The 143430-nt window shown below is 41.6% G+C and overlaps 4 protein-coding genes and 1 long non-coding RNA gene across 10 annotated transcripts; 3 read left to right on the forward strand and 2 right to left on the reverse strand.

Moving 5' to 3' along the window:
- Nucleotides 1–7482: 7482 nt before the first annotated feature.
- Nucleotides 7483–20192, forward strand: ALPK1 (alpha kinase 1). Its single transcript, XM_057428356.1, is given in 16 exon segments — nucleotides 7483–7828; nucleotides 8406–8598; nucleotides 8600–8646; nucleotides 10379–10438; nucleotides 12096–12182; nucleotides 12610–12686; nucleotides 14355–14450; nucleotides 14555–14659; nucleotides 15054–16026; nucleotides 16029–16079; nucleotides 16082–16165; nucleotides 16943–17096; nucleotides 18150–18312; nucleotides 19129–19315; nucleotides 19773–19827; nucleotides 19829–20192. Coding segments are annotated over 16 exon segments (2817 nt in total). The 3' UTR covers nucleotides 19968–20192.
- A 9853-nt stretch (nucleotides 20193–30045) lies between these two features.
- Nucleotides 30046–30782, reverse strand: NEUROG2 (neurogenin 2). Its single transcript, XM_057428305.1, has one exon. It carries the CDS (start codon nucleotides 30719–30721, stop codon nucleotides 30056–30058), a length of 666 nt encoding a protein of 221 aa, XP_057284288.1. The 5' UTR covers nucleotides 30722–30782; the 3' UTR covers nucleotides 30046–30055.
- A 1716-nt stretch (nucleotides 30783–32498) lies between these two features.
- LOC130609393 (uncharacterized) lies at nucleotides 32499–33897 on the forward strand. Its single transcript, XR_008974774.1, has 2 exons — nucleotides 32499–33122; nucleotides 33606–33897. It is a non-coding gene; the product is annotated as an uncharacterized LOC130609393 (long non-coding RNA).
- A 1672-nt stretch (nucleotides 33898–35569) lies between these two features.
- On the reverse strand, nucleotides 35570–58083 carry ZGRF1 (zinc finger GRF-type containing 1). Its single transcript, XM_057428306.1, has 28 exons — nucleotides 57820–58083; nucleotides 57614–57694; nucleotides 57434–57490; nucleotides 56802–56987; nucleotides 54248–56438; nucleotides 53890–53966; nucleotides 53126–53221; nucleotides 52521–52694; nucleotides 51714–51816; nucleotides 51528–51634; nucleotides 50589–50739; nucleotides 48884–49542; nucleotides 47171–47309; nucleotides 46704–46888; nucleotides 46072–46259; nucleotides 45252–45391; nucleotides 44456–44602; nucleotides 43702–43816; nucleotides 42663–42919; nucleotides 41298–41457; nucleotides 40577–40654; nucleotides 39589–39736; nucleotides 38749–38876; nucleotides 38324–38447; nucleotides 37731–37907; nucleotides 37475–37609; nucleotides 36918–37179; nucleotides 35570–35868 (listed from the first exon to the last, which is right to left on the reverse strand). The coding sequence occupies exons 1-28, from the start codon at nucleotides 57838–57840 to the stop codon at nucleotides 35756–35758; spliced, it is 6399 nt and encodes a 2132-aa protein (XP_057284289.1). The 5' UTR covers nucleotides 57841–58083; the 3' UTR covers nucleotides 35570–35755.
- Nucleotides 58084–59511: 1428 nt separating this feature from the next.
- LARP7 (La ribonucleoprotein 7, transcriptional regulator) lies at nucleotides 59512–87720 on the forward strand. 6 transcript variants are annotated; one of them, XM_057428353.1, is made up of 15 exons: nucleotides 59512–59645; nucleotides 61799–61889; nucleotides 62418–62542; nucleotides 65819–66034; nucleotides 67461–67561; nucleotides 67658–67741; nucleotides 70518–70682; nucleotides 71333–71441; nucleotides 72837–73211; nucleotides 74003–74132; nucleotides 76672–76829; nucleotides 77655–77773; nucleotides 80200–80359; nucleotides 82663–82754; nucleotides 87445–87720. In XM_057428353.1, the coding sequence occupies exons 4-15, from the start codon at nucleotides 65827–65829 to the stop codon at nucleotides 87523–87525; spliced, it is 1782 nt and encodes a 593-aa protein (XP_057284336.1). In that variant the 5' UTR covers nucleotides 59512–59645; nucleotides 61799–61889; nucleotides 62418–62542; nucleotides 65819–65826; the 3' UTR covers nucleotides 87526–87720. The 6 variants fall into 6 exon arrangements, 5 of the variants coding, with proteins under 5 accessions (XP_057284336.1, XP_057284334.1, XP_057284337.1 ...); XM_057428351.1 differs by lacking the exon at nucleotides 62418–62542; XM_057428354.1 differs by lacking the exon at nucleotides 62418–62542 and having other exon boundaries at nucleotides 72840–73211.
- The last annotated feature ends 55710 nt before the right edge of the window (nucleotides 87721–143430 follow it).

Genomic DNA, 143430 nt, shown 5'->3' on the forward strand with positions numbered 1-143430 from the left:
CTACTGCATGCTAGTTTCAAACTGTTCACTGACACCCCCTGAAACCCATGGGTTACCGTTGTCTCCAGTGTTTCATCCTGAGGTTGAAAATACTTTGTAAATGTTTGTTGTGGTTTAAACCCAGCCAGCCAGCTCGTTCACTCACTCCCCCCCCTTTTTGCCCTCCCCCTGCTCCCAGAGGGATGGGAAGGAGAATCAAAAGAATGCAACTCCCACGGGCTGAGATAAGAACAGTTTAGTAACTAAGGTATAACATAAATCACTACTGCTACCACCAATAATAATAATGATAAAGGAAATAATAAGGGAAGAGAATACAACACCACATCACCAGCCGACCATTAACTCGCCCCCCCCCCCCCCCCCAAACCTGACCAAGCACCGACCAATACCTAGTCCAACCCCGCAGTCCTAGCCCTTCTGGGTAACTCTCAGTTACACCCTGGGCATGACGTGCTGTGGTATGGAATACTTCTTCGGCCAGTCGGCCAGTTTGGGTCTGGTGTCCTGTCTCTGCTTCCTCCTGGCCTCCCCTCCTCCCTGGCAGAGCATGAGACTCACAAAGTCCTTGGTCAGAGTAAACATGACTTAGCAACAACTAAAAACATCGGTGCTGTCAGCACCGTTCCCAGGCTGAAAGTCAAAACACAGCACTGCACCAGCTACTAAAAAGGAGAAAAATGACTGCTACTGCTAAACCCATGACAATGTTGTGCTACCTTTCCCCATGTGCTTTGAAGTGTTATTTCATCTTCATCGGTAATTTATATTCCAGTGCCATTGTACCATGGGAAAAAGGGAAAACCTTTTTTGTTTTTCATTTCATTGTAGATAGACTGACATTTTGACCTGTATTATTAGTATTAGTCAGGAAAAAGGATTTTTTTCTTTTCCCTTCATCCGTTAGTCCCCCCTCCCCTTTTTTTATTTTAATAAAATTTCAAGGCAGAGCAAAGGCTGCTTCAGTTCTCTGAATAAAGAGCTAGGGGAGGGAGGAGGGAAATGAGGCTGAAGTGATTATAGTGTGATGAGGAAAGATGAAAGTGTGAGCAACTTTTTTCTTCTTTGGCATGAGCCCCAGAAGGACAACTTAATTCCCTGGAGGAAAAAAAAAGTGTCTTTGTGGATTTATTGTTCAGAAAAAAACCTTTAAAAATTCCCACCTCTGTTTATTTTAATTTGCCATGCTTTGAATAAGCTCTTAAACCGTAATTCATTGCATTTAAAATGTGCTTTGAGATCCATGAATGAAAGGCACTTCATTACCATAACATACTGGTGGTGTTCCACGGAGGCAGAGCTGGCTACCCACCTTCACCATGAGCATGTTTTTCTCTGGGAGTAGGCTGAAAAACTCCATAAGACCAGCACAGTGGGTAAGTGGATTAGGCTTTGCCTTCAAGGGTTTGCCTTAGTGTTGCACTTTAAAAAGTGGGATTGGACACATCACCTACACCTACAGCCTTTTCCAGGGCTCTTCTTCCCTTTTGCTGTGGGATGCACTTTGCTTCTGCACGCTGGAGCAGTAGGAAAACATGGCAAAACCAGCGGGGGAAGTAGGGTAGTGGCAAGCCAGGCTTTCTTCGGCACTGTCTCAGTGCAGCCTGGGTTCACTGGGTTCAGTGCTGCCAGAGCAGGGCTCAGGGTACATTTTGGCAACGTGGGCACACTTCCCTGAGGGTTTTGCCCCTCCCTCTCCATTATATGAAATGACTGAACCTCCTAGGGATTTTAAGGTAACAGATTTACTATAATCCTTGAGGCAAACCAGCACTTCTGGTTTTACAAAATGTTTGCATCTTATAGGTGTTTTTTTTGGGGGGGGAGGGGGGGGGTGGTGTTGTTATGTGTTGAGTTTTTTTCCCTTTCTTTTTCCTGCCAGAGATTCACCAACCAATACAAAGCCCACACACACACTTCAGCAAACTCAGCATACTGTTTTTCATGTTTTCCTAGCAGGTTTTAAGAGACTCCCCCTGTCAGCAAACCAAGCCTATCCTGCAGCCTCCAGCTCCACCTGAACACCCTTTGCTGGGAATCTGCGCTTGAAGGGTGACACCAACATCTGTATACAAAGACAAAAACAGGAGAGTACTGGGATTTTTCAGCAAATCAAAACAAAATCAGAATTGTAACAGCATCCTTGCTGACAAAGTAGAAATAAGGAGGGATTACTTTTTCTCTCTAAATACCATGTGCACTGTGGGGTTCTGACTGGGGCTGCAGATTCAAAAGGGAGGCTGCTAGCAGTTACCCTTTCTGCAGATCTTCTCTATCCCAAGGATTAGAAGGAGCCTTAACACTCAGTGACCAGCCAATAGAGGGCAACATGCCCATGTACACATGCTTTGATCCCACAAACCCTGTGGTGGGTTTCACTGGGGGACAGCTCTTCACACAAGTAGTTCTCTTGTGGGGTGTTTCATGCTACATTAATATTTTAACTTTTTTTTTTTTGTGAGATCAGAGCTTTGCAAACCCATTGTAACGATGTGAGATTTTACTTCTTTTTTTATCATAAGTATCAATAGTTCCTGCATCCAGGCATTCAGCCATGGAGCAGTATCTGCTGGGATAGGTACTGATGAATTGCCATTAGGGAAACCATTCTGAGGGACATGCCCTAACTACCCTTAGGGGTGTATGTGGCACTTAAGATCTGTGAGCTTTTGAAAAGAAAGTGGGGGCTGAGAATTTAGTTTTCTCCTCCTTCTAACTGTTGGTGTGGTAACAGTAGAATTGAAGCCAAGATCCCCTAGCCATGGGATCTTGGTTGTTCAGGCTGGCCTTTTGCTACCTGCCTCATAAAAGCTCTTTGTGGGTGATCCCAGTGAAACCAGAAAGTGATATAAGGGAGAGCTATGGTTGTGGGTTGAATTCGTCCTGAGAGGAATCCATGGCATCTCAGGCTGCCTTACACTGCATAATCCCTGATGCTTTGTAAATGAGATGTGTCAGAAATCAGGTGCAGGATTACTGCCCTGATCGTGCCAGTGTGCAATCCTGCAAAGCACTCAGTCTTCCCCTGTCTATGTGGGAAAACTGCTGCAGAATTCCTGTGAAGCACCAAATAAAAGCAGGAAGTCGGATCCTGGGTACCTGCCAGTTCACTTTGCTCATGGGTAGGCTTGCCTCTTCTCAGATGCAGGTACTTGTGGAGTATTCCCTCTCTGGAAAAGACTGTGAATGTTATATTACTGAGATTCCTATGTTGTGTTTTCCTTCCAAATTAAACTATGGATTGATGGTTTGAGGACACAGATTTAGGAAAGAGACGCTTGGATTTTTAGCTGCTCATAATGGTCTTGATGACACCTTCCTGCAGGGGCTCTGTCACTGGCACTCAGCTATTATTAAGTATTAAATTTCCCCTTCAACATTGTATTTTAATGTACCACGGGGAATTACCACAGTAGTTTTAAAATAGTCTGGAGCTAGAACACAGCAGGACAAATCGGGGCCACAAATGATTGTTGCTGCAATTTGAGGCAAGGACAGCAGGAGAACCCTGCGCTGCCTGCTGCTCTTCTCCCTCCTGAGGCCACTCCAGTTCATCACACAGATGGTTCTCCCACTCGTCCCCATGAGTACGTGCACTCCCTTCATTATCCAGCATTGAAAGTTACATGCCAAGAGCAGCTTGATCAGGGATGGTGCCATTTCGTCTTCATTCTGATGGGCTGTGGGAAGCTCTGTCCATCCTGCAAGGGACAGAGCTGGTGGGACAGGACTGTCGAGGCACTGCTCTGCTGGAGCCCTGCTTCCTGCAAACAGCAATGGCTCTCAACTGGGGAGCTGAGAGCAGTGTGTGGAACATCCCATAGCAGTTAAATGCAACTAGTGGCAAGATAAATTGCAAAAAAAAATCGGGGCTCTTGAGAAAAGTGGGTATTATTCTCGCTCTGGTACTTTCTCAGTTGGCAAGGCAAGATGTGGTCGGTTGTAAAAAAATTCTGTGGTGTTTTGAACTGCTAATAATGGACCTAATGCTGCTCCCATTGAATAAATACCCAAGTCTCCGTTGCCTTCAGGACGAATAATGAGCTAATTAACAGCTTCAGCAGCTCAAGCTGTTAAATGGTTAATGTTAAATGTTAAAATGTTAAATGTTAAGGCTCTGCAGAGAGCAAAGTGTTCAGGAGCTTCTTGTTCCTCACCCTTCAGCTATTTTACTTTACTGTCCCTTGTGTTTCAAGCGTGAGTGTCTGCACCTCCTGGACATGCTTTCTTCTGCCCATCACAGAGGTGGTGGGAGGCTTAATTCCTTGTTATTTGTCAAGTGGGCTCTGATTGCCAGCTGAAAGGGAGAGATTGATAGAGCAGTCCCGTGCGGTGACAGCAGCTTGGTCTCTTGGAAAGACAGGCTTTGCTAACAGTGCGTGGGGTAGAAAGGGGTAAAAGCCTTCAGCCAGATCCATTGGTGTTGTGACTCTGTGTTTAATCTGACGGGACGAATGCAGGGGGAAAGAAAATGGGGCAATTTGTTAGGGTTCAGTGAAGTGCTAACTAGGAGCTGCTCTTGGGAGAGAACTAAAGCACCTGGATGTGCATGCCACTGCCGTTCCTGTTTTGTGCACAGAATTAGGAATTCTTTGAGGACTGCTCATGGTTTTGTTTGTTGTGGTTTTTAAGGTTTTAAACCTCCACTGCAGTTTCAAATGAAACAAAGACCGGGGCAGTCAGAGACAAATGGATATAAGCAAAGACTGAAATCCAGAGTGTCTGCAAAACTGTGGGCACACTCTGAAAATGAAATGATTCCTGCCCCTGCTTTCTAACCTCACCCTTACAGAAGTGTTTTTCCAAAGGGAACCCTCCAAAGCACACGGGCTGAGAGGGGTGTGTGGTGAGTCCCTCTGGGATCTTTGCTTTATAAAGAGGGCAGAGAGAGCGGATTAAATCAATATTTCATTTATTTGGGCTTGTAATTCCTCTTACATCAGCTGCCACATAAAGATTTTCCCCTATTTTCTTCCCCTCCTCCTTGTCCTCATTTACTATGCACCAATAATTTCCCTTTGACGCTTTCCTGCCAGTCCTAGTGCCAGATGGCCCTGGTTCTGAGCTTCTCCCCTCTCTTGGGAGCAGCCCCTATTGTCAGTGAAAAGGAGGCATCGTGGCTTTGAACCCAAAGCTGGGACCCAAACTTCAGCCCTGGTGTGAGGAGGAGCTAACCCACTAATGCAGGAAAACATTCAAACAGCACACCCTCCCACTCATCGCCATTAAGGAAAGAAATAAACCCCCCTTCACTGAAGGCTGTTTTGCATTTTCCCCAATGGTCCATGTATAGAAATCTGGTGCGAATTTAATTCTCTCACCACCTGATTCCACTTCCCAGCCGCGAGGTTCCCTTTGTGTCATAAACTCAATTAGACATATGCATTTCACATCATGGGCACAGATGTGAAAACAAAGTGCGCACGACTTTGCTCTTTCTCTCTCTGTAGATAACGCCACCACCCTTTGGCTTTAAAGTGATAAAGAAAGTGAGTAAATCTATTTAGGGCACTAGCCTGCCACGCAGAATGAAGTGCCTGGCTGTGGTGAGTGTCTGGGGTATGCTATGACATTTTGGAAGTCCCCTTGGTTTCCCCACCCAGGGCTGGATGATGGGGAGTCGCTCCCCCTCTTCCATTTCAGAGTCTTTGCCCATGGGTGCATGAGTGGTAGGTGCTAAGGAATTTTCCAGCCGCAGGAGTTGATAGGAAATGAAAGGAGTGGGTATTAATTTCTTGGTGTGCTGCTCAGGATAGGGGGAATGGTCAGTGCAAAGCTGGACACCAGACTGTATTTCTGTGTGCCACACAGCATGCAGCCCTGCCTTGTAAAAAAAAAAAAAAAACAAAAAAAAAAAACCAAGTTTCTCTCCCTAGTTTGACTTTTCTACATTTTGTGTCCATTTGGGTTTGGAGAGGGACACAAGAGGTTTCAGCATTGAGCAGAGAGTTAAATTATGCAGCTGCAAGACTGCCAGGCCCTTCAGAATAGGATGCTTCGTTTAGATTTTCCACAATGCTATTGAAGTGCTTATTTTCCTCCTGAAGAGACACAAACAGATGCAAACTTCTGTAAACACTTTAGAAATGAATTCAGTGAGTTTGGCCTCTCAGCAGTGCTCAATAGCTGACAGAAAAATGTCTAATTAGTGCAAGTGGAAATAATAGGGCCACTTGGATTCCTTCCATCTTCCTCCAAGTCTACTTTTCCTAGGAACTCAAAAGCTCTTTTGTTTGGTAGGTCACCCTCTCTCAGGCTTTTGTGCTTCAATCTATTAAAGGAAAAAGGGGAGGAAAAAAAAATAGATTAGGCGATGATCTGTGCTTAAATATATAGCCTGTTGATGAGCATTTCAAATGGCTGGTTTGCAGTGTCAGTTTACAGGTGCTTGGAGAGGGGGACTCTTCCATTGTTGTCCGGCACAAGCGGAGTTGTGTGTGCCAGCCTCCAGGAATCTTTTTCAAGTGCCATGCTCTTTGAAAATCCAACTCAGGCTCAGTGGGAGGCGGGGGAAGGAAATTCGTACAAATCCACCTCGCTGAAGTGCAAACAAGCAAATGCTTGCAACAGATCTGTGCTTTCTTGCCGTGTACTGCAGGCTATTCAGGTGGTTTGAGGTGGGCTTTCTCCTGCACACCTCAGATGGTAGTTGTGCTGCTCAAAATCAAGAATGAGTCTTGCTGCCAGATTGTGGGACTTTGAGCTAAAAGCAAAGAGGAGAGAAATGAGGCTGGGGAGGAGTCCAAGAAGCCTGAGCGGTGCCTAAAGCAGTTCTTGGATGTTGCTGGCTCTGCCGTGTGTTTACTCTAGGAAGGCAAGGGAAGGAGGCTGATGCTGAAACAAAAATGGGACATAGCTGCCAATCTTTATGTTTCAGTGGGGATTTGGACAAAGTTTTCTTGCATTCTGTCACCTTCTAGTGGTGCTGTGGGCCTGATTCTACCTCCCCTGTGTTGCCTTTACTCTGTCATGAGTTGAGTAGCTCACTGAGATGAATGATATGAGAAACACATCCTTTTTCTGAGGAGGCTTTGTATGGTTGAAGGTGTTTTCTGCTTGTGGTTTCCTCTGGTGGTTGACCATACTGCAAAGCAGTAATCAGCCACTGCCAGCTCTGAGACGTTTGAGCCAGGCCAGGCTCTCCATAGGCAGTGTGAGGCTGCTGAATAGCTGGTGGCCACGAAGACCAAACAGGTCAGGGCACCTGCGGGGCTCTATAGCTGAAAAGATGGGTCTTTCTTTGCATGTCTGTATTTTGGGCAGATGTTCCAGTGAAACAATGACTGGATGCCATTCTGCCCATCTTGTGTGACAAACCTGTAATCATAGAATGATAGTATCATAAAATGGTTTGGGTTGGAAGGGACCTTAAAGCTCATCCAGTTCCAAACCCCTGCCATGGGCAAGGACACCTCCCACTAGACCGTGTTGCTCCAAGCACCATCCAAACTGGCCTTGAACGCTGCCAGGAATGGGGCAGCCATGGCTTCTCAGGGCAAAAAGGGCATCACCTGGATATCAGCATGTGAAGCACCTCCTTTCTTCATGGGGCAGGAGAACCAACCACTGCCCACCATGAGAAGGGCTCGTTTTTTGGTAGACGTCCCCATGTTCATGTGGACTTCTGCAACCATGATGAGGCTGTGTGCCTCCTCATTGCTGTCTTTGCTGGCTTCCTGTTCTCTTAATAACACGTTATCTCAGGAGCTGTGGCTGATTCCTCATGTCAGTGTGATTGATCAACAGCTGTATGAATCCAAGCCAGTTCATATAGACTCGATAGTCATTAAAGATGACCTGCAAGGGAAAAACATCAGGCTCCTGGCCTGTTTGCTTGTTTGTGGTGTACAAAGGAGTGCATGGCTTGAGCTTCATCTAGGATACTGGCCATAGGGACTATTTTCCAGTCTTTCCAGAGTCATGTCCCCCTTTTAAACTAATTGCTATTACTTCTAGTGATCTGTTGGGCATCATTTAAATTAATTAACAGAGCACCAAATGATGTGATTCCAAACACTAAACAACAATTAGAAACAGAAAAAATAATCAGGAATGATACCACAGCTCAAATAAAATAAACAGCTGCAACCTTCCTGTCTTGAAAAAGGAAATATGATCAAGAATTTCAAACTTAAACAAGGGAAGTTCAGGCTAGATAAAGGAAGTTCTCCCCTGTGAGGGTGGTGAGGCCCTGGCACAGGTTGCCCAGAGAAGCTGTGGCTGCCCCATCCCTGGCAGTGTTTAAGGCCAGGTTGGATGGGATTTGGAGAGACCTGCTCTAGCGGAAGGTGTCTCTGCCTGTGGCAGGGGCTTGGAACTGGATGAGCTTTAAGGCCCCTTCCAACCCAAACCAGTCTGGGATTCTGTTTCTTTTGTCTGTAGACAGTTCACTGAGCCTCTGTAAGGTGAGTTTCTCCAAGGCTGCCCCTGCCACTGGTGTTCTTTTCAGGTTTATTTGAAGGCCTCCGTCATGGTCAAGGACTGCATGACAGCCGCTGCTATTGTGTTCCTGATTGACTGGTTCCTGTACTGGATTGATGCCTCCAGCCAGCTTCTTCAAACTGCCAAGGGTCTGCACAGGCTGCAGCCCACCACACCTGAGTCCTCAGGTGCTCATCTGCCAGGCTCGCCTCTCCGTCAACACAGGTTACCGCTCCCTTCTTTCAGCTCAAGCTCAATTAGGAACTATTTGACTTTGAAGACACTTTGTCCTGTGCTAGAGGTGACATGCTTACAGGCCCAGTGCCATATTTTTTAACGCACAGCGTACTCCCAGCCTCCTTGAGCTCTCCCAGCTCCTCTCACTAGCACAAAGGGGCTAGTATAAAGGGTTTCAGAGCCAAAAGCAGGAGAGAAAATTGTGAAAGGGTGTGGAAAATACTAATTGGAGCTTTTGTTCCTTAACAAATCTTCCCTGCTGGTTTTAAACAGGGATATCTGAATTGCTATACTTCTGACCAAGGGCCTTTAAAAAGTAAATTAGAATCCTGGCATTTTCTCTGCACTGTCCCAGCTGCTTTTTTTTGCTTCAGTGGGGCCACTTGACTATGCAAACAATGCTGCTTACAACCCCTCAAGGATAAACTGATTTAAGAAAAAAATAAATTCCATCATTCCTATAATGTTGGCAACACCTGAAGGGTTTTTAATGCATCCTCCCACTGTCACACTGGGGAGAAGAAAACAAAGCCAGGCAATCCTGCTCTGAAAATCTCAGTGCAGGAGTATTTTATTTGCAGAAAACAGAACTGTAAGTTCTCTGCATAGTCATTTTTATTTGTGCCTGTGGACTTCTTATGCTCCTGTTGCCATGGGGTCCAGATACTGGCACACACCAGTTGATGAGCTAGTTCAGCCAACATTTACACTGGCTGGAGCAGCATTACTGACTTCAGCCAGACCCAACAAAACCCGAGGTTCTACATGATTCAGGCTGATCAAATTAGACCTGTAAGACATATTAAGGCTATATATTCGGTGCTTAAGATGGTTCTTCAAAGCTAGGTAGAGGGTCACATGGAGGCAGCATAGCTTGAGGCTATGCTTTGTGTGATGGGATGTCAGGTCAGCTGCCTTTGAAGTGCATCTGAGCTTCCTGTCCTGGCAAACTCCATGTATCACAGAATTATAGAATGGTTTGGGTTGGAAGGAACCTTAAATCTCATCCAGTTCCACCCCCTGGAAGTTGGGTGTCCCTGGGGACACCTTCCGCTAGACTAGGTTGCTCCAAGTACTGTCCAACCTGGCCTTGAACACTGCCAGAGATGGGGCAGCCACAGCTTCTCTAGGTAACCTGTGCCAGGGACTCACCACCCTCACAGGGAAGAATTTTTTCCTGATTTTCCCTGAACTCTGTTAGTTTAAAGCCCATTCCCTTTGTCCTCTCCCTACATGCCCTTGTCAAAAGCCCCTCTCCAGATTTCTTGTTGGCCTCTTTAGGTATTGGAAGACTGCTGTGAGTTCTCCTCTGAGCCTTGTTTTCTCCAGGCTCTGCAGTCACATATTTATAATGTAGTGCATGTACATTCAAGATTGTTGATGGCAAGAAATCTGTTTGCAGATGAAATTGGGATCTACCAGGTTAATTATCACAGAGCTTCTCCATGAGCTTTTCTGAAGCAAGTGTCTGGCTAGAAGCAGTTGCCTCAACTGCCTTTTCTGCTTTATATGTATATGTGAAATTGGCCATGTCAGCTATTCCTGAGCATGGGGTAGCACCTGCAGTGCATAATTAATGAAAAAAAATTTAGTCTGAGTGTGGAAATTGTACTGAAGAAGAGTACAATTTGCAGAGGCTTTCACTGATGAATATTTTTGTTCACTTCATGCCACACGATACATTTTAATATTAATTTTCTATCTTTCTATCTTCTATCAGGTAAACTTTTAAAAGCTGAATATATCCTAAGCAGCCTTATTAATGACAATGGAGCAACAGGTACATATATAATTCTTTTCCAATTTTATAGTTGCTGTTTTGATGGGATTTTGATACTAATTTCAACAGTCACACGAGCTTCAAATACAGCCAGTCTGGCCCTAGTAACAACTCTTTACATCACATCCCTCTTTTCTTCACCCTTCTTTGCTAAAATGTGGAAACTGCAACTTCGTTTTGAAATTTCCATAATTTATCCTTGAATATCTTCACTTAGGTGGAAAAATATTCTGGATTTACTGCTTTCCTACTAATTTCTCTGCACAGAGAAATTTAAAATGTGAACCAATTTCAAGGAATTACCTGATCTAGAAAACAAAGACAACTCCCTCAGCTCAAAAAAATCCAGATTGTTGGAGTAATGCATATCCTCCAAATTCACACTGATCCTATGAATTAAATGAATACTTAATTCTAGACCTGTAGCAGACTGTGGTGCAATTATTTAGTATCTTTGGAGGTTAAGAAAAAAAGAGAGTGAGTCCTGGTTCTTACAGCACTTCAACTGGTGAGTAGACATGCAAAACTGTAAAGATGGGACTATTTCTTAACGTGTGATAATGCTAAAATTACTCGCTCCCCCTTTATATCAGATTACTGCACTGCTGGTCGTGTGTTTTGTCTCAGATCTGGAGGGATGTGTAGTATTTCTAAAGGGAAGAATTTATTCTGACCGATATAGAAACATATCCATAATTATGATTTAGTTCTCGTTTTGAGACAATACATTTTAGGGTTTGATATCTGTTCTCCATTTTCTTTTCCTGCAGGGGTTATTTAATAAGTAAATTCAGGTTCCACTACAGCTATTAAACTTGGAAAATTTAAGAAGCCTGTTCTGGGCTTTGTTGGTTTGTTTTTCATGTGGTACTGAGATTCTCATATAAGAAGGGCCTTCATGCAAGAGTGTTTTAAGCAAAATGCCAGCTATCATTGTTACAATAGAACTGGCTATGCAAAATACTTTTGCAGTATTTCTTAGGACTGTGCTTTTTTAAAAGACTATTTCCATAGTATTCAATTGTAACACTTTTTGTTTAACACTGAAGATGTGTTGTTGAGGCTCAGCACAACTTTGTGCTTGGAGTTGCAGTGCAATGTTCACAATACTTAGGAAAGCTTAGTGATTTTAGTTCATATTCTGTTCCAAAATCCAATATAGATTTGATAACAAAAGACTTTGTGTAACTAATCACACTTTGTTAACATGAAAACATTTGCTTTAATATTAATGAGGTACTGATATCTAAAAAAACCAACATGTTTTGCCAATGATTAAAAGTATTTTGCTGAGCTGTATATATTGGTGACCACAAAGACATCCCATATTAATCCTTTTGAGTGTTTTTAGTGAAACTGCTGTTTTTTTTATAGAAGGATTTTTTGTTACTTTACAGAAGAGAGGTACCTTTCACTTTTTAGGTTGTTTTTATTCTGTACATAGCTGTCACTCAAGCTACATACCCATAGAGCTCTCAACTTATATTCCTGAATGTACTGTTACTTTTTGATCTATCTGAATTTAAGTCCTGGCTCAAACCAGCTCAATTCATTGGGCAAAATCCTGGCAATTTGCTGGGATTTGGGTTAGCCTCAGAGGCTTGAAATTACTGTAACATTTTTAATTCTCTACTGAGTTTTCCCACTCTTTCTGCAGGTACCTGGTGATATGCTAAGGAAAGTGATAGGATTCACATGCAGTCAGTCTGCTTACAAATCGGAGGCCAGATTTTGCAAAAGCTTGGTAAGGCTTTTTTCTACAAACATCTACTTAAGGTTTTCCTCTTTCTTTTTTTTTTTTTTTTAATTTGCAGTCCCAAAGTCACTCTTCCTTCCCAAAGGCATGCAATAGTTTATCACAAGTACATCACACCAATTTCATCTCTCAAGACAAGAAAATTCCTAGTTTTTGGCTTATCTGGCTTGGTAGTTGACCTTTCATCTGCCATGACTGTTCAGCTGAAGTCTTTTATGAGCATAAAATGTGTGTTCATGCACAACCAAAAGCTAAAGGCTACCAATAAATGTTCAGTGTCACCAAATTAAAAAATGTTGTGGTATGCTTTTACACTGTTTTGAGGGCTCCTGGCTCCAGGAGATGTAAAAAATAAATATTGAAAGGCATCTGTAGTGGTAATCTCCTTAGTGACTATTTTTCTGATTGATTTCAGGGATGTGGTACGAGGCAGCGGCGTTGATTTGGGCTTCAATTGTGGGATATTTCAAACTTCCTCAACCAGATAAAAAGGTAGTATTTCCTTTTCACTCTGGATATCCTTGCCAATCTAATAATCATTCCGGATTAGTTTTTGTTCACTTCAGAAAAGTCCTTTAGCAATAATGTTTCAATTAGGCACCTCAGACAAAGTTAATATGCAGGGCAAATACTCTGTCTGAAGTCTGTATTACACATTGTTTCCGCATGCATACACAGATTTGCAGACACCTTTTTTCCTGCAGGGGACTAAAAGTAATAGTCTTCGTTAAGCAGAATTATCTGAAGTGAACCATCACTGAGGGTGTCACAGGTGCCTCTGGCAAGGGCAGACTAAGCCCAGAATGCAGCCATAGATTTTATTCATTTACTTATTTATTAGGACTAAGGTTAATATTTTTTTCCCTGGTAGCCAAGCATGTCTGCTTGCTGAGCTCTACTACACTGTCTCTTGTGGGTGATGGCTGTTCCCCAACACTGCAGTATCTGAACACCTTGCAACAGCTACCATACCTGTCTTGAGCACCTTTTTGAGGCTTGGCCATGCTAATCTTCCCACTGTACATGAACTAACAGTCATACCTTGCATCCGTAGCTAAGCAGGAATGTGAACCTATGCCTAACAAGTCCTAGGGTGATGCTTGAAGAAGTTTTGTAATTGTACCCCAGCATAAGATATTCCACAAAACCAGACCTCATTACTTCTCCTCTGCCATACCTTAAAGCTTAACCTCAACCTCAGAACTTTTTTAAAGGAACAAAGATGTGTAGGGAATTTTGCAGAAAGCAAACACTTAATGATTAAGGCATTCTTAACTATTTAGCTAGGCAGACCCTGAGCTACCATGTACAGATCAAATCTTCCAGAGACAGAGAGAGAATCAGCAAGTTCATAAATCTATATGTTACATGTTCATACCTCATTTTTTAATGGGTCCTGTAGAACCAATTACAAATTACCAACAACCCCCCCCTAATTATATCAACACCAAGAACTTTGCCTTTCCTCCAACTCTGTTTATTTGTGTTTTCTTAAACAGTACAGTAAGCTAGGGAAGTGTGGTAAAAAAGACGCTTTGTTTCTTAGGCTTTGTGTGATGAACATTTATTACTTCTACCATCTCTCCAGACATCTTCACCCTGGGTTTTTTAGAAAGACTAAGGTCAGCTGACAAGTTCTTAAGCATAATTTTTGATTTCTGTAGTCTTTTCTGAAAAACAGTGGTAAAACAGTCCTTTTTTTTTCCAGACATGATTAGCCAAGGGCTTAATGCAGCTTTTGGTGACATCACAAGATTAAGCACCTTAGGAAAATGCAATACTAAGGAAAACACAATGCTATTTGAAGTGAAACCTACAGCTAGTGGTAATAGGGGTACCTGCCACTCATGGATCTGAAAGATCTGCTGACTGTGACCAGATAGAGAACAAAGACAACATAAAAAGTTCACCAAGCTCATTAAAAAAATTTCCAGAGTTTCCAGTATCCACCAGGCTACACTTTCTGCAAGCTGAAATGAAGAAAACTCTATCAAGATGACATCTCTGAATTTCTTAGCAGTGCTTCTCTTTTGATCTTGTTTGTTAGGGTTGTTGTTTTTTTTTCCTGGGGTGTTCTACCCAGAACCTACTTTGTTGTGCGCAGTAAAATTCAAAATACAGGGGGAGAAACACTATGATAACTTTCCATTTCTTTTTCAGGGAGTTGCTACTTCCTTGGGTATTATTGCAGACAACTTTGCTTCTATGAATGAGAAGGATTATGTATGTTTTAAAACCAAAGCCGACATGGACCTGGTAAGACTTGGTTTGGTATTTGTGTTTTCTTTTCTTTGAAAGGAAAGCCTTTAAGATGAGGGTTTCCCCCTTGGGTTGTTTGGGTTTTTTTTCTATTTCACTAGAGCCTTCTCCAGAAGTTCAGTCATCATTTACTATCAGCTGCCGAGGCCTGCAAACTAGCAGCAGCCTACAGCCAATACACCCCTCTGTTTGTCCTCTCCGCTGTGGTAAGTACTAGTCTTCATTCTGAAAGTGTTCTTTGTGTCAGAAAAGAGTCCAGGCTGTTCAATTTGGCTCAAATTTGGCTTTCAAACATTGCATCATACAGGGTATTCCGTCCTTGTTGTGGGTATGATGCTGTGTTGTGGGTATGATTCATTTGCTCTGGACTCCAATTGGAAGCTAAGCAGATGGGTGGAAATGCTGATTCTCCTATAACTAGAACTGTATTACAGAGGAAAAAGAGCAAGATTATTTCCTCCAGGAAACACAGCAGCAGACAGGCAGAGCTGATGTTTGCTTCGAATCATGTAAGAGAAAGAAGTATTTTTTCCTCCCTTTATTTATATGTAGCAGAGGTCCAGGTTTTTAATTCCTTCATTCCTCTTTCATTGCCCCCAGAACATCCGTGGAGTGTGTTTGCTGTCCTATAGTCACTCCAAGGACTGTCCCCCAGAAAAGAGAAAGTTCTACTTGTCTCCCAAGGAAGGGCAGCAGCAGGAAAAGGGCTCAGCAGAGGAGCAGTGCTGCAGAACAGAATCGGATGAGCATAGTCAAGCTGCATGCTTGAACTTGATGCCTCCCGGAGCCTGGCATTCTTCCCCTCCAGAGGCTCTACATAGCCATGGAGGATCTGCTCAGCTTTCCCTGGAGGTCGATACGACTCTAGCTGGGAGACTGGTAGAGAAGGTGTCTCTTTATGGAAAAGAGCTGCGGGAGGGAAGACACCATGGAAAGAGTTTTTCAGAAGAGACAGGCAGGGAGGTGAACAATGTGGTTCCTTCCCTTTCCACCCCTAACTCTGCTCCTACCAAGGGGCAGGAGGAGGAAGAGAAGTCTTTCACGTGGGTGGAGCTGGGCTGCAAGACCAAGGACAGCAGCACCCCCCTGCCCCAGCCCAGGAAACATTTTGTGTGGGTCCACCCAGGAGGAGAAGCCGCAGATAGCACAGAGGATCCCTCATTTGAGGCACATCCCCCCATAAATGAGGGTGCATCTGTACTACCAACAAGCATTGAGATGAGAAAGGCCAGTGGCTCCTCTGTGTGTGATTTGCTGAGGAAATCTGCGCTAGTGGGAAATGGACCTCTCAAAGTGCCTGAAGTTGACACCCAAGCAGAAACAATAGATGATACTGAATTTGATTTCATCAGTATTGGAGATTCAGTGAACAATTATCCTACGACATTTGTTCCAAAGCATCAGTCAACTCCCTGTGTGCTGACAGCTTTGCCCTCGAGCGGAAAGATATCCATAACTGACCACTTTTACTATGCCACTACTGAAAAAGATGAAGGAAAGTCTCAGAACAGGGTGAACAGCAAAAGGCAGTCCAGTTCATTCCTGAGTTCACAGTACAAACCAGTACAGATGCCAAGAGTTCCCCTAGAGGTCCACTTCTGAACCCAAGAGGAAGTGGTTTTGTCTTCATGCACGGGTAGAACATAATTGGCTTGTCCAGAGATTGATGCCTACAGGCATTTTTAAGTCTAAACAGCTTCGTAAAGCATACCGTAAGTTTCTGCACAGTGATGGGCATTTACTGGCAGCAATAGGTACTCCCATAGAGAACAGTCTCAACTTCGGCTTTTCAACACAATGTTTTAGTCATCATTATTAAGACTTTTTTTGTTGTTTTTGTTTTACATGGTTTTGTATAATAATTTTAACAATGGCAAAAGCAAAACACTCCTCTGAACCATTTTCCTCCTATTCCTTCTTACCCATTTGCACATCAGTCACAGCTTCATGGAAATGGGCTCCATCTCCATCCCCACACAGTCCCTCCTGCTTCAATCTCTTCATGCAAGACCCTCCTTGAACTCACTGTACCAGTTAATCAAGCCCTTTCCACCCCATTACTTGAGTCTCTGGTTTTGTTGACCATTTAAATTCCACATTTTATTCCTGTGTATTGAAGACAGTGATTGTTAAATTAACCATAAATAACAGCCATATCTTAATATGCAGGTCCTTGCTCAATATACTAAGAAATACAGAAACTAGGAGCAATGCTAGGCTGCCTCATTGAGCTAATTGAGTAAAACCCACTCAGGGCTTGTCTCATTTTGCATGTCTCAAGCCTGTTCAGCAGGTTTTTTTGCTCTTACTGTAAAATATCCAACTCTGCACCTAGATACCTCTTAGCATATATGTTATAGCCCTGTACTTTGCTTCCAGAGAAGCCTGGATCTCTTATCTCCTGAGTGCTGGTTATTTCACCCCTCAGCACAAGCTTAGAGCAGTTCTGTGAAATTGTCCATTCTACTTGTGGTTTTTTCCTTTTGTAGCTGCTCTTCTTTTAAAATGCTCAAAGAAATCAGGCCTCTGGACAGGCCAAGAAATGCCTGTATTCACTGGGGACTACCTGAAGGTGGCAAAGGAAGGCAAACAGAGAAGTGCATTTTGGATACACTTTCTGCACCAGGAAGAAAGCCTGGGAAGGTACTGAAAAAAAAACAATTTCTGAAACAAAATATTTATCAATGCTACTTCTGTGTAAACATGCAGGAAAACTATCTGGTAAGACAAGTCTTATACCTGTGATTCAGCTAGTCCCCTGCCTTGTTAGACATTAGCTTTTATCACATATTTTAAGAAGACAGTACAAGTTTTTAGTTGGACAACTACAGAAATCATAGCCACAGTGGGAGAAGATTGTTTCTTCAGTCTGTTTCAACATAGTTTACATTTGGTTAGATTTTGACTAATCTTCTGTAGCGAGAACATTTTATGGCTTTCCCAAATCTCCTGGTCCTTTTGGCAATCTTTCTCATCACTCCATGTATCTCCCTACTTTTTAAATTCTGGAAAGACAAAGCTACTTTACTGTCATCTTCTAACAGCCATGTTAGTGTTAATTTGCTTGTGACAAAGGCCTGACTTTAGCTTTGCCTGTACTGGGATAATCTTATAGGAGCTTATATCTTGCTTCCTTTTTATTTGACTTCTAGCTTTGCATTAGATAATTAGCAGTATATAGCTTTGTATCTTTATGTATATTTTTTTATATATATATCTCACAATACCTAAGGGCAGAAAGCTGTTTCAGTTGCTTTTCTTTAACAGCAGGTTTATGCAGTGGATGCGTCTGCTCTAAAAGCAGGATTAGAGTCACCTAACTCATAAAGGCCTCTGAATGAGGAGAACTCTGCTAATTGTAGATTTTTGATTGATTTTATAAGTAGCTTATGAATTATTATGGGTTAAGAACAGTATTTAAAATACCTCTGAGTCAGGCCTCCCTTCAGAGTCAAGCAGAGTTGACTTTAGACCGTTGGGTTGGATTGACCAGCACAGCATTTTATGCCTGCAAAAACTATAAAATAAAAACCCCACAGCTTAAATCACTGACATTTTAAATGTGTTACCGACTTTGGCTTTGCTTCTGAAGAGCCAAGCTCTGCTTTGGAGTGGTTTTTCATTACCATAAGCAGAGTTTCCCAAGTGCAGTCTGCTGCAAATCTGGCTACAACAACCAGTCCTCTTGTTGTTTAGGTGTGTTGGGAAAGAATATAAGGAAGAAAAGGGGCTTTTTCATCATTTCAGTGATGTGGAACGGCAAATGACAGCCCAGTACTATGTGACGGAATTCAACAAAAGACTGTATGAGCAAAAAGTCCCTACCCAAATATTGTACATCCCATCTGCAGTACTCTTGGTAAGAGCTATCTTCTAAGCAATACAAAGGAATCAATGGGAAGAGTATCTTCAGTCAATTTTGATTTTAAAATAGTCGCAGTTAGGCAACCTCTAGATAACATGCTATTTTAGCCAGTAGCTGCATTTGCTTATTTCAGGGCAGAAGACACCTGTCTGCAGAGCTACAAGTTCATGGGTGCACTGACAGAAAAGATGCCTTGTACAAGCCAGAAACCCACTTGTAAATGAAGCTCAGGAGTTACCGAGCCTTTTATATCATCTAACAATATATGAACATCTATTTTTCTGGGTTAATTAGGAAATCTGAACAGCAAAGTGACCCATCTTGAGCACCACAAAAAGTGTCAAAACCTCACTAGAACCCAACATGCAAGGTTCTTGCAGACAAGTTGATTTGCTGAATTTCAGGAACACAGGACTGGAAAGTTTCTCTTTGTGATTCATCACGTCCAGTGCCCTGATAACACAGGCAACAACACTACACAATCCCTTTTTATACTCATTAAGTCTTACCTTAAAAGTAGCCATAGGACCTTGTGTTTTGTGTTTTAGCCTTTATCACTTCCACTAAGAAATCATTCCAGAGCTGCTGTCTTGATGTCTCGAAACTTTCTGCTATTTTCTAATCTAAAATTAGTCAATTTATATTTATTGTCTTCCTCACTTCTTTGAGGCCTACATTTAAGAAAGAAGCAGCTATAGCATCCCCTCATCACCTCTGTTCTCTTGAAGACAAGACTTCAGTTAGAGGAGCTTTAGCATCCTTGTTTTCACACCTCTGCTCACATGACAGTCATTATCCCTCTCTTTTCAGATACTGGAAGATAGAACTATAAAAGGATGTGTGAGTGTGGAGCCCTATATCCTTGGGGAGTTTGTGAAGCTGTCCAACAACACAAAGGTAGTAAAGAATGAGTACAAAGCCACAGAGTATGGTCTGGCCTATGGCCATTTCACCTATGAGTTCTCCAATGGAACAGACGTTGTTGTGGATCTGCAAGGTTTGTGTTACAGTGAACTTCATTTCTTGTGAAGACTTAATTTCTCATTTTGCGAAATGTGCTATATAAAGGTGTATGTGTATATATATATATATATGCTATATGTACTGTTGCTAAATTATGTAAAGTGAGGGAGGTATTTGCAAGTATGTTTTTGCCTTGTTCTTGTTCTCCACTGCATTGCAGCAAGAGCAGGTAAGCTGCATGAAGTCTCCTTGAGCTCTTTGCTTGAGAGCCAAGGGTAAAACCTTTCAGGCTCAATCTTTAGTACGTAGGTATCTTTGGGACATTCATTTTATTAAATATTCATAGGGATCTGCTTTTGCTGACATGTTGCAAACTGGGAATCACTGAAGTGGCGTTAACAGAGTGTGGGCCGTGCCAAAGCAGACAGACCTGAGTACAGTAATACACAGGCTGTGGTGTTCAATACCAAAATGTAACCTTTCTTCCTCAGGCTGGATTACAGGTGACGGGAAAGGCCTCATCTACCTCACAGATCCCCAGATTCATTCTCAATAGCAAAGATGTTTCACACTCCAACTTTGGGAAGAAAGGGATATATTACTTCTTCAATAATCAACACATGGAGTGCAATGAGATCTGTCGCTGCCTTTCTTTAACAAGACCCTCAGTAGAGCTGCCAATGTAGAGTCACACAAGACAGTCACACAAAGAATGACCACTAAGCTGGGCAGTATTTTATCCTACATGGCTTTGGGAGCATATTGTCTTTGAAAATGGAGTCACTGAGACATTACCTGCATGAGTTTGGCAATTTCTGGTCTTTGCATCCAGGCTGGCAACACCATGTTACCATCCTGTGGACTGTCTGAACTTCATGTTGTTGTAGCCTGTAAGAATTAACAAAAGAACATAGAAAGAGGAAGAAAACAGCTTTCCAAATTCAGCTAGAGGTGTACTACCAGACTATAAGCTTCTGATCCACTCAGACCTAGTAAGGGCAACAGGTGCCATCTGCTCTTTGGAAATAGAATATGAAACAGAGAGAGACAGAAGCAGCGAGCTGTCTTTCAACCTTCTGTAAAGGTTGTATAAATGCTCTGGGGAGCAAATGGTGATGTATTGGTTTGCTTAAAAAAATAGTTTCTTTCAGAGGTGTGTATGCCTGCGTACATATGTGAACGCAGAACACCTAAGCATTTGGAAGTATGGTTTTAGCTGGAACAGCCAAGAAAGCTCTGCTACCCCTGATTTTTAACACCAGGACTGAACAGCCTGTGGCATGCATTCTGGCCACATGCTTCAGCAGTGCCTGCCTAAGTTAGAGGCAGCTGCAGCCTTTTAATTTTTATGAAACAGTCTTTTGTGGTTTGTTTTTTAATTGTTTTGTTGTTTGGTGTGTTTTAGATTTTTTTTAACTAAAGCTTGCAATTGGTTCATCTGACTTTCTTGAACACCTATAGCAATTCACATACTGATAAGGCCTCACCCATCTCCAAGAGACCCAACTGCTAGAGTCACTCTGTCATAGTGAATTTCAGAAGAATGTAGAAGGAAGCAATGCCCTTCCAACTTGGTGAACTTCAGCTGAACAGCTGAAAACTTTTATGGCTTTTTTCCCCACACAGGCTGGTTAGCTGAAAAGAGTCAAACCTGCTGGCATGGTCAGATCATGTATACATCTGCTGTAGAGAAAACAGCCATAAAAAGAGGGGGGATAGGAGCTCCTTACACAAAATGCTGCTCCCTTTCAATGCTGAATTCAGCCAACTGGAGTGTCTGGTTAAAAAAAAGCAAAACAAACCAATTCCCAATATTAACCAAATTCAGGCTGTGATGAAAGAAGCATTTTCAAATCAATTAGGCTGCCTTTTTTTGTAAGTCCTAAAAAGTTCAACTACTCACTTTACATCTACTGCTGACAGATTTTTAATGCGTTACCACGCCAGGATGAGTGGCCTTCAACCTTTATTTCCAAGGCGTGATTAACCTGCGTGGGCTTCCAGGGGGACACTTCTTTCAGCCTCTGTCAAAGACATATTGCAGATTTTGATTAAAAGCAGGGAGAATATCTTTGCATCTACAGGTTGCAGCTGATTTTCTGTTCCACAAGAGAAGGAAAGTATCCTGGGTTCAGCAGTTGCAGTCATTTTTCTCCTTCTTAGTAGCTGGTGCAACGCTGTGTTTTTGACTTTCAGCCTGGGAACAGCGCTGGTAACACTAATGTTTTTAGTTGCTGCTTAGTAATATTTACTCTGACCAAGGACTTTGTGAGTCTCATGCTCTGCCAGGGAAGAGGGGAAGCCGGGAGGAAGTAGAGACAGGACACCTGACCCAAACTAGCCAAAGAGGTATTCCATACCACAGCACATCATGCCTATTATATAAACTGGGGGCAGTTACCCAGAAGGGCTAGTTCACTGTTTGGTCGGGCTGGGTATCGGTTGGCAGGTGGTGAGCAGTTGTATTCTCTTCCCTTGTTATTTCCCTTATCATTATTATTATTGGTGGTAGCAGTAGTGGTTTGTCTTATACCTTAGTTACTGGACTGTTCTTATCTCAACGCGTGGGATTTACATTCTTTCGATTCTCCTCCCCATCCCTCCAGGAGAGGAGGGAGGAAGGGGTGGGGAGTGAGCAAACAGCTGCATGGTTTCTGAGTGACAGGCTGGGCTGAAGCAACGACAGAAAGTGATCTTATATTCTTCCAGCACACCTTTCCTGGTGTTACTAGCTTAACTGGCAGGTAGAAAAGCTACTTCTGGGAAAGTTCAAGCAGCAGTTTTATGTATTCCCCTTAACAGTGACACATAAAACGGGAGCAACAGGACCGGAGCAACACATGGAACTGGAGCTAACATTTGTTGCTGCTTCTCCAGCTGAAGGAAACTGGGATGAGACCTTGATTTTACTCTTCCAAGACCATACCAGCACCTCCAGAATATGTGTGTGAGAAATGGTAGTTGGCTTTCCCCCTCCATCATCTGTGAAAGGCTGCCTTCATTTTAAATTCTCCTCCTCCAAAGCCCTGATGTCCCACTGCCCCCAAGCATAAAGGCTGTGATCGTTTCTTTGGGGAGACTTTTTTGATGAGAAAGGAAACAGGGCATCAAACTTCAAAAAAAGATGGATCCCCAGCAGAGAGTTGGCTTTAACAAAACCATTCTCTTTTGTTTCTGCAGCCAGCAAAGATTTTTTTAGGCTTTTGTTCCATCTTTTTACAATGCTATTGTTTTCTAGGTGATGTTTGTGCTGAGTTGTTTGGAAAGATGCCCTATCACTGCACTGCTTGATTAGAACTAGGTGTAAAGAGGGAGCAGCAAGAGAAGAAAAAAAATTAAATCTCTTTATTATGGTGCATAAACCTTCAGTGTTGGGGAGCTGGGCAGCTGCGCAAGAAGAAAAATGCATTCAAAAATATAATGCTAGTGTGAATAATCCTTTCTCTAATGCTGCTTGCAGACTGCTTCAGCTTTGTCAGGTGAACTTGAACTGAGCCATGAGATTTGCTGCCGTTCCCACTGCACACTGTCTATCACCCCGGGCCATTCACCATCTTGACTGTTGTTAAAAGTGAGCAAACAATCCATCATTGAGCCAGAGAGTCACTGCCTCATAGAAAAGTAAAATCGGCATGTGACAGTACACTTGGCCCCAGTGTTTCACAGATTAAAGTGATACATGAAGACTCACGTGTTACTGGGAAGATTAAGCCCGTTATCTTGTTCCACAGCCAATAAAGAACAGCCTTGTCTGCAGCAGTAGGGAAATGCTGGCTTTAACCAAGTGACAAACGCTGCACATACATAGCTCCATGCTCTGGCAAAAGAGAGCAATGAGCTCTAAAGAGGAAACAAAGCTTGTTAGCAAGATCTGGGGAATTAATAAGCAGCAGAGATGCTGTGTTAAAGCCTCTCTGCAGAGGCTTTCCCTTCTCTATAGAGACAATTAAAAGCAAAACAAAAGCTCTCAGACAATCTCTGCAGAACAAAGTGTCCCAATATGCTGCCAGCAGCCAGCCCTGCAATGGCTGTTGGGGTAGCACATGCTGCTTCAAGACCCTGGAAAGTAATGCCTGTTCCAGCTAGGCCTCTTGGTTAAGGAAAGGAAAAAATACAGATTTAGTTATGTTCCTAAATTAATCCATCTGTGGGAAGTGTTAGTGTTTTCACTTCTTCCTAATATTTACATTCAGCAGCTGATTTCTTCTGTTGGTTTCTAGCATATATTTTACCATCTCAGACAAAGCGATGGCTACTCACAGTTAAAAGTTAGGATTAAGTATCAGCTGGTCCAGTTCCATGTTAAAACCAGACATCACCATACTTAACCCCATAGCTTGTACTGGTCTTACTCTTTACAGTTTGGGCACAAATTCAGAGGCATCAGTCCTTCACAAACGCAGGATCTCTGTCTTCATCCAGGGCTTGGATACTGGAAATCATGGATTAATGTGCTCTGTAATGTGCTCTGGAGATGTGCTCTGTAATGTGCTCTGGAGAATTTAGGCATAAATGGCCTGAAACACACACAACTTGTGTTATTGCTTCATATTTGTGGTATAAATAGGTGATTATTGGAGAGAATAAGTGGTTGACTCTGATGATGGATCATTTGATATTTTGGCTGGAAGTTTCATCTTGGAGCTACAATTTCTGTTCTGCTGTTTCCTCTGGTTTCAGAAGAAAGTAATTTGAACCAAACAAGACTTAAGGAATACTTACTTTTTTTTTTTTTTTTTTTTTGGGGGTGGGGGGGGGGGGGGGGGGGGGGGGGGATGTAAAGCCTGAAGAAACATGTCCTTTTCTTGGCTAAAGCAGCCAACACAAGGACTTGAGTATTAGTGTAAGTGCTGGCACTAAAATATCTCGCTCTTGGCAAGGTGATGACACTTCCCTGTACTTCAGGGCAGACATTTGATTAAAGAGGTTTTTCCCACCTACCTTTCTGCAGGCATCCAGGTGAAAGGCAGAGATCTTGTTTGCTGTGTGCCATGTACTTGTGCATAAAATTTAGCACATTTGATATCAAGAGGGAAAAACTTGATGCAACCAAAGCCTGTTAACCACAGGCTGAACAATTTTCTTACTGTTTTGGCAACACCTAACGTTACACAGCATAGGAGTTTTCCCAGCACATCCTTTCCCCGCCCCAGCCAGCAGAGCCATGGGAGTCTCTCAGGGGAAAGAAACCAAGCACACACAACTGTATCTCTAGGCACTTACAGGTGGTATGATGTGCTATTATAAACTTGAAATAACCAGAATGGGGATATATGCAGTGAGATATTGACCAATAGCTGCCCCTGGGAGTTGGAAGGGAGGGAACTCGCTGCACCAGCACCCAGGTGCCTTCCCCAGCCCTGCTGCAGGGAAGCCAACAGCCTGCAGCAGCAGTGTGCTGCTCTCACCCCTCTCCTGGGGATGACACACACCATTCCTCCTTTTTTCCACTTGGATGAAATAATCTCCCACATCCTTCTGCAGAGCAGGAGCAAATGGGGCTGCTGCTGCTGCCCCAGCTCCATGAGCCCATCTGTAGTTCCTGCAGCCTCCCCAGCCTGCCCACGGTGACCCCCCAGACAGAACTTAATCCCATTCTTTAGTCAGAAAAATTCTCTGCCAGGCTATTTTTAAGATGGAGTGGATCTTTTCATTGTCTTCGCTCAAAGCAGTTTCTCCCTTGACCGAAGCCCAAACCAGCATGTCGGCTACTGGGGCTGCTGTCCCCTTCGAGTAGGCCATCACATTAATAGAGGTTGATTTGCAAACAGTGTTGTGTCCCCCCCCTTTCTAGTGCCCCCCTTTGCCTGACTCCCGCTTTTCTGCTCAATGGCACAGATGCTGCTTTGTGCTGCTCAGGACCAAGCAGCTATTATCAGCAAATCCAGCGAGGGAAATTAATGAAGGCGACTACTAATAAAAGACAGCTCAGAACGGCTATCCCAACTTGCTCTGAGCAGCAGTAATTAACTTTTTTTAAAACTCATGAAGGTAAATATGCCATCGGCTTTGGTCCAGTCTCTCTTCTTTTTAATCAAAGGGGGGGGAAGGAAAGTGAGGAAAAGGGGATGGATGCATATCGCAGTCACCCTAGCACCATCCCTATGCCCTCCCTGCATGCTGCCAGCTTTATTTTAAAGACAATATTACTTTTCTTTAATCAGAAGCCTGAATTTAGTACAGGAAGTCAAGGGGAATGAGGAGGTGGCCAGAAGTTTGCTGGACCTGCACAGTTGAAGGAAACAGCTTAGCTTGTCAGAGCAAAAGAGTCTGTCTTAGACCTTAAGATGCAAGATCTGGCCCTGTAGTAAAACAACCTGCACCAGGTTTAAAAGAATAAATTCCATCAGGACTTCTCTTCATGCAAGTGGACTGCAGTGCTGTGATTAACTATATAAAAGATGGGCGCCTGAGATTTTTTTGCCTGTCTGGTACAGAAATCAAATTTACAGGACAGTGTGTACTATTCATGACCCCAAGTGATAAATTGCAACCCCCCCCCCCCATCCCTGCAGAACCCCTCTTCACCCTACATGCAACTTGAAGATTCCCAAGATCACAAATTAACCATCTGATATTCACTTGGACACCTGCCTTATACCAAACCCTGGCCTGCAAGAGCAAACCCTGTACTGTTTATCTGATTACTTGAGGCTTCTTGACATTGCCAGTGAATGCTTCAAATGTCTTCCCCAGGCAGACAGCAGTGCAAGGCTTTTGGTCCTTTCCCTAGGATCGTTCTTCCTTGGAACACTGCAAGGTGGTTGTGGATGTGAAAACAAACCAGAGTATGGGCAACAGGCTCCTCAAGGCCAGAGGATCTCAGTGATGATGGGAACTGGGGTGGTGATGGCCTTTCCCCTAGCCACTGCTCTGAAGTACATCTAAAACACCATAAAAATGAAAAACTGGGATTTTTTGAGAGATCAGCTTGTATTTAATGGCATTAAATCCATTCAAGGAGAAAAGGCTGCAAAATTCCCATCTGAGAAGTATGAGTGTGAAATTTGAGGACCACCAGATGAAATGACTGAAAGGTGGATTTCCAAACGAGAAAACAGTGAAATGCAGAAAACCAATGGGAAAAGTGAAGCCTGAGGCTGTGGGGAGGTGTGTGCAGCAGACCCTTCGCCTGCTTGAAATGATGAAAGGAAAAACTTGCCTTCTCTGCAATGGAAATGAGGGAATCAAGAGGGAGGTGAAGGACAGAGAGGGGACAGAGGCAGAAGCTGAAGCTCTCCAGCCAAGTGCCCATCCCAAGAGAGATGTCAGCAACCCTAGGATTGTGTGGGATCATCTGCAGAGAAACATGTTTTATACACAAAAAATACATTTTGCAAGTATTGTGGGGTGGCCTTTCATTGTATTTCCAGACGCTCCATGCATAGTTTATTATGGAGATAAGAAAATATGTAACTTTAATATCCCAGATGATCAGTCTTTTCAATTAAAACAGTGTTATGCAATAACTAATGGATGCAGTGTCAAAAAGACAGCTAGTGTGTACTTAATTTAGTGTCATACATGTTTCAATAGCAAACTCATCAGAGAGCACCACAGGATGGCCTGTAGCAGGTGAACCCTCATCCAGTTGTTTCCCAACATTTTCACCATCAGGAAACCAAGGAACTGCTGTGACAATAAAATAGTCAAACCTGGGGAGCAGTGGACCCTGAACCTCAATCTGAGGCACCTGAATAGGGCTTTAGGAAATTGGGTTTTTCTTTGAGGTAGATCCCTCATGCTGGGGTCTTCAGATTTACCTAGGAAGCAACCTAAATTGCATTTATCATCCTGCCACATCTTCTACCTTCACTTCTAGTCTGGATTCACACCCAGTGGCTCAGCAGTGAGGCATCTAAGCTCTCTGCCACAGCTTAAAATCCACCAGCCAGATGAGGGGCTGAGTCAGGAATGCTGTTCCAAAATACAGTGTGCAAAAGGATCATAAACATGCATTATTTGGGCAAGGTGCTGCTTGGAAACTGCTCCTAGGTTTTCCACTTCCTCCTAAGAGGCGATTTGCTATCCTGCATCCAGGTTCACTGCAATTTCATAGAATCCTAGAATCACATGTTGGTTTGGGTTGGAAGGGACCTTAAAGCTCATCCAGTTCCAGCCCCCTGCCATGGGCAGGGATACCTTCCACAGACCAGGTTGCTCCAAGCCCCATCCAGCCTCCTGATCTTCACCTCCAAAAATCAGTCTTCTGAGAGAAAAGAGGAAAACTGAAGGAAAACAAGGGGAAGAGGGAAATTAACTCTTTCAAGTTCAGGAGGAAGAAAGAGGGAAATAAGCTCTTTTGGCTACATTTGGAAGAGAAATCAGGATGTGGATTAATGGGGAAGGTAACAAGTCCTGTCTCTGTATCTCCCTTTGCCAGTACTGCACTGCTGCCCCGTCCCAATCTTCTTCAAGGGCATCTCCAGCCAAGCCCATCCTAGGGACCAGGGTTTGGTCTGTGTGATGGCACCCAACTCGAACTCCAGAAAACTCCTCTCCCACTCCCAATCCATTCTTCAACGCTACGTGTGCATTTTCCCATAGTGGCTCCCACTGCCATGGTCCGGCCGGACAGTGGATGTAACAGAGTCTGTACCTGGAATGGAAAGAAATACCTCCAGGATGACAAACTTGGGAAGCAGCAGCATTCCTCCCAAAGAGTGCTGGAGGGAGCATGTGAGTACTGAGCCACCTGAGATGTACCTGAAGCACATCCCACCCATCCCAACCTTTTGAAGAGCTGAAGGCACCTACTCCAGGATCTCTTAAAAGCAAGAGAGAAACTGGGAAGGACAATGAGACTCAGCCAGAAAAGACAGAGAGGCTGAGTGAGCTTCTGGCTTTCTTTTGGGGGGGGCATTACTGGAGTTTAATCATTGGAAGGGGGTTGTGAAAAGTGATCGAGGGTGAAGCCTCCTCTCATGACAGGCTGCCCTGCCCACTGCTAATGGATTGAAAGGCTCCCTCTTGTTTTGTTCCTCCTAGCCCATGGCAGATTTGGGGTGACACAGCTTCATCGTGCTGCCCACATCAAAGCAGTGATTATGCAAATGCTCCCACTTAATTTTTTTTCTTCTTCTTTTTTGGAAGGAATTATTTATCACACAATAACCCCCCTGCTGGGGGGGGGGGGGGGGGGGGGAACAATAGCTCAGGCTCCGTCGTGCTGCTCGCCCCAAGGCTGCGGGGAACCCCCACATGTTTTATTGGCCTAACCTAATTTCACTAATTCTCTTTTCACACATTTTGGGGTTGTTTTTTTATCCCTTCTTGCCCTTTTGAGGCTGTCACTCCCAGCACTGGGTTTCACGCTCCCAGGATCAGGGGAAGGCACGAGGCTGCATCTTTTATTTAATTAATACATTCAGGCGCCTCCGCTGGGATTTAATGATTTCCAGGTGTTCGGACCCAGAAGTCAGAGTGCTCCCAGACACATGGGGGGGGATGATTGAGGGGCATCAGTGGCCTCCAGCATCCATCCCTCATCCTCCTCCATGGTGACATCCTTGGGCAGGTGCGTTGGACCATCCATCCATCCATCCATGCAACACATTCACTGCGCAGAATCTTCTGTATCAAGAGGCAAAATTAAACCATAAGTAAACTTCTACTGAATTTATATATTTATCTACTGTGCTTAGTGCGGTTTTCTTCACATTATGAGCTACACAAGGAACCCTAGAACCAAAATGCCATGATGAGAGGTGGAGGCTGAGTCCTGCATGTGTTTTAGCATCTAGAACCCATTTGAGGATTTGCTCGGCTGCAAAAAAATAGGGAACTTTTCCTTGGTTTGGCTCCATGTCTCCCTAAGGAGCTTTAGCCCTAAAGAATGGCCTCTTGGCCCCACACTGGGGCTGAACTGACTCCTACAAGAGCTTCCTATTCTGCAGAAAAAAGGGGTTTCTTCTATGAAGGCAGAAATTTTGGGGCTTTTACACCCAGAACCAGACCAGGAATCAGCCCCCCCAGCCTGTAATTACCAGTATGGAACCCCAAAACAAGCAGCAAGCCCAAAATATATGAAAATTAGAGCCTTTTATTTATATTTTACCACAAAAAAAAACAATCCCTTTGCTCTTCAGCTGTAAATACATAGTGGAATAAACTCTGTAAATTATAGAAAAAAAATACATCTTTTCCATGAAATCTTCCTTTATAATAAATAAACGGTGAACACACGTGCAGCTGATCACTGTAATGTCCTGTGTCTGTTGACGTTTTCAGTCTGTTGATTTATTTTTCATCTCCTGAAAGAAGGGGGGAGTTCCTTGTCCCCTTAAAGGTCAAAATAAATAATGCATGGGGAGGTTCTCCATCCCTATTCCTATTCCCCCCACCCGGGGTGGGGGTGTGTGGGTGGGTGTCTCTATTTAATTTTTGATAGAGAGTTCTGCCTAAATTTCCACGCTTGCATTCAGCCCTCACAAAGCCTACAAATTATACAATGACTTCTAACCCGGACCTCTAACAAAAAACACTTTAGGGGTGGTGGGGTGTTTTAAGCCTCTTTCTCTCTTCCCCCACCCCCACCCCCCCCCCCCCCCCCCCCCCCCCCGACAAATCCTACGGGACAGATGGTGGAAGGGGAAGAGCGGAATGAAGGGGGGGTGTGGGGTGTGTGGAAAGCCGCGGTCACAGACTTGGGAGCTGGACAAAGTGCACATCGGAGGGAGAAAACACAAAGTTTGGTTTTGGCAGCTGACGGGTCCAGAACCGTGGGAAGCGGCGCAGATGCCGCCATCCCGATGGTGTGAACGAGAACACCGGGCTAAAGGCAGCGGCGGGACAGCGGCACCGTGGCGGGGGCGAAGTGTCTCGGTGGTGGCGGCCAGTGCTCGGCATCCGACGCGGATCCTCCGGGGCTGGCGGGCGATAAAGTGCAAGCGCGGGGAGAGGCGGAGGGCGCAGGGCTGGCGGTGCCGGCGCTCCAGGAGGGGCTGCCCGCTCCCCCCACCGCCACCCCCGGGAGCACCGGCGGAGCCCCCGCTAGCCGCAGCGTCTCGGTGAGCGCCCAGATGTAGTTGTGTGCGAAACGGAGGGTCTCGATCTTGGTGAGCTTGGCGTCCTCCGGAAAGGTGGGCAGTACGTCGCGGAGGGCGTCCAGCGCTGCGTTCAGGTTGTGCATCCGGTTGCGCTCCCTGTTGTTGGCTTTCAGCCGCCGGCTCCGCTTCAGCCTTTGCGCCGTTTCCGCCGTACGAGTTGTACCGCGGCTCCGGCCCGGCCGCCGCTTGCCCTCCGCAAGCCGCCGAACACCGCGGCCGCCCGCCACTTCCTCCTCCACCACCGGCCGCGGCTCCTCCTCCTCTTCCTCCTCCTCTTCCTCCTCCTCGTCGGCGCTGGACGACAGCGAAGGAGAAGGGGCCGGCGAGGCCAGGCCCAGCAGTAGCAGCTCGTCCTCGGCGGGCCCCGACAGCTCCTCCGCTTTCACCGGCATCTTGCGCGACAGCACAGGCGGCACCGGAACCGCACGGGGCACACTCCCCTTCGCCTCACGGTGGAAAGCGCGACGGTATAAGGGTGAGGTGAAGGGGGGGTTGTCGGGTGGATGTGGAGAGGGGAGAAAGAAGGGGGGCAACGGTGGCACGCGCCCCGGGGCCCTTCGGCTGCGTGTCTGGCACACGACCGCTCCTTAACACCCCTTATATATCCCGCGGGGAACAATCAAACCTGCCCGCGGGGGCTCCCGTCCGTGTGTCCCGTCCTCCCCCCACTTCATCCCTCATCCCTTCAGCATCGTCCCCCCCCCCCCCCCCCCCCCCCCCCAACAAAACGGAGACCTCGCGCTCGGCTGGAGCGTGCCGCTAATTTATTAATGAATGGTAACTGCGGGAAGGAAGGGGGGGGGGGAGGGGGATCGAGAGGCTCCGCCGCCGTCCAATCGCCGTGGCCTGCGCGTGCCGGCTCCCTCACGGCCACTTCATTGACTAAGGGGCGGCGCCATTTTATAGAGGGAAGTAAGGGGGTTCGGAGCGTAGAGGTGCTTGCTGGAGGGGACGGGCACACAAACGTTTGAGGGACATACCACCCATTTTTGGGGGATGGGGGGTTGCTGGTGCGGGTTTTGTGTCTTCTCCCCTCTGCTTACAGCTGGTTTTGACACGGAGCAGATCAAAGCCTGAGGAGATCGGGGTGGGATGTATTGCCTCTGGAAAGCAGCAGGGTCCTGTGTGGGCTCGGTGCTGTCAGACGCAACCCTTGGGTACAAAACGGGCTGTAAAATACTTCTTAACCCCCCCACACAACCACTTTACAGGCTGTTGTGTCAAGGGGATGTTGGTTTGGCTTTTTGTTCCTGGTGTGTGTGTGTGTGTGTGTGTGGGTTAGTAGGTCTTCTGAAGCTTCCATTTATTTCCTAAAATAACCTGGAGATACAGAGACAGTGTCAGATAATAGAGGTTTTTTTTTTTCTATTAAAAGAAGAGCACCGTAACACGCTTCTACACCATTTTGTGATATGTGTGTCAGGCACGTACTGTACAGTGAACTGTTTCTGGTATTAACCAGTGTAGGGTTCAAGCTGTGTTTGTTTTGTCAGACAGACACAGTCGTCCTGTTAACTTTTGGGTAACACCAGTGACTCATCTGATAAAAAATAATGGCTTAAACAAAGGACTTGGAGTAGTTTGCTTCTGGAAGAATCCAACAGGAGAGCTTCCCGATGCCATCCCTTCTTCCTCAGAGCACCCACTAGGGCAGAAAGCCAGGCCTGGCACCCGATGGACCCACATGGGTCAGGGCAAGTGAAAGGTCAAGGGTAGCGTGGCATCCTCCCCACATGGAAGCTCCATCACTGAGGCACTCTGGGGAGTCGGACTCTGAAATGGATTTGTATTTGCTGCCAGTGGTAAAAAAGCAGAAAATAGATGTCAGAGGTAAAGTCTCAGTGGGCATGTTGCTGGGGGTTGTGTGGAGACATCCTGCTCTGGGATCAGGGACCACCTGCTCACTGGGATTTACCTGATCTGTTAGAAAAATTTCTAATTGTATAGAATCTAAAGGCTCTACCAAGAGATTTTAACTCTCCCCTCCTACTGAAAAATGGAAACCTGTAGGTCCCCTTGGCATCGCAAGGGAGTGACACAAAGAGACCTTCTTCTTTTTTCAGCACCTTAAAGTGTGTTGCAGTATTGCCTGTGACCAGGCCAGTCCATCCTGCTGCCCACACCCTGTTGATGGGATTTATGTTCTTCTGTCGATGCTGAGAGCATCTTTTGGAGTTCACCCCAGTTCCCCGATGAAGAGATTTTCTCCACAGGGCTGAGCAGAAATTGACTGAGGGTGAGTCGGGGTCCAAGGGATGCTTGTGTGGTCTGTGGCAGCCCTGGCTGAGCTGCTCAGCCAAGAGGTGCTCTGCTAGGAGCAGTGGGGGGAGAGGGAGTGCTGCCCACTGCCTGAACTGTCTTCCAAGGGTCAAACTGTTCAACTTCAGCCCCTTTGCCAGACTCAATCCTACTTTACGGGAACAAAGGCACAAAATAGGCAACGATCAAGAAATGGGAGCACAATGATTTAAGCTTATCACACAGCCCAGAAATAAAGGACTCTGAGCTTGTGTGCGGGAGGCAGTGGGGGGAAACCTTCAGAGAGGCTTTGTTTGCTGTAAGAAGATTGAACCCTGAGGTGACCCAACAGCCCTAAAAGTTTAGGGTCTGTGTTGCTGAGAGACCTTTGGATACAGTCTGTCCACACTCCGACCTCACAAGTCGTGAGCCAACATTAATGGCTTGCCTGGCCTCACCCCTCCCAACTCTGTGTCCTGAGGCCCCCCCGGGAGTCTTCTGAGGGTTTGGGTGACCAGGGCACCCCCAATCCTTGTGGATAGCACCCACAACCCGGTGAATGTGATGGTTCTGCTTTAAAACTGGGGGGAAAAATGTGTGTCCCCCCCAGCAGGATATTGGGGTGCAGAGGGAGAAATTGAAGGCTGCTGCGGTGCCATGGTCCCCCCATCCAGGTCCATCCTGACACCACCCAGGGAATGTTGCAGCCAAAAGTGCTTCCCAGAGGGATGGGGAGCAGCCCCCCATTCCCAACCTGCAGTAGCAAGTTCAGCATTCATTTTGGGATCGAAGCAAGGAGAATCTGTCCCTAACCCCCCCACCCCCACCCAACTGAGCCCCTCGTCAGGGGCTGATTGTTCCCAATGGATTTGCATGGCAGGTGCAAGCCTGCAGAGCGATTTTGCCACCCTGGCCCCCCCCAACGAGGGCTTGCCTCCCCGCCTTGTGAAAAAAAGCCGCTGGTCCTTCCTTTCCCATGAAGAAGAGAAGCTTGAGGATGGTGTGAACACGCTTCAGTTTTCTTATTCTTTTCTATAGATGTGGGGAAAAGAACAGCCGATTGTGTGAAAACCCCAGTGCCTGCAAAAAGGGACACTGGCTGTCCAGGCGAAGGTGCGCAAGGGAGAGCACTAATCGCTGAACCAGGAGACAAATACGATTACCAGCTCTGAGCCTTGAGTCAGAAAGTCTCATAGACTTTAAGATGTTAATCCCCAACATAATCCTTCCTTTGGCGTGTAGGAATAGTGCAGCCACAAGAGTTGTTTTGTTATTTATATTGGCGTTTAATAAAACTCAGCCAGCAGTGAATGGGCTGCCCACTCTCCAATGGTAATTAATTCCCTATTTCAGTGACCCAATTGTGCTGGGATAGAGCAGTGGGACAGTCCCACTGCCCCAACCCGCCTTTGTGCAGCTACACAGCTCTCGTGCTTCAACAGCTATGGAAACTCATTCTTTTGATGTCATTCAATGAGTTTTCCTTGGGCATCTTCTGAACTTCAAGGACCCTTTTCTTTCTTGGATGCCTGAAAAGCAGGACTAGCTTGACCACCTCTGTAGTATTTAATGATTTGATGAAAGGGCTTTTTTTTCTTATTATTTTTTGGGGGCTGGGGAGGAAGGGGGTTGTGTGAGGAAGGAGAGAAAGAAAATTTGTCAGGCTGCTAGCAAGCAGGGTCTGTCTAAAATGGAGTGCACCAAACTCATTCAGCTCCTCCTTTATATGGATCTTAAAAGCTGCTCTTCCTTACTCAAAATACTTGAGGGATTCTCTTAGTCAAGGCATTTCTAGGAGGGATTTGCTGGGAGGTGGATTCTCTTGTTTCATAGACAAACGCAAACTGGGGGCGCAGATGAGTCTAAATGAAACAAATCACATTTTAAGAAGGTGTTTCCATCCATCAAATGGAAAAATAACCAAAGGGAGAGTAAGATCCCTGGGACTGGGGTTGTTATTGTGGCTGAGGGTTCAATTTTGTGGCTCTTAGGCAGAGCAGTGAAGTGGCTGCAGGAGTGTTTGAAACCAACACATGAGGAACAGCTCGTAGACCCGCAAAGCCGCCCCAGTACAGGGCAACCTCTTCTCTGTCTTTATACACACACACTTCTCCCCCCCCCCCCCCCCCCCAAAAAAAAAAGGAAAGAAAAAAAAAAAGAACCCCTTCGCAAGTCACAAACAATTCAGGCTTCAACTAAAAAAACACAGAGTGAACCATATGGCTGGGGTGGCTCAAGTTGGCTGCATTTTCCCCCAGACAAAGAGGGAATTGAGAGTTGAAGGAAAGGAGAAAAAAACCCAACTTTACGGCTGATGAAGCTGTTGTCTGGAGGCAATGATCCCAAATCTCACGGCTTTATTCCAGGCTCCAACTGAGACGTGATATGTCATATGATTAGCATCTTTCATATTTACAAGAGTGGTCCAGGCTGCTGGTCTTTAAAGGCGAGAGAAAGAAGGGGCATATGCTGAAATGGATTTAGCATTTGAAAGAGAGAAGAGGGAGTGGATAAATACACTTAAACGAGGATTTAGTTTTACTCCTGTCGAGTTCTAATGGCTTGTTGATTGAGATTTTAGGGAGCTGGGACAGAGGTGTCAGCCGGAATTTAAAGGTGCTATTCAACCCGCCGCTTCTCCTTCTTCTGTCCTTCTCCACACTCGAGATCCCGGCATTCCCTGAAGCCAGGAGCGATAGTGATGAAGGACGGGGTCTATCCTGGGGTCCCTAATGGGGACCCGGGGCTCTTCCGAGTTTGTCTCGGTTCCGGGTCTATCAACCGGCCTCACCGGCGGGCAGCGCCACCTTGTGGCGGCGGGATGAGCCATCCGGACCCGGCCTCGTTAGGATGAAGGCTCTGAATGGGGTCTTCACCAATTCCTAAATGTGCAAGGTGACAGAATTGTTCTAAGATACAATGTTATATGTATATAACTACTCTGAAGCGTAATGAAACACTAACAACACATTAGGTACCTTGTAAGCATACAAGGATTTCAGTTATCAAGTAAATGAGTCACTTTATTAATTTTTATAGACATAGAAAGGGGGTCAAACCAGAAGTATCAGACCACTGAGAACCAAACAAAAGTTTCCCCCATTAAATATAAATATTAGGTGTGCAATTGTTCTGATCATTTTTATAGACACGCAGTTCATCTTTTCTTCATCAGACAGGTGCACCTTTTATTTTTCCTTCTTACTCTGCTTCTCTTCCTTCTGATTCTCCCAGTAAGACTTAAGAATGTCATTTAGCCACTGCTCACACTGGCTTACATGCTGCAATCCATTTTCCCATTCTAAAAGCAGGGATAAACAGGATAATTACATCTTACTTTGCAGCATCCATCATCTAAGTCAGCCTGTGGTGATGCAAACATCTACTTTCCCCACACCTATCACATTGCTGTAACATTTCTACTTTGAAAACTGTTAAGAGTTCAGCCATTAAAGAGATGCTTCACTTGATACCAACCAAGTAAGTACTTGATACCAACCAAGTAAGTAAATTATTATTTTGGTATTTCTGGTACTCTTGCTTTTCTAGTTCAAAGAAAGTTACCACAGAAGAATTTAGATGGTGACAGGCACATTTGTTGTTTGTTTGTTTTTTTTTTTACAGCAGGATTAGCTTTCAAATGCGTAAATAATTACAGTTAAAGTTCACAGCAAATTCTGTGGCAACTGTAAAAAAAAAACCAAACGATTTTCAAAACCTGTCTTTTCCCTCTGTGGTCTAATAAAACAGCCACATGCATTCAGAAGACAGTGACCTGTAAGCAAAGTAATTGGAAATAACCTGGTAGCATTAGCTCATTGCCAATAGCAATGGATTTTTTTTATTAGCAACTCAAAATTTATCTTCCAAAACCAATGAGTCTCTACTTACGGAAAGATACTACACATTTTTCTTTATTTAATACCATCTATGCAGAAATAGTGCTGTGTAGAAGAATTTGTTTATAACTTGTTTCTGTCTGGGTCTGCTATGTAAAACAAGCAGGGAAAGGACTAGAAATGCAGTGTTGGGTTTCAGCTCTCCCTTACTAGTGTGCTCTTTGTGTCACTGTCTGATGGCAGATGGAAGAAAAAGAAGTCCCACTACCAGATAACAAATGCCCTTCAAGTCTAAAAACAGTTTGCAGGTAAAACTGCAAACATGCAGCTTGCAAATAGTTGCATTTTTCTGACATATATTTTATATGTAGTAAATATACTGGTTTATATAGTATGCATACTTTATGCTTTCTATATTATATAGTATGTACAGAAACTATAAAGTCTCTTACATATAATTACAGAGGATGAGCTTCATGGTTTCAGAAATAGACAAAAAAGAAGCTATTACCTTTGCAGTGATGAATTACTCTTCCCCACAGTCTGTTCCTACTTAAGCAGGGCAGATTCCCAATGATCAACAGATGTCTCCTTGCTCTCGTCAGCGCAACATTCATTCGCTTTTCCGAGTCTATGAACCCAATTTGCCTTGTTCTTACACAAGACAAAACAATGATCTCCTTCTCAGATCCTTGGAATGCATCTACAGTGGACACCTGGACAGCTTTAATTTTGGAAAGCTCAGTACGTACTCCACAGAGCAAGTTCTGAATCTGTAGACAAATAAATATGGAAGGTGATGAATGAGTTTCTAATGAGTTACGTACTAATCACAGCAGCCCTTATGCTGTAGCTGACTGGGTGAGGAACAACTCCAGCTTTACTAAGCAGATGACTGTTACCCATCCTTATCCCATGTACCAGTTTGTAAAAGCCTCTGATTCATTTACCTATCCAGTGTTTCTTTCTGACTTCCAGCTGACTCTTCCTAGTTAAACTAGAGTTTTAAGTGTATTCTAAACAAATATATTGAAGAAAACTATTTTATTGATGATATGTTCCACAAACCTTACACATCTGTGACTTATAAAGAGTAATCACACCGACTGCAGATCCTTCTATTCCACTGGCAATTAGAGCCTGGGTGAGCTTGACTGTGAAATGAGCTTCTGGCATGTTATAAAAGCTGTTGTCTCTTTCAATCTGGAAGTGGGGAAGAACACTTCAAATTTAGCTTTCACAGACAGCAGAATGCAAAAAAAAAAAAAAAAGGAGGAAAACCTACAGTATTGAGATTTTATATAAGAAAAGTTTAAAAACTTACTTGCTCTACCCCATTGACATTATAAAAGCACAGTGTTGGAAGCCAATCCAGTAAAGGACTCCTGTCTTCCTCAGAAATGCCATCTGTCAGACTTCCATCATAGAACAGGTCATTGGCTATGGCACTGATGGCAGGGTGGCATCGGTACTGTGTCCGAAGAACTATTGCTTTATGTCCCTAAAGAATTATACAGGAAGTGTGACAAGGAAAAAGAATTACTAAATGTTCTGCAATGCCGGCTCGGGTGAATAAGGTGTAAGAGGAAGCAATTCCTGCAGTAAGCTGGCTTAATCTTTGTATATTCACTTCAACTAAAGTCAGAACAAATACTGTGGCCCCCAGTTCTTCTACCTGGATGGAAAACTGCACAAAAAGGAGGGAGAATCTGTCATTTTTCAATTCTTCTTGTTTTACATTTGTTATGCTTAGAAATTTCCAAGCATTGTAAAAATAACCTTTATGGAGCAGTGCCATAGAGTGGAATCTGCTTCATTAAAAACCAGTCTGAAACACTCATCCTCTCACAACCAAACTCTTTCAGTGGCTTCAGTGGACCTGCAGTTCACCCTCCATCTCTGGTTATTGGTACATACCATTAGACAAAGCCGGTCAAAGAGAGTCTGCTCCAGTCCCTTCTCATGAGCACTCTCAGATCCCTGAATAGGTGGTGGTAACTGCTTAGGGTCTCCAACAATGACTAGCTTTTCACACTGAAACCTAAATAAGAATGTTAAAAAATAAAAAAAAAGTCTAGAAAAGGATGCCAGACTAGTCATGTGCTGTGTTTATATATCACAGGTTGCTTTCCATCAGGCTCCCTTCTCCATTGCCCTCTGTCCACATGAAAATAACTCAAGGCACTGAAGAGCAGGTCTCAATTTAAAATCCTTGAGGTGAGACCTTGGAGTTAGTGTTCTTCAAAAGATGTGCAAGTCTGGTAAGTCTGACAATTATTTGAGGTTGTGTCACTGCTGACTTGAAGTTATTTCTCTGCTGAAATACAAAAGGAAGGCTGTACCTTGCAATAGGAAGGAGAGAAGCAGGTTCAGTCATCTGACTGCACTCATCTAGAATCACAACAGGAAACTGAAGAGAATTCAGACAAGGGAACGGGCAGGCAGCACAGGTCACTCCAACCACTTTCACCTTGGTTAGTAGTGAGGGGAAAACAGGTAGACCAGAAGTTAAGATCATTTAATAGTTAAGCTCTGCGCAGCACATAGCTATAGCTTTGGCAGTTTTGTTGCATGCTGTGTTGTACTCGTGTCTCAAAAAATTATGTTCTAACTAACTTCCAGTAAAAGGCACTATGTATACATGGAGATGGATCCAAGGACCATTTCTTATGCTTGGGGTATTCAGAAATTGAGATGTTTCTACAAGAAGTAGCAGTAATCTTAAGAGGTAATACTTTCATGAAAAGTTACTTCAAATACATTTGAAATCTTCTTGGCAGTTGATGTACTAGGATAGATTTAACTCGGAGCTTATCTTTCACCTTTATGACTATATGCATTTTAGTTTCAAGATGGCAGCACAGACTAGCTGTGCTGAGAGATTTTTCTCTCCCCACCTTGTAAACTAGATCGGCAATACTAAATCAGATTGCAGTCAAGCTCAAAAGGGGTTTCTGTCTCATATCACTAAATAGAAACTGCAAGATTGACTAAGAGAAGTTATACACAGGCAAGACGGTAAGCTCAACCTGTGGAATCCAGCCTTAGTCCTAACATTCATTTTATCGTTCAAAACTAGGAGTTTGGCAGGTGTGAGAGGTGATTCCCAGTTCTCATTTGCTGGACCTTATGGATAAGACAGAGTGAATCCTCCCTTTTCCATCCCCTCACTTTGACTGTACCTGTTGCAGTATGGTTTTATTGGTCCCCAGTTTGTGTTGCTCAATACTCTTCCTTACATATATTTTTTCAGCTGGAGTTAAATCTTCTTTCATGAGAGCAAGCAGTTCTTTTAGCTGATCATTTTCATTGATTGAGCCAACATGTAAACTTCAAAAAGATTTTATAACATGCATTACAGTGATTGAAAATAACAGTGTTTTCAGTTTGGGTGAACACTTAATATGAGGAAATAATCGTACTTTATACATAACAGCTCAATGCACTAAACTATCCCAAATCCATCTGAGATAGACTACTATAATACCTTTTTTAAAACAGACCTTTATCCCACCAGCTCAGACCCTTCCACCCCAACCAGAGACAGACATGTAGTACATGACTCCTCCAAGTACGCAGTTGGATTCAGAGTGGAGTAAGACTGAGAAGTTTTTCATTCATTTTATACCCTTGCTATGCTGCTGACACCAAGGAAGAGAAATTTAATCTTTATTTGTCTTGAACTTCACTTTGTTCTTTGAAATTGTGTTGAAAGTGCTATGTAGATTGCTTATTTTTAAATAGTTAAAGGACAAACACCAGAACACTATAGCAAAGATAATTTGGATAAGTAGTGTGGAATTCATGAGTTGTTACCATTAATTCACTGGACATGAAATTTATGGTGACTTCCTTCTAGGTCTTAGCACTACGGCACTAGATACCTATTTCAAGTCGGTCTGTTTTGCATTTTCTCCTTGTGTAAACTCCCAAATCTGTAACTGCCACTATTTTGTTCTCCTCTACTAATTCCCCTTCAAAAGCATCAGCTCTGTTAAGCAACAAGTGGCAGTCCCAATCAAGGTAAAATTTCTCCACTGTGTGAGGCCTGAACCCTGAGATAGGCATATTCTAACACATTTTGAATGGTATTTCCACTGTTTCTGTTTCAAAATAGTAATTTTACAGCATGCATGTTATTGTGAATCTTAGATTCATGAAGATTCTTACCTGTGGGGAAGAATTGCTTTAGTGATTTTTCTAACGCTACCCACTCTGATAAAATCCTCAAATCCAAGACTGAGTAGACTTCGATGAAAAAGAGATGATAGAGGTTGCAGAAATGTAAAAAGACATTTTGAAAAATACAGAAGTAGCTCTGAAAAGGCTAACAGACACCTTAGAACACAAACCTCTGTGATTACCCAGATGAAGTAACTCAGGCCACAATTCATGTAAATCAAAGTAAATTACCTCATCATGATTTGAATCAGAAATGCTTAAAGACTTAATGATTTTCCTCTCATAGGCAGTCTTCCATTTGTACGTGCCCTTCCTTCCTTTACCCTTCTAAACTTTAAGTTTTATTTCATGTTAGCTTCATGCTGGTGTTTCGCAAATCTGACTCTGCCTCTTCCTCTCTCTCGATCCCCCTTTCCCCTACTGCTACTTCCTAAAGATTTGTGAGCACTACTTTCTGTCATGATGGATTTTACTAGTACATTTACTGACAGTAGAGCTCAGTATTAGTCTTTGTGCAGCTAGCCTTACAGTCTTTTAGCATGTACATGCTGTGCAAAGGAGCAAGGGTAAACTTAAAGCCCATGTGTGACACTTTCTAGGGAAAGAATGCCATCTTTTTGAGGTGTTATACTGGAATTATACCACAATTATCAGCACAATTATCTTTATTACATGCATTATTGGTTTTGGAACAATCTCAGTAACCTACCACAGGAGTATCCTGTCAACAGCAGTGTTGGTAGAAGAAGCAATCAGAACTTTCCATGGAGGTAGCCTTGAACTCTCCATAGCTTCACTGCTTTCAAAGAGCTGTACTAGGAACAAGATCACAACAGACAGCAGATAGGTCTTCCCAGCACCAAAACCACCTGTTATTTCAAGAGAAAAAAGCCAAAGTTATGAGTGAAACTCTTCAAGAAGGTACAGTTTTAATCAGTTGTTATAACTTCAGTTTATATGAAATATACTGATTCCTGGAAAGACATTGCACATGCTTGCTTCAGCAGCTCTGGGTATGCAGGGGCAACCCATTGCCTTACACTTCCCATTTACTGCATGAAGTAAGTTTGTAAAAACCTACAGAAGAGGGGAAGCTATGGTATTTTTTCTAAATTTTCTGTTTGAATACATGTATTACTTGGTAAGGAGTCTCATCATTACACTGAAACAATACAAGTGTCTGCATGCACATCCCGTATACCAGGTGCAAAATAAGGAGTTTGAGAGATGAATATTCTGGAATGATTAATAATTTAAACTAGATTAATGTGTCTGACAGCCTAATAATAATAGCTCAGGCAATATAAGTGCAGTGGTACCTGCACTAAGAGTGTCACTATTGTCGATGTATTTACTTTGAAAGGATCTGAAAACTTGCATTTATGGTAACTGCTTTTCAATACTGATTCTAAATAATCTTTGAACTAAGGTGTTCCTAGCCTTGCCTTTTTGTACGTTTTGAAAAGGGATAAAATAAAGATTTAAGGAAGTATAAAACAACAAGGGACATTATATAATAGAAAAAAAAATTATATTACAATTTAGCAAAGGTGATAGATGACATAAAAGTGGGTTAATATGAAAAAAATAAGTTGAAGACAATAACTGTTTTTTGTTTGTTTTTATAGATTCTGTTCTAGGACAGAACTCTACTTATGTGAAATTCTGCAAAAGGCGGAATGAAAATTCAAGGAGCTCCATGATGGTGGAATCGATGTTATAATGTCAACATCATTATCAGAGCGACCTCATCCAGGAAAAGAATTTTCAGGAAATGCATGAAGTAGGCGAGGAAAGCAGCATTACAAAAGAGTTTAAAAGGATATTCTATACACAGGGACAGCTCAGTCAAGCTCATCTTTTGCATTACATTTAAAATAAGTGAACATTTACCTAGATACAAAAATATTCCTTTAAGTCTGCCTGGAATTGTACATATATGATTAAGGAAGCAAGACTACTGTTTCATCACAATGAAATATCCCTAAATTCTATCAAACACTGGCAGTATATATGGATTAGCATTTCTGCAAAGATGCAATAGCAACAAATTTCACAATTATTTGCTGTGTACCACGAATGAGTGTGATAGGGAAGATCTGACGTTCTTGCATTGGTTTGGTGTTTTCACAGGAGGTCATCATCTGAGCTATGTGAAGCAGTGATGTAGCTTGATCTGGGTTCAACGAGAATGTTTGGATAATCTTTTTAGCTAAGCCCATTGCCACTTCAGTGCTGACCGGTCCGTTCATTGTGTGTTTCAGGCTGAGGGCAGGTGGAGTAAATTTGCTTTTCTCGACTCTATTAGTAGCATTTTCAAAATCAAAATTCCTAAGGAAAATATAGTGGTCAAAAGTTGTGCTATAATACTGCATATATATAATTAGTTCTGATATTCTTGTGTTCTATGTTCTGATATTCATGGTTCTGATATTCTTACTCACCTGGCATTGAAATGCTGAGGCTTTGTGAGTAACAGCCACTGCCCCTTATTACTTCCCTGGGCAAAAGCTGGATCACATGAAACAGGCTTTTGGGTTTTACCTTTCTTGCTCTATGTTAACACTTTCCATCTGACTTGCTTCAAAGGCACAAGCCTGACAGAATTAAGAGTGGTAGAAGAAGCAGGGATTCATTTAATTACTTGTGTTATACAGTGAATCACAAGCAGTTTTGGAAATATCCCTGTGTTGCTTTGATTCTCCAAGAAAATATTTCATATTTAGGTTTTGTGTCAAGGGATGCTGAACAATGGGAAGGAAAAACAGTTCCACTGAACCCCTGTGAAGCATATTCATTACCTTGATACAGATCAGTTAGTGACTAATGTTATAATAATGCCTAATATTTATGTCTAGGTTTGTAAAACAGGGGCTGCAGGTAAATTTTAAGAAAAAAAAGAACCCTACAAAATTATAATTTTGAATTAAGCAACCAATACATTTTCTTTTCCATGTAAATGCAAATTGCATTCTCAACAGTTCCTTGCACTGTTTTTCTGTTTTCAGTTCTCCTCCTTCACTTTTTAGTAGGGCAGACCCAATGGTGATTTTGTTTATTCTGTACCTATTTGCACACTGTATGCCTACATTATCACTGAAAGACTAACTTACATTTTTAGTAGATATGGTGTTAGTGGTAATGTAGATGGATTGAAGTGCTCCTCCATATTTCTTAAAGATGCAAGCTCACCACTAGCATTACAAACCAGCAGGGCATGAACAAACACTGAAAAGGCCACAGAAAGATAAGATTAGGAAAAAGTGAAATTAGGCAAAATTTTGTATCAGCTAGATAAGTGAATTACAAAATGCCAAAAGAGGAATTAGCTTCCTGTAATACAAACCAAGTTACTTTAAAACACGATGGTGAAAATAACTAAAACGAGACAGATTTGGTTTTCCTGTATTTTGAAACCCCCATTTTTTAGCCATTCTGCATTGTAGCAACAAAGGTACAGAAAGAAAGGATGGAAGAGCCAAATCACAGGTTTAATACATGGCTTTTTATATAAATTCTCCATAGTGAGTTGTTTGGGGTTTCAGTTGGTTTGTTCTTCAAGGACAGTGATAACATGCTCCTGTTACCTGCATTCCTGACAGTCAATTTGCATTCTATATTATATTATTTACTGCATTATTTATATTATCTCCGTTTCTTCATCCCCCTTTAGAATTTCTTACCAGCCACTTTGCGGGTTTAATTCCACTAAGTACTGTGTTCAAATTACATACTCAAATATACAAGGAAAAAAAATACTGTGAATAAATTAATAGATTAGGTTTGAGATGTTACAATCTCATTCTTCACCACTGGCCAGTAGTTGTTTGCCACAATTCTGAATTATTTGGTGTAGAACTCACTCACTATTTGATCTCCAGTTTGAAGGACAGTAGCCTTTCAGTGGTAGCAGTTCTATTTCATTGGTGGAGGATGGTCCAAAGAAAGTACTAGTTGCAATGAAAGTATCAAGGGGATCAAAGTTGAGAGTCTTGGAAACGACCCAAATATCATCTGTCAAGAAAAATGCAGAGTTCTCAAGAGCTTCTGCTGCTGTCTTATAAAGAAAACATAGCTAGACAAAGTAGCTCAGCATTTAATACACTGAAAATTAAACCCCTGCTAATGCCAAAGTAGGGGGCATTAGAAAGTCCTAACTAAGTGTTCGTTCAGTTCTGAAAGAGTGAATGGATAATCTGCAATTCCTCTAGTAGTTACTGTCTGAAATTGATGATGACTGTGAAGTTCTCTCCTGGTGCACTCAGCAGCGTTTGCCTTCTGACAGGTCTGAAGTATTCTCAGTCTAAGAAGTATTTAGAATATATCACTGAATGTCCTCCAACTTCATGAGATTTTAATAATTGAGAAGAACTATGCAACAACTGCGAAACACCAGTTTTTACATCAAGTTTTTCCTTAAATACCATCTATTTGAATATTGGCTTTCCTGAAACTTAATGATTTAGATTTAATACACTTCAAAGGCAGTTGAACAAAAATGATGAATTAATGAGATAGTTCATTGCCCTTCTAGAATGAGAATTGAGTTATCATGTTTGTCAGGAGTTTAAAAATAGGATATGTTTTTTTCTCTTTAGGTGACAAAACTTTAAAAATCACAATGTGACAGGGACAGTTCTTCTGATGCTTAAGATCTGCTCACCTTTGCTGTAGAAAGAATAATGCTCCTTTCTGCTTAGTTTGAGGTATAATTTGGTTTTGGAATCACCATCAAATCTGGCAGGTGTATTCATCAATTTCTTGAACTTCTTACACGGCTGTGTTTGAATTTCAAAGCCTTTCCTGTTAAATTGTAATTTTAGAGTATGTTCACAATCAGGACATTTTGGATTCACCACCAAAAATAAGCTCCAGAGGTTGGACCAAATTACACAGCGCAGACCTTGGCAGCTGCCCATCATCTTACATTACCAAGTTTTAAAGACATTTGTCTTGACTGCAAAATAATTCTCTCTTATGCAGCCAGAATTAAATTGTTTCCCTTATAGTTAAGTAGCACAGAATAGCCTTCAATACAACTTCTAACATTAAAATTAGAATCACTAAGAGAATAAACCAAATTCTCTTATGAAAGATGAAACAAACAGTAATTCAAATGCAGCAGTCATTGGGGGTTTCATTAAACAATCGATCAATTGCTGGGAAGAAGTTTTGATTCTTGCTGAAAAGAGTGCTGACCTGAATGCTGAGTTCCCTCACTAATTTGGCTTTGACATTTCTACACACAACTGTATGCCTCTTTTAGCATAGCTAGTAAAAGTATCTGTTAAATGCTAGTGAATATACTGGAATGTTTATAAATCCTGCAATTCACATAAGCATATGTGAATCATAGAATCATAAAATCAGCTGGGTTGGAAAAGACCTTTAAGATCAAGTTCAGCTGTTACACCAGGACTGCCAAGGCCATGTCACTGAGGACCTCATCTACGCAGTGAAGAGTGCATAGCATTTCAGAATACCTCACCAAAAGCTGGCATTCCTCATAGAGAGAAATCTTTTGACTTCTGAGGTATGTCCCAATACTTTTTATATCAAGAAGCACTATGCTAGGTCTGGATTTTGTCTGTGTGGGGTTCACGTCTTCTATCCACTTGAAAAATGAACACTGCTCAGCTTTGGGGGCATCACAGGTATAGAATAAATGACTCTGGTAAGAGAGAAGAAAGGAAATTAAAAAAAAAACATTAGCACATCAAAACAAGGGGGGGGAAAGTAAAACAATAGACCAGTACTTGCTGCTATCAAATAAACAAAGAGCTGTGGTTTTGCTGTCTTTGGCTGAAAACCACAAGTGTCTTCTCAGTACTATTAGCTTCTGAAGTCAGTATGTGTAATCACAGCTTACTGAAATCCCATATAACCAAGAAAATTAAGAATTCAGGTCTTCCTACATAGGTAAAACTGTTTCTGTATGGAGAAAACTATTACATCAACAATTCTGGACACTAGCGGATAGTACAGCTGGTCTTAAAAGTGATCACCACTTTAACCTGCAGTTGTAAATCATACACAGTTGCCCTGTAATTGTTCACACAATAAGGTCTATTCACCAAACAAACACCCTAAACTGTAAACAAGAAATGAGCAGCACCTTGTTTTGACCTTCTTTTTTAGCCATAACAAGCTTGGCAGGATGCATGTGATGGCACAGTGGAACACAACTTTCCTTGCTCTCAGTTTGCTCATCTTTCAATAAAGTGTAGAATGATATATCCACTTTTGAAAGGGCATTGTAGAATCTTTGGGACAACTCAAATAGCATTATGTTCAATTGCTCTTGACATAGAAAGGATAAGAAAATATTAGTATGGCCTTAAAATGGTTACACAAGTACACAGCATTCAAACAAATGTCTTTTCATTTGACACTTCCAAATCTAAATCAAAATATTTAATCTCATACTAAAAGAAACCAAATATATTTCAGTATATATCCAAACCCGAGTTGTTCCAGTAAGTGATATTGATGATTTATCCCCCTGTCATCCTGCTTTGTGAACCAGCAGAAATATGCTGTTTAAAACCAGCAGCATTTTCCATAGCATGGTGTTATACCGACCTGTCAGAGCAGCTTTAAAAATCTGTTTGTACTGAACATGAGACTGAAACATGGCTGGTATGAAAGTCTTCCTTTTAGGAAGGTTTGCATGTTTTACTTTATCCACATGAGGAAAAGACAACTCACAAATTGATATATCCTAAAAAACAGAAAAATACCATTACAACTTGCAAAACCCTGAATGAGATAAACGTTGATAAATGGCTACTTTGCAGATGTGCCAAAACCTATCCATATTTCTTCTCTTTTTCCTTTTTTGGTTTTATGTATTGTGCTCACAGTAATAAGTACAACTAAATAGAAAACATTCAGAACTCCCCCTGGAAGTTTCACTATGAAGACTCTGAAAGCTTTTTAAAACCCGTAATTCCATATATAGATATATGTGTATATATATATATGTATATATGAGTATAAACTGAAACAAGGGGGCACAAAATCACAAAATGGAATATAGAAACCTTTAGAATTAGTTATAAGTAGTGTTAAGTTTGATGGCTTTGTAACAGTAGCAATGGAAAATTACTGAGGTGCATGATACATAGAGAAAAAAAAATAAGAGTACAGCTAGAGAACATACTGAGAATTCTCACAAGATAAATCGTTACAGTTGACATAGTTTAAGAAAAACAGTCTAGAAGAACAGGACACAGGGATAAGGAGTATCTGGGAACCGCTGGTGTCCAGGATGGGCTACAGTTAAACTAACTGATAAGTAGGAGGATAGGAGGATTATTATGTCTCTGGTGCTAACGAACCAATTAAACTGGTATGAGCATCTACTGTGCATGCTTCAAAGGCTGCCAGAAGTGATGAAGATTGTTGGAAGAAGTTAACGACCCTTGGAGACCACCACCACAATTCTGTATGCATGCGGGGAACTTTCTGGAAAATTATGTAATCCATATGTAGCCTCATGAATATGTATGTTTGCCCAGTGACTATGAAAGGACGGCTTGTGTGGGAGACACACGTTAGGAGGAGCTATCCCCCATGTCTCCCGGCGCCGCAATAAAGAATACCTGCTTGTCAGCTTGAAAACTTTGTTGGCAAGTTTGTTCCTGGAGTTTTCTCCGAATCAAAACCCCACACAACATGTATACCAGTGTGTGTGTGAAATATAGTAGTAATTTCCACATGTCTACTTCACATTTATGATTTTAAAGAACTAGAAAACACAGCATACTGAGTTTGTGCCAAAAAAAATAAAAAGGGGGGGGGGGAAACCATCTAACAACCATTTTCATTAACTCTCAAACACAGTGATCTGGCAACTTCTAAATCTTGGCTTGGGGTTGGTTAAAAATCAGAGACTGTGCTTTGAAGCAGTATATGGGTGCTCATTAAAACAATGCTGATTTTGCAATTAAGGAGAAACATTTCTTGAAAACATGTTCTTACTGATTACAGATGACAAAATAGCCCAACAGCTTTTATTTCATCTTGCTGCCATCAACATTCAGATGAAGAATCTAAACCTGGCAGCGCGTGTGCTAAGGAATTACCTTTGCAAAAGATTAGTCATGGCACTTAAAAAAATACATCAGAAGCTGCTGTTCTGCAGCTGAGGCTTTTGTGCTATTACATATGTAAAAACTTTTCATTTAATCATACTGATAATGTCTTGCAGGAAATCAGATCAATGCAGCTTCTTTGTCCAGAAAAAATGTTTTTCTGTGCTGCTAACTCTTATCTGCTTGAATGCTTACACACCTGGCTGGCTCCTGTTGCAGTGTGGCAGCTCAAATGACTTAACACCTTTTGTGTTGCTTCAGTCAAAGGTGTCTGACTGAATTGTGGAGAAAGTAACTTCCTCTCTGAAATCAGATCTCGGTGGCTGGTATTTGCAGAGCATTTACCAAGGGCGCTCTTTGCTGTCAGTAGAGCTGCAGAGTGGGGAGCGCTTTTATTCACAATGCTGCACTCTCCTGTGTCACTCGGCAGCATTCCAAGGAGGTTCTCCGCACATATGTCATCAGTCACTTCCCTACCATCACTGTTTACAGTTGTCAAGTCACACTGAGCACTGTTTTGATATTTTAGCCACTTGCTTTTTTTATATTGTGAAGTGACATTAGGGGACACTGGTTGAACACATTCCCTTTGTCTCTTTTCCTTATACTCTCCAAACACAGAGGTTTCATAATTTCTGTCCTCAGGGCCAAAAGCACTGATAGGAAATACCTCTGACTTGCTGCATAAATTGACTACTGAAGAGCCAAAAGGTTGCAGGGCCTCCTCGCTGTCAGTTGAATAAACTGTGTCAAGAATCTTCTCAGTGGCAGGAAGAGTGACAAATGGAGTTCGTCTTTCAACTGGGGGTTTGACTCTTGAGAGGTTGCATTCCTCTGGGTGGCTGGATTTCTCCTGTGCTGTAGGGCAGATACATCTTACAAGCAACTTTGAAGCACTTACGGATGGGACAGTAACTTCAGATGTGCAAAAATAAGATATGGAAAGAATTCTAAGTTCTTCCTGTGCAGTACCACACTACATTTCCATACAATGTGATTTCCACTGATTCTTTTAATACTTAAACCCCAATACTTAGAACACATTTCTGTAGGCACTCTTACTTGTATAAAAGAAAACCTCTGGTAGAAATTATTTAAACATTATTGTGGTTTGGAGGTCATTAATCTGATAATCTTGGTAGTAAATTGCAGCTGCCAACTGGAAAACAGCCACCTTAAATTTGCTCCTTTTTCCAAACGGATACCCACGACTGTGTACATTAATGTTACCCAGTGTAGATAAAGAGGCTTCTATCTAGTTCCACAAGCATCCTTTTGAACTAAATTCACTATCAGTAAGTAATGGCAGCCATTGATAGGTGCCAACTGGAAGTGGGTCAGAGGGCAGCTGAATATGGAAGAAAATTTAAATCAGGGCAATAAATGAAAACAGTAATAGGAATTGGAAGCTTAGCTTACAGCCTTTTTTCCCCCAAAACTAGAAGCTCATTTTTCTTTATAAAATTAAATCACTCTACTGAAGTCTCTTTCAGAGAATCATGGAACAGTTTGGGTTGGAAGGGACCTTAAAGTTCATCCAGTTCCAACCCCCTGCCATGGGCAGGGACACCTTCCACTCGTCCACGTTGCTCCAAGCCCTGTCCAACCTGGCCTTGATAATTATATTCAGAATATAACTGGGGGAGGAGGCATGAAATTCAAGGCTAACTCAGCTGATTTGGAAAATGATGTTTAAAATTGTGCTTAAAAATGTAACACACACCCCTACGAAAGACGTGTGATGAACACAGATCTAAATTCTGTAGTTGCCCAGACATATCTCAGTCTTGTTTCAGCACCCAGGGTAACTGTCTATTATAGTGCAACTCACTGTGCTTCAAAACTCCTCAGAGATTTTCCAGCAGAAATATTGCAAAGTGCAATTATAAACTGTAATTTCTTACTGAAAATAAAATCTGAAAGTTCCAGTCCACTTGGCAAGATCCTGTGTCTCAGGGGCTCCTGAATGCCTCCAATGGATTCCTCACTTCCTGAAGCTGGAGAAACTGGGGGGTCTGGATCAAGTGAGGAAGTCATTTGTACTGATGAAATCATCTACGGATGAAGAATTAACATGTCAAGTGAATGACTGGAATAAACCATTCTAGCTTTGTCACTATTCTCTTTCTTACTGTTTCTTTCTCATAGAAAATTGAAATTATTCTGAGTGTTGACGTAAAGCAGTTTTCAAGAATTAGAAACTGCTACCATGAACATGTAGGAAATTGTCCTGGGTTCAGCAGTAGCAGTCATGTTTCTCCTTTGTGGTAGCTGGTGCAGTGCTGTGTTTTGACTTCCAGCCTGGGAACAGTGTTGGTGATACCGATGTTTTCGGTTGTTGCTAAGTGATGTTTACCCTGACCAAGGACTTTGTGAGGCTCATGCTCTGCCAGGAAGGAGGGGAAGCTGTGAGGAGGCAGAGACGGGGTGCCTGACCCAGGCTAGCCAGGGAGGTATTCCATACCACAGCACGTCATGCCCGGGGTAGGGGGTAACTGGGAGTTACCCAGAAGGACACGGGCTTCCGGGTGGAACTCGCTTTCTTGGCCGGTGGTATCGTATTCTCTTCCCTTGTTATTTTCTCTTATCATTGTTGTAGCGGTGGTGATTTGTGTTGTACATTGGTTGCTGGACTGTTCTTGTCTCAACCCATAGGAGTTGCACCCTTTCGATCCTCCTCCCCGTTCCTCCGGGAGCGGGGAAGGGGAGAGCCCCGGTGGGGGGGGGGGCTCGATTGTTGTCAGCCCGGCGCCACTCACTGGGAGTGAACAAGTTGCCTGACTGGGTTTAAACCATGACAGAAATAAAGCCCAAAAGATCTAGAAGAGACAGTCAATTCACACCTTACTGGGTTTCCATGAAGTCCGCTGTGTTTGTCTCAAGTCAGAAAGCGATGGTGAGCCTGACATTGTCCATGTTGGAAGTTCAGAACACATGTTCAATGCCAATGCTAGGGAAAACACACCAAAGCCAGAAGTCATGCAGATGAATTGTTCAATTACTGCCATTCTACTTCTACTTTCACTTACAGAACTGATCTGGTTTTGACTCTTCAGTAATGTTAGGCTTCTTCTGAAAATCCTCTTCTCCAGTAAAGTTGGTATTCCCATGGAGACTTCCTGAACCTGGAGACTTTACCAAAAAGTATAAGCAAAAACTTGTCAGAAATGAAACTGTTTATCTTCTTTATATAAATATTATCTTTCTATGCTTGTTTCTAAATCTTATTTCTAGACAGAATTCTTCAGTATCTCCAGCCCATTCTGGAAATAAAAAATGAAATATCATTTCTCTTAAATTATTTTAAATACTGAAATATATACTGCATTAGAAAAACATACTTTGTTTAATGTTGCATGCAATGTTTCTTTGCGTCCAGGAGGAACAGAATCATTACCCAGGAAAGAAAGTTTTAACCCTTGCTTTAGAACTTTCTTAATTCAGCACCAAATTTCAAATCTAGCTGGGGTGAATATTTTACTACCACCAGGAGGAAACAATAATTATAAAAACCCTCTGCCACTTTTCTCTAGAAGAAACTTCTTTAATATCACACATTATGAATTCTCTCTGTTTTTCAAAGTGAAACTCATCAGAGAAAAAAAAAACCCACCACGTTACATTGTACAAATGCATAGTCCTATGACAAAGGTAAGTAAAGTAAGAGTACAAATAATCGTCTAACTGCAAGGTTTTAACCACAAAGCACTATGTTCGGCTCTTGGTGATCTTGACATAACTGTAGTATTGTAAAGTTGAACTGTCTTTTATCCTACATTTACAGACTTTCTTGCCCTAAGGTTAATAAGAATAACTTCAGAAAAAAATTGTTTTACCTGTCTGAAGTCAGAAAAGACATCATTGCTTGAAAACAGGGGTGACAAAAATCTCTCAGCTGCAAACTCCATATTACCTGGGTAGTGCTGCCCTCCCAGCTGTGAGCAGGAAGCTCTTGACATTATCTCACTAGCTGCTGATCCTCTTACTTGGTGCCCTTGAAACACAACAGCCTATGTGGTATATTGGAGTTATCATTAAATGAAAATAAGTTCTGGATCTACAGTCAGTAAAGGTACTTGTCAGACATACCACAAAAATAATATGTTGTAAAATAAGGAAGAGAAAAAAAAAAATCCATGTATTTCTTTTTCCTTTGCACTCCTGCAACTAAGCAGCAATAAAGTTCTTGAACAAATCTGTGTCAACAGAAAACTGATATTTTGATCTAGTGTGTTTAAGTCTTCTTTTTGTATTGAAAAATTCAAGTTTAAGACTCTCAATGGAAAACCTCCCATAGACAAATGTACTAAAAAACAAAAGCCCATTACAAGACTGAATACATTTTTATAAGGACTAATTGTGATATATAACAAATAGTAAACCACTGAATTGAAATTTAAGAGGCACTATTCATGATACTTCAGTTCCACTCTAGTCGTACCTTTGGCTGGCAGTCAGGTGTCTCAGGTTCTCTTTGGTAGGAAGATGTTGGTAGAATAGATGCTTTTTTCTGTAATAGATTGAGCACATGGTTGGGCTGCACAAAAAAGTATCAAAAGCTCATAAGTCTAACAATTTAATAACCATTTAAAGTGAAAAGTTAAGAAATCTCTTACATTTATACAAGAGAGCATTTTAAATTACAGCCTTTTAATGTGGAAGCCAAAACAATCCATAATAGGATAAGAAATGTATGTTTATTTTTCAAATGGGACAGGAAAATACAGTAATTTAAACTAAAATCTTTCTTTCACTTTGGATGGATTGAAAGAAAAAGACTATTGAGAGCATTAGATAAAAATCAATATGAAGCATGAAGCAAAAACAGATGTACAAACATATTTCAATCCAAGAGCTAAAATTCTAGGAAGGCCATGCATCCAAAAAGATAATGAAAGAAAAGAAAAAATAGCTGGTAAAAGAAAATGGGGTAGGGAAGAAGTACCAGACAACTAACATTACATTAAATATAAGTAAATATTACAATTTGCATTGTTTCTTGTCATACATTAGGCTTCCTGAACATTTATTGGCAATAGGGTCTGCAGGAGGAGATCTGGTGTCCACTATCAGCTTCTTACTTGATGTTACCCAGCAATTTCTAGGTCAACTTCTAGTTTCGCAAACTAGAAGAATTTTATTTTCTAGAAGTGGAAAATGAATATATCTTGTACAGATAGATACGCATAGTCAAAAATTGGTTACCATAAGGCCAGAAGAATCCAAGTGTGAAGATGCCTTTATACTTTCTGAGTAAGGCATTTCTGTAAACTGTTTTATAGCTACAAGAGATGGAAAAGCATAGTAAGTTACAATTATGGTATTCTTTTTACATGAAAACATCTGCATTTTACTGGGCTTGCAAACCTTACCCATGCAAATAATTGCACAGATAGGATTTAACCAAACTAAAGCAGAGACACGGCTTTGGAGGCCACATATTGCCTGAGGGAATCTTTATAACACATCACTCCAAAAATATGATTTCTGAATATGGACTGTCCAGCAATAGTACAGAAGTCAGTTACAGTCACACAGAATTCACTTTAAAATGAAAGCAGACCTTCATCTTTCACAAGGGGTTCAAATATCTCTTTAGAAGTCTCCGCTTCATATAACATGCTGTTACTCTCCGCCATCTTTTCTAAGCTTTCTAATGCTGTGCTATGTTGAGTCAGAGCTCCTAGAAGAGTGATGTTGTTCACCAAATGAAGAACTGATGAATTGTCAGCCATTGCTGGGCATTTCCTGCAATCCATTCCTAACTGTTCACCTTTGCAAGCTTCATGAAAGGCATTTATGCTCTCTACATTTTCCAACTCAGTTTCAGATACTGCTGTTTCCTCTGGAGATGAATGGCTTTTTTCTAAAGGACAGGTAGAACTTCTGGAAATGAGACTATCTTCCTTATGTGGAATGACAAATACCTTTTGAGGGTTTTCTGCAATGTATTGGAATGAGGCACAGCTAGGATCTGGTTTTTGTGGCAAAGCCAGCAAAGGACTGTCTGCTTTAACGTCATCACTCTCAGTACCACAGAAATGTTCTAGATCAACATCTGGGCATTTCAGACATCCAGGCTGTATAACATCTTTTTCAGTATTTTTGTCCATTGCAGAAATTATTCTGCTGGTAGAAACACCTGAAATACTTTCAGCTTTTTCAAACATACTGGTTTTAGGGTGACATTCATTAACATTTGTGTCACCGAGTGAAAGATCAGGCTGCTTGCTTTTCATCCATGATGTGCCATTAATGGTATGCACTGCACAGCCATCAGGATCCTTCTTATCAATTGTGGCTTCAATACTTAATTCTCTTTCATTAATCTCTTTTATGTCATGTCCATCACCCAAAAGTTCCACTGCAATTCTGGTTTGGTTTTCAGAGTCTTCTGCAATTCTACCTGTGTCTATGACATCGCTGTCACAAAGCTGAGATGTTATACCCCCAGTGTAGTGATTTCCATCATTCTGTCTGTTAAATGCTGAACATGCGAGTTCTTCGTTTTTACTGTGTGTCGCTACTTCACAGCAAGAATGAAGTCTCAGTGCAGCATTTTGTGCTACATCTCCTCCCCTTAAGCAGTCAGGACTTTGTGAAAGGTTGTATCCTTCAGTGAGTGTATTCTGAGCTCTTTCACACAGGTCTTCATTGTCTGTGTCATTAAAATCAAAAGCCTCCAGTAGATTAAAGTTAGCTTCCATCACCAGTTCATCTGGACAGCCTTCACTGTGCATACTTAATTCCTCCTTTACAGTTCCAATTCCAGTCAATATTAGGTCTGCAGAGAGCTCCAAACTTCTTTCTGAAGCTTGTTTTGGCTGAAACGCACTTTGCAACTTCATTGATGAATTCTCTTCAAGATTGTTACTTCCTAAATGCTCCTTGTATCTGGAGAGATTTTTTTCCAAGGTGATTCGACTTGCTGAACACAAAATGTCACCTGAGGATGAGGCAAACTGACTGTCACTCACTCTACTTATGGTGGATTCAGGTAGGAAACAACTATTGGTACTGCAGGAATCTTGTAAATCTTGACTTAAATTATTTGTCTTTTTGTCAAGTCTCTGTCCTGTGACATCTTTATCACAAGGTTGTCCAGCTAAATTTAGAAGCATGTCAGCATTACATTCCTTGTTATCATACGCAGTTCCCTTCGTACAAGGCAGATGCTGAATATTTTCCATGAGTCTTTTGGCAGGCTTGCCTGAAAAGGTAGATAGGATTGTGTTTTTTCTTTTGTATAAGCTATCTGTGTTTTCCGATGCCTGAAACCTAGAAAGACATTCTGTGCCTTGAGATGTTGTTTGCTGTCTGCATCTTTGGGCTGGTTTAGACTTCAGGAGAGCCAGAATCTGTGCTGTGCTCCTGATGCTATGTGACACTGCCTCATGCACACCTCTCTGACTACTAGATTTGGTGTGCCCAGTAATTACAGGAGATTCAGGCCTCATAATGGATCGATCAGGGTTTTGCTTCTCTGCTTCCTCACATCTATCAAGAAATGGAGCTGAAAGCAGTGATGGGAGAGACATGTGTTTGCTGTTATTCCCTATACATGTATCTTCATGAAAGTCTGCAGACCCACTTGTTTCTGCATCCTTCTGGCAAATCGTACAAAATAACGGAGAGGTACCATAAACATTTGATGGAAAAGCTCCCTCACTCTGCTTGGATAAAGGCAACGTTGTTTTTTCTCCCTCTTCCATTGTTGATCTTATCTTTTCAACTTGACGTGGCCCTCGGAAACTCTAGGGGAGAAATGTTAAATTAATTCTGCTCAGAAATCAACTTCACATTTTGTAATCAACTGTTGAAAGTAGGGCATGATCCATAAAATGTATTCTGCTCAAGTAACACACGACAATTCCACATGTGTACGGACGTAATCTCAAGCCCTTGTGATATTCAATGTAGCCTTAGCAATAGCAATCCTGCTAAACCAGATTTAGTAAACTCTGGAAAAAATAGCTACCTGTAACACATTCTGGCTTACAACTCAAAAACCAAACAGGAAGACATCATTTATGTATTTACCATTCATTAAAAGATGTGCCCTTTGTGTTTTAAAATGCATGTTCACATCAGACATGGCTTTTGAAACCAAGACATACCGTAAACATCCTTTTCAAGCCAACAGACAGATGCCTTGGAAGTGGGACACCAGGTTTTACACCATTTCTATCCACTGCTGGAGTTTCTGCTTCCCTTGGCTGGTCTTCAAAAGAATTTTCATTCACTTTTACTGCTTCAACTGTGATCAAATAGCGTTCACTTTCTAAATCGTCTCCAGCATTCACCTAGGAGAGAGAAACAGCAGTATATATGAGTGCTATGTAACAAACAATTACAGTCTTATAAGTAGTTATAGACTTCGAAATACTTTCATGTAAATATTTCAGAAATTTACAACTAGTATAGCACAGCTGCCTGATAAATATGTAGTTTTATATATATATCACTTAGCTTCAAGTTATGCTTATTTAATGTATCAGTATAATACACTGCTTTTACCCAAAAGGAATAAAATAACGTAAAACCTCTACACAGGTTCTGGAAAAACAGTATGACTTATCAATAATTAGAGGCTGGTTTTGCTTTGCATTACTTGCATTGTGTCAGACTTTCATATCCACTATAAGAAAAAGTACTACCTCAGTTAACAAGAATTTTAAATGCTTCCTGAAACACAAATCACAGTCAAGCATAAAAATTATTAAAAAAACCACCCCCAAATAAAATATACCTGTGATTTTATGAAAATACTCTCCAAACATTGTCCTTTATCGTCAAACAAGACAGCCTGAAATGGAAAAATAGCATTTTAAATAACTAATTTTGTTTCGCAGATCAACTGGATTGCCACTGGCAGTCCAGCAGTAGCAGACAATATTAAACCCAGGGGTATCAAATCTGAGTTGCTCACCTTATTACTGCCATTTCTAATCTTCAGAATTCCATCTTGCCATGTTTTTGATTTTTTCATTTTTTGGTGAGTGTATAATACCTGTTTGAAACACAGAAAATGATGACATAATGATAAGTAAGAAAAATGTTTAGATAATACAGCAGCAACAGGGTCTTCTGAACTTATTTCTACCTAAATCATACACAGTGTTAAAAATAACTTACAGTAAATTCTTGAGAAGGCATGGCTTTGGCAGAACAGTTATCCAACAGCTTATTTCACAAATATTTACATCTTCACGTGGCCTAAGAGACAAGGAAATGTTCAGAATCTGCCAGAGTTGTAAAGAAAATGTGTTAACAGAAAAATAGATGTCATTTCATTTTTTTTTTTTCCTCAAAGGAAGAGCTATATGCAAGACAACATCAAAACAATGGGGTATAATGTAGGCATTTTAAAGAGAAACCTAGAAAATAATCTAACAGAATGACTACAGGTAAAAAAAAAATTGCTTTCTTTTTTTTCATAGATGCCAACATATTTTCTAACTTTCAGGGAAATTTATTTGTTTAAATGAGTGGCTGGCAGCTTTGAAAACTCCAGTGATCTTTCTGTTATTCAGAATTAACAAATCATCCTAAACATGCTTACATGAAGAAAAAAAAAACAAAACCCAAAACCATACAAGCTATTAGAATAATTTTGTTGCCAGTTTATTGACTCTGGACTTGGTCATGCATGCTTAATTCATGGCAAAGATAACCAACTCTCAAAACCAGTTAACCATGAAGTCATATTTAAACTTAGATCACAGTAAATTTTTAAACTGACAATGAAACCAGGAGCAAATCATTATTTAGCCACTCATCTCCACAGGCTGTGAATTACTGTTGCATGTGCTGGCTTATAACATTTGATCAGTGATGAGATTTGTGTCCGTGCTTGGGACCTTAGTTCAATCTGTTAGCATCACTGCAATGGAAATAATCACAAGAGACAGGGTGAGATTGGCAGCTGCTCATACTGCGGAATAGCAGAGGAAATAATTAAAAGTACTGTATGGAGGACTTTTAATAATATTTGAAGGGACATGGCTTTAAGCTGAGAGGGGAGATTTAGATAAAACCTTAGGAAGTTCTTCCCTGTGAGGGTGGTAAGGCCCTGGCACAGGCTGCCCCATCCCTGGCAGTGTTCAAGGCCAGGTTGGGCGGGGATTGGAGCAACCTGCTGTAGTGGAAGGTGTCCCTGTCTGTGGCAGGGGGTTGGAACTGCATGATCTTTAAGGTCCCTTCCAACCCAAACCAGCCTGGGATTCTATATTAAGATGGGGACAGATTCATGCTGTTTCTTATAGCTGCCACCTTCTTAGCAGTGCCCAGGTGTTCAGTAGGGTGCAAAACCTTGAAATTAACACCCTTAAAGGATATATAATAACTTTTTTAGCTTCTAAAGGCAGACCTTTAATTGCTGACCTTTAATTGTTTACTGTAATTCAATATGGAATACTGTGGGAACAGGGATGAACAGGACAGCTGCCATCACTCCTTCATAAAGCCCTGCTGAGACCCCTTTCACCACACCGGACAAGACCGATAAGCCTCTTTTAAACCACCAGCCATCAACATTTCCCTCAGTACAGCGGTTTTGGATCCAAGGGGGGGTGTCCTACGGAGGGGCGGGCCCAACCATCAAAGATCGCCTCTCCGGGACATCCGACCCGTTACTAATCCCCGGGGGGGCCTGTCGCCACCCTCCTACCCACCTATGCCGGGCGAGCACGCTGGACCGGGCCCATGAACCCCGTCACAGCCACCGCTCTCTCCTTCCCGCGTTCGAAACTTCCCGCCGCCGCCGCGTAACGTCACCACGCGACCAGAAGGGAGAAGGAAACCACGTGACGTCGAACGCACGGTGAGCGCTGCCGAGGGGCATTTCCTCGCTGCGGGGTATTGGTGTGTCGTATTGGGACTGACGGTGACAGGGCAGGGCCCGGAGCATTCAGCGGCAGCTCGGTGTCCTCTGCGGTGACGTCGGCCTGGCTTGGCGACAGGTCGGTGGTGGGCGGCGAGGGGGGGCAACCGGTCGCGGCGGCGGCGGCGGTGTGTGATAGCGGCGCGGGTAGGGGGCGCTGCTGCACTCCCTTGCCTCTCTCTCTCTTCGCCGTTGTGCGCATGCTTCATGCGGCCGTTGGGCTGAGGGGAGTGCACATCCTGTCCGGGCAGCATCCCAAACGGGTAACCGCCATTCGTGCCCCTTATTGCCCTGCTTCGGCCTCTCTTGCAACGGTTCTCCACATCCTGTTCCCCGTGCCCATCTCCTTGAGCCTCTTTCCGTCCTGATGCCGACGTGTGTGGCCACTTCCCGGCGGGGTTTTAAGGGCTGCTGTCCCTTAGCGTCACCCTGGGGATCTGTGGTGACTTTGCCTTCCGGTGAAGGTGGTGGCTGGGGTGCATTCACACGGGGTCAAGACCTGGTACCTTGTGTTGGGGAGAGGGACATGTCCCATGTCACATGGTGAATGGATGACTTTGAGATAAGGTGCTGGAGTGGGACTCTTCATCAGGGACTGTAGTGGTAGGACAAGGGGTGATGGGTTCAAACTGAAACGGGGAAAGTTCAGGTTAGATATAAGGAAGAAGTTCTTCCCTGTGAGGGTGGTGAGGCCCTGGCACAGGTTGCCCAGAGAAGCTGTGGCTGCCCTATCTGACAGTGTTCAAGGCTAGGTTGGATGGGGCTCGGAGCAGCTCGATCTAGTGGAAGGTGTCCCTGCCCATGGCAGGGGATTGGAACTGGATGATCTTTAAGGTCCCTTCCAACCCAAACCATTCTGTGATGTGTGTGCTTGCTTCACTCTTATGCACGCTAGGTCCATGAGCGGTTGCAGTAGCAGGGCTGAAACCTGCAGAGGTCAGTATCCGTGCAGCTGGCCGCCTCAGAACCGGGATTTAGGCAGTTGTTAGGCTGGCAAAGATGAAGTTTGAGGCTAGAAAAATCTGTTTCACATTGAGTGTTGCCCCTTTGTTTGAATGACAGATGAGATATTTTCCCGTGACTGTGCAGCTCCTAACAGGGCAGCACAATGTCTTGCTTCTGTAGCTGCCTCTGTCCTGCTCCCAAGTGCTTATTCCCCCTGCTTCCCTTCATCAGCTCTGCAGCTTATTCAGCTCCTTTATGAGTTGATTTACCCCCTCACCCAGCAGGGAAGGACCAAAAAGTAGCAGCTTCTCAGCTCTGCATTGAACTGGCTGTACCAGAGGGTGAGATCCTCTGAGGGAGGACTGTGTAGCAACTCGAATGAGAGCTGTGCTGCTTTTTGAGTGTCAGTGAGCTGTTCATGTAGCTGAATCCATGTAACCATAGTTCTGTGCTGCGGGCCTGCATCTTATTAAAAATCCATTTGTGATGACAGAGGAAGGAGTAAACACAGCAGGACTGGCACAGGAGCAGGAGGTTCTTTGTTTTTAGGTTGAGAAAATTGCTTTGGTCTCCATGAATTGCCCTTTTTCAGCTTGCTTTCTGTAGAGTGAGGTTACAAGGCAGGGTAGGAATTTCAAACTGCTGCAGGTCTAGCTGTGTGTATGTTAGAGTAAGAATACCCCACATGGATTACAGATTGTGTCTGCAAGTAATTTCAGGTTTGCTGAACATTTGCATTTATTTTGGAGTGAATGGACAGAGGAGCAAGCACACTGCCTGTACGGAAACACTTTCATAGTACAGAAAACATCTTGAATGGTTCTTTTTCCTCCCCTTCCCCCTATTTTTCTATTTAAAATTCCCAAAGCAAGCAAGCATTTGCATCAGTGCTTAATATAAAAGAATAAAGGATATTTTATAACTGGACCCCTGTTTATTCCAGACCCTGGGTTACAGTCAATTTGATTATGTTTTTCTAGATTTTTATAACAACAGCAGTTTGCTTGGGAACTTGGCTGTGTACAGGTTAGCACCAACATATATATTTGCCTTTTAGAGAGTATAGATAAGTTACTATGGATCTCTGTGTCCGTATATTACTTTGATTTACATTATCTTTCCTTTCTTAGAGTCCCCCCAGATTAATTGTCCTTTCTTTTCCTGGTTTCGCTTTTGCATGTGATTCTATTTCATTTGAGGGAAGATAAGAGGTAGTAGTTGGCTTGCTTTAACAGGGAAATATTTGGACTCTGCTTTTGCTTGCTGCTGATTATAATTATTTATCAGAACAGTGCTTGCAGCTGTGAGGCCAGCAGCGTAAGAGCTGACAAGTCCAAACAGCAGGCTTTCTCATGCCTTGGCATTGCAGCTTTCACTGGTGAGTTGAAGTTTGCACTACTACATGTAAGGTTGTGTACAGATTCTAATTATAGGTTCATGGGTGACATTTGCTCTGACTCTTATTTCCAAACTCCTCCAAAGTGATTTTCTCTAAGCTACACTCCTAAAGCGATTAGCACAAAACAGAGGGGGGGAGGGGAAGAGAGAGAGGAGGGAGCACAGAACGCAGCTTGCAGCAATTTGTTTTTAAGCTTGAATGACAACCTCCCTCCTGGGAATGAAGACCCAAGGCTGAGGGACTCAAAACTCTCAGATGCCTTCTTAAAATCAAGTTTTGCTGTACATAGGCCACGTTCATTATGTGTCACTGAAGTCATTTAATACTGTTCAGACACTAAGAGTATCTCATAATTATGTTTTACTGTTAATGGTGCAACTTACTATACCCCTCAGCTAAGTAGTATATTGTTCTCATGATTATTAATAGAAATACCTTGCTCAAGGGCTTGGGTGGAGCTCGAACTTGTACTTCAGTTGGGATTTTTACTTGGTTTATCTTTCCAAGGTGATTGTTAACCTTTGGCTATCTGGAGTGGTCACTGCAGGGGGAGAAACTGATAGCCGGCTAAGGTAGCCTCATTTGCACAATAATTTGAAGACCATTTCCATTTTTGTCATCCTGTTGTAGAGGTGGGCTTCCTCTCTGACTACTCCCCTTTCCTTCTACAGTGCTTTGGCAGAGAGCTGAGAAGGCTTTCGTATGGTGATTGCTACATTAATTACTTTAATTTTGGTGTGAATTTGATTTTCAAAAAGCTGTCTGCTTTTGGCAGTGACGCTTTGTTTTGCTGGTGTAAAATGATGCGTTGTGATGACTGGCAGTTTTCAAGGAGAGAAGGCTAGCTACAGCGAACTGAAATGTGAACAAAAAAAAATCATTAGATGCATTAAAAAGATCTTATATTTTTCAAGGTAAATCTCTACATTTAAGTTGCTTCCCTCTAGTTAATCCCTAATTTCTAGGGGCCTGATTCTGAGGTTGTGTCAGAACTTGTTTTGCTGTTAGAATCAGTGTTAGCTGGTAAAAAAACCCTGGCCAAAGAAAGGGGAAATGTCTAAGTGTAGCACATACTGATTGCCATGGGGACTTGCAAGTAGGAATGTGTTAGAACATATTCACAGACAGGACTGGATGATGTTTTAATTCCTGATCTTTGTTAGGCCTTGGCAACTGGCAGTGAGTGGTTTACAGTGTTGGCATAACAAAGACAATTTTTAAACCCAAACCTTTTTATTACCAGCCCTGCCATGTGTTCATATATTGCATTATGTAAATTATATATAATTTATCTTGTATTTATTTAGAAGGATTAATAGATGTTTCTCATTTGGAGATTGTACCATCAGTTTTTGTAGCAAGCTGTTCAGCTGCTGTATGCATGTCAGTGTAACCTATTTGTAACCACTGGATTTATGATACATGCGCACTGAGCATGGTCCTTGGGTCAGCCTTTTCAGGAGTCTTCTATATAATCCACCTTTTATTTTTCTTTCCTTTTTTGCCTTCTACAGAAATTTCTGAAGTGTGTAGTGCTCTGGGGCTTTTTGTGTTCTTTCTAATGGTCTGTACAGGGAGCAGAGAACAAATTATTTCTGTCTTCTTTTCAAGTCTAATAAAATCATGTTTATTCTGAGGGAAATGTTGTGCTGCTTGGATTTACTTTTTGTAAGCTCTGTTTAGCAAGAAGCTTGCTTTTCTTGTAACAGGGAAGTTATATATTAAAACGCAAACACACCTTGTGACCTGCATGAGTACTTTAAAGAAGTAACTCATTTACTCTGCTCTTGTGAGACCTCACCTGGAATATTGTGTGCAGTTCTGGTGTCCTCAACCTAAAAAGGACATGGAACTGTTGGAACAAGTCCAGAGAAGGGCCATGAGGATGATCAAGGGACTGGAACACCTCCCATATGAAGATAGGCTGAGAAAGTTGGGACTGTTCAGCCTGGAGAAGAGAAGGCTGCGTGGAGACCTCATAGCAGCCTTCCAGTATCTGAAGGGGGCCTATAGGGATGCTGGGGAGGGACTCTTCATTCGGGACTGTAGTGATAGGACAGGGGTAACGGGTTAAAACTTAAACAGGGGAAGTTTGGATTGGATATAAGGAGGAAATTCTTTCCTGTTAGGTGGTGAGGCACTGGAATAGGTTGCCTAGGGAGGTTGTGAATGCTCCATCCCTGGCAGTGTTCAAGACCAGGTTGAACGAGGCTTTGGGTGATATGGTTTAGTGTGAGGTGTCCCTGCCCATGGCAGGGGGCTTGGAACTAGATGATCTTAAGGTCCTTTCCAACCCTAACTATTCTATGATTCTATTTGTGTATGTATATATACATAATATATGCATGAGTCAGCTGTGTGTGCTTGCACTCCAGAAAGCTAACCATATACTGGGCTGCATCAAAAGGAGCGTGACCAGCAGGTTGAAGGAGGTGATCCTGCCCCTCTGCTCCCATGTGACCCCACTTGGAGCACTGTGTGCAATTCTGGTGTCCTCAAGATAAGAAGGACATGGAGCTGTTGGAGTAAGTCCAGAGGAGGCCACAAGGATGATCAGAGGCTGGAGCACCTCCTGTATGAAGACAGAAAATTTGAGCTGTTCAGCCTGGAGAAGAGAAGCTGTGTGGAGATCTCATAGCAGCCTTCCAGTATCTGAAGGGGGGCCTACAAGGGTGCTGGAGAGGGACTCTCCATCAGGGACTGTAGTGATTGGAGAAGGGGTGATGGGTTCAAACCGAAACAGGGGAAGTTCTTCCCTGTGAGGGTTGTGAGACACTGGTGCAGGTTGCCCAAAGAAGTGGTGAATGCTTGTCCTGGGTTCAGCAGTAGCAATCATTTTTCTCCTTCTTAGTAGCTGGTGCAGTGCTGTGTTTTCGACTTTAGTCTTGGAACGATGCTGATAACACACAAATGATTTTAGTTGCCTAAGTGATGCTTACTCCGATCAAGGACTTTCTGAGTCTCATGCTCTGCCAGGGAGGAGGGGAAGCCAGGAGGAAGCAGAGACAGGACACCTGACTCAAACTAGCCAAAGGTTTATTCACTACCACAGCATGTCATGCCCAGTATATAAACTGGGGGGAGTCCCCCGGAAGGCCCAGATCGCTGCTCAGGTCGGGCTGGGTATTGATTAGCATGTGGTGAGCAATTGTATTCTCTCCCCTTTTATTTATCTTATCATTATTGGTAGTAGCAGTAGTAGTTTTGTATTATACCTTAGTTACTGGACTGTTCTTATCACAACCTCTTTACATTCTTTCGATTCTCCTCCCCATGCCTCTGGGAGTGTGGGGGGAGGAAGAAGGGGGAGGAGTGAATGAGCAGCTGCATGGTTCTGAGTTATGGGCTGATAGAGCATGACAGTGCTCTGTCCCTGGCAATATTCAAGGCCAGGTTGGACAGAGTCTTCGGTGACAGGGTATAGTGCGAGGCATCCCTGGCCATAGCAAGGGGTTATGCTTATATATATATAATATTTAAGAGTGCTGTTTGTCTGTAACTTGCAACATCATTTGGAACTGTGAATCCCATGACTGGTGCTGGCATTCAAAACCTGCTGTTGGCAATTTGATGGTGAGGGCAGGCTGTTCCTAAGGCGTTCAGAAACAAATCATAAATTAAAAACCTGCAGTTTGGTACCAACTTGCCTCCAGTGGATCTCTGTGCTAAAGGGCACTACTAGCTTCCATGAGACATGAGTTCTAGCTTATTCTTCACCTCATATTTATTGTGCAACCTAATTTTCCTCATCTTCTTGTATGCTTTGTATTTTTGTACGGTGCAAATTGTGAATGGCAGATAGTCTCACAGGGGATGCGTGAAGTTTTTCATGCCAGCTAAACCAAGGATGTTTCCTGCTTGAAATAAGACTATTTTGATGTTTCTCAAAGGTCACATTTAACTTCCAGTTGGCAGAATGACAGGAATGGAGACTGAAACAGCGAGAAACAAAGCTGTGGAGGAAGAAAGCACTGAACAGAAGAAAGAGAGAGAGAAAAGGAAGAGATCAAGGGTTAAACAGGTGCTCGCAGATATAGCAAAACAAGTGGATTTCTGGTTTGGGGATGTCAATCTCCACAAAGACAGGTTTCTCCGAGAGCAAATAGAGAAGTCCAGAGATGGCTGTAAGTTTATATTCACTATATTTCAGTGAACAGATTCTCAACTGTATTCCTGATGACAGTTACAAGTTATTTTGAGGTTGACATCTGCTCCTGGTGAAAGCAGTAGTTCCATGCTGGAAACCAGCAGTAGGATTAGTGGCTTGGGAGGCAAAGCTTGGTACCAGTTTTTAGAAATTGTATTTAGTGTTTGTCTTTCCTGTTCCTTTACTACCAGACCTAAGTTACAGGCATATGCGAAGGTAAAAATGACTGTTTGGGATACACAATTCCTTTTTTTTTTTTTTCCCCACCTCATGTGAGTTTGTGCAATTCTAAGAGTAAACAAACAAATACTGTTGGAGGTGCAGTACTTGACTTGTAGGGTAGATATATTTAGAAACTAAAATGCAATTTGGATTTTTGGTTAGATATAGATACTTCTTGTCATGTTTTCTGCACAAATTTTTGATGTGAGCAATTGTGTGTTTACATGTAAGGCTACTGTGGGATTTCTTTCCTTTAGACAATTTTTGATGTGGCTAATTTGACTTCAGAATTAGTTCAGTTCTGAAACTGGCAGTTTCTGAAGGAAGTAATTTACACTTTTGCTGCAGTGACTAGCAGCTTTTGCTTTAAAAAAACAGTATGTGTGGTAAATACAGTCTATCAAGTCTGATTGTTCTATTAACTGAATTCTGCCAGATGGACTAGAGCATGATACCTCTCTAAAAAGAGGTAGTCCTTCTCCATCAGAACAAACAAACAAACAAAAATTTCCAGACGTGTTTACTTATTTTTGTTTTCTTAAGGATATTTGAAGCGTGAATCATGAGTCCAGTTGCATTGTGTGTGAAGTGTAGCCTTCAAACTGCTTGCTGTAGTCTGCCATTGTATTGAACTTCAAGGCAACTTTAAATTAAAGGGCCCTCAGAGAAAAAACAACTTAGCCTACATTTTCTAGAGATATTAGAGCTTGGGTGTCTTTACCTTTTTTTTTTTTTTCCTTATTAATAAGACTAGTACTGCATAATTTTCTGTCAAGGTTTTAGCAGCATGTCTCATTGCTATTGAAGTGCAAGCAGGGGCTTCTTTTAGAAGCCCGGGTTAAACACTTAATTGAGTACTTGAAGGAGAGGCATGTTTTCAATGTAAATTGGTTTAGTATTGCAAAGCTACATCAGAAAGGGGGTTTTCTTCCTTTCTTTTTGAAGACAATAGTTATCAGTGGGGAGGTAATAAAAGAACAAAATCCCTTTGATAAAGGTTGGCACAAAAGAAAATCAAATGATGGGTTTACTTGAAACTTTAATTTTGATGGTGAAAATTTTCTCCAAATCCTCAGCAGCAAGGTTATAGACTGCACTAAGTATTTGCAGTTTGTTTTTAGTAGTGGAATCTTAATGTCAGATTACCCTGAGTTCATCATTGTACCTTATATTATGTGTAGATGTCGACATATCGCTTCTTGTTTCTTTCAACAAAATGAAAAAGTTGACGACTGATGGAAAATTGATAGCCCGAGCAGTTAAAAGTTCATCTGTTGTAGAGGTATTTCATATTTCATTCTTCAACATCTGCTGATGTTGCTGTAATGTAAAGTAGGCAATAGTCTGATGGAAATTGTTCATTTTTTGTTACTTTTAGTTGGATTTAGAAGGAACAAGGATCAGAAGACGCCAACCACTGGGTGAGCAACCAAAGGATGTGGATAGTCGTACAGTCTATGTGGTAAGGCTGCACTAAACTGTCTTGCTCTTAATTCATGAAGACTGCAAACCCCACTGTGTGTTGTCTGTGACAATCTAATCGCATAGTAGCATTTACTGTATCAAAAGCCAAAAAAACCAACATAAAGCAGCCATAGTTTTACCAGAATTAGAAGGTAGTTTTGGGGGGGGGAACATCTTGGATATAGTACAAGAAACCTTTACCAAAAGTAAATATAATAGAAAATATGATAGAAAATATAAATATATAAATATAATAGAAAATATAGTAGCATTTGATTTGTGAGGAAGGGAAATATAGGTGTACTGAACTTGTTAAGGCTTACAGAGTTGGGTTAATGTACAAGTTTAATGTAGTAAATATTTTTATATTAGAAATGTTCTGTGTATTGGTGTTCTTGTCCGCATGGGTCTGGCCTGACTGCTGTGGCTTGTATGGTGTGTGGAAGGGAAATAAATTAAGCAAAGGCAAGTGAGTGCTGGCAGTGACTGTGTTGAGAAAGGGGTTAGTTTGGTACACCAATTGTTGTACCAGCTTAAATCATTTTAAATGCTGAGCAGAGAGCTGCTTCACATGCTAGTGAGGAAAGGTGCATTTCAGTTTAGCCATTACTGCTTTCACCAGGCTTTTCCAGTTCATTTCATTAGAGGAACAGCACTGGTAAGAAGAAATATTTACAAATGAGGTTGATGTAGTTGAAGCTTTATAGTTAAAACTGTCAATTTTATCAAACAGGATATGGCTGAGTTTTCAAGATAATCAGGGGCACTTTAGAAAGTATGATGTGCTTATGAAGTCTGTTACTACAAGTGCGGCTGGTTTTCTAACACAGGCATCTTCAGAATGTGCCTCAATGACCTAGTCATATTTTTAAGAGGCTTTTTTTTTTTTTTTTTTAATCCTGTGGCTACCTTGATACTGAAACAGTATATTAATTTATATGAAAAAAGTTTGTGTTGCTGGAAAACCTGCACATCTCAACATGGTGGTTCAGATATGTCAGAGTGAAATGGCCGTTATAGTATTGTTGAGCCATTTCAGTGGCAGCATGGAAGGAGAGCTGATGGTTGAACTGTCACTGACTTAAAATCCTGTGCAATTTATTTTAATAGAGTTGAAACTAGCAGGCTTTAAAAAAAAAAAGAAAAAGCATCCCTGTGCCTCTAAAGAAACCTTTTGATGATTGAAGTTAATTTATGGGTATACCTGTAGCGGTTAGCAGCTGAACTAGTACTTTGAAGCAGACATCATGCTTTCCGTGATGGAGACACATAATCATGGCCAAAATGCCAGTCCATCCAGATAAAGAGAAGCCGGATTGCTCTGATCATTATGTTCTTTAACAAAAGCCCAGAAAAGGTTATTAGTTCTTTAAATATTATGTGCTACTCATAGTATTGCCCTAATACGATTACAGGGCAATATGATTAATATGATTGCTAAATTTAATGAGATGCGTGCTCTATGCATAGCATAAGTACATAGCTAAATAGTTTTTTAATTTTAAGCTTTTCTGTAACACCAGAATAGGTAACTGATGTGTTTTGTAAATTACTGAATTTCTAGAGGATGAGGAACCTGCTCTTTATAGTGGAGTTATAGAAATGTTAAGCCATGTTAAATGACTGGTATGTAGCGGGGGCAGGGGGGAGCAGAAGCGCAGAGAGTGTTGTAATAAAGTTACAGTTAAAGCCTCCATTGTGAAGGACTGTCTTCAACAGTAGTTAGTTTTCTGAATTTATGCAGGAAGCCGAAGCTTCATTTCTGAATTAAGAACTGAGACTTAAACATGTGTTTCTTTAAGGAACAGTAGCTTCATTACTTTGGGTTTTACAGTCTCATTTAATTGGGGGAAGTTTTCATTATATTTCTCTGAAATAATCTCATGGTTAAAGCTTCAAGCAACTGGGTTTTCAACTTCATATTATAATGAATTATTTTTTTCATTATAAGTTTCATAGGCAGGCAAGTTTCATGCAAAAATAGTTTTCTACCTGAGTGTGATAAAGAATGTTTTCCTACAAGGAAAACCTTTTAGAGCAGTAACTCGCCATGAAAAAAAAAAGTATTGCAATGAAGAATTGCTGAGTCCCCGTTGTTTAGGCATAGAGTTGAGATTAGAGGTACAGAGTTTTCAGTTGGATCTACTTAGAAATTTGTATAACAGCATTTCTCTTTGATTGGTGAAGGGAAAGTTTAGGAACTGAGACATGATGTCTGCAAGCTGCTAAAATTGTTGCTGTATTGAGTTGATAGAAATAAAATCAGACAGTTCTATCATCCAAGAAGCTGACTGGAAGTTTCTGCTGCATCTGATCATGCAGGCAGTTAGTACTAATTACTAAGCTTTAAAATTTCAGCTACTACCAGGAATTTATCAGCTTGAGAGCTGGCTCTTTGCTGACCTACTAGAATTATCTGTTATGGAATTATGTTTGCTCAAAGGTCTCACTTTTGCATGGTGCAGATATACAGTTGCAGGTGAGGTCTTAGTATCTGTCACAGGAAAGAGAAACATCTGAATTAAGCATATAATCTAATTGTTATAGGTGTATGAATGATTAGAGATGCGTTTTCAGATCACTGGTTTTACTTACCTGAATACTGTAATCTCTCAAAACAAAAATATTACTGAAATAAAAGTTTGTCCACATTGTCATTTCATATTTAAATGTATTTTGTTGTGACAACTTCTTAATTAGAAGATGTAAACAATCTGATGCAATGGTAATATGGTAGTGAGAAAATGATAATTCTTTCCCTTTGTGTTTTTTAGGAGCTGCTTCCCAAAAATGTCAATCACAGTTGGATTGAGCGTGTGTTTGGGAAGTGTGGTAATGTAGTTTATGTCAGTATACCCAGGTATAAAACTAGTGGCGATCCAAAGGGATTTGCTTTTGTTGAATTTGAAACTAAAGAGCAAGCGGAGAAAGCTATTGAGGTGAGTAGTAGTGCCTCTGGTCTGCTCACATTCTTCCCAGTTGTCACTTTGTGCTATGAATGGAGTAGTTTTTTACAGGTCTACCTACTGGATTTTGGAGAAATTCCTAAAATAACATAATTTAAAAACTTACCAGGAGTTCAGTTCCTGTCTCCTAACCCCAGACCTCAGATCAGTTCCACTCTTTCTTAAAAGCGTAATTCTCTTCATAACCTGGAGACTCGGTGAAGCATAGTAAGTATTTTTTGGAATAATTTGGTTGACCACTCTTGGCATCTTTTAGTGAAATAAAGATTTCAGTGTAACAGTATAATTGGCTATTGATATCAGGCAAGCATGGTCGTACCTCATTTTCTGTACTTATGTGATTTTAAAGTTTAAAAACATTTATGCTTCAATAACACAATGGTAACATACATAAAGGTATCATGCTGTTGAATGTAAGGAAGCTCTGCACTTAAAAAGCAAACCAGAGCAAGAAAAACAACCCACAAAATGCACCACACCACTGAAAGAACATGAGAACGTGACTCCCACTGTAGTCATGAAAGACTGCATCTATCTTGCATGAATCTAGGGTTGCTGGTTGTGATTGGGATAGTCTTACGAAAAAAAAAAATAAGAATGGTTTGTGATTTTTTTTTTTTAAGTTTTTGAATAACCCACCAGAAGAAGCACCTCGGAAACCTGGGATTTTCCCCAAAACAGTAAAGAATAAGCCTGTTCCTGCGTTGAATACAAGTAACAGCAGCGTAGTAGGTAAGTGTTACTAAGTTACTGAATCAAGAACTGTTTCCTGCCTCCGCTTCTGAAGAGTTTGAACTGCTGTGTTGACTGCAGTCTAGTCTCATGCTTCTTGAAACTTTACAAGGTTAAAATTCATATTGCTGTTTGTTTGCCAATGAAGACTAAGAGTGAAAGTGTCAAATTAAAATTCAGTAAATTTCTTCCATTTATTTTCCTGCTTAAAAAACTTAAAATTTCTTTATTCTTCTATGCCAGCTATCATTAGTCATTGTTACGCTGGCAGCCAGCTTTCAGGCTGTACAACAAATTGTTATGTACACATTGAGCAAAACATAAGTTTGTCTCAGATTGTTCTAAAAATATTTAGTATTGAAGGGACAGATTCAGTCATAAGAGTAAAATTAAACATTAGTGCTGTTCAGATTTTGTGATCATCTGACATTGCAGTGCAATGCTTGTGGTGTTCTCTCTGCTGAGAGAACTACAAAACCAGTAGATTCTTGCCTTTCTTTGGAACTCTTGCTCTTTGAGCACAGCAGTCTATAGCAGAATGAACTTGTTACAGTGTATTTACAGTTCCACTTTACAGGATTCATAATTGCTTGTGAAAAAAAAAAAAAAGAGGATATTGCTGAGAATCCTGAATGCAGAGTTGCTCATGTTTCCAAATACTATCTACTGAAACTTACAAAGCAGCATCGCAGGCTTGTATTGCAACTTTGATTGGAAAAATGTTTTTCCTTGTTTCTAATGTAATGCAATTTCCCAGCCTTAGGTATGTTCCCATCTTTTCCATGCACGCAATGACAAATCATACATTACATTCCTCACTAGCATCACTCATTCTTTGTTACATCTGTAACTGCTGGGGCGGGTGTGTCAAGAAACGTTTAAAACATGTTTTAAACCCAGTTAGGATGCCCTCTACTGCTTCACATGCTTTCTGCCCTTTGAGACAAGCATACAATATTGAAAATAAATTTTTAGATTGGTTGTACAAATCAACAGCAGTCTTTTATTTTTTTGAGCTGGAAGGAGGAAGGTATCCCTTCCTAAAGACATGAATGACAAAATGTGCATTTGTTAAGGAGAAGCAAAGAAGCCTGTCTCCTTTCTTTTTAATTTGAGTACTTTACTCTTTTTGCTATCCTTGTGACCCAAAGGCCTTTCTTGCTTTGTGAAACTGAGACGCTTATCTGTATGTTTTTTTCTCTTCTGCTTAAAATGCCTAGGAAGAACTCTGGGACAGCGTTATTGCATCTCTCCTGTAGTTAAGAGATATCGGAGACAGGCATTTCATTTAACATCCCAGATTAGAATGACATGCGATATTGTGATTGTTTGTTTAGGTCAGTTAATCTAGTTTTTAATCATTGGCAGTTTTAAATATTGTGTTTTTTAATACAGAAGAGAAGAAAAAGAAAAAGAAAAAGAAATCCAAAATCAAGAAAGAAAGCAATGTGCAGGCTGCTGTAGAGACAAAGGAATTGAACATGAATGCTGCAACAGAGCAAGTACCAAAGTCAAAAAGGCACAGAACTTCATCCGAATGTTCAGAAGGGGAGGTGACCGAGACTCACAGGCATTCCTCAAAGAGAGAGAAAAGAAAATGGGACAAAACAGAAAGCTCCGAGGCACCTTGGGAAAGCAGGCCAGGGAAGAGAAAAAGAACCAGTTCTGGAGGTTGTGAGACCTCAACTCCAAAAGTGAAGAAAACTGTCCAAAAGGATGAAGTTGTTCCTGTAAAGCAAGAAACAACAGAAGCTCCAAAAGACTCCAGTGGTAAAGTTTGTTGCATCTCTTTTTAGTATGTTCATATAAATTATCTTTTTACAGATGACAAATGGTAGGTTTCATGAGGGGAAAAGTCTAGATAAGGAGAAAAGCTCCAGTTAAACACGTTCTTTGCAATTGTAATTGTATTTGTAGTGGCATTAAATTAACATGATTCTTTCTATGCTAGAGGGTAACCAGCAAGTGAGGAAGGGGGGGGGGGGGGGAAATGCAGAGGACAAAGCTGAAAAGCAACAAGGACCATAAGTGTTACCTGCATAATATAAATGAATTAGATTTTTGGAGTCTTGAAAGATTGAGGAAAAGCGTTGGTGAAATATTCAGACACTGAATTTCTCTCCTTGAAACTTAACTGGCAAAAAGTGGTTCTGGTAAAATGGTGGCTCAGATGTGGTGGAGACATACTCAAAGCCAGGTTAGGTGGTCCCTGCAGTTAAATTGAAACCAGGTAATGAGTCATTCCAAGGAGATAAGCTGCTTACAGAATAGGGAAGAACACACTGAAGCAGCTAAATCTCATCAGAAGTTAATATCAATTGAACTCCACTGAAATTGAAGTAATCCTAGGCAACTTGTGAATCAAGATTAAACAAGAGAGGAAAAAAAGAGGCAGTAAATGGGATTTAAAACTGCAGTCCATTAGAGGCTAAACTCAGGTAGTTGAGATGGAAATCAAAGTAGTGTTAAAGCTATTGATGAAATTCATTTAGGCTGGATTATATAATCAAGTGTCAGTCAATATTAGTACTAAACATTTTTCTTTCGGCTTTTTAATGTAGATGTTTCTGCAGAAGATGGCAAAGATAAAAAAGACACATCCCTTTCAAAATCTAAAAGGAAACACAAGAAAAAGCACAAAGAAAGGCACAAAATGGGTGAAGAAGTCATTCCACTCAGAGTGCTCTCCAAGTAGGTTCCAAACAGTACAAAGTGACTAGCTTACAATACATGGTGGACAGGAAGCCTTTATTGTTCCATTTTCCATGGTTTTACTGAACTTAACTGGTAATGGCAATTGGCTTTAGTGGTGGGCTGGTTTCTGACCTGAAGGGGAAGAACACCACCACCACCGACCTTGCTGGGTGAGGACATCTTGTTTGTTCACAAATGTGATGGAAGTCATAGTGTTTGCTTACATACACTTTGTAACTGCCCCCTTTCTCAGGCATTTGGAATAGTGAGCTTTCATTGCAAGTGTTTACCTGGAACATGCAGGTTTGTTGTATGTATGAATTGTCAACTACAGAAAATTATTGACTGCTTTATTATTGAATTTTTATTAATTTAACAGGCAAATATACAGTGTGATTTCACAACATTTCAGACTTAAATCCTTTGCATGTCTTGACAGTCCATCACCATTGCTAAAGTGCAATTCCAATTTTTACACAACAGAGTTGCATATTAGCAACAGTATTAGACTGTAGATGGAAAAAAAAAAATTAAGTTTACATGAATCAAGTCATGCCGTTCCTCATGCTTTTAACTCTTGGGCTCTTTGGAGTCACCACAACTAAAACATGGAAGCACTTACTTTTTAGGCATCCAGCAAGTACCTCCATGTTAAAGTCGAGGGGGTCCTTGCAATCTTGTGCTATATATCGATGCAAAATCATGCTTTTTGCGTTTTTTATGCCTTAGTGCTTAACAGAACAACCATATGTACAGTGCAAATACAGCTTGTTTCAATATCTGTTTAGATACATTCTCTAGGAAGAGGGAAGTGTTTTCAGCTGAGAAAACAAAGGATTCACCATCACTAAAACATGGAAGCACTTACTACTCAGGAGCAAAGCAAGTACATCCACATTTAAGTAATGGGGGTCCTTCAGGGAAAAGACTAAATAGCAACTTAGAAATAAAAGTTATGATGCAGTAGAACGTACATGTTCATTGTGGCAAGTACACTTAAAGCTGTATCTCATTTCAAGAACATTAGGATCCACCGCCACTGAAACATGGAAGCACTTACTTTTTTAGGCAGCAGGTACCTCCATGTTAAAGCGAAGGGAGTCCTTTAAAATTAATCAAAAAAATCTGGAACATACAGAGCCCTGGAGCACTTAAGATTTAATCTTTTAGTTCTTGGGCCAAAATTCTTCCTTTTCCTGGTTAGAATCTTGCAGTTTAAGTGAAGACATTATCCTCGATGGTGGTTCAGGATTGCGATCAGGATTCACCTCTACTAAAACATGGAAGCACTTACTTTTTTTCAAGTCACAGAAAGCACCTCCATGTTAAAGTAAAAGGGGTCCACAAAAAAAAAAAAAACACACCAAAACCAAAAAGCATATAATTATCAACGATGCTGGTCCTCTTCCGCTGAAATACTGAGGCTACTGTCAAAGAAAGTTTTCAGTTTAGTTAACTATAGCAGAGGTTAAAAAGAGGAAAAAAAGTTTAAAAAGAGCACAGGCATAGCTCATACTTGCCTGACATTCCGGTGGTCTTCTCTATCTTCAAGTCTACAGCAAGTACCTCCTTGAGCTTGTATTTATACCATACCTTACTAGGGAATGGTGTTGCCTTTTTATCTCCAAGAATCCTTACGTGGGTCTTTTGTTATTTTAATGTCTTTGCTCTATTGAGAATGTATGATCCTGGGTGAGTCTGGATGCTTTTTTTGAAGTATACAGTTGTCAATGTTAAGAGCTAAAACCATTACCACAAGATATTCTCCTCTTTAAAAATCCTCTATCAGCTTGTTTGATAGCACAGATTAAGGTAACAATGAGTCGTTCTCACAGTGGCACTGCAGGCATTGTGTTTCTGGGGAGCAAAGCTCTAGCTGTTTGCAGAAACATCTCCATGCTAAATGTATGTAAATGTATAAATTGCTTCCATGTGGTGGTATTTTTTAACCAAAATACATTTGAATGGTAAGGAATGTTCTTATCTCAGTAGGTTTTAGTGGTTTTTTTTTTGTTGTTTTTTTTTATTGGGGGGGGTTGTCTTTTTTATTATTATTTTTTTTATTTTTAGTTTGAACAGTTGTTGGTTTTCCATCAGTGATTTTTATAGAAAATAAAGGACTTATTCTTAATATAGTAACACAGTAATGGGTTCACTGAACTAATTCAGTGAATTCAGAGTTCACAGTCTCTGAATTAACTCTGAATTTAATGCCTAGTACCAGTAGAAAACACTTTACCAAACTGTTGTGTATGCTTTCTGAATATGTAAACCAAATTTGGGAGTCTCTGAATGACAGGTTGATCTTGTTAGAGCTTGCCTGGAATAGTAAAAGCTAAAGCAAAATAATAAGGCAGATAGTGATGAGGTTTAATTTGACCTAAGCACAGGGAAGCCTCTGATGGTAAGAAGGACCTGCACCGCTCACCAAGTTTAGCTTAAGCTGTGTATAAACTCTGTTGTCTTAGACTATCATCGAGGTTTTAATGTTTTCTTCTTTACAACTGACATCCTATGCCTCTATTACCACTTACAGGACAGAATGGATGGATTTGAAGCAAGAATATTTGGCCCTTCAAAAAGCCAGCATGGCCTCATTAAAGAAAACGATGTCTCAAATCAAACCTGAGCCTGTGGGAGAGATGGAAACAGAATCTTGTGCCCAGAAAAAGCCCCAGTCTGAAAATGGCAAATGTAATCCTGTTTGCTATGTTTTTTGTCATCATTCTAGTACACAAACAGAAGAGATTTAAGACATAGGTCACCTAGAAGCACTGCAATATGATTGTATTTTCTATAATACTGGTGCTTTCTCTGAATGTCAGATATAATTAACAGCCCCCCCCCCCCCTTTTTATACATAGATTTGGAACTAAGGAATAGTGTAAAGAAAGACTAAACAAGTAATTTCAGCATATTCCAGTAGCACTTCTTAAGCTTATGGATCTTTTTATGTATGGTGATGTAACTTAGGCTTGACTATACAGAAATTTAGACAACAATTTAAGTAAGGTATTCGAAAATGGCTTGCAGTTGGGTTTTATCAGCATTATGTTTGAAAGTAGCTTTGTAATTATGTTCTTGTAGTTAGATTTCTGCATTTTTCGGCAAGTGAGACTTGTTCTTTTTTTGCTCTGGATCGTCTGTACTTTAACATTCCAATGCCAGTGTGCTTATTTTTAATCATTCCAGAACTCAGCGTTCAACTAGTAACTGTAATCAATAAAATGTAAAATATTCTTATAAGATAACCCTGTAGGCTGAAAAAAAATCTCTAAACCTCTTTTTTTGGAGCTATTTTTTCCTTCTCTCTCTCCCCCCTCTTTTCGCATTGACTTTAACTTGTGAACAGTCTTGATCCTAGACGAAGAAAAAAACAGCCAGCAGTTAATCTGCAGTTATGAAACTTGTGTCTACCACTTTGCTTACGTGCTTTCATATCATCTTGTCAAACTAATACATGAAAAAAATGCCTTTTTTTTTTTCCCCCTCCCCCCCCCCCCTTTTTAAATGGAGCAGCTGCCAGTGAAGACTCTGCCCCTTCTGCCAAGGCCAGCACAATGGGACCTCAGTTCCTGAGTGGAGTAATTGTGAAGATCATTAGCACTGAGCCCCTGCCAGGCAGGAAGCAGATCAAGGTAATGCCTTTGTAACCTCAGGGTAGCTGTTAGCCTTTCCTTTTACAGTGCCCCCCAAATACTTGAATATGGAATACTATTTAAACAAGTCTGACTGTTTTGGTTTTTGTTTCCTATTTGTTTGGCCAGAAGCTGTGTTCAGATTCTTCTCTAGTACCTGTTAATGGCAGATTTTACAAAGGTAAAAAGGGGTAGAGAGGATGTTTCAAAGCAAATTAGCCTGCTTCAAGCAATGTCAAGTTTAAAATTAAAATACTAGGAAGACATAATGCTCTAGAGGATGAGTAATTCTTCAGTGTTTAAAAATTGGAGCTGAAGACAAAGTGGGCCCAGTGTTCTATATTGGTCATTGTGCCAGTCATTCTGGCACAATTCAGGTCAATAAATTAGTAACAATAGATCAGCGTTTTTACCATTAACAGGAATTTGGGGGCAAGAAAATAGTCTCTGTGTGAGAAAACTTTTGTCTTTCTTAGTAACAAATTGAGTGAGAGTGACAGTAGTAGATCTAAGCCAGTAATTCATTCACCCATTTCTATATTCCTTCCCCCCCCCCCCCCCCCCCCCGCCATGATGTGTCTTATCAAACTACCTGTATTTATGACTGAGTAGTCAACCTGAAGTCACTGGCTGCTTGCAAGTAAAGTTTAGTGTGTGCATAAACCTAAGCAACATGAGAGAAATTACCATGAAAGCAAACTGATGACAAGGGTTCAATGTCATCAGTCTTGTCTGCCCAGGGATATTTGTAGGCAGCTGTCTGAGTGCTGGAGACACTGAAAGAATAGTAGTTGTCACTGTAAGGTTTGAGGGCCCCTTTGACATAAGATATACACCTTACTGTGTGAAGTTGGTGTCCCAGCTTAACATACTGTGGTCAGGAGGTAAGCTTACTCCTCCACAATAACTGAAAACAAACCTGATTTGGTATTTCCAATTACTCCTTTGGTTTAATATTAGGCAAGTGTTTCAAGGAAAAGTAATTATTTATGAAAGCAAAGGCAAGGGGTGGGGAATTCAGATTGGGATGGCCCTTGCTGTTATTAGTCATGTCTTTGGTTTCCATATTAAGTAGATAGGCAAAATATTTCCCACAGTTTTCACAACCTAAATAAGACTGGGGTTTTGGAGAGACACATAATTGCAGGATACAACTGTAGGGGGAAGAAGTAATATTTAGGGTCCACCAGCTCTTTTTTTGGGTCAGCAGTGGAAGAGCTGCAGACTGTATTCAATGCTGACTGCATTTCTCTTTCCATACTAGTTGCTTTTATGCAAGACATAACTTTGACAAAAACTTGCTTTGCCTGTCTTTGTGGACTCTTTGAGCTCCAGCAAACACTGACACAAAGCAATGAATCCAGGGGGTTTTCCTTACTAAACTTGAAGAATTGATCTGTTTCTTACTGTGGTAGACAGGCTTCATTGCTTCCATGCACATGAATGGTCTTTGCAGAGTAGTTCTAGTGTTATTTTGATGTTTTAATTTTTTAATTCACTACTTCCATATCTTGCTATTAAGGTGTGTCTCTGCCTCATGCATTTGGCAACTCCAGCAAGCTGTTCGGGTCTTTGTAGTTTTCCATTAAAGCATGACTTTGGGATACTTGAATTTAAAGTGGGAAGTGTCTTTGGTTGCCTCTCCAAATGGCACTGAATTTTGTTTTGTTTCAAGGCTGCCCTTGGTAGTGGAGGGTTAAAAGCTGTGTCTAATTCATGAATTGAAGCATCTTACTTGAGCTGCCTCCTGTGAACAAAATTGACATGGTATGTGTAGTGGTGCTTAATTTTCCTAACAGCAGGTATTCCGAGTGAAGTACTTTATCTGAAAAAACATGTGTGATTCTTCTTCCTTCAGCTTTCAGCCAGAGGTCAGTTCATAAAGATAGCGAGGGCTGGTTTACTACTATTCAGTTCTCAAATCATCTGCAATGAATGAGCTTGCTTTTCTTATAGTTCATGCTTACAATGAAGGCAGATATTGTGTACCATAACATGGTACACAAATAATTTTTCTCTTAAAAAAAAATCCATAAAGTATTGAAATAAATGGATAATTACTGGTGCTCCTTCAATAAGATTACCCATGCAAAAAAAAAATCAGATCAAAACAAAACAAAAAAGCCAAAAAAAAAAAACCACCAAAAAACATCTTCAGAAATTCCTGTTTTAAGTTGCTGTTGAAGGGCAGGATGAGAGATAAATGGATGTTTAGGCTCATAAATCACAAGTAATAACCTTCTTAGGAAAATACATTAAATCAAAACTATTTGATAAGAGGTTCATTGACTAAATGGAAAAGTTCAGTTACTGCCTTTTACTTCATCATCTTTCTGAAAATGTCACTGACCTACAGATTGAATACCCAAAGAGTCACTCTTTTTAGATTGGTGTTATGAAGCCTGTTCTCTCCTGTGCGTGGATAGGATGCTTTGGCAGCACTGGCTGATGTTGCTTATGTTGACATGCTGGAGGGAGACACAGAATGTCACGTCCGTTTTAAAACTCCTGCGGATGCACAGGTTATCATGAAGTCATACAAAGAAATACAGATCAAAAACAACTGGAAATTTGAAGTTCTCACTGGTAAGACTTTTCTCGGTTTGGTATTTTTGGTTGGTTTTGGTTTTGGATTGTTTTTTTGTTTTTGTTTTTTGTTTTGGATTTTTGTTTAGTGGTACTCCAGGAGGCAGCTTAAGTATGATAAAAAGTATTCCGTGGTAGTTCTGTGGATATACTGAGATAACTCGGTCAGAGCAAAGGGCATTTTTTTCCTGTGAGTCTTCCCATTTTGCAGTTATAGTGAAATTGGTTAAAAGGGTTTTATGCCACCATCCAGAGCAAAATAAGAATGTTTTTCTTGCCTTTAGCACTTAGTTCTGTTCTTTTGCTATTGATTTATTTACATCACTTTTAGTGGCAGTGTACTATCAAACTTAATTCCTATTTCAGCTTTATGAATATAACATTCTGACATTGCTGAAGAACTTTACATGAAGATTTTCTTGAACATACTGAACTTCTAGGTGAAATAACAGGACAAGGATTTAGGAGTATGGATACACTTAGAGTGGTTTTAGCACTTGCCTTCGAATTAATCTGTCTTTCTTTCTTTTTTGTTTTCCCCCCTCAGGAATTTCAGTAACTTTAGTCAGAGGAATGCCTTTTTTAAATTGTATTTACAAAAAAAGAAAAGGTTACCGACTTCCTTTGGAACTTCAGCTGAGTGCATATTGGGGTTTTTTCCTGAAATTGCTGTAGGACTAGTCTTCCTAGGGTAGATAAATCTCTTTCTGGAAGTGAGGAGTAGAGTAAGGAGGAAGGAGGGAGACGTTTCAAACTTTGTTACTGTATTCAGATAATTTTTGCATTCTAGATATGCACTAAAAAGCCTAAAAAAAAAAAAAAAACCACAACAAGAAAACCCCAACAGGTAAAGCAGTCCAGATGAAATTTTCTCGTCTGTGTATTTAAATATTTTACCCCACTCTTGCACAGATCCTCACATAGGGTCCAAATTCCACCCATTCAGTGATATAAATCCCTGTAATTGTCAGTTAAGTACTGCAGAAGGAAGAGCTTAATGGAAGCATTAACCTTCATGAGAATATCAAAGTTAATTAAAGCTGAAGACTCACTGAATGTTGCTAATGTCATTTTGAGAAACATTTGTATCCATTATTCTGTGCTCCAGAGATCCAGGAACAACTTGAAATACATTATTTTCCAGTGGCGTGCTCTGTGTATTTGCCTCCGGTTTTGTAACCTTATGTGAAAGAGTATTGCAGTAGATTAGGCGTAAGCACTACGTTATAGGAACCTTCCATTCATAGTTTTAGGGGGTTTTGTTTTGTTTTTTTTTTCAAATGGTTCATTGAAATGAGAATGGAAAGGCTTCTGAGGAATGCGGAAAGGACTCACAGCAAGCATTTCAGCTTTTCTTGGTGGCATGAGGTGAGAGTAAGGAAAGAGTCTTAAATGCTCCCTGCTGCAGGGACTAAAGCTTTCCTAGTAATATTTCACCTTTTAGGACTTGAGTAAACATCAGTTTTTCACCTGACAAGATAGTAAGAAGCAGCTATGGTGACATGTAGATGTTATTGTGATTGAATATATACATAATGCTGTTAAAATGTGTGCTAAGTTTGTTCTCAGAATTGTTAATTTTATCACTTTTGTGTGAATCTTTTCAAAGATCACTTGGGAAATTCCCTGCAACTGAAGATTTCCCACAAAACCATACAACATCACAGAATTGTCCTACAGCAGAAACCATAGGAAACAGTCACAGACCACTTCTTACTGCAACACAGCTGCTGAGAAAAGCTGCATAATTATTGCCCCCCCATGTTCAAAAATTTCTAATTGCCCATGAAGTCCCCAGAGCTTGCTTCTAACAGTGGTTTTGATGAAACAAAATTATCTCAGGCGTTCTTGCAGTAATTTTTTTTTTCTGTTTGATAGATGTTCAGAATTCATTAGAGATTGAGTACATCAGTAAATCAAAGGGCCTCTTAGTGCTGTGGTGAGACTTCAGACAAAACTGAGCTCCTTCTGCTAACCACATGTAGAGAGTGGTGGTAGCATATTCCCTGAGTTGGTTTTCTTCAGTTTGTAAAACTACTTGTGTAGGAAAACTTGGCTCTTTTGAACAAAATTTTGATTCTGTTCACATTGGTGTGTGGCGGTTGGATGTTGCGATGCTGTGTGACTTCTGATTCTGAAATTTAAGACTGATGGGGAGATACTTGTCGAGTTTCCCTAACAGGTATTTTAATATGTATTTATTTACTTTAGGAAACATTCATTCTCATCACAGCTGAAAATACTGCATCCATTGGTACTGAATACTTTTGTTCATGTCATGTAATGTTAATTTGTTTTTCAAGGTGATCACGAACAACGTTACTGGCAGAAGATTCTAGTGGACAGACAAGCTAAACTTAACCAGCCTCGAGAAAAGAAGCGGGGTACTGAGAAGGTAATCTGCAAGACAGTTTATTTTTCTTGTACAGCCATGGTTGAAAATGTGACAGTTTCTGTGTAGATAAGCATTTCTTGGTACTTAAAGCTTTGGTGCTGTCTTTAATTCAGTTAAATGACTTCCTACTGATTTTGCTGCAGGATTTTAACAGAGTAGAGAATATGTGGCTGTCCTGGTCCAGCTGCCAAATGCATGGCTTGTCTTTATAGAGACGACCAGAGCAAGTTCAGTCTGTGACTAAAGGCATGAAGTTAATTTGTAAGATTGATTTCCTCTAAAATCGTGTCTGGTGTGCTTTTAACAAAGTTAATTAGTCCTGATTTGCTCTAGTGTAATAAGGTCTCGTGGTATAGTCTTAACTCTCAGGTGTGATAAAGAAAATTGTTTTCTTAGGAATTAATCTCTTACAATTTACACAAATATTTTAGTGTACTGTTCTGTGCCATTCTGAACAGTAGTGTTTTCCTACTGCAGTCGAGGAGTCTATATCCCACTGTATCTGCTCTGGTCCAGCAGATACAAATGGACCAGCAGATCCAGCAGATCCAAATGCTGCTGTGAGCGTCCATAGCTGAGCAGCTTCCAGACCATAACTAGTGACATTTCCATCCAGCCTGACCTTGATGTGTCTGTCAGGCTGCAGTGTGGAGGGAGAGTCGCAATGAACTTGCAGGCTGCTGTCTCCACTCCTGCCCCTGAAAAACCTTTCAGGCATGAAGGACTCTTGATTAAGCTAGACAGATCCCTTAGCTGACAGAGAGGAGCCAAAGAGTATTTTGCAGACACTTTATTGCTAGGTTTACTTCACACAACTTGCAGATAAGGCTTCTGAGTTGGATTTGAGCGTAGTCTTTATGCTGGAGCTTGCAAAACTTCAGAATCATCTGACCTTATTATTGGCTTCTGGCTTTGGAGGCTTTTTGTTTTCGAAGTGCTCCATTGATGCAAACAATTAAAAATCCCTTGTTGCTCTATATATAATTGAGAAGAAATACTACATTGACCTAAAAGAGCAGCAATTGTACAGGTCAAAACCTTGTCTTGCACAAGGCATATTTTGCATGTATTACCTTTTTGGTTTAAACATTCTTTCAGAGATCTCATAGATAAATGAGTCTCGTTCTTTTCAAGGTGTAAATAAAGATTTTCCCCGTGTGACTAATTTAATTTTCTTAAAGACATAAAAATGGCATTTACTTTAGCCATTCTTTAATAAAAGCAGTAAGTGATGTGAAATGTGCAGCTTCAGAGCCTTTTACTGAGTGTGCCAGCTTTTTTGTGACTTTTTTTTATAATTATTTTATAGTTATAATTATTTTCTCTTTTTAATGTACTTTTACTTCTTTGAACAAAAGTGCAATTTGGATTGTAGGTGCCCTGCTCTCAAGTTTCTGTTCTTCATCTTCTGAAGATTTGGTATTTGTTGACCAAACTGGTGTAAATTTGCCAGTAATATACCTCGTTGAGGCTTGCAAATATCAACTGTTTGAGCTCTGCTTAACCATAGTAGTGAGGGTTCAAACTCCTCCTCCTCCCCCTTACCCATCACCTTGCAAGGCTGGGAGGTGTTAACTTCAAAGCTTAGTGAATACTGTTTAAATGCTAACACTGTTAGGTAAAACATCCAGAAAAGAATGGCTTGCTATAGTCTTAATGCTTTACTTACTTTTTGGCAATCTGTATGCCGGAAATACAGGGAGAGAATAGGAAAAAGTGTTTCTTTCTGTTCCCTAATTTTATTATCTTTTAATCGTTTATTTGATTTCAATCTTTTATTTGAAAATTCTTCACAAAGTGATCACAAGTTGATGTATTTTGAAAGTCACAGTAAAATGAAGGAAGAAAGTAATGATTCGTAAACACATACGTCTGTGTATGCCATTAGTGGATCTTTCTTTCAAAGATTCTGTTTTAAAATCCCTTACAAGATCTCTCTTTGAAGATGAGCATTTGCCTATTGTCTGATTTATACTTACAATAAAGGCTGCACTTTATACTTTAATTCAGTTAGTGTGGTTAAATTTGGGCCTAAAAGATATATCATAAACTATCATGACAGGGTTACTGATCATTTCAACAGAGGGTTTCTGGTGTTACCACTTTTTATTATGGTGGTGAGGTGTATAGATTTTACTTTCTCTGGCATAGTTCTTGTGATAAACTAAATGTCCAAAAGAGATCAGACATTCCAGGGTTCCCCAGAACTTCTGACTAGTGCCTAGCTATTCTCTGCAGTTAAAAAGGTGTTCAGTGTCTGGCTTTTCTCCCAGGCCTTTGTCACTTGTCATCATCTCTGTGCTTTCTCTTGTCCCTTCCGAATGCATGTTCTCTTTACTCTGTTATTCAACCGTGGGATAAAACAATTGTATTGATTCAGTGATAGGGATAAAAAACCTTCTTGCCAGAGCATTTCCTTCAGGGTAGTGCCAGTTTTATGCAGAGCTCAAGCAGTTTATCTGCCTGTAGTATTAAACTCTCCAGACGGAAGTCTCCTGTGCACAAAGCAAAGGCCTGAGTGGCTGTAAGCGTTCTACTTGGGTGTTTGTCCGCTGAGGGAGGTGCTGCTAAACCCAGTTTACACCTTGGATATCCTCTTACCAGAAGGAAAGGAGGAAGTTTAAGAGGGTGGGAGTGGTGGTAGAAGTGAAAGGCATTTGGTGGGCAAAGTGAGAATTGGGTGTTTGTGAAGGGCGGAATAATTTGCAGAATATATGGGAAAGGAGGATAGTGGGAATGCCTGGGCAGAGCCCACCCTATTCTCTTCTGATTATGCCTGGGGCTCTGGGACTGTGTCCTTGCAAGATGGACCAGTTCTCAGTCTGTGCTAAGGGGGGGTAGGAGGAGGGAGGAGAGAGGCACAGATAAACCCCTATCACTGGTTCTCTGAAGTTGGTATCTATGGAAGGGCTGGGTACCTGTCTGGATACCTGAACAGTGGTGTGCTTAGAAATAGGTGCTGATACTGAACTGATGATCTCAAAATGGGCATCCTTAAGGCCTCTTCAAATTTTGAGGTGTAGGTATAGAAACACTGATACAAACTGGCCAGTTCACATCCCAAAGCCTTCCTTCCAGTGTTTCTGATTCTGCATCGCATATGTTAAATGAGTGAGCCAGTTTACTCCTCACTTCTATTTAGAGTTTAACTCTTATTCCATTTCTCAGATACCAGAGAGTAAAAGTAGCTCCTACTTACATATTTATATCAGCTTTGCCTCTGGAGAATGAGAAAGTCCTCTACCAGAACTTACTGTCTGATGCCGTTAAGAACGTGTTAAGGATTGCAAATCAAGTTAAATGCTGGGGGCCCAGGGAGACATACCAGTAAAATTGTGGGAATGTAACTGTATTTATTACAGCACAGCAAATCACATTCATGTAGCATATGTGTAGAGTGTCATTCCTGACTACCAGGGTCAGTGCAGCAACACACCTTGCACTCCTGTGCTGTGTGCAAGATGCAGTGTTTGCAGGACTTAGCATTTATCATGGATAAATAGTAAATAATTTGATTTATAGGTGAAAACTTTTCAGATCTAGCCAACTTTACTGGACTGCCTGGTAAGCAGATGTCCCTTTACCTCAGCACTAGCTAATATGTTTTAGTAGGCTCCCTCAGATAAGTTAATGTGAATTTATGCTGGTGCCTTATGCATGTGCCTAGATTCACAGGAGTTTCCTGCTTTCTCACATTTATTCAGATGAGGCAGCCTGTGTTGTGTTTTGGTTTTTTTTCTCATTCATATAACAGTTACTTCATGAGCTCTTGCTTATGCTTGAGGAGTCTTAATGGAGCATCGCAGTAGCAAAGCTTATTAGGATGACTTTGCTGCAATACTGTGGTTAAACAAAGTGTTTTAGTATGGATGCTTTAAAAACAATAATGCTTTTAATGTTCTCAGAGGGTTTTTTTTTTGTGCCTGAGGACACAGAGTTGGGAAATGGGCGTGTTACATCCCACAAGAGCACTTATTTTACCTCAGCACTGAAAGCAGCTAGCCAGGTACCCTGGTAACTCCGGCAGTCTCCCTAAAGTACAACTAAAAACACATGCATCCCTGGTCAGACAGGTTTGAGTGAGGGATTCCAGCATCAGTGTTCTTCCAAAGTGCACCATTATTTCTCAAGATGAATTCTCAGCAGGGTTGTGACATGTGCTGTGCTGTTTTCCCAGCCTGAAGGATGGTCTTCATCTGGATTTACATGGATTTGTTTCTTTGCTGAGTGTAGAAAATGACACAGTATTCCTAAGGCTCCTTATTGATGGTGTGACCTTGTTTTTCTTAAATCAGTAACACCATAAATGCTGTAAAAGGGGAGAGTTTTAACTTACTGTGTGAAACTGCATTTTGGGACTTTTGACGTTGAAATTAATTTATTCTCTTGAAATCAGTTTTTTATCTTCAACGACATTAAGAGGAAGAAAGGATTGAATGAAAGATGCTGCACTGTGCAGATTGAAGAGATGCGTTACTATTTGTGATAGTTCTGAAGGCAATACTGAAAGGGCTGCTTTAACTTTTTTTTTTTTTTTTTTGTCAGATGTATGGGTTATTTCAGCTCTTCACAGAATAGCTTTTTCTGATGAAGTTGGGTAAATTCAGGAATAACATATTCATGGTTGTAAGATAAAACTATAACAATGTAATTTTCCTCTAACCTTTTCTACAATGTTTTTTGTTTGCAGTTAATTGCTAAAGCTGAAAGAATGAGACTTGAAAAGACTCAACAAACAAGTAAACATATTCGCTTCACTGAAGATAACTGACCAAGACTGACTGTGCTGTTCAAAGTGACCTACTTATTTAAAAACCCCGAATTCCACAAGCCCCACTGCTTACAGCAACTAAACCTTTTCTAAGGAGGCATAAAAACCTGATCTGTTTGATTCATAATTCTGCAGGCTGCAAGTATGAAGATTATTCTGAATCCCATTTGGAAGTAGGCTGAATGTTTACTGCTTCTGAGCTTTCTGGGGGAAAAAAAATGTATTATGAGATGTTGCTTTAGTTCACTTCTGGTTTTGGTTTTGGGGTGTTTTGGTTTTTGTTTTCTGGGTTTTGTGCTTTTTTTCCTGTTGTTGTTTGCTTTTTTTGTTGTATGTTGAAGTTTTATGCACTGGGTTATGAAATAAAATGCTTGAGAAATTTTGAGTTGTGTATCTCTTAATTCTGTGCTCTGCTTTATGACACTATAAGTAACAAACGTGGTTAATGCCAAATATAAACCTCCCCCTAGGGTCTCTGTTTAGTCCATCGCACTGTTGAGAATTACAGTGGAATGATTATATAACCTTCCATGTATTTTTCAGTGGCTAGGACTATCAGAAAATCTGTCATTGAGAGGTCTGGAAGAAAGTCTACTAGTGTGAAGTGTGCACTAAACTTTTCTTTTTAGAAGACTCTTCAGGGGAGGAAATAAGAAAACTTTTGTTTGTTACATCTGGTAACTGTAGATCCAGAAGTAATTCTGACTTACAGATAAGTGTTGAAGTTGTGCAGTGTACAATTTAAGCTGGTGACCTCAATGTGCCTTGAAGTATTTCATTTTAGATTGGCAGTATTTAAAAAACAAAAAGCCAAATTAAAAAAAAAAAACAACCTAAAGATAGATTAATAGCAAAGGTTAAAACTTAATGTATATGTGTGCTGTTAGCGATCTCTCCATTAATGTGAGGATAAGTTCACATGTATATTTGTGAGATTGTCCTTAATTCAGGGCAAATGAGATGCTAACACGTTGGTTTATGAAAATGTGAAACTTCCTTATAAATAGAAAGATGAGCAAGTTACTTGGAAACCTAGAAGTACATTCCTAAGATACCATCAGAAGCTCTTGAAGGAAACTCACATGACACTGTAGGTGGTTTTGCAGCTGTAGCTTTTGCTAGTAAGGTAGGCTGACATTTTTTAATCCTTTGCTATCAAATTACTGCAGCAGTGGAGGTATTTTAATGATGTGTGTTATAATAAAGTTTGGTGAGCCTGGTGTTTTTGCTAAGAATCTGCGCTGTTTCTCCTGAATTCTTGAAAGCAGTGTGGATATAATAGGTACAGTGGTTTTAAAGTTGGGGATAACAGGAGGCAAAGGAGTTAAAAAAATGGGAAAAACTATATTTCAAGAGATGATACCAAAGCATATGAATTGTAATGAAACTATCCGAGCTATAAATAATGTGGAGAAGCAGCACAGTGAGAATGGAGGAGTATTCACGGAGCACCATTTATGTGCTGGTACTTGTGATTTAGCAAGTGCTGGGGACTGATTCTTTGGATGGTCCATAAGCTCAAGTAGCACCAAGTCGCCCACAAGACTGGGATCAGGATCCAAGCCACCAGCAGACAGCAGACTGCTTCCCTCTCCTGGGGTGCTGATGGAGGAATGGAGAGGATTAGCAGGAGTCAATGGGGAGGGTATAGTGGTGATCAGGATAAAGATAGCAGAAATATGGAGGGGAAAAGTGCAAGATAAGAGACAAAGTTTCAGGGTGGAGGGGAAGAGCTTGCTAATGGTTCTTGGAAACTGCATATGGACAGTTCCCCCCAGGGGGCTATGGAAGGAAGGCTGGGTACTGACCCCTGTGCCAGGAGCTCCTGTGTCCTGAATGCACTTAAGCAGCATTCAGATGCTTAGTCCAATTGCAGGATTTTCATTATTACTGTTTAATATTCACTTTTTCTCTTACACTATGTGGGTAAGATAATTGATGAACCACTGGGGAGTACTGATATATCTAGCTAGGAAAAAGATTTGGTCAGTGAATGTCTCTTGGGCCTCCTGCCTGAAAGACAGGAGGTTATTCTATTTTCCACTTCTGTGATGGATAGAAGAAAAAAAAAAAAAAACAACAGCCTATTCGGGATAAAATGCTTTGGATTTCTCAGCTGAAGTTCATTTAAGTCAAATTACATCAATGTTGGAAATAATTCAGATCATGAATGATTCAGTCTGTATATTTTGTGGAGAGTGGAGCAGAATTGCAAAAGCGTAAGTTGTAGAGTTTTGCTCTTCTGTTAATAATTCCTGACTTGAACACACAGCAGGAGAAGTCACCCTTCTGTTCCTTTCCATATTTATATAGGTTAAGTCTTTACAATTAAACATCACTTTTTTTTTTTCCTCTCCATTTCCAAACCAGTGCAGAAATTGGCTTCAGGAGGAAAGGGTGGTGTTTAGTACTTTCTGAAGAAGTTAATAATAGTATTTTTGCCACTTAATTCAGAGGTCACGTATGGAGGGCATGGTTTGTGTCCTCTTACAAAGTAAGCTTCGATTCTTAAGTATGCCAGAATGGTTTAGGGTTTGTTTGGTTTTTTTTTGTTTGGTTTGTTTTGTTGTGTTTTTTTTTTTTTTTTGTGGGTTTGTGGTGGGTTGTTTTTTTTCTTGTTTTTAAGTACACCAGACAGTTAATATGTGTTAGCCCTCCCCTTCAGCATATGCTAAAGAGGAGTCCATCTGCTGAGTTTTACCATCCCTAGAGGTGTACTCTAGGGCTGTGCCAATGGAGGATGATGTCTTTAGTGAAGTCTGGCACACCTCTACTGGCAGTGGTTCAGTTTGTTGCTTACATTTAAATTTGCTGTCCTGTTTTTCTTTCGATTTATCCATTCCTAGGAACTTCCAACAATGACTTTATACCCTTTTCAACTCCACACCTCTCCTCTCCCCAGGAAATACCACATCTTACTTAAAATTCAGGATGAGACTTTAAAATCATAGGAATTCATAACCTTGGACTGCTCATTTGGTTTTGCCAATTTTTCTGTCTCCCTAGACTGCTGAGTGTTTTGGAAGAACATCATTACACATAAATATGCCTGGAGCAAAACCCCGCATTGATTCTGCTCTTTGTGGCCTAGTGTAGGGCTGGATCTGACATTATTTTTTGCCTCACATTTTTGCCTCTTTTCCACAGATTTTGTGTGATAGCAGCAGGACTGTAACTGACCTTGTAAGGCCTTCGGTGCCAGTAGAACAGATCTTCAGTTAAAAACCAAAACTAATGATTGTAGATCTCATCATCTGTGATCTTGTCACCTGAAGGCTTCTTTGATTTCTCCTCTGACCCAATATTTTAAAGTTTAAGAGTACTCACCCTAGTGAGTACTGTTGCCTTACAGCAGGGACCATATGGGTTACCTTCATGGTGCCAACTTGCTGACTGGAACCAAGGCCCCGTTGTGGTGTGCTTTGCATGGATAAAAAGCTCAGGAGTAAGGACAACAAGGAAGATGAGAGTTGAGGTGTGCAGTGGTTGATGTGATGGCAACGAAGAGACATTTTTAATGAGGAAGTGGCCAACCTCAGTGGTGCAGAAAGAGAGCAGCAGGGCCTCCTTGCTGTCAGCCACAGAGCCACTGCATGCATCTGGCAGACACGCATGCTACCCACCATCTTCAGATATGTGTCCTCCCATTTTGGGACTCTGCCTCCTCCAGGTTGTATTTGTGCAGTAAAAGCACTGGAAAGAGGAACTTGGTTTTAGTAAAACACCTATGCTCAAAACCAGCAGCTTCCTTCACAATGACTGGACTTGCACATTTGCAGTAGCCAACAGTCTGCTGTCAGTGCAGAATCCCACTTGCAGCACAATGCTTTTACCCTGTTGCCCTTTCTACCTGTCCCTGTATTGTAGGAAAGCTTCTTTATTTTTGATTTTACACCTTGTGTTAATTTGTGAGTTTCTTCTGTAAGATTTTAGAGTCACCTGGAGCATGCAGAAAGTAAAAAATAAAAATCCTACAGTGAATTTGAACTGAATTACAGATCCAACAGGAGACTAGAAGTATCCTGAGGTGTTGAAGTACTTTCATCTGGCATGTTGGTGTCTGCAGTGAAAGAACCCGCTAAATCTTTACCTACTTCCTCTGTTGACATGTATTTCCCAAAGACTATGTCCTTCTGTTTGTTAACTCTAATTCTGTAATTTTTTACTATCTGACCAAGCCTGATTTAACTTTGCCACTTTCATCTGTTTTATCTCACACACCCAATACCGGTCTTCTGGGTTTGTTTTTTTTTTTCTCATTAAGATCTACTCTGTATCCTATTTAAACCAGACTTTAAGGCAGCCCTTGAAAGCTAACAGATAAGTAAATTAGCTTTTTCTAGAGAGGCTCTAGATCAAATTATAAAATTACCCTCTGACAGATGACAAAGGCACTTGCCTACCCACATCCTCTAGAACATAGGTCAGTTGTCATAACTGCTTACTTAATGGTACCATAGCGTCTAATGATTTCAGACGGGATTAAATCATGGGAATAATGCTGTATAATGCTCTAAAAAATAATTAGGTAAGGTATGCTTGGGTAACTTTGAAATGTGCCTAAGTGGAGAAATAACACAGTTATCTTACCTACAGGTGGTTAAGTTTCTGTGCATGGTGGTAAGGAAGTTATTCCCTATGGAAAGTAGAATACTCTTCCTAGCATTAGATACACTTTATTTGCATCAGTTGTGGCTCTGTAATGGAGGCATACAGCTTGCTTAGCTAATTCACACGCAGAATATCACAGTTATATTTGTACCACTGGTACAATGGCTTGACATTTCTAATGCATTTCCTTTTTTTGTAGCAGGTTAAAAATTTGGTCCTTCAAGTATTGAAGAGCATTTATTTTAAATGCTAGTGCACAGCTAACATGTTCTGGTGGGTTTCACCTCTTTTAATACACCAATAGGTTTTTGTCAGTGTGTTAAAGCAATGGTTGAGAGAACATCAGTTTGTCAAGGAAAAAAACTTATTTATAGCTCCTTTGAAACCTGAGAGCTGCTGATGCCAGTAAGCCAGGCAATTCTCCGGGGAACTTGGCAACCCACAGGACAGCTCTCCTATTCATTCCCCTTTGCTGGAACCTGTGTTGATGTGTACTTAGCATGCATAGCCATTATTCAAGTCACACCAATCACTATGAAAACGGGAACAGGGAGAGTATGGGAGAGCTTTGCTTGCTGTTGCCAAGGTGACTCGTTTTTGGTTGCTTCAACACTCGCTCATCGTTGTTGCTGTTGTATTGCCTCACGGCATTTCGAGTGCAACCAAACAAACCCTCGAGGGTCAAAAAAAAGTGGGAGAAGGATAAAAGGAAGGAGCAAACTCGAAAGCCGACAGCTACCTGTTTTCCTTCAGGGGAATTTTACTTAAGGTCATAAACTGACCCGTTTCTCTCACCTTTAAAAGGGTGGGAGGAGAGCAGGAGGCAGCAGCTGGGGCTCCATCCCATTAAAAGGTTTTTATTCTATTCTAGACACATCTGTGTGGTTGGAGGGTCCTGCCTATGGCTGGGCTGCATGGCCTCTGCAGGGACCCCACAAAGGCTCTGGCCAGCAGAGGGCAAAGCTGCCACATGCTTAGGGCAGCTCTGTATCTAGTGTGTTTTACACCCTACCTGATCCTACGAATTACGCTCTGTACATAAATTGGGGGTGGGGAGGGGAGATAATCAAGTCCCCTGTATTCCCATGGAGCCTGCAAGGTGACCAGGTGCTGGGACGCAGGGTCCCCAGGTATCAGCCCATAATCCTTGGCTCTCATCTAATGCCTTAATTGGACCAGAAAGATGGTTTACTAGTATATTCAGGAGAAATACTCACCAAGCTGAGGAAGAACATCTCCGAGGATAACTAAAACTGCTTCATCTGGGTTGAATACCCTCCCTGCTTCAGACATCAGAGCTATACACAGAGAAATTTGGGTAGTTTGGCCTGAATTACTCTTCACAGTCAATAACAAACCAGATGAATGCAGGTTTCATCAACACAGAGATCTCCGCTGTCTGGTGATGGGAGCATACATCGTGATGTGTGGGATGCAGGTTACATGTGTTGTTTTCTTTTGCTTTTGGCAAGAAGGAAGAATTAATACAAAAGTAGGAAGCTTTCTGATTCCTTGACTCTGCAGAGGGAGCTTCTTCCAGTTCCCCAACCCTCTGAATAATGTATGGGGCAGACATGGTTGAATACCTTTTTGTCTTCATGCTTTGTGCCATTTTCTCCTTTGGTTTGGTTGTGTTTTTCACCACCAGAGCTAGTTTTTCTGTTTGCTTTTCTTTCCCTTACCTGCTACACACTGAAATGTGGTTTTACTATGAAAAGTGGCTTTTTTTTTTTTGTTACCTAGTACTTTGTGTAACATTTGGTGTGTATTTGGGGAATACAGCAGCTCTCACAGATCTTGCCCATCCTGCCTGGTGCCTCAGTAGATAACTTCTTGCAAGGTTTAGCTTAGAAGACCTCTTCTGTGTGCACAAATTCAATGGGTACTTGATCTGTTCCCTCAATTTAGTCAGATTAATAACATCTTGATTCAGAAATGGGCTGTGCTGTCTAGGCTGAGCTTCATGCTTGCCAAAAGAGCCTTACTGTAAATACAAAAGCTTTGAGTTTTCTCCCTTATGGCAAGTAATATATATCAGTTATTCTTGTATAATAATATGTTCCTATTGCAAGGTAACAAAGTGGGAGTTTTCTGTCACTGATTATAAGCGAAGGTCTGTCTTCACAGTGGCTGTTACTGTTCCATTTTCCTCCTTTTATATTATATTTTCCTTTGTTATTCCCCATGTTGTAGTTGTAGACTTTCTTGCTTCTTATGTCTTACACTATGGCAGATACAGAAATATCTATCCATTCATTTGGCTGAAGTTTCAGGCATAATTAATCTCTTACATACAATGCTGCTTTGATATTACATTTTTTTTTATTCCAACATTTAACACTCTCAAAACTGAAAGCTGAATTTTTAATCCACTGGAATTCCTTGACTTGCACTGAAATACCTTCTGCAAAGCTTAGTATTTATGCCACTGCAATTCATCCTCAAATATTTTACTTCATCTTCTCCCAGCAGTAGCTCTAAGGTGTTTCTGGTTTATGCTGTGCACACCTCTTGTGTCAAATGTGGAAAGGGACATTAAACTCTGCCGCTAGAGGACGCAAGAGAGTATCAAAAAAACCTCATCTCCTGGGTTTACCACTTGACAGCAGTTTATTTTGATCTTAAAAGAGCTAGATGATTGAGATGAGCAGATTTACTCAGTGTTTTATGCTTTTAGCTAAGGGTTGGTCTTCAGGTCTGTGCCCTGATGCTGCCCCCTGCTCTGCCTCAGGTCACCCAGGTGGGCACCCAATATCTGCATTCACACCAGAGCTTCTCTTAGCCCAAAAATCACAACTGTGGTAAAACCACAGTGAGTCTTCTGTAAACTCTAAGCAAGAGGGAAATGATTTTCCTTTTCCTGTTAATTCACATAATCTTTTTCCTTCCTGTCCTCCGTTTATGCCTGTTCCTTTTCTCTTTGTCAGTGTTTTCCTGGATGCCAGGATTAAAAGTGAACCCCTTACCCTCTAATGCTCTTCCCATAAGCTTGCCTAAAACCCTATTGCTCTTTGCCAGATCCATTGCTGTGCTCTTACACTAATGGAAAAAAAGCCAGAATAATACATTTTGAATGGGGGCAAGATATTTAAAGTTATTTAGGTATTGAAACATGCAGCTGTGCAGCCCAGTTGGGTTTAGAGTATACCTGTGCATAAAATTTTATGGCCATATATGTCTTTCTTTCAGTGCAACTATATATAGACACAGCTGCAGCAGCAGAATTGGTCATCTGTAGCTTCCAGCAGGGAGATGCACACAAAGTCATTTTGCGGTTTTAAAGGCTGACTTTGGCACCATCCCTTATTTCAGATGCCCTGATTACAACTCCTGTGCTGCATTCTATACCCCATTGGTTGTGAAAGTATTTTGCTGTGGTTGGGTCAGATTCTTTAGGGAAATCTGGCAATGTGGCCCACTCCTCTTAACTCATACTTTCCTTCTTTGTGGGTCAAGTACTCAGTATTTATTTTGTCCTAAATTGTGTATACTTGTCTCTTTGATGTGTGAAAGCAACAATTTTAAGGAATGGTCAAATAACATTAGAGAAATGGCAGCCCCATCCCTGGAAGTGTTCAAGGTCAGGTTGGACAGGGTTTGGAACAACCTGGTCTAGTGGAAAGTGTCCCTGCCTGTGGCAGGGGGTTGGGACTGGATGAGCTTTAAGGTCCCTTCCAACCTAAGCCAGTCTGCATTTCTATGAAATATTCAAACAGGTTAAAGTAACTGGTAGGTGGTAGGCGCTGAATGGTGTGTGCAGAAGAAAGGACCATTCCTTTAGGGCGCTTCCTGAGGAGTTTGTATCAGAAAGCAATGGCTGGATTTTCTGCAGTGGGGAGGTATGCACTGGCTAATGCTGAGTGTGGCCACATCATGTGTCACAGACTGGTTTGTATCATGCCTAAAGCTGGACATGCTTGAAACCTCCTGGGAGAGGCTGGTCTGCCAGACCCTTGGACAACTCTGCTGACACCAGCCACGGTTTGGCTAAGCATCTCAGCTTCCCAAGCGAAAGGAGCTTTTTGGTTTCTCAGTGTTCACTTCCCTTCAATACTGTTTTCTGAGGCAAATGTTAATGATGAGGTGCAAGCTGGTGCGATAATACCAAGCTCATGGTACTGTACTTCCCTGTTATTTCCAACAGTCTTCTAGATCTGCCTTGCAAAAGACGTGTGAAAATCCTTAAGGAGAGAGAAGCAACCTGGGATTTGCAGCTGGGAGGTGATGAGTGCTGGGAGCTGTTGCTGGCCCCTCGTTCAGGCAGAAGACCCTTCTGCAGGGACTGCATGCATGACCACAGATCATGGGAGAGCTGAATCATGTTCTTGGCCTCAGCAAGCTGACCTGGTTGTGTGACTGCAGTATCTCTGTGTCCTGGGTTCAGCAGTAGCAGTAATTTTTCTCAGTCTTAGTAGCTGGTGCAGTGCTGTGTTTTTGACTTTCAGCCTGGAAACAACACTACTTCAAAGACCCAAAAGGGTACCGATGGGCTTTTGGTATTGCTGCTTTGGAGACAGAGGAAACTGAACAGCTGTCCACCTTGCCTGGTCCTCAGAGGATCCTTCTGTTGTGGGATTGCTGAAGGTCGAAGAACAAGTGCCAATCATGACTACAGCAGTGTACCAGCGGCAATATTGCACCAACCAAGACTCCCTGATTCCCATCCCTGAGCTGATTTGTAGACTGGAGGGCCAAGGAGTGATCAGTAGGACATGTTCACCTTTTAACAGTCCCATCTAGCCAGTGCAAAAGTCTAATGGAGAGTGAAGACTAATGGAGAGTAGACTATCGTGGCCTGAACGAAGTCACACCACCATTGAGTGCTGCTGTACTGGACATGCTCGAACTTCAGTGTGAACTGGAGTCAAAGGCAGCCAAGTGGTATGCCACAATTGATATTGCCAATGCGTTTTTCTCAATTCCAGTTGCAGCAGAGTGCAGGCCACAGTTTGCTTTTACTTGGAGGGGCATCCAGTACACTTGGAACCAACTGCCCTGGGGTGGAAACACAGCCCCACCATCTGCCAGACTGCACTGGAACAGGGGCAAGCTCCAGAACACCTGCAATACATTGATGACATTACTGTGTGGGGTGATACAGTGGGAGAAGTTTTTGAGAAAGGGAGGAAAATAATCCAAATTCTGCTGAAAGCCGGTTTTGCCATAAAACGGAGTAAGGTCAAGGGACCTGCACAGGAGATTCAATTTTGGGGAATAAAATGGCAAGATGGACGTCACCAGAGCCCCACAGATGTGATCAACAAGGTAACAGCAATGTCTCCACCAGCTAATAAGAAAGAAACACAAGCTTTCTTGGGTGCTGTGGGGTTCTGGGGAATCCACATCCCAAATTACAGTTTGATTGTAAGCCCTCTCTATCATGTGACCCAGAAGAAGAATGATTTTAAATGGGGCCCTGAGCAGCAACAAGCCTTTGAGCAAATTAAATGTGAGATAGCTCATGCAATGGCCCTTGGACCAGTCCAGACCGGGCCAGATGTAAAAAATGTACTGTACACCGCAGCTGGGGAGAACGGTCTTACCTGGAGCCTCTGGCAGAAAGCTCCAGGGGAGACTCGAGGTCGACCCCTCGGCTTTTGGAGTTGGGGATACAGAGGATCTGAAGCCAGCTATACCACAACTGAGAAAGAGATACTGGCAGCCTATGAAGGGGTTCGAGCTGCTTCAGAAGTGATTGGCGCTGAAGCACATCTCCTCCTAGCATCCCGGTTGCCTGTGCTGGGCTGGATGTTCAAAGGCAGGGTCTCCTCTACACATCATGCAACTGATGCTACATGGAGTAAGCGGGCTTGCACTAATTACACAATGAGCTCGAAAAGGAAATCTCAGTTGTCCAGAAATTCTACAAGTCATTATGGACTGGCCAGAAGGCAAAGATTTTGGAATGTCACCTGAGGAGGAGGTGGTGTGTGCTGAAGAGGCTCCACTGTATAATAAACCGTCAGAAAGTGAAAAGCAGTATGCCTTGTTTACTGATGGGTCTTGCCGTACTGTGGGAGAGCATCGGAGATGGAAGGCAGCTGTATGGAGTCCTGGATGACAGGTTGCAGAAACTGCTGAAGGAGGGGGTGAATTAAGTCAGTTTGCCGAAGTGAAAGCCATCCAGCTGGCCATGGACATTGCTGAATGTCCTGGGGGGGCGGTTGCAGTAATGGAAGTAGAGCAACTGGCAACATGGAGGTAAACCCATCTGGGCTGCTGCACTGTGGCAAGATATCACTACCCGGGTGCAGAACTTGGTGGTGAAGGTACACCATGTAGATGCTCATGTACCCAAGAGTCAGGCCACTGAGGAACACCAGAACAACCAACAAGTGGATAAAGCTGCTAAAGATTGAAGTGGCTCAGATGAGCTTACATTGGCAACATAAGAGTGAACTATTTTTGGCCTGGTGGGTCCATGACACTTCAGGCCATCAGGGCAGAGATGCAACATACAGATGGGCCCCTGATCAAGGGGTGGGCTTAACAATGGACACTATTTCCCAGGTTATTCATGACTGTGAAACATGTGCTGCAATTAAGAAAGCCAAACAGTTAAAACCTCTTTGGTATGGAGGATGATGGTTGAAGTATAAATATGGGGAGGCCTGGTAGATTGACTATATCACACTGCCACCAACCCGCCAAGGCAAGCACCATGTGCTTACCATGGTGAAAGCAATCACTGGATGGTTGGAAACATACTCTGTGCCCCATGTCACTGCCTGGAACACTATCCTGGGCCTTGAGAAACAGACTCTGTGGGGACACAGCACCCTAGAGAGAATTGAGTCAGACAATGGGACTCATTTCCGGAATAACCTTATAGACACTTGGGCCAAAGAGCATGGCATTGAGTGGGTATATAACATCCCCTACCATGCACCAGCCTCTGGGAAAATCAAATAGTACAATGGGCTGTTAAAAACTACACTGAGATCAATGGGTGGTGGGATTTTAAAACATTGGCATACACATTTACCAAAAGCCACCTGGCTGGTCAACAACCAGAGGATCTGCCAACAGGGCTGGCCCAGCCCAGTCAGAACTTTTACATACTGCAGAAGGGGACAAAGTTCCTGTGGTGCACATAAAGAATTTTCTGGGGAAGACACTCTGGGTTATTCCTGCTTCAGGTAAAGGCAAACCCACTGATGGGATTGCTTTTGCTGAGGACCCAGATATACTTGATGGGTAATGCAGGAAGATGGGAAAGTCTGATGTATACCTCAAGGGGATTTGATTTTAGGGGAAAACAGCCAATGAACTCAATTGTATGCTGTTGCCTGCTATGTAGCGCTTTTATAGCCCATCAACTAGATGTCTTCAGGTCACCAGCAACTGGTCCTGACCTCCCTCTGACCATCATCCCAACAAAGAATGAGTTTTGATGAAACCAGATGAGCTCTGTGCTATCATCATGAGGCAACAATCCAGCACTGCACACAGCCTCTCCTACTCTGAAAGACTGTTACAAGAGATGGAGCCTGACATCATAGACTGGATGAACTCAGCAGCTTTATAGGGATTGGTCCATGCACTAAGGAATGATCTTTCTCTCTCTTTGTGTGTGTGGGTATATTACAGTATCACAGTATGCTAGAAATTGGAAGGGACCTCAAAAGATCTAGTCCAATCCCCCTGCCGGAGCAGGAGCACCTAGATAATGTTACACAGGAATGTGTCCGGGCGAGTTTTGAATGTCTCCAGGGAAGGAGACTCCACAACCTCCCTGGGCAGCCTGTTCCAGTGCTCTGTCACCCTCACTGAGAAGAAGTTTCTTCTCAAGTTTAAGTGGAACCTCTTGTGTTCCAGTTTGTACCCATTACCCCTTGTCCTATCATTGTTTGCCACTGAGTAGAGCCTGGCTCCATCCTCGTGACACTCCCCCTTTATATATTTATATACACTAATAAGGTCACCCCTCAGTCTCCTCTTCTCTAAACTATAGAGACCCAGCTCCCTCAGTCTTTCCTCATAAGGGAGATGCTCCACTCCCTTAATCATCTTAGTTGCCCTGCGCTGGACTCTCTCCAGCAGGTCCCTGTCCTTCTTGAACTGAGGGGGAATATATATATATGTGTATATATATGTATTTGTGTGTGTGTATATATATATATACATATATATATATATATATATATGTGGCAAGAGTGATGGCATATTGGAAAATGTGAGACCTGAGAATGACATGAATGGTATGGAATAAGGGGTGGATACTGTCCTGGGTTCAGCAGTAGCAGTCATTTTTCTCAGTCCTAGTAGCTGTTGCAGTGCTGCATTTTTGACTTTCAACCTGGGAACGACGCTGATAACACCGGTGGTTTTAGTTGTTTAGTCTGACCAAGGACTTTGTGAGTCTCATGCTCTGCCAGAGAGGAGGGGAAGCCGGGAGGAAGGAGAGACAGGACACTTGACCCAAACTACCCAAAGAGGTATTCCATACCACAGCATGCCATGCCCAGTATATAAACTGGGGGCAGTTACTCAGAAGTGTTAGATCACTGCTCAGGTCAGGCTGGGGATCGGTGAGCAGGTGGTGAGTGGTTGTATTCTCTTCCCCTGTTATTTCCCTTATCATTATCATTATTGGTGGTAGCAGCAGTGATTTGTGTTATACCTTAGTTAACGGCTGTTCTTATCTCAACCCATGGGAGTTACATTCTTTCAATTCTTCTCCCCAACCCTCTGGGAGTGGGGAGAGGAAAGGAGGGGGAGTGAACGAGAGGCTGCGTGGTTCTGGGTTGCTGGCTGGGCTTAAACCACGACACTCTGCTGTGCAAAAAGCAAGGAGTACTTGTGTCACAAAGTAAAGATACTATTTTCCAGTGACAACACTCTGTTGTAAGTGCTCACAGACTATCTTGCAGGGATCTCCTGGACTGTATGTAAATGTCAGATGTCAGTTGCTATGGTCAAATCCAAGCAGATATTTCCAAAGTAATATGGTTATTAAATAATTACATGTGAGCTGATGGCAATCTAAGCAGCACACAGGAGAAAAATCTAGCAGACCAAATACTCGTTTAGATTAAAATTTGATGGGTTTTGGTCTGATTTTAAATGCAGTGATTCAAAGAGCCATGTCACGCAGTGGAGAAGTCTCTTTTATTGTTTTGAAGCTTACCAGAGAAAGCTGGTAGACATGAAAATATACATGCAGCTTCTCAAGTATGTCTTCTGCATAATGTCAAAATCAAATTGAGGATCCTGACATCAGGACAGGACAAGATGAAAGATTAAAGCCACTGTTTCTCTTTAAATATCAAAATCCAAAGCATTATTTGGCACTAATCTATCCAATACCATGGGCAGCTTTGGGCCTATCAGGTCCATCTGATGAGGATCTGCCACCATCCCATCTGTTTTGTATTCATCTGTCACTGATACTCAGAGCCACTGAAGAGGAAAAGGAACTGTCAGTGTCATGCAGTGGCTTTTTGACATCAGTACAAGCAGTGTGGGAATTGCTAGAGGTTGTTTCCTGGTACTTATTCATGGCCACCAAATTGGGGAAAATCCACAAATCCTATAAATAGCACATCATCTCTCACTTAGGAGCAAATACATTTTTTTTCAGAGTTTCTAGACCAAAAGCTACAGTTACATGGCATTGCAGCTGCTCCTGAATAAAAGAAAATGACACACGGTGGACTTGGCATGTCAGCTTCCAGCCAGAACAGTCGAAGTCCTCCTGTAGGCTCTACTGTAACTGCTAGACAATGAATGTATGGCATGGACTCTTGCTAGCTGGAATGAGATAGTATCACTCCCTAGGGTTGTCTTACAACAAATAAGGTCAAGATTTGGCTAGCAGCAGATGTTAAAATGAAGAACAAGTAAGAGCAGCCTGGTGGGATTGAGGTTTCCTTTAGCTCTGCACCCTAGCACCAGCATTTGGCACACAGGGAAAACTAAAAACATGGATAAACAGGCACTGAATCTTCCTTGAAATGGCCCCTGACCCTCTAGAGCACAGACTACTTTGAACTTCGACTTTATTATCCCTTCTGGTAGGTTCTTTTTCAGTCCTTGGTGACACCTACTAAAGAGTAAATGTTCTTCCTCTGTACTTCCCACAGGATGCCTTACTTTACATCATCACCTTGGAGATAGAAAACACAGTTCTGTGCAAAACCTGCTTGTCCTGATTTCTGATTAGTTTTCTTTATTGGAGGTGAGGAAGCACAAACCCTGACCCTGCTGAATCTCTGGGCAGTTCAGTTGGGTGCAGCAGATGTTGCAGTTCTGGGAGGTGAACACAAGCAAAGAGAAGTACTTCGGGCATTCTGCAGTGGTTGTGGCACTGCTTCCCGCTTCATCCCTTTCTGCAGTGCCTTTGTTCTCTAGCAGTTTCCATGGTGTCCTTGCTTTGTCTGCAGATCTGTCTGCAGGCAGCTTTCCTCTCCAACACACCACAAACGATGACTGTTACTAGGCAGTGCATCACATTGCATGGCTGCGCTGCAATGCCAGTGCATGAGCTGCTCGGCGTCAGCCACTGCAAATATCCTTAGGCTTTCTCACAGACATGTCCTTAGAAAGTACAGAGTGATGATTTTTAACTGAAGAAACGATAGAGATGATGCTGTCTGAGAATCCATCTCAGCCTTTCACCACTCGCACTTGGCAAATCAAAATAACAGCAATCCAAAGCAATCCACTGCTGCCAGCACAGCGTTGCTGTAAAATAGAAACACAACAGAGGGCACAACAAGGAAGAGCAACCATACTGCTCACTGCAGCACTGTGTAAATTTTATCTTCATCTGACAAGGGTGTGAAAGTTGATGATCTGTATATGAACATGGCATCTCTTCCCTCATGTAAGGACTGGCCAGGGGGAGATCAGGCTCATTTATCCATTTTCCAGCTGTTAATTCTCTGCCCACCATTCTGTTACTGGAGCAGTGATGCTCTGAACTGCTGCAGCAGGCAATGGGGGGACTTCAGGGTCCTCCTGTCAGGTACAAAATCAGAGGCTAACGTGGCCCCTGTTTTTTATGCCCAGGAGTAATATCCCTCAAGAAACCCTGATCTTTCAGGGGTAGAGGCTGTTCAGAAGATCATAGTAAAGTGCTTATGGCCCAATACTGGAAATATTTTAGCATGGGAAACTGGTTATTATGAATCCTAAAGGCTATTCATCCAAAAAAGTACTGGAGTGTAAAATCACTTCTCAAGTGAAAAAGCAAGTAACAGGGCAAAGCCATGCTAATAAGTGATTTGAACTCCCAGGCACAGCAGAGGGTACGCTAAATGGTGGAAATAAAGCTGCTTGCAGGAGGTTATTTAATCCAGGACCTGAAGATATCACTAAAAAATCGAACAATATTAGAGTTAGTACAATAGTATAAAGAGGTATAACTGAGGACAAAAGGGCAACTTAGAAATAGAGATATCCTAGACTGAATAACTCAGTCCTTTGAGCATAAAAGAGGTTTTCCTCATTAAGGTGAAGCTTATATTCTGTGTTGGGATAGAACAGGCTGCTCCCCTGTCCTGGGTTCAGCAGTAGCAGTCATTTTTCTCCTTCTTGGTAGCTGGTGCAGTGCAGTGTTTTGACTTTCGGCCTGGGAACAGAGCTGATAACAAGGATGTTTTGGTTTGGCCAAGGACTTTGTGAGCCTCATGCTCTGCCAGGGAGGAGGGGAAGCCAGAAGGAAGCAGAGACAGGACACCTGACCCAAGCTAGCCAAAGAGGTATTCCATACCACAGCACGTCATGCCCAGGATGTAACTGGGAGTTAGCCGGAAGGGCTGGGGAACTGCAGGGTTGGAGGAGGTATCGGTCGGTGCTTGGTCGGGTTGTGGGGGGGGCGAGTTATCGGTCAGGTCGGCTGTTGATGAGGTGTTGTATTCTCTTACCTTGTTATTTCCTTTATCATTATTATCACTGGTGGTAGCAGTAGTGATTTGTGTTATACCTTAGTTACTAAACTGTTCTTATCTCAACCTGTGGGAGTTGCATTGTTTTGATTCTCCTCTCCATCCCTCCGGGAGTAGGGGGAGGGAAAGAAGGGGGGGGGGGGGAGTGAGTGAACGAGTTGGCTGACTGGGTTTAAACCACGACATCCCTAAAGAGGGACATGAAAACTAATGGTACATAAGTCTTGGCAGAGGGTTTCAAAGATGCTTAGAAAATTATAATTCCTAATTAAATATGTATTTGTCACCCAAGTCCCTTAGGTAGTCCTAAAAAATCATAACCACTGCATCTAATTTGCAGTCAGATTTTTTCCCTCTGCTTCTATTCCTGCTCCTCTTCCAGCACCAACCCCAGCTCCTGCTGGCACAGACCTCTGTCTGGAGCCAAAGCTGAGTAGCAGTGTTTTGAAACATGGTGTTGGAACAGCCATGGTGGGGAGAGGAGGCAGAGGCTGAGGCCAGGCAGAGAGCACTTTCAGTGCATTTTTTTACCTCTTATGTGGAAACATAAAGCTGGATCACCAGCAAAAAAGCTGGCTGTGCTCCATGGAACAGAAGTGTGGGATCTAGCTTCAATGCGTTGTTTTTTTTTTTTTTTTCCCTGGCTGATGTTAGCATCTTGCATGCACCTCACCTGTTTGGGCTGTTAGCATCTTGCATGCACCTCACCTGTTTGGGCTACAGCTTCTGGGCTACATGTTGGGTCTAGCACTCGTGAGGATGGTGTATGTCCTTCAAGCTGGAAGGTGTTTTGTGAAGGACTATTAGGTGAAGAACAGCACCCGCTGCGCATGTACTGTGTGGTGCAGAAGGTGGAACTGTAGAGAGCCAAGTCCCCAGCTGGCGTATTGCTCTGCTGAAGCAAGGTCCTCAAAGAGCTTTAACTGACGTAGATGAGCATTGCCCTTTTGTACTCTCCTCGACTATTCTAAGGCGAGCAGTGCTGAATCGCTGCCTCTATAAGTATTAGTCTTACTAACACAGGCAGGGCACAGGCTATCTGGGAAACCATGCCTGAAGCACTGCTGCTGTAAGAAAGACAGCAGATGAATTGAGAAAGTTGAATCATTCCTTATATATAGGTATTGTTTCACCATGTCTGTTGGGGCCTTGTGCTGGTCAAAGGCTGGTTTCTTCCTTCCCTCCTCACTGCCAGGAGGCAGTAACTGGGTACCAGAGCTTGCTCTTTCTTGCCTCCAACTGGGAAGTTTATTGCAACCATAGAAAGAAAATTGGGATGTGGTGTCTTGAGGCTCTTCTGGGCTGTCCTCATGCCCAGTGCTGAATCTTCCTAGATTATTCGGGGTTAGGAGAGAGGGTTTTCCACAGTTCCATGGGCCATAACAGTAAAAAGCCACTGTGAGCTTCTCTGCACTTGATTAACTTTGCAGAAATGTTAATTTCCTGGGAATTTTACTGTCCTTGATTCTCCCCACCTGCCCTCAGCAACTCCATTCTGGGAATGGGCTGCACCTGAGCACAGAGGTGAGGGAAGCCCTCTGCCTGGCAAAGGCTTGGGAGGTAGGAAAGGAAGAGAGAGGAAAAAAGCCTCATACTTTTGGAGGTAAGTGGTCAAATACACTTGCAGGGAAACAGGAAGGAAGACTAGTCCTGAATATGAACAGGATCATTGAAGCCATGACGTCCTCTGGGAGCCACCCTCCAGCAGCGCTTTTAAATACTGCAGACTTCAAACAGAAGCTTTGTCATTGACTAAGTATCTAATTCCCACCACTGCTACCAGTTGTTAGTGCTTCTTGGCTCTCCTCTTACTCCAGATCCACTCAGTCTCTCCATGGCTCTGGTGTTCCTGAGCTCCTCCTCTCAGCTGCAGGCTGGAAATGTGCTGGTAGTTCCCAGGAGTAAACCTGTTTGATGCGTGTAGCATTGTAGCACCCAGTGAGATTCAAGGGTGAGAAGTGCCTTTGTGTGATGGAGATGACATGGGCAGGCATTGCTTTTGGAAATATTTGGAGATGGAGAGTGCTGATGGGAGAAATAAGGGTAAACAGGATGAAAGCTCTTGTAGGGAACAGAAAGTTCTATCTTCAAGTTGTGTTTGGCTCGAGTCCTATGCTCCTCGAGGTCTGAACTTCTTCTTTTTATGGGTTTGTAAAAAGGTCTCCTGCACCTGGAACATCCCTCAAATGAGAATTAACAGTTTTCCTTGTTTCTCGTTTAATTAAGAGACGTGTCACATGTTAGAAGCATTGGCAAGGCAAGGATGTAGGAATATGAAGTCAGAGGTGGGACTAAAGGTATTGGCTCAATCCAGTCACAAGCAAGACTAAGTAGTTTTTAAATTAATTAGCTCATAGGAGTAAATTTAGCAACTCCCTTATGCAGCAGAAATCCTGGCAATTTTTGAGTCTGTGATTCTAAAGACTGTTTTAGCTGGTAGTGCTTGAAAGCCGGATGGCTGGTACCGTGACACAGACTGGAGCAGGCTCATGAGCCTGTGGCAGGGCAGGAGCCCAAGTTTTGCAGAGGAATGTTTTTGATTAATAGTCTTCCTACACCTTGTATTAAAGAGCAAAACTATATTTGGGAAGAAACTTGGGTGAAGCAGTGAATTTCTTCTCTGCTAGCACATTACAGCAAAAAGGTGGTCCCCTTACTCAGATGGCTCTGTCTCTAGAGAGGTATTTTGGTGAAGATTTGTGACATGGCACTGTGCTTAAATATGAGTGGAAGTTTCCTTGGCCCAGTAGGCAGGGGAGTAGCAAGTTCCTGTGGCTAAAATATGGAGATAAGGGAGTGTAATTAACCATTGGAACCACTTGCCTAGGGATAATATAATGGTTTCATTTGAACTTTGTGATTTCAAATTGTCTTTCTGACACCACTGTGGATCAAGAAGCTGCTTGGGGTTTGCTGTAGGAGTCACCAAGGGGAATGGTGTTGCCAGAAATTCCTGTCTTATGCCTGAGGGAGATCAGACTCCCTGATGATAGGGTCCCTTGTGGCCTTAATGTATTGGAATGCAGGCAGCAAGGAAGCCTTCTCCCCGCTTCATGTTCCAACCAGCAGCTGTAAGCCCTGCTTCTTTAGAGGGTGTAGAAATATGATAGTTAGGTTGGTAATAATTATAATAATGGTGGAGGTTGGTCTCTTTTCCCAAGTAACAAGTGATAGGACAAGAGGAAATGGCCTTAGTTTGTTCCAGGGGAGGTTTAGGCTGAATATTAGGAACAATTTCTTCACTGAGAGGGTGGTCAGGCATTGGAACAGGCTGCCCAGGGAATGGTGGAGTCACAACCCCTAGAAGAATTCACAAGCATTGCAGATGAGGCCCCCAATGACATGGTTTAGTGGTGGCCTTGGCAGTGCTGGGGAAATGGTTGGACTTGATGCTCTTAAACATCTTTTCCAACGTAGCTGATTCTGTAATTCTAAGATTGCACCTCAAAATATGTGCATATGGCTATAACACAGATCACTATTTTATCCCTGTGTTTTGAAACTTAGGGCTGAATGAGAAGCTGTAACAAGCTGTCATCATTTAAAACGAAGCCCCGGTGGGGGGTGGGGTGGGGGTGGGGTTTAGCCCACTGCCCAGGGATGCCCTACTTGTGTCACAGAGTCAGAATGGCTGGAAAGGACCTTAAGATCATCCAGTTCCAGCTGCCCTGCTATGGGCAGGGGTGTCTCACACTAAACCATGATGCCCAAGGCTCTCTCCAACCTGGCCCTTGAACACAGCCAGGGATGAAGAATTTACTACTTGCTTGGGCAACCTGTGCCAGTGCCTCACCACCTCACACTAAAGAACTTTTTCCTTACATATGACCTGAACTTCCCCTGTTTCAGTTTACACCTGTTACCCCTTGTTCTATTGCTACAGTCCCTGATGAAGAGCCCCTCTCCAGCACTCTTGTAGGCCCCCTTCAGATGCTGGAATGCTGAAAGTGAGCGTGTACCCCCTCGCGCTGCATCTACACACAGCTCCATTGCCGACATGGGGCTGTGGGCAAGGGAGCTGCGTGTAGATGCAGGGCAGCGTGTGCTGTGTGGCGCTGCGTGTGACTGTGTGCTAGGGGTGTGCGTGTGCGAGGTCGAGGCGGGTCCTCCTCCGCTCCCGCCCGCCGGCAGCCGCGGAGCTGTCCATGATCTCATCGGCAGCCCGGCTTCCCCCTTCGCGCAGCTCCGCACCCCCAGCCGAGCACGCGCAGCGGCACCGCCGTCCCGAGAAGGTCACCAGCAGCCAGCCCGCCTGCCGCGGCGCCGCAGTCCCCGCTATGGTGGTGCTGCCTCGGGGCTGAGGAGAGGCGGGCGCCTGCGGGAAGGAGAAGCGGGGCTAGAAGATGGCTGCCCCCGCGGCCCCCGCGCCGGGAGGCGGGCCCTCTCCCCCCGCCGGCCCGCCGCGCCTTCGCCAGGTGGGTGGTGGTGCGGACGGCGGGGATGGATGCTGTGGGGAACGGGTGGCCCCCTCGCAGAGAGTGCTCATGGCGAAATATAGGGACCAGAGAGCATCGGCGGAGGGTGGAGGGATGGGGGGATGGGTGCGTTTCCATTCTGCTCGTCCTTCAATAAAAAGACCCCATAAAATACACCCCCCCCCAAAAAAAAAAAAACAAAAACCAAAAACAAAAAAAAAAAAAAAACAAACCAAAACAAACCCGTGAAAAACAGCCCATGCCCACCCCGAAATCATTTCAGGCAGTACCGGTGCCTGAAAATCATTTCACCCACACGCGTTCAACTCCTGCGAGCAGCGGTGGTGCAGCGCCGTACGTTTTGCAGTGTGCTCCCAGTGTAGCAGAGAGCACCTCGAAAGGCACGGGTGAAATCTCAACGTCATGCAGCAGTTTCCGAGCAGCTGCTCCCACAACGCTCTCCTGCTTGCATCCGTCCTTCCCCTTGCAAAAGGAGAGTGCTGGTGTGCAGTGGTTGCTGCATTGATTTACATTTGGAACGGTGAAGTTGGTCATGGGAATTGGTTGAGGTTCTCCACCTGCCTGGGTCAGCTGCTTGGGTGTCTTGGGGGGGGGGGGGGGGGGGATTCGTGCCATGAGCTCTTAGTGTTTCCTGGAAATGGGAGAGGCAGAAATGGAGGGACAGAGCGCTGGCATGTCCAACTTGCTCTTTCCTGCTGAGGCTGTAATGTTACTGGGGTTATTAATAAAATAAAATTGATAAAGAGCTGTTGCAAAGGAGGATTCCCAGTGAGTGATCAGATTATCTTAGTATGTATGTACTCCAGCATAAATCCAAATAGAAATCCTGCCTTCCTCCAGTTTTTGGTTCATTTTCACTGGTAGTACTGCTGGCAAGGCAGTCTTGGGGGTCTGCAGTTGGGACAGGCATCAAAAATCTTGGAGGAGTGTGTCACCCCCCCATATGCTCTGCAAGTTTGGGCTGAGTAACTGAAGCAAAAAGGCCTTTGTGTGGATTTGCTTCCGACTCTAGCTGGAAATGCCATGAGAACAGCTACACCCCTCACCCCCACACATTCTGGCACTTCCTGTTCCTTGCTGGAAATGAGATGAAAAAGTGTCTGATTTTATTAGCTAAGTTTGCAATTTACGAGGGAGAGCAGCAAGCAGGGATCTCCCGGGTTTATTGCAATCTGTGCCAGGTGCTGTTGGCAGCACCAGCAGGACAAACTGTCTGGGAGGGAAAAGAAGTTCCAGACAGTAAAGGCAAAAAGATGAACACCTCAAGCACCAGGAATCCTCACACAACAAAGCTTCTCTTTGCATACAACGCACTCTGTGTGATGGCTGGGACCAGGAATGCTTCCAACAGTGATTGTGACCCTCAGTGAAAACAAAATGACAATATAATATCTGGAATTAGCAGGTATAAAAACAAAATGACTATATAATATCTGGAATTAGCAGGTAGAAATCATGTATGAAAAATATTGACTACTACAGTTGTTTCATTGTCTTCCCATGTGTTTTGTCCCCTCCATATTTAAAATTATTTTTAATTGTGTTTAGGAAGGACTATGGCTGTGGTGGATTTTGGTATTTAACTGCATTCTTGCTATCCTCTACTAAAGTACCTACAACTTGTTGGGTGATCTTCACTAGAATTTCAAAGTCCGTGAATAAATGCACAGATGCTTTGAACCTGACCTGAGTATGTTTAGATAAATGGAAACAGGCCAGTGATACTAAATGCTGTGTTAGGCAATACTAGTTTTATGATTTAGTGAAGAACCTAAAGGCCACCTTTACTAGAAGAGACAGAATATGGTCTCACTCATGGTATGCGTGCTCTGAAGGGCTAAATTATATCTAGTGACTGTGCTGCATTCTAAAGGGAAAAGTGAGAATTAAGCTGAAGTACAGGTATCCGAATATATTGTAATGTGCAAGCATCTCAGTGTGTAGATAGGTTAGACCTGACAACATGCCATATATAAAGTCTGTGGTAGAGCTAGGTAAGAAGTAGTTTTCCAGTTTTGTGAACATATTAGGTGCTCCAGAGTTTTCCTGCATCACGCTAGGGCAAACCTTTCGGTATTTTCCATGAAGTAAAGAAGAAAGATGTGTAAACAGGCATGGTCCATCTTCCCTGGGCTGTAAACCCTCTTTCTGCCTTGTTTGGGGCAAGAGGTGGGAACGGGGGTTCCCACATCGCTAACCTTCAGGCTGGTCTAGGGTTCTTGTTTGAGAACCAGCTCTCCTGTTGTGTCCCATTCAGAGTTACCTGCACTGAGGCATCGCTGCCCTGCTGCACCTCCAAGTGTGCATGGATAAATCAATGAACTTAATCCATTATGTGTTATGAAAAGAAAGTGTGCAGGAGTGTCTTGTTACTGTGATTTAACTCATCTCAAAGTTGCTTATAGTTCAGCAATGTACAGCACTCACACAGTAATTTTCCTGATGTTGTGCTGCTATTGATCCCCCTGAAATCCCTTTATTCCGTATAAATCTCTTTTGGTAAAAGACCTGTCTGTAAGATGCTGCCTGGAAGTGTAAGGCCTCTTATCTTCCTTTTCCTATTTAAGATAGTTATTTCTGAAATATGGTTGGACGTATTTGGAGGGGGACTTTGAAAGACATAGAATTCCTGTCACTTTGTTTCTCTATGGATGTTTCTGTGGCAAAACTGTCCTGTATTGTGAATCCATGGAAGCAAGAGATGTCCTTGAGTACTAAGAGATCCCAATATGAGACCTTCAGGTTTTAACTGATACCTTGTTACTAGCAGAGACAAAGTCACCACAAGCCATTGAGATACTGGAAGTAGGAAGTGTGTCTGGCCTTGTGTATGATGCCAAACGTGACTCTTTGGATGAAATAGCAATCCATCTCTATGCTCAAATGGTACAATTTTTCAACATGTCAGATTACATGAGCTCTAACAGATGAGGTCTAATTGGTATGAGGTCTCCACCTAGGGCTTGACAAAAATCTGTTACAGCGAATACTCCAAATGTGGAACTGCATAAGCAAGTGCTCTTATTTTTTTATTTTCTCAAGGAGTTTCCCCTTCCACCTACTAGATTTTGTCTTCTGCCATTATATATTTTTCTCCTGTAAAGGAGGAGGAAACAAACCCTTCTAAAACCCTGTATGCCACTGCAGTGTTATATCTGAGCCATTAATACTACTGACTATTCATATACTACTGGTGTGCTTTTGTCCTGCCTTTTCTCACCCACTGTTCTTTATCCCACTCCCCAGGTTTTTTCTACTGTAGGACTTTTTCTTTGTCCCCTACTGTTTGTGGGATTTGAGGATATTTTAAGTTTTTTTTACATGGATGGTTTAGACTCCCAGCCCACCCATGCAGCTGCTTTGCTTTGGACACTATGTTTGCCTTCACCTCTTTGCTGGCATGGATTCTAGTTCCATGATTTCAAAAATGAGATTGGTTTCATTTCCCCATTTGCAAGGTTTCTTTGAGCTTTAATTTGATTCAAGCTTATTTTTTCATTTTGCCTCCTGCTACTCCAGAGGATTAGGACTGATTTGTTCAAAACCAGAATGACATGGAAATCAGCATTGCAAAGTACTCAGGCATCTCAGCACTAGGTGGAGAGAACAACAGAAAGAACATGTCTGTCAGCTAACCATATCAAAAGCAAAAGGGTGCTAGAAAATGTCTTTTCACTGATTTGAAATGCTGAAACATAATGCATGATGAACTTGTTGCATAATAGATGTAGGCTGATGTAGAAAAAAATTAATTATTAGTGCATGAGACTACATGTATCCAGATTGCATGTAAAAATTACTATGGTGTTATCTCAGCTGCAAAATCAAGCACTTAGTAGTTACAAACTAAGAGAATTAAAGACTGTGCAAGCTTAATTGTGTTCCCATCTGTGCCTGTCCTTTACACTGAATTGGACTCTGGAAAAAAAAAAATCAAACCCAGAAAAACAAACAAACCAAACATACTTAAGTGATTGTATAATTAGAAGGTGAATCACAATATATCGTAGCACACTGTCAGATAACAAACATACTTTGACCACACTGCCAGGTTGTTTCTGCCAGGAAAAGGAAAATACTAATTTTGGAAAGCTTGCTTCCCAGTCAAATATGAAGTGAATTTGAAAGCAGAGGTTAAAGGTACAGCTCCAGCTCCAGGTCTCTACCTGGATGTTCAGCAGTATTTGTGTTTCAGTCACCTGAATAATAATCTTGAGGCAGGCAATAGAGATACTGGAGCTTCTTAAAAACAAGCAGCAGAAAATCTGCATAATAAATAAAACTGCAAAAATTACAGGCAGTCCTTGGCATTCAATCCCATTTTCATGACGTCCAGCAGCTGAAACATAGAGCCTGCAAGACAGGGTGGCTGATCATGGGCGATCAGTGGTTTATTTTGCTATATTTTTAATAAATGCTTAAGAAATTGGTTGAATTAAGGGTTACAATTTGATACTGGTTTCTGTGTTAGCATCAAATCTACTGTGTTGCTGTTTCTGATGCTCTGTGTTAGGAAGTTTATTCACATGCTTTCTCATGTGTATCTTATGAGTAGTTTTTTGGGAGAATCTTTGGTTTCTTCTTTAGTTTTTGTGCTGCTTGTGTGCGTGTGGCTTTGTTTTTTATAGTTTCTTTGTTGTTTATTTTTATTTTTTTATTTTTCCCTTTCCCCTCTCCCCCTTTCTGTCCTCCCTCCCTCTGCTGTGCTCCCTCTCTCAGAAAATTTATGCATGACAATGTTACCAAAGACTGTTTTTTTGGCTTTTGGTTTAAGTTTTTGCTTAGGGAGTTGTTGGAGATCCCTCTTGCCCCAGGGGCTGGCTGGGCTGAGGGGCTGCCCACCATTTTGAGGGGCAGTGGCAAATACCATTGCTTGCTTTGGAAAAAGCAGCTCCTGCATGTCTCTTGTCCAAGAGGTTTTGCTTCTTAATTTGCCTGTTAAATATTGAAGGAATAGTGCTTCCTATCAGTAAGTAAAAAACCACGAAAACAAAGGAAAAAAACATTAAAAACCTCAACACAAGCTCTGTGAGCCTTTCGGTACTAAATACTGAAATACCTACATAGGTATTGTGGAAAGACAACTTCTTGCTCTTAGTATCTTTGTTTCCTCCCATTGTTAGATCTTTGTAAGGTAACAGTAATGTTTGCAGTGAAACACCAAATGGTCATGGAGAATGTGCAGTGTCTGGCTTAAGTTCTATTATGAAGTATATATTGTGACGTTTTCTTTGTACAGGATTTTAGGCTTGAGTGGTAAGGTGGGTTTTGTGGACTACTTGAGCCTTTTCAGGCTGTCTGCCTCCAAGGAACTGGAACAACTCCACCTGAATTGGGTCTCTGTAGTGTGTCATTATCATGGTATGTTGAAATATATCACTGCATGTGATGTCATACATGGAGTGACAAGCAAAAAGGCCGATGTTACAGCAACAGAAAAGTAATTTTGGCACCTGAGCTCATCCTCAGGTGTCAGTCTTGAGCTACAGTCACTGAGCATATGGTCCACAGAGAGCTTATCTGGGCCTCCTCTCCTGCTGGTGTGTTTGTGTTGAGAGAAATGTCTTCTGCATGTATGAACAGTAACTGGTAAATGGACTTTAGAAGTCTTCTAGTTAACTGTCAATAAAGAACTGACTAACAAAGTAGGGAAAATATTTGACTAATCACAATATGTTCTGTTCTTATGGCTGTTCCTTTTTCTTTTAATCTCCTTTAAGTGCCCTATTGCCTGATGGTGAGAAAGCTGGGAATTTAGACACAGCTGTTGTATTTAGCAGGTTGTAGACTTCAAAATGTACCATTAAAAAAAGTAATCTGTAATTTTGATATCTATTCTTCTTCAAAAAAAAAAAGAAATAGTAAAGGGGGTGGTGAGCTAGAAATTGCTGCTCATTAATGTGTGGAGGTTTATGAACTTGGGTGGAAAACAGGCTGCATTCAAAGTCTATTGTTGAGGTATATTTTTTATAGCAATGTGAGCTGGTGGCTGGCTGAAACAACCTGATAAAGGTTCTGTTGGAAAGCTTTAGAGATGGAAGCTGGGCTTTCCTCACTGAAAGTGTTGGGAGTAACGCTGTACAAAAGGTGGGTTAAAAGTGCAGTGCTGCAGACTTTCAGAACTATGAATGTGTCAAGGTGAAATTTTTCTTTCAGTTTAGCTAAAATCATTTCTTCTCTGATGATTAATACGTAGTGCTCGATGTCCTGATGTTTTTCTGATAATTGGCTGAACATCCAAACTAGGCTAGTGGGTGCTAAGCCCTCAATGGACAGACAACAGCAGTAGCATGGCAGCTTTGCTAATGAGATTATGGCAATAATGTTGGAGTCATGCTTTGTTGCCCTCCTGCCTTGGGACACAAAATTGTAACTCTCAGAGCTGAAGCATTTGCAAAAGTCACTTTGGGGAATACTGTTTAAATGTGCTTTCTGTAAGTTCTGTAATATGTAATAATATCCTGGAGTAATATCTGTATCTGGTTTTGCATGTTCTGTGCCACAACTACTGGTATTGATTACGTGAAACTGCTCTGCATTAAACAAGTTTAAGTTCTGGGCAAGTTGTAGGTCATATCTGAGGTTCTCAACATGAAGAAAAATGGGCTGTGTTTAGTTGTGGGACTGCACAGTACTTACAGCTCAATTATTTCTTGTCTGTGCTTGTACTGTTTGGATGGGTTTTTTTGTGTTTTGTTTTGGCTGCCTGGTCTTGAAGTATTTTGGTTTATCTCCAGAACTTGATTGCTCCTATAGAGTATGAAGAGTGCAGTATGTAATGGGACAGTTACTTGAGACTTCCTGCATTAAAGGAATCTTTGTTTATGCAACAAGGATTCATTCATCAACCTCCCACCCTCACCCCTTTGTTAACTCTGCGTTCATTTCTACTGGTGTATATAAAATGGTAGCTACAGGAAATGAAGTTTGTAACCTGTCCCTTTCAGGGGTTCTCTTTCTGTGTTGTTTTGACTGTTCATAACCAAGGCAAGTTTCTGAAGTTACCTGCTGTCTTGCTGGTAACTTCAAGTTGTGCTTGCTGAAAAGCGGGTAAGAAGCTTCATGAAATGCCCCCCTTTCTTATTTTGAGCTTTATTTGAGTTGTTTTACTTACCAGGATGATCTTCCATGGAAGTGACTGGTCTCTTCATGCCAAGCTGCTAGTGTGAAGATCCAAACTGGTAATGGTGTAACTGTCATCCTGTTTTTCACTGCTTTTAAGATTTTGAGTTCTTTAGGTATCCGGTCAGTTTTGCTGGAACCCTTGCATCAGGTATTACATTCACTATTGCTTATTCTAAATAAGTTAAGGATCATGTACTTCACAACAGACCAAACTGGAGGACCTTTTGATCCCTCCAGTAGTTGCTGTTTGCAAAGTGTGTTCAGCATGCTTGCAAATATATTGGTGCAGCTGTTGTGAGTCGCATGACTTTATGGGGGGGCGGGGGCGGGGAAGTATGAAGCACAAGTTTACATGAAGAAATGAGGTGCAGCCTCAAGTCCTGCTGATCGTGCAAAAGGTGTCAGAGGTTTTGATGTAAGTTTTATGAGAACTTTAATCTCATGGGATATTTCCAAATGCACAATGAATGGGGATGTATTCCAAGTGTGCAGACTGACTGGATGGAAGCTAGTAAAACAGTGCTGTAAATCCTCTTATTGTTAATGTTGGGTCTAATGGTGACCTACAGAATCATAGAATCCCAGACTGGTTTGGGTTGGAAGGGAACTTAAAGCTCATCCAGTTCCATTCCCTTGCGATGGCCAGGGACACCTTCCACTAAACCAGGTTGCTCCAAGCCCTGTCCAACCTGGCCTTGAGTACTGCCAGGGATGGGCCAAGTATTGTTTTATGAAGAAAAAGAATGAATCTGAAAAGATTGAGGGTGTCCAGACTTAATTCATTTTCTCTTGCAGTCTTTCTAAGTTTGACAGTTCCTTTTATTTAAGAAAAAAAGAAAAAAATAGTCATAGATGACTGGCCAACTTATATTCAGAAAGTAGCAAACTGGGGGCAACTTCCATTTTGTAACTCCTATGCATGTGGAGTTACATCTTTTCCTCCCCCTCTGCATGTGGAACGATTGCCAGTCCTTGTTCATGTGTGACCCTCAGCAGCTGCTGCTGCTCTCAGGAATGTGCGTTTTGTTCCAGCAGCAGCCACGGTTCCCTCTGATGTGTCCCATGCACATAGGTGGGAGGCGCGACAGCTGGCAGGGAAAAAGAAGGGACGCTGCCATGAATAGAACTCTCTTGTGGCTGTGCAGGAGGTTTCTGGGAACTTGAACTTGCTCAGGCTGGGTGCTGATATCCTGGCCTTGATTCAAGGTGGTATTTTAGTTCTTGTTGAGAGCAGCAGCTGGTCAGTGCACAGAAGCCAAAGCCTGGTTTGCTCGCCTGGTATAGCAGACAGGGTGTTCCATTCTGCATGTATAGCTCTTGTAACAGGGTAAATGCTGACAGTTTTTAGGTCCAGTTTGCGTTACTAATAATTTAATCTTAGATTTCCTACAAATAGTATCTTGTATCTGAAGCTGCCCCTTACTGACACCATTTCTGAGGATTATTTCTGCAGTGGTTGGAGGCTTGCCCTGGAAATGCTCTACCTTGAACAGTTGCTGAGTTCATTGTTGTCTTGGTATGCATTATTTGCTATCTTCTGGATGCGTGGTGTTTGACACGGTGGATATTCCGAGCAATTTTAGGGCTCTCTAATATGGATAATGTTGGTATATACCTGAAAACAAGAAAACAGGTCTAACACCTTTCCCCCTGGCCTGAGTTTCTCTCATTTTGGTCCCTTATCAGGGATCAGAAGCACACAGGATTTTCCACAAAATGACAGTAGATGAAAAAATGCTATTGTAGAAACCTGGCATGAGCACAGTGCAATTCCAAGGCTGAATATTTCAGCATGGTCCATTTGAGTTGCCAGATCAGATTTTCCTGTGTATCTGTTTTCAAACAGCCATATGACCGTAGGAAGTTCTTTAGAGCCAAAGCCCACATTCCTGTAAGACTACCACATTTGCGCTATTTGTGCATTCATTATCTCCTACAGGTTACAGGAATACAAACATGTTGTGTGTCATCTTACCATTAAAGAGAAAAATTTATGTTCGGTAAACATTTGCTTTATATTAATCATAACAGTGGATCACTTGCTGAAACAAAGGAAAAAAAAAAAGCAAACCAACACTCGGTGGATAAAGAACTGTCAGGATAGCCGCACGCAAAGAGTTGTGCTCAATGGCTCGATGTCCGGCTGGAGACCAGTAACAAGTGGTGTCCTTCAGGGATTAGGGATCAGTGTTGGGACCGGTCATGTTCAACATCTCTGTTGGTGACATGGACACTGGGATTGAATGCGCCCTCAGCAAGTTTACTGATGACACCAAGCTGTGTAGTTCTGTTGATATGCTGGAGAGAAGGAATGCCATCCAGAGGGACCTTGACACGCTTGTGAGGTGGGTTGATGCCAAACTCATGAAGTTTAACCATGCCAAGTGCAAGGTCCTACACCTGGGTCAGAGCAATCCCAGGCACAGCTACAGGTTGGGCAGGGAAGAGATTCAAAGCAGCCCTGTGGAGAAGGACTTGGGGGTGTTGGTTGATGAGAAAATGAACATGAGCCAGCTTAGTGTGTGCTAACAGCCCAGAAAGCCAATCGTATCCTGGGCTGCATCAAAAGGAGCGTGACCAGCAGGTTGAAGGAGGTGATCCTGCCCCTCTACTCTGCTCTTGTGAGACCTCACCTGGAGTGCTGTATGCAGTTCTGGTGTCCTCAACATAAAAAGGACATGGAACTGTTGGAACAAGTCCAGAGGAGGGCCGTGAGGATGATCAGGGGACTGGAGCACCTCCCGTATGAAGATAGGCTGAGAAAGTTGGGGCTGTTGAGCCTGGAGAAGAGAAGGCTGTGTGGAGACCTCATAGCAGCCTTCCAGTATCTGAAGGGGCCCTATAAGGATGCTGGGGAGGGACTCTTCATTAGGGACTGCAGTGACAGGACAAGGGGTAATGGTTAAAACTTGAACAGGGAAAGTTTAGATTGGATATAAGGAGGAAGTTCTTTCCTGTTAGGGTGGTGAGGCCCTGGAATAGGTTACCTAGGTTGGTTGTGAATGCTCCATCCCTGGTGGTGTTCAAGGCCAGGCTGGACGAAGCCTTGGGTGAGATGGTTTAGTGTGAGGTGTCCCTGCCCAAGGAACTAGATGATCTTAATGTCCTTTCCAGCCCTAGCTATTCTATGATTCTATGATTCTATAGCAACGAACTTGATTTCCGGTAATTCTTTTAGGTAACTTAGGAAGTTCTTAGGTTGCAATTTTAGAAAACTATTAATTAAAAAGGGAGCAAGAACAACAGAGGATCTTGGGTTTCTGTGGCACTAAAATGCAAAAGGGGGAAGCTTTACGATTCTCACAATGGCTGTTGGGGAAGACGGAGCAAGTAGTGAGCAAGAAGAGTTAGGTATAAATATTTAGAAGTCAAAATACCTCTGCAAATCTCCCCTTGGATCCAGTAGCTGTTAGTTTTGCTTCAGTTTGTTCAGCTTGAAGAAGAGAATCTATATTTAGTAAAGCAAGCATGTACGAATTCTGTATAAAAGCATTTTGTCTGACATATTGTGCGTGTGTTAAGATTTGTAAGTTGATGGGCAGGCACTGTAGAAAGTTGGATGATACTCTGTAATATTAAATTACTTCCTCAGCATGAGCTGATGAGTGATAACTTCTTACTACCCAGACTAACACTGCTCCTGGCAGATAACTTATTTGCTCCTGGTCTTGGACAAGGGGTTTAAACTGAAACAGGGGAAGTTCAGGATCTAACCTGGAAGTTCTTTACTGTGAGGGTGGTGAGACACTGGCAGAGATTGCCCAAAGAAGTAGTAGATACTCCATTCCTGACTGTTCACGGCCAGGTTGGACAGATCCTTGGGAGACATGGTTTAGCATGTGGAGTCCCTGCCCATGACAGGGGGGTTGGACTTAAGGTCCTTTCCAACCCTGACTATTCTGATTCTCTGATTCTGCGGTCTACTGTGAGGAGTCCCTGCCCATGGCAGGGCAGTTGGAACCAGATGATCCTTTTCAACCCAACCATTTTCTATGATTCTATGGTCTTGGTCTAAGTTGTGCTATTGCAGCTCCCTTAATGTTAAGGTCAAAAGCATCCAGCTCTTCCTGTGTGCTTCTGACAATGTCTCTGGGCATTCTGGGTTATCTGTTGATGGTATCATGTGCATCCAACAGGGCATGAGTTGACATGTTCCACCCGACAGTCCAGAGTGATGTGCCCCCCTGTAAGTTGTTCAGCGCTCCATGGCTCCAGAAGCTAAGGCCCCCTCCACTGGCTGGGCTTGGCTCTCCAGCTTTCTAGCCTTCCTTCCAGGTGATGCCCAGATATACCAATAGATACAAAAGAAGTCTCTGTCAAGGTTTTATGTTATTGGCTGCACTTGATGGAGCTGGGGTCTACAATGTAATCATATATTAAGAAATACTGGATTGCCTCAAAGGCTACTTGTAGGCAGATAGAGCATAGAGGTGAGATGCAGTGGTGGGGGTGGTAAAAAGCTCTGGTTATCTGTAATGTGACCTGACACAGCCCTCACTACAATTAAACATAATTAGGTATTCTTGGCACCTGTTAGCCTGCGTTGTTACTGTGCCTGTTTCAGAGTGGTGCATCTCAACCCAGACCTTTATGTGCCAGTAACCTCCACTTTATAGGAAAGGCAGCTGACTTGCCTTTTTAAGTTTTGCTAATGTATAAATATGTAAACTTCTTGGAGTACCTGGAGATGGCCACCTTCTGTTGTTGCATTGAGTTTTAATTTGACCAGTGCCTGCAGGAGCTTTTGACATTGAGCTTTACTGGTGCATCACCAACAGGCAGCAATAATCCAGCATACCCATCTTCTCCTGCTAACTTTTGCTGGTGAAAGTATGGGTGTAATGCATCTGTGATTTCTGCCCTTTTCCCCTTTTTTTTCTTTTCATCAAGGTGTTGCAGCATTAGAGATTCCTTTCAATCATAGAAAATTGCTGAGCAACAGCATAATGGTTTTTTTTTGAGATTAATAGCGGAATGTTGCGATGACTTTGCTAATTATGATCTATAGGTTTGAAATGCTAGAAATGGCATATAAGGTAAAAACAAGCTCCCTCCAGCTCCCTACAGTACTACTGCTATGACAAAAACCCCCAGAATCCATCCAGTCCTGCTGCTATCTAACAAGGAATTGAAGAAGTTGGTCACCTTGATTTCCGCTGCAGCTTGAAATCCCTTATTAGTCTGTATTGCTTCTGCAAGTCACAAAATCAGCATCCACTTAAGGGCAGCAAATTTCAGAGCATGTTTTTAACCCTTTTTAGTCAAGTTCTACTTGTGGAATACACTGCCAGTGATTAAGTGGTGTAAGATGGTGTTGTGAAACACATCTGGATATAAACTGAATCTATGCAAAAGGCTGGAGAGATAACAGCATAACAATACTTGTTTTGACTTGAATTTTAATTCAGCTAGATTTCAAATGGAATTTCTAAGGTTTGTACATAAAACCTGAAGAATGAGTTTGTAAGTGCCTGGAGTGGCTCACTGTTACAGAATATGTAGTGTCTTTGTTCAGCAATTCCCAAGAGAAATTAATTTGTTATAATAAATGTTCTGAAGCTGGCTACTTAAAACAGAGGCTCAGCTGTAGAGCATACACTATTGTAAAAAAGGCTATATCAAGTCTTACTCAAAACAGCATTGTGCTCTTTGCTGAAAGATAAATGAGGGTTTACTTGATGTCTGCTGTTTTGGAAATACATGTATTTTTAAGGATCAAATAGAGTATAAGTACCAAAGACTTCATGTTTAATGAAGAAATGGCAATGAGCCCTCTAGACTTATGTTCCTAGTGAAGTGGCTGGAGTAGCACATAATGATACACTTGTCCGGAAGACAAAAATTTGGAAAATGCTGGACTAAGGTGCATTATAAAGATACGTTTTTCATATTGTAGCAAGTTAAAAGGATTAGAGCGGAAAAAGTGAAGCATTAAAGTATTTTGAAAAGAAACACAATAAAAATTTCTTATTGTAAATGGCTGATTAATATTTGTCTTTAAAGTCGTAATAGCTGTAGTTATAATGACTGTAGCTGTCATAAAATGATCTCTACCTAAATGCAGTTATGAAGATCGATGTGTTTTCAGAAGTGCACTTTGATACAGAAGTGAAAAATTCAGTCTTCTGATTTGGAGGTAGCACGAATGTATTTTTGGTATCTGTTTGTAGGAAGACGGATTTATGTGTGGCAGAACATTTACCATGGTAACACAGGTTATGGCAGCTGAGCCACTGACTTTTCCATACTTAAGATCCAGAGGAAGTAATGAAATAACTATAAAAGGTGATGTTTCTATTGCTTTTTAAATTATGTTGATGAGTATGTATTTAACTCAAAGCCCATTTAATTAAAGGGTTTTTTTTTTCAATTTATCAAATTTAAACAGCAAATATGCATGTAGAAGTCAGTGTGTATTTGGAGAAATCCTTCTAAGCACTGAATAATGGTTTGCACAGGATATTTTGTGTCTGACCCATATACCTCCTGTAGATGGAAAACCTAACAGGGGATAGACTGTAGCCCTTTATTGTAATTGCATATCTCTGTTTAGGATTGTATTTTGCCAAAAGTGAAAGCAGTTTTGCATCTAGGTGTATATCACTTCTATTTTACCAGTCGTTAGACTGGAGACTTTTTTTCCCCTCCATTGTGGGGCTGTAAAACTGATATGAGAATTTTACACTCTTGAATAGAACATTTGGAATGAAGGAATCAGGAAAGATGGGAATCTTCTCTCTTTTCTAAGCCTGAATGAAATGCTGCAGGTTGCAGATGAGGTTACTTTTTTGTCTTGGTTTAGGCAGGTTGAATGTGTTTAGCTTTTTGTCTGCCCCACAACAGACCAAACAACAAATATGACTTATAAAAGCACAGATCAGCAGCTGTGTCAATTAAAAAATCAAAATAAATATTTTGAGAAGTCTGTTTCAATTGTTTAAGACGAGGAGTCATCAGTCATGATTCCCTGCCTGATGAAAACTCTTGTCTCACATCCTTGAAGAAAGAACATTCAGTAATCCTGTTTTGTAAGATAACTGATCTGTCTAGCTGGCATCAAGCTGCTGCTCCAAAGAAGGCAGCGAGCTGGGTGTCAGAATCAGTTCTGAAATGTGGAGAGCAGCAGGTATGTCATCTGCTACCCAAAATGCAAACTCCACAGAATTGCCTGGTTCTGCTTCACTTCATTTTGAAACTCCAGTGCTGAAGGGCCAATTGATGTTACTCTGAATACAAGGGGAAAAAAATAACCAACCAAAAACCAAACCCAAACAGGTTAAAAAAGGCAAAACAAACCCCAAATGCTTGGTGTTGCTACTATTTGATGTTGCCAGACAAAAATACTATTGGAAACTGTTTACTGCTGGACATGATTTGACAAGACATATACTTCAATTCTGATTCCAAATTTACATTGTTGGGATTACTCAGGAGGAATTTGGACAAGACCAGACATAGGAAATCGTTGTTTTTACCCAGATGCATGAACTTCAGAAGACAAGTCATATAACTCAAGTAGTCAAACATTTAAGCAGTGTACACACTTCAGTTAGCCTCTGTGTAAATGTGTTTGTGTATCATAGACTGTCTTCTGTGCTTTCCGCAGGTTTTTATCTGCACTTGTGTCCTGGGTTCAGCAGTAGCAGTCATTTTTCTCCTTCTTGGTAGCTGGTGCAGTGCAGTGTTTTGACTTTCGGCCTGGGAACAGAGCTGATAGCGATGTTTTGGTTTGGCCAAGGACTTTGTGAGTCTCATGCTCTGCCAGGGAGGAGGGGAAGCCAGGAGGAAGCAGAGACAGGACACCTGACCCGACACTGACCAAAGAGGTATTCCATACCACAGCACGTCATGCCCAGGATGTAACTGGGAGTTAGCCGGAAGGGCTGGGGGACTGCAGGGTTGGAGGAGGTATCGGTCGGTGCTTGGTCGGGCTGAGGGGGGGCAAGTTATCGGTCGGCTGGTGCTGAGATGTTGTATTCTCTTACCTTGTTATTTCCTTTATCATTATTATCATTGGTGGTAGCAGTAGTGATTTGTGTTATACCTTAGTTACTAAACTGTTCTTATCTCAACCCCTGGGAGTTGCATTCTTTTTGATTCTCCTCTCTGTCCCTCCGGGAGCAGGGGGAGGGCAAGAAAGGGGGGGAAGTGAGCGAACGAGTTACCTGACTGGTTTTAAACCATGACAACTTGCAAAGGGAGGGCTATAGTTACAGCTGTGTTGCCTGAATAACCCTCTAGGTGCATGTGTAAAATGACCTTGTTCGTGTAGTTGGACAGTCTCTGAAGACATAATTCAACAGGAAAACCCCCACTGCGTTCGACTTCTGATCTGCAGAATTATTATATTGAGCCCTAAGTGCTGTTTAATTTGATTTGTTTTGTGTTTCCTAAGCTTTTTCATATATTAGGTATCTCTATGGGAAGAGAATCTTTGTTTACTGTAGCTTTGTTGGAGCCTACAAAAGGATGAATATATTAAACCTGTATGAGAAGACCGCTAAGATAGTGATCTTGAAGTCTGTGGCCTGTTCTTCATTGTTGCTTCTTTTTTTAATCTTATGAGAGGTTGGATTACAGACTGTGATTTCACATCTCTCTGCAAAAACTTCTCAGATAATCTGCTGTCTTCTCACACTGGGAAAAATGGTGATAGCTGAGGTAAGAATATAGCTTTTGCTTTCAAACCCCTCCATCTTGGCTGTGCCCTTTCCTGAACGTGATAGTTTGTGTCCTTTTCACCTCTGGAAATTGCCCTGGGGTATTGTCAACCTTTTGTGTTGGAAGTGTGGTTAACTCTTGTGTGTCACTTGTGAAATGGAAATATAAGATTAAAATAATTGAGCTTTTCATCATGGTATTGTATGCCTTAGTGCCTACATAAGTGGGACACAGGAGTCGTTTAGAATTGGGAATTTATAATAAAACCAAGGGAAAACTAAATATTCAGCTTCTACAAAGTCAGCACCATTTTCCTGTCAGTCACCTTCCTGGAGCATTGCTTATTCTCTAGCTTTTGTGTATTTGCTAGACATAACTGTGCTTTTGGCTGTATAGCTTGATGATGACAAAAATTGAATATTTGAATAATGTTTAAAAAATGAATTTTGGCATTGGATGAGAATTTGGGTGGCAAGTCCCAAGAACAAGTATTTTGAATGACTGATCTCCCCCACAAGTGAAGAAACAAACAAAATGCTTGGCTGGAAGAGCCTTGAAACCAAACTTGATGGTATCAGCTATTCAGCTTCATGTTTTGAGTGCTGTTGTCTATTTGTTCTATTTACCACGCATGTTAGGACATTGTTAGTGGTTGTTACGTAAATGTATCCAGCGGATAAACTTCATTTAACTGAAGATACTTCCAGTAAGAATCTTGTTTTCTTGGAAGTGCCTGTCTGGCTGGTTCTTATAGTCTGGCTTTTCAATGGCTCATGGGGTAAGTGAAAACAATTTTTGAGAAATACACCTGAGCTGTAGGCTATGCCTTCATAAGTGCTTCCCCTTTTTCAGACAGGGAATGAGCAAGGAATCTGATGAAAGCATATTCGTATTGAAATTCTTGATATTGTGGAAGATTAAATATCAAATCTCTGAAAGAGAATTAGTATCAACTAGTAGGAATTGCTGAGAGAATAGAGCATATATGTAAGTCTTGACCTTAGTCTAATGGGAATCAATGGGAACAAGAGTCTCTAGGCCTACTTAGTGTGGGAAACAGTTTGCTTGACGTTTTCTTTTTATGAGACACCTAAGAATTAATTTCATTAATCCCATACAGATTCTCTCAAGACCTGAGAGGTGAATTTTTGTTGTGAGTTTAATGGAATTCAAGTAATTGAGGCAGCTCCTTAAGCAGTTCCAGTGGCTGCAAAACTGTATGTCTTCCTCTCATTTCCTTTTAATGCTTTAGCAGTGTCTGTTGGGGCATAGCCTTCCAAATCATGCCAGACCAAGATGCTGATGTATTCAGAGAGCCCTGTTTGTCAAAAAGGTTGTTCTTTCCAACAAATATTAAACCAAACCAAACTGATATTTGTCAGCATCAGCATAGAAAGCCAAGATTTGAAGATTAGGGATTTAGACAATGTCATAATGGTTACATTTTGCAGTAAGAATCTATTCTCATTTGGAAGGTAGCACCTTTTGCCATGCTGCTGTCATGGTCGGGCAGGTGACAAGTCTGCTGTACCTGTAAAAGCACCCAAACTCTCCTCCTGTCTTCTCCCTTTTTGGTGCTGCCATAAGGAGGAGGGGGACTTGGGAATGTAGAAAGCATATAATGATAAATGACCTCCTAAATGAAGCTCCTGACAGTATAGGCTGTTAACTTGTTCACCAATATAAGATAGAAAACTAGGACTTGAAGTGCTTTGAGAACTGTTTTGGTGGTACTTGTCACGTATCTTGTACAAGTCTGAAAAGTATGAAATTTTTCTTTATAATAAAAAGAGCCTGGTAAACATCTTTTTTTTTCCCTGAAATTAATGTTTTCTAGCTTTTCTTTGCCCAACCATGTGTGTTAAGAGATTACTTGTAAGTGTTGATGAAGGCTATACTCTTTACAGAGGGAGCCATCTGTAAAAACTGCATTTAACTTAGTTGCAAAAACAAGAGATTACAACTTTTGTACAGGGAAGCTGGGGAAAGCCCTTTTTTAATGGGAATTGAAAGAATCATGGAGGGGAGAGAGGAGAAAAACAAAACTGATAGTGGGAAAGAAGAAGAATTTTTTAATGGGAATTGAAAGAATCATGGAGGGGAGAGAGGAGAAAAACAAAACTAATAGTGGGAAAGAAGAAGAGGCAAGGCAAAAGAAGGCATCAAAGAGGCTGGAAATGAAAGTAGAACACTTCCAACTTTGTCCAACAGTGTGCAAATTGCAGCCCAAAGTAACTTTCTCATACATGAAAGCACAAACATTTAAAATAGGCTGTTCTTTGATAAAATACCTATATGGAAGTGACAGTTTGATAATGAACCAATATATGAAAATCAAGGTGGCTGATTTCCTTGAATTATTTTTCTCTGGTGGAGAGCATATCATCCCTGGATGAGTTGCAGAATGAAAATGTTGGAGAGAAAGGAATCAACTGTAATTTGCCTGCAGGTTGTGGTCGTGGTATCTGTGAAGCAGCAGGGTATGGGCTCTTTTTGCTGAGATGGCAAGGTTAGCATCCTTGTAGCACATGTGATTCCCAGGGTGGTCTCCTGCCATCAAATGGCACAGTAAATAGCTTCTCAATGTTGTGTCTCCTCAAGTATTATGTCAGAGTAGAAAAATTTAAGATCTGTGTTTTTCATTCAGTCTTTAAGGTCTGTCCTCCCAATATATACTGAGCATGAAACTTGCAAATTTTGGGGGAAAAAAGCATCAGTATTAGGTTTAGTGGGAAATCTTTATCTTAAGCCTGTCCCAGTATACCTCCAAATGCCAATTAGAGAGGAAGTCAGACTGGGGAGGAAGTCATTACTTGCTAGCACTTATTCATTTCCTTAATGTAAATCACATGTTTTCAATCTTTGCTGTTCCTTAATATAGACTTTCTGGCTGGGAATACAAAAGTAAAATAGGTCAAATGTGTGAAATGTTTGCTGATACAGAAAGCATTTTCCCAGGGGTAGGCAAAGCTGCCTCTGTTTGACTACTTGCCCTTCCTGCCAGCCTCCTGCTTTAATGAACTTTGAACCTATTCAACACAGGCACAATGCTTTACCTTCAAGTTGGTGTAAATCTTCACTTATGGTGATAGTCTTGCTGCACCTTTAAGAAACACTTGAATGAGTTTGCTCCTGCAGTGCACTGTGTGCCTTCTCACTGCTTCGTTTCAGTCCCCCAAACAATTAGAGCCCAACAGTGAGCGTGGTGGAGAGGAGAGAAATCTGAGATTTATTGTGGAGTCTGAGTTTCTGTCTTCCCAAACCAGGAGTTTTCTTTTTAGTGGTATTCAGCAAATTCCCTTTCTCACAGGAACTGTGCCAGAAGATGGCATTGCTGTTCGCAGAGCACTCATCTCCATTGCAACAAGTCATTAGAGGAGTGGAAAAATTTCAGCTTCAAAGTCCTTTAGACTGAGTCAGGCTGAGAGGAAACGAGTTTGCCTTCATATCACTCATCAAGGATGGTTCCATTAAAATATATAATGTGCTGAGGAGGGGCTTTTTTTTTTTTTTTTTTTAATCTGTTGCTGTTTAACAAAAAGCTTGTGTTTAAAAGTACAGATTAATCTGAGGCTGAGGGGGTGCATCTCAATGCTGAGAACATTTTTGTTTTTCAACCAGAAATAGAAGACACTATAAAATCCTCCCCTTGTTTATACCACCTCCTGCCAGCATCTCACTCTTTAGCTTCAGGATCTGCTCATTTTCCTCAAAACACTTTTTCCTAGCCATTACTTAGGTGCAGAGGGAAAGGTATTCTCAATAAATTCTGGCAGTTTGATTTTGCTTTGGTTTATGTGCAAGGGCAAGTAGCACTTGGCATGCTCCACAGGCTTCTGCGGCAAGTTTAGTCCCAAAAGATAGTGAGCAGCCCTTTGGGGTAGGTGAAAACCTGAGAACAAGTTGAACTTAATTAGCAGAAAAGTGATTTTTCCACCTTTTTACTCTATAGCAGATTCTGCTATCTCAGGGAGAGAGCACTGTAGCTCTAATTTCCGTAGACTGCAAGGTGACTTGATGTGATAAGACTATAGTTTTTCTTGGGAAAAAAAAAAAAAAAGTAAAATTTGAGTATTGTTGAGTATTATAGAGTAGATGGAGTCTGTGTGGATTTGTGTGTTTGTATGTAAGGATTACAGCATGGTCACCTCCAAGTATGTTAATGGAAGCTATCTGCCGTGGTTCTGGTTTCCAGGGGAATTGTTAGGTTGGTTTGAAAGCTTCCTGTTCCTGGCTTTGGAAGAGTCTTTTGGTTGGCTCATGCTGATGGCTGAACTGAGGAACCACCTCCTTCAATTATGTCCCAAACACTAAGCAGACATGCACAGAAATTTAATTAGGAGGACTTAATGCTGTAAATTAACAAATGGCAGAGAATTTCATTTTGTTTATGCTATAAATGAAGTTAGACTTTCTTACCAGTGAGGCTTTGAGGGCAAGGAAAAGGAAAGTGAACAACAGGTGACGAAAAATGGAAAGAGTGTAGAACAATTCTTTCCAAGCAAAAAGTGAGTACCTAGCATCCTAGCAAATTAACATAAGTTGTTAATTTGGCTTCATTTTGTTGATTCTCATCCCTTCAAGCCTGCCAGGTTTTGGAAGATATGTAAGTGACATGCTTTTATTTTTTTGCTTTTCCCTCTGGTGAAGGTGACTCTTCATTTGGGATTTGGTTTGGAGTTAGTGATGAATAGGTTAGGTAGGGAGGGACAGAGCTGCCATCAAGAAACAGATTTTTATGAGTGGGTCAGGACCCAAATGAGTGGGCAGATGTTATCTTGATCTTTCTACAGGTGGAGACTCCCCTGGGAAGAGTATGTATCTGCTGCCCATATAAAACTTGTGATGTATCCCTTAAGCTGTTGCTGTTATCTTCATGAAGTAACCCTCAGGAAGAATGGAACTTAAAAACCCAAACCAACAAACTTGACTCTGAAATACCACCATACCCAAGGCTCTGATGTACAGTCATTCAAAGCTGCTATTTGGCCACGGGTGAGTGCTTCTGGTGGTCAGTGGCTTGCTCTGCCAGGAAGATGAAAGCTATCTCTCATTCAGTGGTTTGGGAGATAGCACAGGAAGGGTTCCTGTCAGAGATGGCCTTTAGTAACTTATTGCTGAAGGAATATTGCTGCAGAGAAATATTTTCTTTATTTTAGTAGTCTGTTATTATGCAGAAGAAAACTCTTATGGTGAGACCCTAGAAGCATTCTCTGGTAGGAGGAAACCCTTCTGCTGGTTGATGACAGGTTGTTTTGGCCACTTGTTTTTGTTTGTTATGTTGTAAAGTAAGAAAGGCTTTAACTCCATGACTGGAAAAAACATTCTAAAGCTCAGTGGATGTGAGAGTTCTCCTTGAAATGCACCTTTGGGCAGTAATCTGTTGGTTTGGAGGTTTTAACTTGTTACTGAGCTGAGTCACAAGTTTTCAGCCTCAAAAGCACATCCTCTGGCAGGAGCTCAATGGGATGTTCCGTTCTGCCCATGGTGAAGCAGGGCAGGCTGAGGAAGCCTGGACTGCTCAAATATCAGTAAATGAAGTGTGGGAGAGCAGCATTAACTAGTGAAATGCCTTGCTTTCCTCCCCACCCCCAGAGAGGAGAGTTTCATAACAAAGCTGCTTTGACACCCAGTGGAGCCCACTAAGAATAACTGAAATGTTGTTGCTTTCCCCATCCTTTTCAGAGCCCTAGTATATGTGTCCAGATACGCATTTACTTATAAAAAGACCAAACAATCTAAATGGCTATGCTGGACCTGAGCCAGTGTTCCTTTTACACTTGGAATTTGCTCCTGTTTAATTCTGAAAGGGGTTAGATTTGAAAGGGGTGCAGCATTATGCTGAACTCTCTATGTACTTAGAGCTTAAAAGCATTATTGATTTAATTTGCATCTGGAAAATGAGTTGAAGAGGAATAGGGGAAAGACAAATGAATGTTTCATGCTGTATGTTTCAATGCAGCAATTTCCTAGCTTGTTTGATTCCTGGCTCCCTTTGTATTATACTTGGTGCAGGTTTTGTGCTGCAGGATTCAAAATACTCGGCCTCAGCAGGCTGCATGAAGAATACTGCCACTTGCTTTGGTCTTGGAATGAAGTTGTAGATCACTTCAGTCATCTTATATCAGTGGTACTGGAGCATAACTCAGTTTAGCAGGTAAGTACAGAAAGAGATCTGTTTATTAAAAAAATCCAGCATAACCATCTTCATTTATGATTTTAATGGAAACAGTATTGAGAACTGTTAAATTTTTTTTCATAATCAGTTCCAGACAGCACTGGCCAGAGCTAATGTGTACAGCAACATAGAATAGGTTCTTTCTATTTTTGCATTTCTTTGGACTTCTTGTTTTCTTTAACCCTTGCTCCAAAATTTTCTGGTTTTAATAGCATGTCAAAACCTGTTTTCTGTCACTTCTTGATGTGTGGGTTAATGTTTTCTGACCAAAATTATCAAGCCTTATGTGGCTGAAACAATTCAAGCTTCAAGATCCTTGCGCTTACACTACAAGATTTTGTATGACAGCTTTTTTCCTTGGTTCGAAAACTGCACAGCTGGGGAAAATAGTAGCCTTCCCTGTTAGATCCTACTGTTGCATGAGGAAACCCTGAAATTGTAAGAGCAACCAGCTTTGTCCATTCTATGGTGAAGTTACGGTACGTTGGAATAAGCATGAGAGGTGTTAACTGTCATCTTTGAACCTCACCGTAAATGATGGTATTTTCAGAAAACCCTTTAGAATGTAAACCCTAGTGTTGCTGGCCTAGAATATTTCCTTCTCTTTCCCAGTGACTGCTTTGCTGACCTGCTCTGTTCTCCACTGCAGTGATGTTCTGCCAAGTTATTTTGCGCTCAAAAAGGAGGCTTGCGTCTGTGCTTATAGTATGAAGGATGGGACAGAGTAGCAAATTTATGTTAAAAATCCTCTTGACTGCTCTCTCTGTGGGTGTGAGCATGTGGCCTTCTGAACTGGTAGGAAACCCAGCTATTTATTTAATTGACCTAGTTAGGACATGAACTGAAGTTGATCTAAATTGTTGTGATGAAATTAGCTTCTGATTTCCTGTATTAAACTTATTGCTTAAGGCTTTTAAAGTTAACTGGGAAAAAACTTCCAAAGTAACAGGCAGCATGTCATGGAAGGTTAAAAAATATTGCTCCTTTAATGAGACATTTATACCAGCGCTGCTTGCTGTCTGTCTGCCCTATCACATGATGAGCCTTTCCTTCTAGTTCTCCCAGCCTTTCCTTTCCTTTTTTTTTGCCTTTGGATGCTACTTACAGTACTGGCTTAGATGTACTTTCTTATTCTGTGACTACAGCTCTATTAACATACTGATGCTTGAGGTGCAAAGTTAGAGTAAGTCTAAGCCTGTACATTGAGTAGCATATAAAGACTTTGCGCATCTAGCATCCTTATTTTAGCAGAGCTGTAGTTAGAGAAGTGTATTATAAAGCAGCAGTAAAGCAGACTTGGATGTCTTTTTAAACAAAAGCAGCACTGTTTGTCAGCTGCTCTCCTAGCAAAACTGCTTTGAAGCAGCTGCTTTTCTCAGTTCTTCCCCTCTCCCAGCGCTAGCACTGCTACAGATGCCAGCAGCTCTGTAATACACATCTCCAGTCACGTTTTAGAGGTCAAGGTTGAGGTTAAGAGGTGGCGTGAGGTGGCTTTGACATCCTGGGAGAGGAAGAGAGGGAGGGAAGGAGGGAGGAGAAAAGGGAGGGAAGGAGGGAGGAGGAAAGGGAGGGCTTCTCTTAGCGCTGGCTGGAGGCAGCGCGGTGTGAAGGGAGGCATTCCAAAGAGCTTTGCCGAGAGAAGGGATACACGAGGGCGTAAGTTACTCGGGGTCCCTTCCCCTTGGAGCGCTTGTGGGGGTGTTCTCTTTGTTGGTATAGCTCTGGTGGGGCTTTATTTCTTCCCATTGGGATTTGTTGACCGTGACCCCAGAACTTACACTGTGTGAGAAATGGTTGAGATAAATAGCAGGGAGGGATAATAGGAACTTCCCCCCCACCGTAGAGTCAAGCAGTCTGCCTTCTGGCAAAGCAATAGGTGAGGGGGACGGGGTATTGGGTAGTAACCCCCTGTTAGAATAGCTAGATGTGGAGATGTCTTTTTCTGTGATGCCCTGTGTCGGTTTGGTGGATGCAGGTACTCTTGCTGCATCTTCAGAAGGTCTGCATGAAAGGGATGCTCGTCTCAGCGGTGCCAAACCCTGCATTTTAACAGTGCTTGGCTAAGAGCAATCATCATGCTGACTCGGGAGATGCAGAGTGAGACTTGCGAGTAATTCCTGTACCCGCAGTGAAGAGCCATCCAAAAGAATTTGTCTTGCAGGGTGATGGGAGGGGGTTGCTGGAGGAGACCGTTGAGGTCTCTGATTCCTCTGTTTAAATTAACAAGGGAAGCAAAATGTCCTCAGTTCCTGAGATTTTCTTTTTCCTTTCTTACCAAGGAGCCTGAATAATAGGTAAGCATGTTAAGTCCCGTGCTTCCTAATTTCCATCGGAATTTAAATAAGCAATGCTAGTTAGCTGATTTACAGGCTTAGGGCTTCATTGGCAGCGGCGTACGGATTCCGACAATGCAGAACCCAGGACTGGAGCAGTGAATAAAGCTCCTGGGTGTGTCGGCGTTCGAAATACAGATGGGTTTAGCTTTAGCTTTTACTTCCAGTTTCCTATTTGTACGGGGGCGGGGGGCGAGTAGGAGAGAAGGAATAAATCCATCTATTCCAATTTAGTCTCAGTTATTTTACTCTCTTTTTCTTTGTGGTAGAGCGTTGAAGAGGGCAAACACTTTCCAAGAAAATGCTTAAACTGTCATGAGTGAACTTACATGGAGTTTTGTCCAGGAAATGCTTCCGTAGCCCTTTGCTTCTCTCATTTTTCTGCAAAATAGGCTTGATCTTTGTGGAGGTGTTACTGGAAGTGAAGTGACATGTAGGAAGATGTGTTTATGAATCATGCTGCATTCTTTATTAAGAAGCCTTCCCTATTTCTGATGGCAGGAGGCAGAAGAATATATTAGTAAAGGAAAGCAAGAAAACACATTAAAATAAGCTCTTTTGCCATTCTGTGTTCTGTACTACTTTGGGTTTGTATTGTGTGGCATTTGTATTTCCACAGCAATGTGCTTTCAAAAGGGCAGAGCCATGCAGGGGCTGGCACCTGATGGTTTACAGGGTTAAGCCAGTACTAGTCAGGTCAGCTCTGGAATGCTAGGGCTTGATCTGGAAGTTGCAAAGTGATAAAAAGCACTCCACTGAGCTGGACAGATTTTTGGATCGGCTCCCTTGCTCCTCATCTGAGTAATTAGTGACTCTGGATTCCAGCTGGGTGTCTTGGTAATGATTACTGAACTTGCTTCTAAGCATTTAAAAATAATAATAAAAAAATCTTACTTTTTTTTTTCCTTCCTTTCTCTGAAACCCAGTAAAAGCAAAGTATGATTTTTATTGCAAATTTTGCTCATGGCTTTGCCAGGTGACTTCATTGGCCTGCAGCAATCTGCTTACCCTACTTAGCTGTGGGTAATTCAGTGGTCCAGATACAATCCTTGACTTGTCTTTTCAGTTGGTGTGTTAAGTTACACCGATATGGTCAATAAATTACCACTTCCAATGCTTCTTGGGTGTTCCTTCCAACTGTCACTAGACCCCTCCCAGGCCTGCCATGTTTGTAACTCTAAAGAAACAAGAAAAACCTCTTGTTGCTGAATGCTGGCCTCTCCCACCCAGTGATTTACTCTGGTGCTTATATGGCTGTATGGGTTCTGTAATGGGTTTAAACAGACCAAAAAGCAAAATCTTCAGTGATCTTCTTGTCTTGCTTTTTGGCAGCTTATATCAAGGGTGGCTTTGCTGTAACCTGTAGTCATATAGATGCAAGACTGGAGTCACCTTAATCCATTTCAGAAGCAGCAGGAGTGGATCCAGATTCTGACGCTTTCTGAATCACATTTTCATGAAGGTTTTGAATGTAAATCATGACAAGTCCATGACTGGAAAAGAAAAAGGAGACTGGAGGACTGTAATGTTTTTGGGGGATAAATACCAGCTAAAGATGACTAAATTTTTTATTAGTGGGTAGCTCTAGTCTCATGCTGTAAACTGTTCTGAAAGCTCTGTACTGGGTCTCTAACTGGTATCACTTAGGCATAGAGCATAAGTAGATATCTCATATAGTAAACAAAGCAGCAGATTTAAGTTAATGCTAACGTGTTTGTAGTCTGAGCCAAAAGCTTTTCAGTGTTATTGGATGGGCTGTTTGCCCAGTATATCTATGTGTCTAAAGGAGACAAAAGTTATGGATTGAGTCATTGTACAGATCAGCTCATCTGAAAGTCAGATTCTGCTGTTTGTTGCCATCAGTAATTTAGTCATATTTAGCACAGCTGAGAACGGATGGCATCAGGGCAGGAATATTGGGATGGGATTTCTGAGGTCCCAGGCGCCATTCCATGCATCACCACAGATTTCCTGTGTGACCTGGGGGAAGTCATTAGATGTTTTGGTAAACCACGGTTGGTGATACTTCTTTTTCACAAAGGTTAATGTTACAGCCATTTATGAGGGGACCACAGAAATGTAACATCAGACAAGGCATTTGAAGGGTGTGTTCCACATACATAACTAGTTTAATAGATGCTTTGTAAACCCATCCTACAAATGTGCTTCATGCTATAATATGCTTACATGTAACTGTGCACAGCTAGAGGGGCTAAATTGTAATTTTGGCAATAAATCCTGAATATTGATTTGGGGCAACTGATGAACTGAGCCTTTGTTCATCATCAATCACTATCTGGTATTTGGAGAGCATTCCGGTTGTTAACTGTGACACTGAGTTTTGTTGTGTCTTAACACTGACAAGCTAACGCAGGCTCTGACAAGGACTTAAATATGTAATTCCTCTGTGTTGAGGATAATGGTATGCAAACGCCTCCTCCTGTGACTGCTGCTATTGCTATCTAAAGTTATAATTTATGCATTTAAGTCTTGGAAGTTGTAACTCCTGAAAGTTGTTTAGTCCCATTCATTGGGCATGCTTGACCAAGTGGAATGAGTTTGGTTATCTAGAACTGTATAAACTCTGATGTTCAAAGTAATATATATTTTATATATATCTTTATGTAATGATATGTATATATAATTAATAGTTGCATTTTAAGCTTCATAACCTCAGCCTTTCCTTAGAAGAATAAATTGACAGGACTGCATAGAACTATGGGACATCTGTCTGCTTGGAAGCAAAGTATTTGTTTTTCTGTAGAACAGCTTGCTCAAGGCTGGTGAATTACACAGAACAGAAAATTCTTAAACTCTGTGGAGCAACTTTTAGTTTAAAGTTAGGCCTCCTAAATGAGTCAAGGTGCACAGCAATTAGTCATAGACTTGAAGATAGTTTTTCTTATCTTTATATCTAACATCTTATTATAAATGGTATTAGAGTTTTATGTTCATACAAACTACTTCCAGTCATGTAAATATGATTCTGTTGTCTTTTTTTATATCCATTGGTTTTCAGTATGTATTCTCGCTTTTGTTCACAAGCTCAGCACTGTTAGCTGTGTGGCTACTGCAGAGGGAAACCTCATGTGGTTTGAGCTGGAGGTGGGATGAACATGGGACTGTCTACCCATATGAGTGTCGTGCTCTAGAAATACGATTCCAGCCCAGAGAGAGTCAAGCTGTGATGGCCTCCCTTGGCAGAGCTGACTCCTTGGTGTCTTCCCCTCCTGATGGGCATAAATTGTGTCTCTGTCTGCTTCCAGCTGAGTCTATCTATATCCATACCTGGAATGAGTTCATTTTTAGATGTTTTCTTTGAAAGAATATCAGTGACTCATGTATCTGGACCTCACTGTTTTCAGTTGGCTAGCTGTGCCATATTAGCTTCTCGGCACAACACCTGTTCCACTTCCAGAGACAACCTTTTGCCTTCCCACCCTCCAGCATCTCTCCTCTCTATTGCATCTTGAACCTTTGCAGTGAAACTAGAAACTAAGGCTGGCCACTTGGCTGCCTTCTTGTGTGACTTCATTGACCTTCATCTGGGCCCAGAGGTTAAGTTTCAGAGACATTCATATAATTTGTTTTGGTTTTAGCTTGCAGAACTCTTTTCTTATAAAATGAGTGTTCTGAAAATGCTTTTTCTGTTATTTTTAAAAGTTCATTTCAGCTTATTTTGGAACATCGTCATCCTCTCCCACTACCCCCCCCCCCTTCCCCCCCAAGAAAAGCCTTCACTTTACATTTTTTCCCAACTTTGCAATGTAGTTTGGACAAAAGAAGCAAATAAGTGTTTATATATATATATTTAAATATATATATATATGGACACACATATATATGCAACAGAAAATTTGTCTCACCATCTCTTAGGTCACTCTGAAAATTCATTTTGTAAGGGAGCGAATTTCTTAAAACAAGCTACATATATATATGTGACACTTAATTTTGAACATTTTCCACAAAATTTAGAAGTCTTAACCTTAGTTATCCCCATGACTATTGAATCTAAAACCATTTTAATGTGTTAAGAAAAGTGTAACATGATGATCCATGAACTATATTTTGACCTATGGTATGCTGTTTCAACACATGCTATTAAAAATAGTTGAGCTCTATTGTGAGTTTTATTTTCTAGCTCAGCACAGGCTGGAGGTTGTAGTAGTCCAAGTTCTGAAGCTTTATTGATGGCAGCATATTTTTTTTTTTAATTTGATTAAGAAACACCTTCAGTAGGTATCTTCCCATCTGCTATTTGAAGTTCTGGAAAGAGAACCTAAAGCTGTTGGTTCTTGTTTTTTTTCTGGGACAAGGTGTAGGTGAGATTTCAACACATGCAGATTACTTGAATCAGTTAGGGTTTATGATTTTAATCTACTTAGAGGGAAGCTACAAGATGAGCTGCAAAGGAATTCTGCATTTTGTGCCTCATATAGCAAATGCAGGTTTCAGGATGTTTTTGATGTTAAACATGAGACACCTATTTGTAGGAGCTCTGATTTCTGTTTATTTCTTGAACAGAAAGTTGGTGACTACTAGGAATAAGTATCAGTTATGAAATAGGTGGATTGGGTAAAGAGTTGGTTTGTAAGCAGAGAAATCCATGTTATGGTTTGAGCTGAAGTAAGCATGGCATTATGGGTTCTTCTCATTTCTTGGCCTTTTCAAAATAGGCAGTGACTTAAAATACTAATTACCTGAGTTAAAGAGCTCTGCTTTATGTACCTGTGCTCTGACCTGCAGAGCAGCTGGGCTGATGCCATACCACAGTGTGCTCTGTGGTTCTGATGATCAGAAAGACACAAAGGTACAGCTGGTCCAACAGCAGCTTCTGCCTCGTATCAGTGTTGGAATTCTCCTCACTGCATAAAACACAGCCACCACTGGATGTTCTACATGCCAGAGTAGGTTGTGTGCCTGCAAAGGGATATGTCACTTAGGATGCCTTCCATGGTTCTCCTCACCTTTTATAGACATTCTGCTTTGATTCAGAGAGGCAGCAGAAATCTTTATAAATACAATTCAATCCATTAATGAAAGTGCTTCTTGCCTTGTGACTTGCTTCAGTAAATCATCTTCAGTGGCTCCCTCCTTTGCTCTTGCATTGAGTGCTCACTGCTCCCAGGTGCTTGCGTGCTTGTTGGCTTCCTGCAGTTGGCACATTGTGCTCTTTGCTGTACACTGCTTAAGAAAATAAAGCATTTCACTTTTGTCTTTTTCCATTTGTAAAACGGATTTTGAATGATTGATTGAAAGGGATTGATGGAGTGCATACACTGATGAAACAAAATTATCATGTACTATGAAACAAATTATTGGTTTAATTTTGAGAAGAGGTTTTTTTTTTTTTTTGAATAAGCAGTGTTCACATGTGAGTGTTCCATAATAATATCAGGTAATGGTGTACAAGCACTTAAAAATGTTTCTATTTTTAGTCTTTGAAGTGACTTACGAATAATGTACAGCTGTGGCTACTGGAATTCCTGTGGCATGGTGTGTGCCACCAAAGGAGATGGCTAAGTTTGTCCAAGTGATATGAAAATATTCTGTCTCTTCTACTGTGATTTCTACACAGCTCTGTGCCTTGAGGGACTATACTGAGTGATCCCCTCCTAAATTATCCCCGAGTCTCCCTGCTCTCAGCCTGGTGTGCTGTGGGTACCAGGGCTGAGGGGTGTCAGCAGTGAAGGAGTGCAATGCAGGAATGACTTTCAAGATCTTCCTCCCATCCCTTGCCTCTTTTTGTCATTCGAAGACAATGGCGGTTGAATAGGAAATAAAAATGTTTTTGAATATATTTAACCTGCTGTTTGTGGGTTTTTCCCGTTTATTTGGGTTTTAGTGCCCAAAGTGTGTGACCTTTACTGGTGCCCAGGTTAAGTTGTAGATTCACTTAGACCTGACGCAGGAAAGCATGAATTTCAAGTATAGCATACACACATAGGCACACCAGTTTGAGCTGGATTTTAGCTTTTAAGGATCTGATTCTTAAGACTTTCTGGATCTGATTCTTTATTACCTGGATTTAGACAATTAGTAATGTTGTTAATTGCCAGTTTCTAAGAGTTGTGTGAAATGTTTGGTTCTCTGAAAAGATTTCAGCATTGTCCAAGCATTATCTTGTGAATTCTTACGAATGGGGGTAAAACCCACCAAAATATTTGTTATGTTGTGACTTTTCCCCACTTCTTGTGTATGACTTTACAGTCATAGGTGCATCTTATACTTGCTTAATTGCTAATAGTTTTTAACTTGTATTTGGTGCTTGAATGACTGTAGATCAAATTACTGCAATCATGTTACTGAAACCGCTTGAATAAAACCTGTTGCATCACCAACTAACGCAAGCTATTATTTTGGCTGTAAAAAAAGAGGCTAAAACAGTGAAGAGATGATATTTATTTGAGGCCCTTCTGTCTGAAAGAAGAGAAATATATGTGGAATTGGTGCAGGAGTTTCCAGGGCATTAGATTAGTGGCTGCAGCACCCATCTGCTGTGACGGTACTCCGAACATGTTAGACTAAATGCATTTTCTTGAAAATCTACCATTTTCAGTAGCTGTCTGGATTCAAAAGGAAGATTACAAAGTCCAGGATAATCTAGACTTGATGAAAGGCAGGGAAAAATATCTCAGCCATGGTTTTCCTGACCTCCATTTATTTTATGGAAGCAAAACTTGATTAAGTCTGTGTGTAGTTGCTGTCTCAAGGGTTTTAGTATCTGCTCAGTCTTCTGCTTGTCATACTTGTTCTATACCTTCATTGCTGCAGCCTAAGCAAAAGGAAGAATGGCTGCAAATGTTCAGGCTATGTGGTGCATACCCATCAAAGACTTATTTTTTTCCATTATGTGATGTGCAGCCTCTGGCAGCATATGGGTTTCACTGTTCTTTCCAGTTGGCTAAAGCTGGAGTTTTGTTTTTAGAGGGCTTTATCACAGCAGAAGGGGAAAAATACATTTTGACAATTTAATTTGAATATCCTATGGGGAAAAAAGATGACATAGAAACTTAAAACTAACTTCAGAATTATATACTTGTAAGCTGGCTAGATCGTAAGTGCCTTGCATTCTTTTGCTACTTGTACAATGGTAAGCAGAGAGAGGGAATGGATAACAAACCTGTTCTGTGATAACTCAGCACTAAGTAATAACAAGATAAAGTAAACCCAAGTTTGGAAACCTTGAAGTTATGAGCACTAACCTAAGCTTGATGGCAAAGGCAAGTGCTTGGGAGTGTATTTACTGTTATCCCTTAAGGAGTTAAACTACATTGTCTCCACCTATTTCTCAATACTGAGAAATATATTTACATGTGTGTCTATTTATATATGTGTATATACACATGTATTTATATATAAAAATATTTTGTGTGTATATATATATATATTTGGAGCTGTGAGATGCTAAGATAATGCATTTTTTTCTTCTCTCCCTTTTTTGTTTATATCCTGTTTGTAAAGTCTGCCAACAGACTTTATGTACAACACAGTTGATTATTGCTGTAAAGGGAATATTGTCAAATGGATCTGGAATTGCCTTTCTCTTACACCATCAGAAGTGTTCATGTCTACTACTCTCATGACCTACTTTTTGAGACTCATTGCAGTATTTTATGTAACCTGTACAATCTGTGAGATGTATCCAAATATAACTTGTATTATGTAGAAAGTTACTCAATATTTGTAAGAAATACACTTGTATTAAAAAATAACATTACTGTGGCAACTTCCCATTTTGAAGAAATGAAGGAAAGAGATGATGAATGTAAAATGGAGTGATATAACAGCATCAGTCCATCTTCCGAGACTGTGTTATGGTGCGAGTAATACATGTGAATCAGTGCACTATCTTCTTTGTCACCTTGGCTTATCTTCTTATTATTGCTACCTGCCTACTCTGCAGGAGCATTTGATGTTGATGTTAGGATGGCTTCTAAACGTAGTGAAGTGAAGCTCATCTCAGCTGGTTTATGACTAGAAGGGACTTTAAATATATGGAAGGCTTTATTTCATTCAATATTCTTTGATGTATGAGAAGGATATTCAGAATTTTGAGGTTTTTGTGAAATAATCTGACCTTTGCAGTATAAATTAATATATAGATATGCTCCAAACTATTTGGAGTATAACTGTTCAAGATATATCAGAAGATTGTGGCCACTTGGGAAGAGAATACTCAAATGAAACCTCAAAGAATTTGGAATATATTACAGTTCAGGTCTTTGGGGAAAAGAGCAAAGGCCTATTGGAAAATGATTTTAAATTATTTATGCTGAAAATGAAGATTACTTCTGTAAAAACTGAATCTCATATTCAAATTAAATTGCTATCTGGATTTGGTCATTCCATGGACTTGATGTCTAATGCAAGCAGTACCAAGTAGAAGGGAAGTGAAATAGTCAAAAAGTTTTTTTTTGCTTTCTTTCACTTTAGTTGATACTAGTTAACAAAACAAAAAAGGGCAAAACAGTGTAACACAGTATTGGTCCTTATGTGTGATCAACAGCATTTGCTTTTGCTGATTCAGTTACTGGCAAATACAGTGATTCCTTAGGATTTCATAGCATTTATTTATCTATATTTGAGATCCACGTTAATGTAGTTCTAACAGACATGTTGATGATTACCGCTATGGCACAATGTATTCATATTCAAGCGTGCTGGTTTTAACCATGCTTTTCATTTTTGGAAAAGTTCCTTTTTTTCCATGTTTATTTTCTGTCCCTTGCGCTTGGGTGCTTTTTATTTGGTTTTTTGATCCATTTTGTGCTGACAAAGTATGAGAATATCCTTAAATATAAGAGAATCTTTAGCCTTCCTTGAGAGCAAAGACGATGCAAGCCATCTGTATTCTGCATTAGTTAAAACATTTCAGCTACTGCTTACATAGTTTTCACTGAAGCAAGGAAATAACTAAGAGATTCCAAACTTCAGGGTTTCCTAAAACTTGATGCAAAGCTTTTGTCACTGTTCAACAAAGCCATAACAGGGGAAAGGTGGTTTGACATTTTTATTTCTGAGCCGGTCATGCTTAAACTCATCAAACTGGTCTATTCTATAGTCTCTGTTGTGATTTACTATCTTTAAGGTAGTTTGACAAGATCTGCTTTAAACTATGAGCCATAGGAGATGAAGTATCAAGAATGGAACTTAAATTGAATAAAAAAAATCCTAATGGCCCTGTCCTGATTAAGAAAGACTGATAACATTAGTATGCTGGCTCCCAAAGCTTTGTGAGAAGGGGCAATATTTTCAAGGCATTTTGAACATCAGCAGTTGAGTTTATAAACATACAAAGCTCCTGTTAGAACTTGAACTGGCTTTTCTGGGCTATTTAGGCTTTCTAGTTGACTGTTAGAATCTATAGCATGTAAAGTCTTCGAACATGGCTTTAAGTAGCTACAACTATAATAACATGTCATATATGTGGGCCTTGTGAAATAACTTTAATACTTTCCAGGAACAAGTAATCACAGGTTAAGTGATAACCTTGATGTTTCAGAAATGTAGACCAGCATTTGATTTTTTGAAATAAAAATGTGTTGGATCCTTAATAATACCTACTATTTTAATTTAACTTTTTTAAGATTGTGTTCTCTGTCTCTCCATATACCTGCTGCTAACAAATATAAATACTTAGAACCCTCTATGACAATATGAAAGATTGTTTTAAATGAAGTATTTGAAGATTTGGATTTTCTCAAGGTCCAGGGCTATTTATATGTAAAGAAACAATACTGGCTAAACAAAGTGTTTTAACATCAGGGAAAAAACTTGCACCTGCCTTACCTGACTGTCTCAGCCATTTATGGACCCAACTTCCTTGAATCATTATTACTCTGTTGCATCTCAGCAGCTTCAAAAGACCTTTAAAAATATATAGATATGGGGGCGAGGGCTAAGAAAGATCTTCCTGTCTGAACTTATCAGACCAAATATGCAGTTAAGAAATTTGACTGTGATTTGCTTTATCTAGATTGGACATCTTCTGTTCTGCAGAGGAAAGATGTTAAAAAGGAAGGGGAAACAGTAGTTAAGTGTTGTAGTTTATGCAAAAGTGAGATAGTTGATTTTAAATTTTATTGTGCTCATGTGTTTATAAAGCTTCATTGCAAAAGTTAAAATACTATATGAGGAAGGTCCTTTTTCTGTGGGCAGAAAACAAAGGACAATTGTTGCTTCTTAAAAAAACAAACCAAAACTCAGTTCTGCTTTGAGAAGCCTTTCCACTGCATATCAGAGCTAATGTTGTTCATTTATTACTCTAAAATTACAACTCTCAAACTGGTAAAATCTTTCTTAGAATAATGAAGTATTTAAAATTGCATAAGAGATCCAGAAATGCAATTTCTCTTAATTTGAATGGGAGCTGTGTGGCCTCCATAATCACTTAAGTAGCTTTGAAAAACCTTATTTCTAATGTATTATTTCTCTGCAGTAGTCAATGTTTATAGTATGCTTTGTACAAGATAAAAAAAACTCCTTTACATTGTACTGGGAGCATATGAGAGAGTGTAAAACTGCCATTTTGTATGTTACAACAGAAGGGTTGTCAAAAAGGATCTTATTCTTTAAAATGATCATGAAATGTCTAAAAATGTCCATGAATATTTAAAGGTGATGTGACTTTTTCACACATTTTAAGAAGTATGAAATAATTAAATGGT

This window comes from Pezoporus wallicus, unplaced genomic scaffold, assembly GCF_028554395.1.
Source record: "Pezoporus wallicus isolate ANWC-B61680 ecotype Strahan unplaced genomic scaffold, APGP_CSIRO_Pwel_v1 contig_6312, whole genome shotgun sequence".
Lineage (NCBI taxonomy): Eukaryota > Metazoa > Chordata > Aves > Psittaciformes > Psittacidae > Pezoporus > Pezoporus wallicus.

Bases quoted from the DNA above. Each gene is read 5' to 3' on its own strand.
- NEUROG2 (XM_057428305.1), bottom strand. From the start codon at position 30,721: ATGCCGGTGAAAGCGGAGGAGCTGTCGGGGCCCGCCGAGGACGAGCTG.
- LARP7 (XM_057428353.1), top strand. From the start codon at position 65,827: ATGACAGGAATGGAGACTGAAACAGCGAGAAACAAAGCTGTGGAGGAA. The intron at 66,035-67,460 runs GTAAGTTTATAT...TATTATGTGTAG, and splicing joins AGAGAAGTCCAGAGATGGCT to ATGTCGACATATCGCTTCTT. The intron at 74,133-76,671 runs GTAGGTTCCAAA...TACCACTTACAG, and splicing joins CCACTCAGAGTGCTCTCCAA to GACAGAATGGATGGATTTGA.
- ZGRF1 (XM_057428306.1), bottom strand. From the start codon at position 57,840: ATGCCTTCTCAAGAATTTACT. The intron at 57,695-57,819 runs GTAAGTTATTTT...TGTTTCAAACAG, and splicing joins TGCCTTCTCAAGAATTTACT to GTATTATACACTCACCAAAA. The intron at 51,817-52,520 runs GTAAAACAATTT...TTTTTGGTAAAG, and splicing joins TCTTTTCTGACTTCAGACAG to TCTCCAGGTTCAGGAAGTCT.